This window comes from Labrus mixtus, chromosome 14 (genome assembly GCF_963584025.1).
Source record: "Labrus mixtus chromosome 14, fLabMix1.1, whole genome shotgun sequence".
NCBI classification, from domain to species: domain Eukaryota; kingdom Metazoa; phylum Chordata; class Actinopteri; order Labriformes; family Labridae; genus Labrus; species Labrus mixtus.
Genome location: NC_083625.1, coordinates 18,109,653 through 18,253,831, shown reverse-complemented (window position 1 = coordinate 18,253,831; position 144,179 = coordinate 18,109,653). Strand labels below are relative to the sequence as shown.

The 144,179-nt window shown below is 39.6% G+C and overlaps 1 protein-coding gene across 2 annotated transcripts; it reads left to right on the top strand.

Moving 5' to 3' along the window:
- Positions 1 to 58,629: 58,629 nt before the first annotated feature.
- On the top strand, positions 58,630 to 143,905 carry LOC132988296 (roundabout homolog 2-like). 2 transcript variants are annotated; one of them, XM_061055621.1, is made up of 27 exons: positions 58,630 to 59,178; positions 62,840 to 63,166; positions 107,713 to 107,870; positions 108,025 to 108,145; positions 108,302 to 108,440; positions 111,029 to 111,165; positions 112,798 to 112,922; positions 114,829 to 115,000; positions 117,875 to 118,080; positions 119,477 to 119,558; positions 119,687 to 119,852; positions 120,370 to 120,536; positions 120,622 to 120,743; positions 123,593 to 123,824; positions 130,035 to 130,159; positions 130,258 to 130,429; positions 131,594 to 131,770; positions 132,690 to 132,716; positions 132,889 to 132,928; positions 134,499 to 134,626; positions 135,254 to 135,526; positions 136,328 to 136,490; positions 137,665 to 137,922; positions 138,680 to 138,879; positions 141,471 to 141,632; positions 141,759 to 142,013; positions 142,465 to 143,905. In XM_061055621.1, coding segments are annotated over exons 1-27 (4,191 nt in total). In that variant the 5' UTR covers positions 58,630 to 59,123; the 3' UTR covers positions 142,467 to 143,905. The 2 variants fall into 2 exon arrangements, with proteins under 2 accessions (XP_060911604.1, XP_060911602.1); XM_061055619.1 differs by having other exon boundaries at positions 141,756 to 142,013.
- Positions 143,906 to 144,179: the final 274 nt, after the last annotated feature.

Below are 144,179 nucleotides of genomic sequence, written 5' to 3'. Positions count from 1 at the left end.
GAGTACAAACATGTCAATGCTAATAAAAGCGTTCAGCTCCTTTATAGCTAATTATAACAATAACTAGCAAATGGCCTTATGTCACAATTAGCTGTTGTCTAATAGCGGTCTCCCCATATGTACTTGATATTTTCCTATAATGTCACACTCAGTGGAAACCTATAATATAGCTACACTTGCTAGGTTGCTGCGTTCCAGGTTTGTTGTATCCTAAAGTTTTTTTTTTTTTGTCAATGATCTTGTGCAATTATTATCATTTCACAACTTCCTGATTGTTCAGCGACTGTGAAGGCAATGGCTGGGAAAAACTGGAGGAACATCCTGCCATATTTCAAGGTTAATCAACATATTTGATCACTCTTTAGCTACCGTCACACAACATTTAAAGTAAGCATTGAATCACTCCCTTGATCATTTTTTTGTGAGCTGGAGTTTACCCCTAAAAGGTATGGTCTAGACCTAGATCAAAACTTAACAATAACGTTAGCTGTGAAGTTGCTAAATGCAAACATTATCTGTTGTTTAATGATGAATATGTATTCCCTTTTTATTTTAGCTCAATAAAGCTAGATGTCCAGTGTGTCATCTGTTGCTGATAAATCTGGAAGGTGGTCATAATTGTCAAATTCCATACATTTAAAAAAAAGAACAACCTGGACAAGCAATATGACATCATAACACTTACTATATGGTTAGTTATGACACATATGCTCAAAGAGTTATTAAATATGTCCAGAGTTTCATTGGTCCTTGCATTGTAAGATACCCATCAGTCAGAGAGCAGTGACTGATAAGGATTTGTCAGATACTCTGAATATATACAGCAGCAGTGATCTAGTTATAAAAAAATGTTTTGCTTAAGCAGCAGAAAATCTGCTCAGGAAACTGATGGCACAATGACCTCACCGTCTGTCAGCCACTGTGGCTGAAATGCCCCTGAGCAGGGCATTAAACAAGGCACACAGAAACTGCAGCAGTAGATCTGCTTTGAGGCCAACAAGACAAGGCTGCAGTGTTTGTACTTGCTTTCTCCCAGCTGTGAGTGTGGGTACACATAACCTATAACTTCTCCCCCACGGCTCTTGCTGTAAATAAGAATGTATTTTTAGTAAACATGCCTTGTTAAATAAGGACATAAGAATTCTAGTTTATTGAACGCTGCCTCTGCAGTGACAGAAGAGTCAGGAAAGTCCAACAGTATCTTAAAAGTGGATGCCTCTCTGCACTCCAGGCTGTATATTTTTTTGTGTATGTAAGGCCTAAGCACACGTTAAGTCAGCAGTCTTGTAAATTTGGCGTAATAGAGAGTGTCACCAGCCCAAACATCTTGTGCTCAGCAGGAAGTAAGTCGGCTCCCTGATGCTGGCCTTGTTTAGTGTCTATGTTTGTGTGCAAAATAATGAATGGCATGCTTGTAGTTTTTCCTTACGAGCCACAATAAATGGTGAGCATATATTTGTGCAGTGCAATACTTATAGTGAGACTGTGTGGGAAGAAGAGAGGGAGAGAGGGAAGAGGAGATGGGGGTAATTGTTTGAGAGCTTGTTATATCATCACCGAGTAATAATTGCTGTAATTAGTGAGAATGTACATCCATCTCCTTCAGATCGGCTCACGGAGAAAGGGATAAATTTGACAATAGGGCAAACAGATTGTTTTGTTGCGAAGATTACTTAGAGTTTAAAATCATATCAGATGTGGGGCAAATCTCCTCTGTATTCAAGCAGCCGCTGATAAGAGTCTCTGGCGATCCATAATGTTTGTCTGCAGTAATTAACTGGAGGTGAAGATTATGGAAGATTTCTTCTCTAGTGTGTACACATCATGCAGAATTCATAGTCTGACCTAAGCCCAAAACAATGAGCCTCATTTATAGCTGCCGCTCCAGCTGATGGGGAATGCGTTTGACAGCGATCAAAACTGCACACTAATCCACCCAGCTGGCATTTGTCATTGATACGTATTTATGGAAACCACGCCGTGCATTTTAATGCACTCTCACATTATCAGAAGGAGAAAAAAAGGAGGCATTTGCAATGATACTGCAAGAACTGGGTTGACAGCAGGAATCTGTGATATTGGCTGCCAATACTCAGGTAATCACACAAAGTCAAGGTGTCATAGCTGCCGTATCTTCACACAGATATATGCAGCATTTACCAGCCGGAAGGTCATATTTATTTGTATACAGTGCCGTATTATACAAGTTCTAGTTTATCGTTCTTAAACCTATTTCATACTGATGCCTCTATACGAAGTGAGTAGTTAATAGTATTTATTTATTTAGGATAGGATAGTACTTTATTGATCCCCAGAGGGGAAATTCGGGCGTTACAGCAGCACAGACAAGAAAGCTCAAAAATACACATTAAACAGAATAGATAAGATAAATAAAAATAAAAATAAAAATAAAAACAGGGGGTATATACAGTACAAAATGAATGATGAAGTTAACTGGGGGGAATTGAGAATTGAGACAGTATTTGCAGAGAATGACAAGATAAAGTGACAAGTGATTAAAGTGACTTGGTATGATAAATAGCAGCAAGTAATGTAAACAGCAGAGAAGAGAGGCAGTGTTGTACCACAGTAATGCAATATTTCCACAGTAAGGAAAGAAAATTAAATAAATAATAACAAAATAAACAATATTCAGTGCAGGAAGAGGCAGAAAACTTAAAGAGCTTATTGGAAGCCTCCACCTAAATAATGCTAAAATATTGTCAATATTTTGAAGCAAATGTTTTAAATTTACGATTTGCAATTACAATTAAAATTAAATTCTTTAGCGATTGATACTCTTGAAAAATACCAAAGTTTATATATTACATATTTTTGACCAAAAGCTACCTCAGGCATTAGAGAGCACTGTCTGAATCGTACATACAGTATCTGTATATATTTGGAATGTTTCGGTCGCAGAAAGTTGCATACTTGAGCAATTAAGAGTGTGCAGGAGTTTACCTGCATTTTTTAGTGAATGAAAATGAGAAATTGCCCAATATTGGGGACCTAGGACTTGCAGTTTGTTGCATTGGTATTGAAACACGAAACAATATCGATTCATTTTTTCTAGAACTGTATCAAAGTTTAAAAATCTGGTGTACAAAAGAAAAGCAGATCATGAGCTAGAAGATTGACTTTTTCTATAATAATAGAGAAAAGGTATTATTTCGATATAATAACTGCTGGTGCCCGTTAGCGTGCTACTGCGTCAAATTCCAACCAGCGATTAACAGCCCAGAGACTGCAGAAGCCTTTGATTACATTTTACCAGGAGCGTTTCATACAGAGAGATACGTTTGTACAGTTTAGAAAAAGCAGGGTTGATGTTTCATAACAGAGATTTATGGGCTGCAAAACCAACCCAAAATGAATGTTCCTCACAGTTTTAGTCAGGATGTACCTTTATGTTTATATTGTTAGAAAATGTCTATGTTTTTTATTCCTATATGGGCTCAATGGAATTGAGGGAAAGGGTGGGTGTCTAATCTCTCCTGGTGTATGCAGCCTGGAGGGAGGGGGGGGGGGGGGGGGGGGGGGGGGCAAGGGAACAATGAAAGGTCATGACCTTTAAATGAGGAGCCAATTTAGTTTATACTGAAGCTGAAGCTGCTCATTTCAATCGTTTCTGCTCTGTTTGCATTGATCAAAAAATCCCAGACATTATCAATCAAACTGGATAAATTATCTTAGTGTGACTCTGTTTCTGTAATACATTGACTTGAGTGAGTACAGATACATGGCTGGGGTTATGATAAAGTACGTGTCATTGTCAGTGTAAACAAAGATCAGGGGTTTTTAGAAGGGTAAACTGTATACAGTTGTTTCCTCGGCCAAGTTGTTCAGGGAATGTCTATCTTTTCTTTTTGTCCTCAGGGTTTAGGGGGGTTGTCTTCTTAGAGGGCAGGCAGGGGTTGGGAACTGTCGCTGATGTGGTCCTATGAATCCCGAGGAGACACTGAATGTGATATGTTATGCAAATAATCCTGACTTGTCAAAAAGCATCTGATGTTAATGGTGCTGGACTGTTGGAGGTGCACTGCAGAAATGCCACTGTGCCGCTGCTGGCCCTGCATGAATAGCACTTGGATTTAAATATGGAGCGCCAAGTCTCGTTTATGATTACACATTAGCAGCTTCAAGAACAATTGTAAGCTGCATGTGCCACTTTCCAGTTAATCCATTATACATCCATCACCCAACTTACAGGAGCCACCTCTTGTGCTCTCTGAGCGCTGCCCAAGCCAGGGAAAAGGGGTTTGACTGTAGAAGCTCCTGCTATTAACAGAATTAACTCCAGCCAGGAGCACAGCTCAGGGAGAACACACCAATTCCATTATCTCAGCTGGACCGAGGCCATTCTCTCTCTGCCACTCTGCAGCCAAAGTGCTGTAAGCATGGAGCCCACCAAAGCCATTGTACAGAGACACAACATGCAGCAACTCTCAAATGCACTTTATCAAAGCCTCTCTGCTTGAAATATTCATCTGGCCGGAAAACCGCATTTAAATCTTTTGAAAAAAAATAAAGAGGTACAAATATTTAATTTGTTTTTTCCTTTTACCGAGTAAGTTAAGTGAACTATTGTGAACCCAAGGATATTTGGTTCCCTTTAGTTTACATATACACCCTTTCACAGGACATTTTGAAAGCACTTTTTGTCCTCCAAGTTGTCCCCACTGTTGAATAAATATGAAGAGCTGAATAAACAGAGACAAGTTTTTAAAAAATGATTGTATACTGCAGGAAATCCTGTATTCAATCATTGAAAAGATTCTCAAAGTGGTATTAAAACATTGTATTACAATAAGACTGATGAATATAATATCAAGAATACTGTATATCGGTAGCTGAGAGTTAATGTATGGTTGTAATGAAACATGAGAGTGGGCCTAATACAAGTGCAAAATTAACTAGTGGGAAAAAACAACTGATGGAATTTAAAGGCACAGTTTGTAAATTCTGCCACCAGGGGGCTCTCAATCAAATCGAGGCTGGCAGGGAATCATGGGAGTGATTCTATCTGCTACCCCCCGTCCCCCCTCCCCCCACGATGAAAATGAACTCAGAGTTGACCGTAGTCAAGGCGACATGGGCAAAATAGACCAGAGGAAAACAACATTTTTACTGATGATGGAGCCAAGTGTAATTTACATGACGGTTTTTTTATCAAATCAGAGCATACAGCAACAGTACGGTAGCTTTCGGTAGCTCTTCCTGCTTCCTTATGCAACAGTCTTTGACATAACATCTGGTGTTTCCTTGGCAACGGCAAACATGTCATATCTGTCATGGCGGCCACCGCGACAAGACACGTCCTGTTACATCTATAAAATTAAGGATTTCTCTGGCTTTGATAACTGTTGGAAATATTTCAGGTAATGTATTTACTCAACCACAAATATAAATGACATAGTTTTAGTCAATTTTTAATTCATTTAGATATTTTGATGTAAACATTCTAATACAAAGACAAAGAAGGAAAACGAGAAGCTTTAACCTCAACCAATCAAATAAAAGTTACCAACAAAGGAGGCCCCATACTGTTTTTTTTCTTCAGCATCGTTCATCGTTCACTTACAATATGCTTATTACAAGACAAAACACCGCACTCAGATCAACTTGACTTTTCTCTTGAACCTGAGAAGAGGGCAGGCCTTGTTCGTGCTTCGTAGTCAATTTATCACTTACACGATCACAATACAGAAGCAAGACAAAGACACTGAAGAGTGTAATTATTTTTGATTACAACTGTAGTCAAATTGTGCAGTGCATTGCACAAGGTAATCTCTCATTAAGATGTATATATAATTGACTGCGTACAGTGTCTTTCAGGTATGTTTGTTGCTCAGTCGATTGCACAAAGCAGCTCTAAAGTGAACGTTTTTCTGCAGTGACAAATAAAAGCGTAGATTTTGAACTTTTTCGACTGGGGTGAAGATAAACGCTGCACACTCAAGCTGTTTTCTTTTTGTTAAGAGGAGAATAGCTTTTTCTGACCAGATGCTCATAGTGGCAAGTGGTGCATCTGTTATAAAAAAAACAACAACAAATAATTGAATGAATGGATTTTGCATTCACACCACATGTGGTCATAAGTGGCTGAGACATACTACCAAACAAAGGCCTTCAATCTGTGAACTGTTGCATAGAGTTACCCAACAACAGCATTAGATGTGCGAGGTATGACGACCCTGCTGGTTCCTTGTTTCCTGCTGTTCTCTGTTTCAGGTGCCAGTGGGTGTGGCTGTGTATGATCCTGGGTTGAGAACGCCTATAGGCCCCGGTGTTCTCGATCCGTAAGAGCTGGCCCCACTTCCTCCTTGGTGGGGAACTTGGAGAAAGAGATTGTGGAAAGAAGCTGTTCCCCAATGCTCTGTATAACTTGGTTTAAATTGGTGTTGTGTAAATAAACGTACATGTATTGAGCATGACTCCTGGTCTCCTCCATTCATTTGTCGTGGGGTTTGAGCTGGCCGTGACAGACCTTTGGTAATGTACGATATTATTTAAAAAAGTGACGACTAACATGAAGATTCATGGCTCTTATGTTGGTCTAAATAACTGGTAAAAACAACTGAAAGGGAATCAGTGATATACTAAGAGAGTTATTGGGTTCATGCAGCTCTAAAAGTGCACTATACATTTGCGTTTGACATTTCTTTTCACATTTCCTTTAATTTGTTTATTCACTCTGCCTAATTACTGATTTTAAAGTTATTTAACTGTTTTGATGGACAGGAAAATAACAGAAAAAAAGCTTCCTGTTAATTGCCTGTTATTGCTCGTGTCAGTGAAGTTTGAATAAAAGGCTAAAAGAAACGTTTTATTGTCAGGAAATGTACAGTTTTCAAAGAACATTTTTGTGCAAAAGCCAGCACTTATTTTTGATATACTGAAGGCTGTATTAGCACTAATCTTTTGAAGGTAAATCTTTTCCATCTACTTAAAAAAAACCATGGTGAAAATACTGTCTGAATTTAGAAGTAAGTTTTTCTCAGTTCGTCTATTCTCCATTTAATCAACACCCTTGAACAGAAATGTGACTCCTTTAAAAAGCAGAGCAGATCATCAGAAAGTGTGTGGACTCTGCTGCTGTGGTTTACCTGCGTTTGTGGCTGCTAATGGAAGCCACCACCCGCCCACTTTTAAAGCTAAGCTATTTGTCAGCCAAAGAGCTTACTTCTGCACTATATCTAAACAGCCCATTGTGTCCTCACAGGCACACAGCAGGGCCATTAGCATACATTGATAAGTAATACTTCTGTTCAATTTTAATGGAGAATTCGTAACAAATAAAGACTTGTGTGCATTTCCTCCCGGCTATTGTTAAAACTGGATCTGGCGGAGTTAGAAAGAATGATAGAGCCCACAGGCGAGGCAGGTAGAGAGAGGAGAGGATAGAGGAGGAGAGGAGGGCAGGTGAGGAATGTGAATCTGGGCTATAATGGAATATCATCACAGAGAGCATGTTATTAGTATTTTAAGGATTGTTCTACTCAAATTTGCCTCCTGGCTATGCTGGTTTTGCAAGGAACATTTATGTAGCTGCTCTACTCAGCATGGCCTCTTGCAACCATTTACCATTTGCAAACAAACAAACAAAAAAAAAAAAAAAAAAAAAATATATATATATATATATATAAATATAAAAATCCCCCTGGTGTACAGTGTAAAGGGAGGAGAAACATTGCAAATGTTACTGTTGCAGTGTGACTTGTTTACAATAACCAGAAATAAAGCACACATATATTACCATTTGTTTGGCACCTACCAAATGTTGTACATAGCAGCACAGAGGGGGGAAAAAATAAGCATTCTGGAGTTTTCTGTGAAAAAAAAAAACAATATTCCTTCAAAGCACAAAAAAAAACCAGAACAAATTTATGTCTTAGTGTTTTTCAATGCAGGCATCAAAGAGAGCAGCAGACACTATGAGAGCAACGCGATCAACGGGGCTGCACACAGTGAACTGCATTGTTATTTCAAACACACATACTCCTGTGACATTTTCCTGCAATGTACATGGGTAATTCATAGCAAGAGCAAGATCAAAACAATGAAATAAATTGTCGGGGAATCATATCGAGGTTGTCAATGCCGGGGGTCTCGTGGGAGGCAGCTGTGGGAAGATACAGAGAGAGGGAAAAAAGAGAGAGAGAGGAGGTAAGTGACCAGGTAGCTTTCTTATTATCAAATAGAGCATGTCATTGGTGTTTAAACATTATTTTCTGCTACTTCTACCCTCAGGCAAACCATTGTGACTGACAGAAAATGTTGTTAGTTATGGAGTCTAATGAAATACTGTCTCACTTTCCAAATAATTCATTTGGATGGGAGTACCAGAAATGTTGTATCTGAGCATCAAATGGACTGAAAATCGTATTTTCACCAACTCTGTTTATTCCTCATTTTATGCATTTGACCAATTTGGAACAATGGCATGCAATTAAAGTCAAATGTTGACAGTGGTAGCTGTAGACAAAAAGTGTGTTTAATAAGGCAAACCTTGCAGTGAACCTCCATTTCCAACAGTCTGCACATTGAAATTGTCCTTGCTAAACGTTTTCTTACACGTTGAAAAAAAAAAAAAATCCCTGCTTTCTCCTGGGCTGCTGATTTAAAGAATTTCAACTTTAAAAATTCAAACTCTGTGGGGTTACTGTTGAAAACTTTGCCTGCCTGCAACGCTGAGTATAAAATATAGATTGGAGAAGATTTACTAGAAAATCCATCGATTTAAGAACCTTGTATCTCTTACTGGTCTGTAAGGAAAGAGTGTGAGGTTTTGGCCTTTATTTTAAAACGAATGTCTTGTGAATTTGGACAACAGTCGCTGGAATAGTAGCCTCTTTATTTTGTGCACTGATTGATGATGATAATGATGTTGCTTTTTTTGGAAACCCCAGTGACTGGAATCAAAGTGGGGAAGAGGATTCTTTTCATTCTTGCAAGCCCTCCAATTGCACTTAATACACAAAGGACCGGTTCATTTGATTCATGATTAATTCCTTTGAATGTGGCTGATCAACCACATTTTATTTTCTACAGGGGGCGGGGAAGCAGCCGGCCAGAATTAAAGTTACTCCCAAAGGTTGGTGGAAAATAATTGTGTTAGTCCTGAACAATAGTTTTGTGTAAGGCAAACTTGTCGGCACACTTAGAACTGCACAGAGAGGGCTGTAATACATCCACCGGACATTGATTTATTTGCAGTTTCAGCTCAGTTGAGCAGAGCCATCCACATTAATATATTATTCAATGATTCAGTGATGTTAATGCTGGGAGTAGGAATAAAACGTCAATCAAAAGGGAAATTGATACCTCACACTGTTATCACAGAAGCCATGCTGAAAATACCCCATAGAATAAGAATCCATAGATTTAAAGTAGATGAAGAAGATCTAAAGCTCATAAAAGAAACATTAGAAGAACTCATATATATTCTTCATGTTAATATCTTAAAAATGTTCCTAGGCACTCGTGTGATTATGATTGAAGGAGAAGGGATGATGATTTGTTGGCACAGTGTTCTGGCAATAACGAGTGCCTGTTAGGGAGGAAATATTTCAAGGTTAACATTTCAAACCTTGCAAATAACCATGACTGAAGATGCACTGGTTTGACTCTGATGAAACCAGGAGGAATAGGAGGAGAGGAGGTGGCTTTTTATTTAGATGTTTATTTATTTTATTTTATATCCCCTCATGCAGCTGCCTACTCCTATCCGGCATTGTTTTTGTAACTCGTACTCTTACACATGTTGACACGTTGCAACACATATTTTTAGCCCCGGCTCCGCTCGCTCATAAGCTACTCCTGCTTTTCCTACTGTTAACATATTCATAGTTTGTGCTCTCCCCTTTAATACTGCCATATCTTAATCCACTACACTGAGTACTCACTACTACATGGCATGTTTGTACTTAATTTTGTTATCTGTTGCTGTAAGTAGGCATTAAATTCTATGTTGTTTTTTAATGTAAAATTAACATTTTCACTTTGAAGATTGCTGTGTGTATTAAATATAAAATACCACCTTAGAAAACCATTATATCCCAAACAAACCCTTTGTCCATCATTTGCAGTATCGTCAGTATTGTTGATTGCTGACTGTTCTGACTGCACCAATTCTGATGAAGAGATCATTTGAGTGTTTTCATATTAAAAGCAGATTTATTCTTGGAGCACGGTTAGCCTGGTTAGTTTGCACGCCCCATGTACAGAGGCTATAGTCCTCCAAGCCGGCGGGCCCAGGTTCGAATCTGACCTGAGGCTCCTTGCGGGAGCATTTCAGTCCCCACTCTCTCTCTCTCTCTCTCCCCAAATCTGACTCTATCCACTGTCCTGTCCCTAAATAAAGGCATAAAAGCCCAAAAATAAACCTTTAAAAAAGTAGATTTATTCTTATATTTTTACAAAAAGCCTTTTGACACATTTTGTTGAGAGGAAAACATTTAATACATTGATTCAATATAACTTTAATTAAATCTTTCGTCGTAGTTAAAAAGCACTCAATCCACAGTCAAATCAAACAGCAACTATTTGATTAGCTATTTTTAAATTGAAAACGTAATTTTTTAGTACATCAAATGTATTACATTTTATTTTATTTTAAATTAAGTTTGCCTGGAATTTACAAAACTTGTGCTCATCAGCAAAATTACCAAGAGGACACAAACCAGCTTTGAAAAAAGTAACTATGACCAGTATTAAAGGGTGCACATTCATATTAACAGCAAACTCCACCTCTTTAACCTCTGGATGAAACATTTTCTATTAGTGCTTTGGAGTCAAAATGAAAAATACTACTCAGAATAATATTCATTACACTGAAGCGCTCATCTGCAGCAAAGTAGCCCAAGCATAATAACATTGCTTTCTGCATTCTCTTTCTAAACTGCATACAACCACACGAAGAGCATGCAGATATGAGTATAAGTGTTGAAGAAGAGATTGGGAGCATCTTGGTGGAAGGAAAGGTTGGGGTACCAAGTGTATGGCTGGTCCTCTTCCCCCTCATTTCCTGTCTCTGAAGTATAAAAGTGTCCAATAAAGCGAGAAAGAAAGACTGACTCGTTCAGGTTATAAAAAGAAATAAATGTAAAGGGCAATAACTGCAGCCCTTTATATATTGTCTTGCATATCATAAATATAAAATGTAGGTGCTATCTATAAATACATATTTTACTATGGACTTGAACATTCAAAACACTACATCGGGGTTGTTGTGGTACTACTGGGAGAAGAATCTTATAAGGCTCATTAAAAACCAAGTAATTAAATGTGCCTTACATACCATCCAAGCAAGTCATATGTGGTGGATCATAATACACTCCAGCAAGTACAAGTTTAAATGGTGCAAATAAGTATTACCCTAATCTCCATACTTTACAACCTGCTTCCTTTTTTTGTAGTCAGTCTTTAAGTGTTATTCCCTCTCCACAGACACATAAGGCCACATTCATGTTCTCTTAATCTCTCCGCCTGAGATTGGGAGCCGCTGTGCACACTTTTCTTTTTTTTTTTTTTAGGGTGTATCTTCAGCGTATACAAGCTTTATAAATGAGCCCTCAGAGATCCGTGTCTATGATCTGCGATGTCACATTGATGTACAGCCCGAAGCTGTTCTTCTACATCAGTGGATTGGAAACTGACTGGGAGGATTTTTTAACCATTATTTATCCAGTGAAACCTGGATGAGCCCACATGCTACTGTTCATTGTGATTGTACTTAATTCCCTTAGCTGTCATGTACAACCATATGTGTGATGCTATTGATCAGTCAATCAATGCACTTTACCCTTTAGTCTTTTGGAAGGGACACCTTGTGATTCTGGTGTTAGCAAAAAAGCTTTGACCTGCTACTAAATGTCAAAACGTCTGAACATGATAGCGCTGTCAGATTTCTTGACGGGTCTTTTATCAGCAGCAGCAACAGGGAAGTGTGATTAGAGGACCTGGATTGTTTGTAGCAGGTGTGAGGATGTTTTTGACAACACAAACAATAACACATGATAGCTCTACTACTCTTAAATGTGATTAATTTACCGTAGTGTAGAACTGAAATGCGATCAGAGGCATGTAAGAATAATGAAATCCAGATTGCACAAATAAAATGCATATGAACCATATCAACAGCAACCATCAACAGTCAAAATAAGATTCATGGTCATCGAAATAAATATGTGATAAGGCATATAGTAACTGTAGAATCAGTAACACACAAATTCTGCTAGCTAGAAAGCAGATAGCTGCTCATTGTAGCTAACGTTATTAAGAGATAGTACATTACAGAAGATTACTTCTAGTTCAAAAAAGCTAATTTAAAATAATAATACTGTTCATTCAGACAATCCTCTTCTTCATCCTCATCCTTATTTTCCTTAACATTTGCCATTTTTGCTTTTGCCAGTTTTTCAGCAAGATGTCCAACACATAATGGACTGACAATTTTGTTGGCTGACAATTTTGTTGGCTTTTGTTAGCAGAATAGTTACATTTCATGGCTGATTCCAAAATTCCAACTACAGCTGGATAAAACATTGACATATTAAGTTTGCTAATGTAATTCAACATGGTAACTAGATTCCAGCCTTTGGACACAACAACTGCCTGCAAATGGTTAATGTCCGATTCATGAGAGCAACCCATCCGGGTACTTTGCCCAAACGATGCCGGCCCCGCCCCTTTCTGGGTGAAATCATTCCATCTGAATGAATGGCGGTTAATGGACAAGTTGGGGTCTTTACCGATTTAAAGTGTTAAAAAATGAAAACCATACTTTAAAACGGCCTAAATCTGATGACCAGTGATGTAAACATTTAAAATATGACATTTCTGAAAAGAGATCGGCATCATAATGGTATAAAATTAACCATGTATGTGAGTGTTCAATCTCTCTCTGTCAAACTGCTCAAACGAGTCATCAGAGGAAACTGACTTTTAACACCTGATGAGTAATTATTAACCGTGTTACCCGAGAGGGATCTTTATTTTTAAATAATATTTATTTGTAATAGTTTCTAACAGTGTTCATAGCTGTAATGAAGTGGTTACAGACGTTTAGTTTAGAGAAAAGGGGACATAAACTCTGAGTTATCAGCTGATTTAGAAAAGAGTAACACATGTAAAGTCACCTGGATGATATTAAAACCTTTTGTATTCATATGTGAGTGTAAATAATGATGAGTGGGGCGAGACGAGGTGTTATATCGAGCTGGCAAACTTTTTATTTTGACATTTATTTTTCAGTAAGAGGATTTGGTGTAGCGTTCCTTCGTTTAGAGACATTTTCACCAACATATTTATGTGACGTGACAGTTGAAACATTGTAAATACGTTAGTGAATGAATGTGTGAAGAATCTGTTAACAAACTTCTCTTCTGTCACGGAGCGATCGCTGCCTTAAAGCTAGCAGGAATGATAGCGGCCCCACAATTTACCACTTTAATCGTCTCTAGTTTCAGTCCAAACATACAGAGCTCTTCTTTTACCCTCCTTTGTCATTTGTAAAAAAAAAAAAAAACTATACTAAATTGTGTTTTTAAAATAGTTTGAAGTACAAAAAGCTACGCAATCGCGGTTAATCGCACGGCTACCAGTGTTTTCTAAACTACCGCCGAAACATTCTCAGGGCTTTTTTTCACCCAAACAGGGGCGTGGTCAGTCTGGCGAGCCGGAAGTGACGTTCGACTGCTCTTATGAATGGTGGGAAGGGTTTTTGGTTTTAAGGGTTTTTGCAAAGCATATCACCCATATGTGTAGAAAGATGGACAAACACACCAAAACGGAGTGTTCTGAGAGAGCTGGTTTATGCAGGATCACAAACCTCCTCTGGTGCTTGATTCATGTTATATTTTGACCAAAGCACAGCACAGATGTTTCATTTAAACCACAGGGGACTGTTTGAAAAGGTGAAAAAGGTGTATAATATGTCCTCTTTAATTAGTTATGTGATGACATAAAAAGGACTAAAAAGACATGATTGTGAGGACAAATGTGGTTCTTGTAAAGCTGTGTTCACCAGATTAGTACAAAAGGGTACGAAACAAATAATAGGACAGGACTAATTGAACTTTACAAAATAGTTCTGTTAGCAGTCCACAAGATCTGTTCTGCCATAGACTTTGCAGACTAGAGGGATCTTCTCCCTTTTTATCCGTATGTTAGATGCACGTTTTGGTTAGGGGAGGGCCAAGCTCTATCAGGTAATGTCTATTGCACTGATTCTAATCAGCCCAATATGTCAGTGCATGTTGGGAGTGGGATTTTGGCTTCACTTTTGTACAAGTGAGGCGGTGGGGACGCGTCATCCATTTTTACAGTTGATGGTAACACCTCAGTCACACCAAGTATGTGAAAATACTTGAATCCGACCCACTAAGTCTTTAACTGTCGTATTGGTTGGTATAAAAACACTGAACACATCCTGTGCCTCTATTTCTCCCCTCAAACATCTCAATAAGCCAAGTACCACGTTATAGTCTTTAGAGAGGCAGTACAAGTTTGAGAAAGCATATTTCACACACATCTCTCTGCATCTTTGTAGGATTCAGGATTCAAAGCAATTTCAAATTCAGCTGTCTGCTTTTTATACTGTAGACCATTAAGGCAGCATTTGTACATTTTTCTTTTCAGCATTATCTTCGTGAAATCTGTTCAGACCAGTAAGCCTAACCTTAAACATCAAACACTGTTCTGGTTATGTCACCGTTTCCTTTTCTGTCCTTTTCTGAATCAATTATGCATCAGCATGGCATCACGGATTCAGGACAAAAACAAACTCTTTTCTGTCATTTTTTTTTTTTACGCTGCACAGGAGGAGCTGTTGGTGAGCATTCACTAATGCTGAATAAACTGTCCAAGGGCAAAAGGGACTGCATTTTGAAAAATTCACAGGTGCTCCCCTGGAACATCCAAATGTATTCAAATTTACCAGCATAGAGCTGGATTGAGGATGTTAAATAGGCTGCTGGAATCCAATAAGGCTTTGCTGATTTAGCTATAAAAGCTCAAAATTATCTATCCAGATAGAAAAAGAGGAATATGCAAGTTAAATGTCACAGAACGATTTGTGCTCCTGTGTGGACCAAAAGGTTAAAGGCTTTTCATCCATGAGGAAAAATGCTCTCCCCATGCATTTATTTATACTCTGGCTGTTATGGCTTTTTCAAGTGTCCCTACAGGGCTGTCTGCACTTCCAGCACCTCTCCACTCTGACGCACTTCCCCTGGTGGGGCTTGACTGCACTGGTGAGCATGTATGGCTCGTCTCAGAGCACTCTTCCCGCTGCCTGGGGAACGACACCCTCAAAAAACACCTACATGAAAATGCAATTAAAAGCTTACTTCTCTAGAACAGCCTGTTTTAAGGGACAGGAGCAGGAAATGTAGTGTGAGAGTAACATGGTGCGGGGATGGACGGAGGATGAGGGACTGAGGTGGAGGAGAGTAATGCCATCTGGGTTTTCCATTTAAACCACTCATCTTGAGTCCATCATTTCAGCACTCAGTTTTAATTTAACTGTTTTTATCTGATGAACACAGTCACTTGGCACACATATTGCCTATTTAAAGCAAGGCCAATGCTCAGCTACATCCAGCAGTATAATACAGTATGTACACTGGCTTTTTTTAGCTGAAATAAATGTACTGAATTTTAAACGACTACACATAATACAGTGCTGGTTGCCTCAATTTATATAACATTTAAAAAAGAATATAGTGATGAGGTCCATAGATTTGAATCAGTAAAGCCGTTATTTAGACTATCTTTTTGGTTTTCTATGTGATACATTTGTTTAAATAAAATGTGTGCACCATAAGACTCCTACTTGTCCTTAATATGTGTTTCTTTCATCCATTTAAACATTGTTGTTTCGTTAAAATGACAAAAAAAAAGGAGTTCTTGTACCTAAAAAGGTCATAACTGTCATAATGACCGAACGCATTATGGATGGTGTATCATCTAAGTGTTTGCTACTGTTCCTGATCTCGAAGGTGCGTGTCGCCGTTGCCTGGCAACAACCAAAAGGTTGCTTAAGCTTTGAGCTAAAGTCAAGGAGAAAACTGTTATTATTATTCTTATGAGACAAGAGAATGGAGAGGAATTAGATGAATGAAAACTATTGATTTGATTGGCTTAGTCTGTGTGTATGTGGATGCTTGTCTTGTAGACTAAGATATAAAATTGTGTTTGTGAATAAGTTTGCATGAGGAGTATGGGTAGTGCATGCGGGGACGACTACAGAATAGAGAAAAACATGAAACACACATCCATTAGATTCAAATAAAATGTATTTTGTATCGAAGCTAGAGTGAAAAGGATTGTCATATTACAAAGAAAATAGCAGGCTTATCTTATTCCATCTCTTGTCAGCAGGTTATGTTTTAGTCTTTAAACTATTTGTAGTGTTTCAGTGAAGTATAATCAAAAATATGTGGAGATTGTTTTCCATGAGTAAGTCCTACCTTTGAGAACATTCAGTGAGAGCAAAGTGGCAAGGGAAAGCAGAGTGTGTGAGCCAAATACTTAATTGCACAAATGTTTCTGTTAAGGATTAGTCTGTCTCTTAAGAATTCTTGGAAGGACGTTTCAAAAAATGTGCGTTTCAACCTGTGCTGCAGTTATGGATTTCAAACGGCATCTTGTTCTTTTCCCCCAGAGCTCTTTGTTTGATATAGCCTACATTTACTGTGCTTCTCCATTAATCCTGATTTTAAGACGCTGACCAATCAAAAGACCTCGCATCACCCTAGCCTTTGTGAGCCAGCACAATAATTAACTTGCTTCCCACCATTATTATGTCCAGTGCAGCTGTCTCTTGTGTGATTGCATGGGCTTGTAAAGACCTTTGCAGGAAAAGCATAATCTAAAAAAAAAGGCTTATTTTAGCGTCAAGGGACCAAGCATTCATTCTTTGCCAAGCCAATTCATGTGTCTTTGTGATTATGTGTGGAGATGTGGAATTCCTTTGTGGGATATAGAACATTCTGGAGCAAATCGACGCAGGTAAAATCATCTCTTTAGAAGAATATTGGCTCGAACTGTTATAGTCTGTTGTTAACCCTTAGCTCAGGATCCAAGATAAACCTTTTAATTAGCATTCATGGTGCACCTTTGACCTCGGATATTAAGATCAGAGGGGAATTCCTAGATATATGCAGAAGTATTTATATACTGTACATGTGCGGCTCCAAAGTGTTTTATATGAGCAAACAACTTTAAGCTTGAAAAACACCACCTTTCCTTGTAGGGTCTGCAAGGGACCTCTGTGACCTGCCCAAGGGTCCCACCCATACCACCTCACAAAACACACCTTCAACTGACCAATCAAGATCCATCAGGTTGGTTTGAAGCAAACATACATAGGTTAAGGAAAGTTTCAAACCTACAGTGTTAGTGTACATTACATCTCCTCTGGCCATTCCTTCTCTACTCTGCCCCCATATGTTTACCTGCAGGAGCCATATTAGTAAGAAAAAAATAGCTGTCAATCACATAGCATTGAATAATTAATTAAAACTAAACTTCTCAGATAAATAAATAAGCATGCTTAAAAACAAATTACCATGACATAAAATGATGGAAACGATGTTTCTGGTTTTTTTTATGAGTTTGATCCATTTCCCATCTGTTAACATGGAGGAATCAGAGCTTATAACCTATCAACCTACAGCACCAGTCAAGGGAGAATTGTGATAAATAGACTTGAGCATGTATTGTGCTTTTCTTATTTTCTGACATCTCAAAGCGCTTTTACACCGCATCTCAAACCTACCCATTCACACACTGATGGCAGTGGTTGCTATGTAAAGTAACCAAAAGAAGTAATTAATCTCATTCATGCACCGCCGACAAAGCATTGGGAGCAACCTGGGGTTAAGTGTCTAGCCCAAGGTGACATCAGACATGTGGCTGCAGGAGCTGGGGATCGAACCCCTGACCTTCCGGTTGAGAGGCTGACTCTACCAACTAAGTCACAGCCACCCCAATGTTTTGGCTTTACTTTTGGGCCATTGAGCTCTTATGTCGTCCATCTTTTAATACACTTCTTTTTATAAAGAGATGCTATTTGTGGCTTGAAAGACTGTTGCTTTTAATTTGCAAATCAATTGACGTTTCAGGACACAGATGGTGCTGTACCAGCATTTTAACACGGGTTGTGAGGCTGGTTAAGAAAACAAAGTGTTGTTGTAGCAGCCAGTCATTCATCAAGTGTTATCTACTCTGTTAAAGAAACGCACTGAGATTCACATATGGCTATCTGTGGTTTTTTGTTTTTTTTAAATCTGTGTTTCTGTCATGTTGTTTTGTGGGTGAATCAAACCGGAAACTACACCTTTTCACAACAACATGTCTGATTTAGCTCTTGTCTGTTTGTGCGCCGCTGGATTACTACCAACAAAGTAATTAATGGTTTTAGATTGCAGTATGGAAAAACCATGACAGATATAATTATTTAGAGATTATCATTACTGAAATCTATCCCTCTTGAGGCTGTAGCGTTTTTATGAAGTCACCATAAATTGTTTGAATGCTTGATTTTCTCATTATGCACTTGATGCAATCAGTATCTCTGTATAATTGCAGAATTTCATATTGGTAACTATCACTCTTAACAGTTAAACAGCTCCATGTCACTATTTTCTGCCATGTGCTGCTGGAACTTCCATCATAGATAAAAATGTGCAACATCTTTAGCATTTGAGTGTCACTATGAGATGTGTAAGTGCAGGTTGCTTTGTTCCGTCTGTTTGCTCTTCCACTACATAATTTTAAGTGCACATTGCATACAGTACACTCGATTCAATATAGTATTATTTGCAGAGTTTGATTTGAGTGGAGGCTAAGCATACACTTTAAAGTCCATTATGCTGCCAAAGCAATGTCAAAGAAAAGGACAAAGCTGGTGATACAAAATGAGAAATGCAATCAAAAGTATGGTGGAAAGGAGAGAGCGGATACAGGATATTTGTCACACCAATGTGTTCATTTTCCACATCTCCCAAATTTGACTTCGAGAGCAATATTTTGAAATATGTCTGCATAAATATATATTTTCAATGGTGCTTCAGCACAAAGAGGATTTCTGTGTTTCTTATTGCATTGCATATTTGCTCTGAGTATGCCAGCATTCAGCATAGCAGGCTCTAACCCTAAAGGTTCACACTGCCTGCACTGAAATTCACCACGGGCTCCACTCTAATTGCTTAAGATACTAATTGGTCTGTGGAAACGGCCTCCTTCTTTGGGGATTTCCACAATCTGAATTCAAAAATAAGAAGCAAAAAGGTTTTCAAATTGCCACAAGACATCTGGATGGTCCTGCCCTGAAAGCATATTCATAATTAATACACAACGTCTGGTTGAAGGTGGCTTCTTTTTTTTTTTGACTGAAAGGTCTTCTTGCATTAACCAGGCTAAATAGCAAAAAGATGTACACTTGGCATGCAAGTAAAATGACATTTGAATTAGAGCATGCAGCTCTCATTAAATTTAAAGTATAGAGGCCAGACAGAATTTTTCAGTGCACAGCCTTGTCACTGAATGTGAGGGACTGAATGAGATGAATATTATTTCTCATTATTTTCCAGTCTCTATTAAGTGTCTGTGACCATGCATCTCTCAACTTGAATGACTCTAAACCTAAACAAAGTTTGAACTTCAATCTATGAATGAGTAAAGGGAGGCCATCGCTTCATGCAATATTGTTGTATCTTTTTTTGAAGTCCTAAAGAAACATAAAAATATATCATCTTCTTAAATAACTCCAATGTTAAGATATAATAGCTTAAACTAACTGAGTGTTATTTTCTCTGTAGCTGCAGTAGCGCTACTTGATATTATAAAGCATGAGGAGAGAAGGAAGCGTTGCATTCGGAGGTGGCGAGTGGTGAAGCGTCAGACGTAAAGGTCGCAGAGTGTTGTGCTGCCATCGTTATGTTTTGAAAAGTGTGGCAATGGGAAAGTCGCGGCTGCCTTGAATGACTATGTTATAGAAAAGGCAGGGCGGCTAATGGAGACAAGCTCTTTCCATTACAAGCCCATCTGTTCCACTGAATAGTACTGCTGGCACATCTTGGAGCGAGACCTCGAAAAACCAGACAGAGAGGTCCAAGTCTCCGTGCTTTGTGTGAAGACCTGACAGAGACGCTTATTTTATGACAAAGATCTCATTAGCTCGGCTGATCAGTGGAAGTTGTTTGCATCATCTGCTCTGTGTGTTTTCTGATGCACACAGATGAGTCACTTGAATGCTTAAGCGTTGAATGAAATCAAATAGAGCAAGGTATAAAGGCAGCAAATCTTAGACACTCTTTTTTTCCAGGGATATGGATGTGATTAATCAGACTAATTGGATCATTTTAAAACATTACAAATAGGACTAATCTAATCTAATGCATTTTAACATGTATGAGTGTGGCCGAGCTCCATACATGACGTTATTGTCGCTGCTCTACTGTAACATACATGGAAGCAATAAAACGTGGCTGTTGATTCGGTCCGAGGGATTCACCATGAAGCCATCCTTCCACATGAAACATTCATTCCTCCTAATTCTCCTTGCAGAACCTTTGAGTGGTAATAACATGTTTCTTTCCGCTTGGCCGTGCCAGACGAGCGACAGGAAGACTGTAGGCCATAATTATCCTGTTTGTTCAGAGGCCCAGTGCTTTTTATTATTTAAATCTCCTAGGGCTGTGAAAGTGCTGAGAGGCAATTCTTTCTCCCATTTTTTTTTTTCCGCCATGCTGTGTTAGTCAGTGTTAATGCCGCTCTGTAATTTTTTGATGTTCTGTTTGCTCAGTGTTCATCAAGAATGTGGAAGATGCCTTAACCGAGAAAAGAAGTGGCATGACAGTGTAAACAAATAACTTGAACAAATTGCTTTTTATAGGAACATAAGTAGTGATAATAAAAGACATCAAATACATGTTTCATTATTCAAAGTCAAGTCCTCTCTGCATGTTCAGTGAGTGATGATTTATTGCGACGGTACAAACACAAGGTGCTTACATAGCTGGCAGTATTTGTCTGGTGTCCCACAGACAGTCATCGTTCATGAACTCTTATGATTGTTGTACATCTATTTTCATCTGCCTGCATGGTGTCCTAAAAAGTAGCCCAAATTTGTTATTTTTTTCCTTAATTTCTGAATTAAGATGGGAGTCAGGCGTTTGGAGTCAAACTGCATCCAAACGCCTGTTTATAAATAATTTCACAGTGCAAAGGGACTCAAATGTCATGAAATAATTATGTATGACTTTTAGCTGCCAAACTCAACATTTTAAACACATTTTAATACTTGATGCCTGTTCAAAAAAAAAAAAAAAGAAGTTGATAGTATACTGTAACGTATACTAAGATCTGATTCTCTTAGGCAGGAGAAAAAAGCTGGCTTTTGTGAGTCGACATCAGGACATTTCGTGTTCCACAAAGAGCCATAATAACAGATATTTTCTTCCAGAGAAAATATGTGTTTCTCCAATCTTCTCTAGATCGACACATTAAAGTGTTTTCTGATCCAATGCTGCTAGCAGCAAGACCACAGAAAAAAATCCCAAATATAAAGAGGACATCAAATCAATGTGAAAGTACTATGGTTAGGGTTTTTGTAAAGGAAAAAAACATGATGTAATTTAAAAGACTCCCATCAACCCCCACCCTTAATTGACTTTTTATACTCTTGTCCCTTCATTTATTTATTTGATCATCTGATATAATCACTTACTGACTGATCTCACTTACTATTACTTACACTGGCTTACATCTAAATGGCTCATTGATATTACATTAATCTTTCTTTTAGTGTTTTTTCTGAAACAAACAATGTTGTCATTCTTCTCTTGACGGTCATTCTTTAACAGCAAAGATATCTGAGTCACAGCTGAAAGAAAATGGAACAAGGGTTTTCTGGTGGTCTTTTTGTTGTGTTGCTTCTTACTTAATAGTCTGACTTACTGTCTGAGCTATTGTCAGTTTCCCCCTTACTTTTTAGATGGATCAATCTAAAGACATTTTCCAGGGCACAAAGAGATAAAATCATCCAACACATCACAGATATACAAGATAGTAAAATAAAAAAATGAAATATTGTAGCAGCACAAACTACAAAGGTGTATCTTGTGACTTGTTTAGGAGCCCTCCCTGGGATGGGAACTACCAGACTATTATATGTGCAGGTTGTAAAAACGGCCACCTGGTTGTTGGTCAAACTCATTCAAATGTGACTCAGTGGGCATGCATTATTCCATAAAGTATATGGCCTCTTTAGTAACGTACAATATTTTTTAATTTATAAAATAAACATCAGTTAAGTCATGTTGTGATAGTTTCCAAACACAGATAAGTTAATAGAATAGCTTATCTAAAGAAGTACTTGTGCATGATATTTTTCTAATGCAAGTGTTGGTACATGTAACCAAACTTAAAATGTTTCAGAAAGATATCCAAATATTCATCAAAGGAGATAAATTATACTCACTTTAACCACTTACTATGTCAGTCTGGGACACCTATTGAGTAACATTGCGAGATGTGTAGCTCAAAAACCTCCATATTTATCTTAAACTGGGTTCAATAAAAAAAGGAATACTTTCAGCCTCTACCTGAAACGGTTAATTTCAGGTGATGTCTCTTTAAAGCCATCCCCCTCCCCACATGCTCATTTTCCTCTGATTGGCCAGCTGTATTTGCAGTCACAGGGAAGTTTGAGGGAGCTTCCTGGTGGGCATGTCCTACAACTTTTCTCCATGCTTTGCTCTAACCCCCAATTCACACATACTCCGTGCGCGCCACGGTCCGTCAGCGCCACGGTTTTGCTCCGTCGGACGGCTCGCGTCCATTCGCAGCGGAGCGCACCCATGACACATCACAGGAGAACTACAAGATCCCGCGGGAATAAAGAGAAAAACATACAAACAACATGTTGCTTTGTCTTTCTGAGGATGCATTGTTGTTAATTCGGTACCTGTTTTGACGTAATGTTGATAAAGTGATGAAAAATACGATCGTGAGTCCGTATATTGTGTTTTATTTTGAAGTTGACCGAATGCTCTGTGCGTTGCCTTGTCTGACTTCCTGTCCAGGCTGTCATATTCTGTCCAGCTTGACGCGTGCCTGCAGTGTACTCCGGCGAAAATAGACTCGCTGCATATTTGAAACGGAGCAGAGCGTATAATGCCGTTGGTGGCACGCGCCGGAGACGGACCGCAGCGCGCACAGAGTATGTGTGAATTGGGGATAACATGTCGGCATGACCTGAAGTCATGTTCTGGCTGAGTCTCTCGAAGTTTTGGAACACCTCGTTCAGTACAGCAGGAATCCACGTCCAGGGATTACACAAACAACTGTGTATCTTTTGTTTAAAAAAACGTTGCCGAGGCTTAGTACAGACATCCAACATTGTACCATTATATGCTCCTTGATTTTGCTATCTTGACTGCTTTATTTTGAAAGTCTTATCAGTCATGCATATTTGCTATAGCTTGAGCAGGTAACACTTTAAGTGCCAAACTAAGACTAGCCTGGTACCTACACTGAGTGTTCATATTTAGAAGCTTAACGCCACGGATCAAGCTGCTGTATTTGCTGAGATGGGAGTGACAACTTCTACACTAGACAACAAAATCAGTGAATAAAGTTATTAAAATAAACCTTACTTCTTGCAGGTTTAAAAGTAAAATGCTGCTTACAGACAGATTCATTAACAATGATGATCTAATCATTTCACTGTAGTGACACTACTAAGAAATACCATGAGTCAATTTAGCTAATGACGGTTTCCTATCTCTTAATGGCAATATTTACTATACACCATTGAAATATTTATTTTCTAGGTGTCGAATCCCCCCTCGGGCTTTCTTAGAAAATTAATTCAGAGCTGATAGTGGGCAGCCGCTCTCAGCACACCAGCTCGTATAAGACAATTGTTGGCAAGACAATCAGACGAGAGCGAAGCTGCAGCCTGGGAGAGCAGAGATATTTGAGGAAGCCTAAGGAAGCCTGTGTGTTGGTATGAGACCCCAGCAGGGCAGTGCCGTAGCCTGTGTTAACTCAAGTGTGTACCAGTGAGGGAGTAGGCAATAAAAGCTGCATTGATTAAACTCTCTCTGTCATTTGTAGTCATGTGTGTCTTCCTATCACTCGGAGTGCAGTTTTAGGCCTCTCCAGACGACACTTGGCTTTCAACAAACTGATATCAGTGCTTATTTGACTGTGAAAGGAATTTGATGCTTTTTGCCTCCCATTTAGGGCTGTTCCAGTGTCTTTAGTTTTTTTTTTCTTCAGGGTCTAACCAATATGTGGCTTTGTGTTACAAATCAGATATTTAGTGTTGCTAAGGTTCAACTTAAACATAAAATGAGTAATTAATGTGCGGTTTCCTGGTTTTATCTTTTGTTTTAGAAATAGATGAGGAAGCAGTTCGGAGATAAAATGCACGCTATTTTACCTGCGGTTAATTTGGCAACCAATCAGAATTGTGAATTATGGATAACATCTTGTTTTTTAATGGGATGGGGCAATTGAGTTATTTGTTTTAGTAAAACAAGCATTTAATGTTTAGCTTAATCTTTTTAGGAATACAAATGTATTCACATGAAGGCTATACATCCTTCAAACAATGCCAGAGGTAGTACAATGCAGTTTCTGACATTACACGCCTTAATTACACTGTGTGCATGGTCACTAGTAAAATAATGGCATGGCTGGGTGGGGTATCTCACTTTTGTCTTTGGCATGATTAGATATTAATGGAAAAATGTCTCAGTCTGGGCTTTAAGGAAGAGAATATGAACTCAATTATTAGAGCAAACCAGAAGCAAGAATCTGAATTTAATGAATGGACTTGCTTGAAAATCTAATTCTCAAAAAAGGAAGCCTTCCTATCTTAGTGACTTTATTCTTTATCTTCTCCACAAAGCTGTGAAACCAGTCTGATTTTTACAGCCTTTTAAAAGCTGTCTGACAGTCCAACACTAAATTAATGAGACATGTTTATTAGAAAAAGCCGGCCACGCCCAACATTTCAAATAACAATTGCCAATGTTTTAGGTTTAGGTTTAAACCAGAAAAACACTAAGATAAGGAAATGACACCAATGCACAAACGTATAATTAAATAAAAAGGGCCTTTCAAACATTCGGACTACAATGGGATTATCATGCCATAAATAATGAATGCTGATCAGTTTGTCATTGGGAGAACTGTTGGGGCATTTTTCTTCACTCCTATGACAGTAACTTATAGTATGACATTAAAGTAGAAGACCTAAGGGTAGCACTGTCCTTTGGTAAATGCTGAAGAGGCACAAAAGCATCCCTTCCCCTCCAATGCTGCTTGTTTACAATAGGCTGAGTAGCAGAGTTTGGGATTTATAGGCAGTTGTGATATGAACGAGCACAAAGACATGAAAATGTCACAGTTTGTCAAATGGCTTGTGACCTGGATAAAAGAGCACTGTCTAAAAAAGGCTGTGCAAGACTGTACTGTGTACACTATTACATGCATGACCAACGCTAATGATTTCCCTGTGTTTGATGATTCTTAAACACAAAACCTGTTTTGACCTAGGATTTCAAGAAAACATAAAAAAACAATACGTTCTGTAACAACTCTAATTGCTAGTGCATGTTTGGGGAACATGTTGTTAAATTTTGGTTATAGCCTCTTTGTCCATTTTGAAACATTGTATACCATACCATCTTACTCAAAACTTAAAAGATCAATTTAGAAGCCTGAGCTTGGCCTCCATAAAGACACCTGACATCACCACTAACTTCCATCCCCCCCTTACATTACTCCTTCGTCGTACTGTCCTCGTCGTTCTTGTTTTGTTTTTGTTTTTGTCAAAGCGTCTTTGAGTTTTTTGAAAAAGCGCTATATAAAATAAATGTATTATTATCACAAAAGTCCGTTCTTCTAGTAACTATGTTTGTTTATCACTATTACACCATCTTGGTGATACAACTTCAGGTGGCATCATGTTTACCATGAAAAGGTTTTGCTGTTGCGATAACTTTAAAATAATACAACTTTTTGCAGACGGACCTGATATGATAATATGATGGCACACCAAGAGAACAGTGGTAGAATACACTTTTGATTGATGTGTAGTGTTTGTTTTGTAAAATATGCTTAAACCACTTGTATTTTCCATTTCCATTCACTTGATTTGAGCTTGATTGGGGTCTTTGTATTTATATATATATTTATATAAACTACCCCTCTGCCATCAGTTGACTCTCCTGCTCTATTGTCAGGTTTGCATGAAACCCTGCAAATATCAATCTTATAGGGTTATCCATGATTTCTATAAGAATTGGGACAAATTTAGATAATATTTGGAATTCCATCACAAAAGTGTTGACTTTTGACTTCTGCTAGATTGCACCATTAGAAACATTCTCTTTGAGTACAGATTTTAAAAGATAGTTTTGAGTCATTTGTATTGATTCCAGAAATATACTGTATATGTATAAAACCAGTGTGCCTCCATGAACATAATGTAATGAATATAATGACAATCAACAGCCTGAAACTGATGTTGAATTGACTCTCACAACAGCTGTTAACCCAAAAACCATGTAAAAACTCTTCTCCCAGCATCGCAAACCTGTTTATAGCCAATGTGAGAGGCAGCATTAATCTCCATATGCCCCAACTCTAATGAAGCAACTTCTGCCACTTCTTTGTGACAAGCCTAAATTAGAAAGTGAGGGGAACACATCAAACTTTCATCAAGGTTACAAGCTGGTCACCATGATACATTACAAAGAAATAAGTACAGCCTCCTATCTCAGTTTTTATTAGAAATTGCCAGAAAACCACTGGCCTTGAAGTCTTGCTTTCCCATGTCATTGGGGACTGAGTTGAAGAAGAGATTTGACCTGCTGATAAGGTGGCTCTGACCAGAATCCGGTTAGTATGAGGGAAGAGTGAACTCAGTTCACACCAGACACCCTGCTGAGTCCTTTAGTATGGTTTGTGATAGATATGAAGATTAATATGCAGGGGCAGTGGAGACTTCTCTCTTTAACAAGCTCCAATGTTCCTTCAATAGAGACTCTCAAATGTATGTGGGAGTTTGGTGACCTGCTTGTTAAACTGGAGGCAGCCAAAAAGAAAGACAGAGCACTTAAAGCGACTTTAACCCTATGGTGAAACTGCTCTTTAGACTTCGGAAGAAATGGATGATGATTGTAACTGGATATAAACCACATCCATGAGAAAGCAATGTTGAGGATTGACCAAAGTATTATTGCTACAACCAGCAGAATTACGCCACCTAAGGGAGCGATATCCCCAATGAAAATGTAAAACCTGGAACACCCAAGATACGTTAGTGTTTTCCAATCTTTGGCTTGACAAAATACCATCCACCAGGGTAGTTGTTATGAGAAATTTCTATCCCAAAGACATGGCTAAGCTTCTAAAATGCAATAAGTCGCTATGTAACTTTCTCCCATGCAGATAAGTCTAATGGTGAGGTGGAAAAAGTTCATAAGATGTGTTCACCCTCCAAGTATCAATGGTCGAGAAGCCTTGCAAATGGGGTTCTTACTGTAATATAGAAGCTGTTCATACTCCTGGATATGCTGGTCCTGTAAGCATTAAGAGTCGGTTTTTAATCATTAAGGCATATGACATTGATGTCCCTGTCTAAACAGAGAAGTGTGAGAATTAGAGACTGTGGATAGACCTCCTTTTGTATGAGCCAGGCACAAAGTAAGACACTGTGTGATCTGTGTGCTACATCTATGCGACCAATATTGTTTCTTGGCCCTACTTGCCATCTGAGGTGAGTAGTAACAAAGTTGGCTTTTTCTTTGGTAAGGCCAAGCTGCCCCAAACCTCAGAATTTTGCTGCTTTTTTTGGAATGGACATCACAGAAGAAATGAATTAATGAGATAGCCTTAGTCATTTAATTCTGTTAGCAAAATAGTGCAGCATGCACAACAAATCAATGTGATTTAATATTTTTTAAGACAAGAGATTGGAGCTCTTATGGATTCTCATTAGCCGAGTCTAGTGGAAGTACATGTCACTTCCCTGAGAACCTAGGTGATCATACCTCAATATCCACTCTGCCTACTTCACATTGCTAACAGTGTTGCCAGGGACAGACCCTTGAGAGGTGTCCTGAGCTGATGGTCACTTGATGGATAAAGCCAAAGACCCTCCTGGTCTGTAGTGTGCAACAATTCCCCCTCAAATCTCTTCACTTACATTGATGCTTGTTTGGTCTTCTCAAGATTGGAGGATGCCTGTCCAAATAGAGTTCAGGCAGATATGGTTTAGATTGGTTCTCAACTTGTCTACTCTCAGGACCCAACACCAACTGGTGTGAGAAATTGCAACCAAAACGTCTATAATTTTTCGACCAATCAGATTTATTTAATAAAAAAATGTGCAGTTTGGACCTCACGCGGTACAAAATATAATAATAATAATTTATACTTTATTGATCCCGCGAGGGGAAATTCGTTTTTACACTCTGTCTAGTTAACATGCTACACAAACAAACAACCGAAATACACACACATGCACAAACAGGATCCTATGGACATGCACTAATGGAGAGGTCTCAGAGTGAGGGTGCTGCCCACAGCGGGCGCTCCTGAGCTGGTGGGCGGGGGGGGGTTGGGTGCCTTGCTCAAGGGCACCTCGGCAATGCTCAGGAAGTGGACTGGCACCTCTCCAGCTACCAGACCAATTTCCGGACTTGGTCCGTGCCGGGACTTGAACCGGCGACCCTCCGATTCCCAACCCAAGTCCCTACAGACTGAGCTACCCAAGAAACAAAACACACCAAGCATGTTTGAAAAATCTCAACACAGACTTTTTGACACAATGTCTTTTCAAGGCACACTTTTAACCACTCTGTGACCCACTTTTGTTTCTGGGCCCACCAGTTAAGAACCACTAGAGGCCTGTAATATCACTACTGTATTCATGTGGCAATATAACAACCATGTCAAGCATGAGGTGTGTTGTATCACAGAGGGTTCCCTGAGAGTAGTGGGATTGTGTAAACTGATGAATCAGCAGCACCCTTCATCAGTGTGTCATATGGCTAGTGCTACAAAGAAAAATAAGAGACTCAGAGGATGTCCTTGGGCAGAGTATCTCCTAACCATTCAGAGATATAGGAAATAGGCAAAAGGGAGAACGAAAACTATAAATAACACTAATAATAATCAAAATTATTACTGTAAGACTAAACAAAAAATGGCCTATGGACATCATTATCGTGACATTCCTGAACACAGACAGTTAGGTAAGGAGGATGGAGATCAACAAATTAAAAGATGGAATAACCTTCTGCAGCCTGTTTAAGGATTCAGATTTTGCATGCATTGTATCAAAAGTAGGACTGTCAGTGTTAAAACAATCATCTCAGTGCAACCGAAGTCTCAAATAAGCACCTTATTTACAAAATTTTGCCCCTTATGGCACACCGTAGATATGCCGGTGCAGTGTATTTCCTGCTTCTTGTTGCCGCTGCGGCATGAATCACACCATTGTGCATAGTTTACTTTTAAAAAACTTTGGCTCAGTTGACAAGGCAAAAGTAATATGCGCCTTGTGCCAAACTGAATAATAGGCTAATTTGAGTTGGAACTACCACCTCCGAGTGAAACATAGAAATGCAGCTAATCGGACTGATGTCAACGGGCAACCGCATGAACAAAACCAGCAGTGTACAATTTCTAAGAGTGTGACTCGCCACAGACCTGTGGATGAAACTAAAATAAACCCAATAACTTAACTAGCCCTAAAACTAGCCCTAGTTAAATGGATGGCAACAGACTGCATACCAGTCAACATTGTTTCATGAGTTCCAGTGATTTCTGTTTTGTAGTTTTTGTTAACCTCCCGTTCCTCAGTTTTCAACTAAACTCAACGTTAACGGAGTCAAAGAGTATTTGTGTCTGTAATGCACTTAATGCACACAGATAAATGTCCATCACATTTTGTAAATTTACTCCTGCATATTACCTAATGTAATAGTGTTATCCTTTATTAACACTGTATTTCACAGAATAAGCACTATAAGGCTGTCTCCTACCTCTAAGTCATGGTTTCAGCCAAACTAATGAAGCAGTGCAGGACTTATTTGAATAATAAATCTAAAATTCTGGACCAAAAAGTAAATTTCTTTGCATTCAAATGATTTCCTAAAACCAAGACACTGGTGCAATTCAATCTACATTTTTAATATGGAATTACAACTGTCATGAAATACCAAACAAATTAACCTTTAACACGTGACTAAAAATGGTATTATCATAATTTAATTATTTTTTAATTGCCATAAAAAAAGGATTTGTTTGACAGCCATAACCCTAAGTGATGGCATACTTTTATACTCAAGGTGGGGAGTGATCTGACCTGGAGAAATATGTCTTCAGGTCATCCAGCCACTAGGTGGCGCTTAATTTGTTTGCACATTAAAGGTCTGATTTCTTGCCCTTTGAACCCTATAGGAGGCCATTTTGGTCTCTACGCAGGCCTTGGTACGCATGTTGGGGGGGCAGTGTAATCAAAGGATCTGTTTTCATCTTTTGGAGTAACTTCTGAAAGCATTGTCTGTAAGTACAGTTTTTATTAGATACCTGTTATGAATCCGTGTTTATATTTGGTTTGTGGTTGGCTGGATAGGCCATAGTTTTGTGCCATGCCCACCGTGTTCCCAATACTGGCTTAAACTAGCATACTTTAACCCATATGTTTAAGGTTGGCTTGATGAGAATATAATCCATGATCAAACAGCATTTTGTTTCCTCTCTTTGGTCAAGTTTCACTCTATTCTCATTCTGTTTCAACAAGGCAGCAATGTGAATGAAAACCACCATGAAATGACTACAGTGTGTTGCAGAAGCTGTCTGTCTGTCTGTCCTGTATAGAAAGTACACTCTTCGGCGAGGGGCAGCACATTATCTTGAAGGCTCATATGCTCAAAGTAAATGTTGGTCTTCCTTGTTCGTTTTCCTTGAAGTTTCTGTAATTAAGTATGATGAAAAATGTGCTCGCTGAATATAGATGAAAGGATCATACACCACCTGCTCATGAGCCTGTCCATCCAGCCTCTATAGCCTGATATTAAGTCAATATAATACATGACGCATAACACTGGATTCTCACAGGAATGTTATTCTGCCAGCTGCATGTATAGTGGCACTGCTAACAACCACTCACATGTATATCTTTTTATCCATGCAAATTACTTTGAATGGATGTGTTCAAATAGATGTCTATATCTTTAACTTTTCACAGTGTTGACATAAAAATCCCAAATAAAAAGTGATCTATATCATGTTCTTTGTTGTCCATGCCATACTGTAAGACTATACCAGTGGTACTCAGCCTTGTTAGACTTAAGAACAACATTGACCAAAAAATATTTCTGCAAAAGCCACAATCTAAAACCTCTTTCTTTCCTAAATTAGAAATGTGTGGGAAACACAGTGACATGACTTGCTAAGAATAATTTCTGCTGACAATGTTTCCCTTTTTTGTTTTTTTAAATAATTATTTGGGATTTTATTTTTCCAAGTAGGACCTAAAAGAGCCACATCTAGTCCCAAATCAGCCACATGTGGCTCGAGAGCCTCGGGTTGAGTATCACTGGACTATACTATATACAGTAGCCTATAACAGGGAGCGTAAAGGAGGCATTCCCTGGGTGTAGATCCACTTTATCCTTGAATTTCCTACATAAAAATTTGATGTGAATTTCTCTTTTCATAGGTAGGTGGTGGTTTTTATTTAATTTTGTACTCTGGAGATGGATTTTCCAATCCTGTATATTTCTTATTGTGAACACCTTTTCCATCCCCCCCACACACACACATCATGTCTCTTTTACCTTAAAGAACCTTTTGGTGTCTTCCCCTCCTTTTACCAGAGTTGTTCAAACTTGTCCTCACAACAGCATGTTAATTAGGTTGAGCTTAGTGTCAGCAACATTGCACCTTGCGCCAGACAGCAATATAAAACAGAAGCACATTCAACATGATTCACGGACAGGAATCTTAAGCTTTCTGTTCAATAAATCAATGCATAAAGGTGCAAGGGTTCATTTCTGTAATCACTGAGGAGCAGAGTTCAGAGCACTGCCGACTGAAAGAAAAAATGGCTTTCTAAAGAATGCTTTGGTTCAGGGAGACGTTGGATAAAGTTATATCTGCACTAATACCAAGGATAGACAGCTCACATTTTTCTTAACATTGCCAACAACAGAAAAGAAAAAACAAGAAGTGATATATTTTTTTCATTACAGCACTGTACTGTAAAATCCCATTAAGAAAACTTCAATTGAACTGATCATTTCACATTGGTGGCATCAATGTTGTGGCACATTTCTTAATATGCTTGTTGTGAACCAATGTGGCTAATGAATCTTGCTGAGTGGGCTGTGGGACTTAATGGGAGCCAGCTGTGCAAATCTTCCCTTTTTAATAGCTGATTGTTCAGATGATGGTTTGCTTACTTTGAAGCGCATCATTGTTATTATTGCTGGGATGCAAATATTCAGATGAACTTTTTCTTTCTAATTGATTTTAATTGAAGAAAAAAAACAAATTAGGGATAAGGGTTTTGTTCATGTTTTCCAATCTGAGTGATATGCAGAGGATGCATATCACATTAACAACTCAAGGACAGGACGACAAAACTTTAATTGTGAAGTTAATATCAGTAGTCGTAAACACTTCTGCAAGGTGGGTCTTATTAGGTTGAACTCCAATTGGCAGCATTCATCAACTATAAAAGAGCACTGCCAAATGTGACTTTGATTTAAACTTTCTGAGCCAATTAATGGAGCTCCAAATCATCTGTGGCCCACCTGCCAGAGTGTTGGTCCACCTGTAGTGCTGCATGAAGTATTTATGCTGTTTTGTCTAACTCTGTATATTATTGGTCTAACATTTTTAATAGGGCAGTATTTTCACTTGTCAGCTCTGATTGCTTTCTCCCACCGTTCCTATCATCCTTACATCCAAACCAATTACCTTCTGCGCCCCACATGGGCTTAAAGGCAATTAAATGTCAAGAAATGTACACAAAGCAACAATCAACCTCCTGGTTATGAATGCTGCCCTGATGTGAACTTCTCGTGTGTCCCCCCCCCGAATCGACTCCTGCCTTCACCAAACTTGTCTCCTGCAGTGACACAGCTCTAACGGATATGAAAAGATATGAGGCAGAAGGTCATGGCTATGACTAAGTCTCATAAAAATACAAATCCAAAGTCCCGCTTGTGATCTGTAGACGCTGCAGTATTCATTACACGCCACAATAAAGAAGATTTGGATGGAACCAACAACATCATTTTTTGATGATTTTTGCTGTTTCAAGGCTGTGTGCACATGATAAAGGACTTACTGGCAGCTGATCTGGGCACAGAGTCAATATCAAGAGTTCTGCTCTATATTGATATTACATGAATTTATGATGGAGATAAACAATGTGTACTTGATTTCAAATTTGTCGTAGGAAAGTCAGACATTCTGTTTATGTTCACACTTCTTGGTCAGCTGCATTAACACCAGAAATGCTTTACAAGGTCAGTGCACAACAAGAAGGGTTCAAGTTCAAATCATATGGAATCTGTGGGCAGAAGTGTAAAATCCAATAAGTGCTGCTATAGGGGGTGGCATCTCTGCTCAGGGTTAAACAATGGCTCAAGCTTTGCTGCACAGTGATTCAGCTTACTGATCCTGTGTAGACTGCCTCGGAGCAGAGCTCTGTTTTAGCTGTGGTGCCGTCGATACTGAGGATGAGATGGAAAAGCATACACAGGTTTAAAAGTTCAAGTTCTACAGATGAACCATTTCACAGAGTAAATGGTCAGGCTCATGCCTTTATAATGATGCCTTCGAAATATGAACCAGACCCAACCTGTTTCTATAGTAACAGAGTACAACCTCTCGAGCAGGAGTGCAATTCAAGAGAATTCCGACATGGGGATTTTGAATTTATTTCTAAAACAAAATAGGATAAAGAGGCATGATTTGCATATTTGGTTTATGTTAACAGCTCATTTTTAAAGGAAGTGCAGCTGTGTTGCATTTAATGTAACAAGACCATGTCACCAGGAGATGGCAGCAGAACGCAGTTTCAATGACAACATCCTCTCCCCTAACTCTCTCTGACTGCTGTGGGTGTGTGACGGCAGATTGATCTTCCCATTGTTTATCCATCCAAGTGAAGGAAATGTCACAACTCAGAATTGAAGACAGTGGGCACAACATATGAGAGTGAGGCACTCTTTTTCTCGGAAAGAAACACACACATAAAAACGAGTATTTCCATGTCTTCATATAACAATACAAAAAAGAATGTCCTTAACATGTTCCCCATGAAATGAATTCCATTTGATCTGAGTACAGTTATGAATCATCCGTTCACAACAGATCAACTTACTAAACCTTTCATGCAGGTTCAAGCTAAAAGCCTGAAATGATTTGTCTCCTGGAAGAATAATGTGCTGGAAAGAATAAGTCATTTTATTGAGTCACGTGGAGTGACACTCATCCTAAATTACAAATGACCACAGTTCACCACTTGATGGCAGTGTAACTGTGGACATCTGCATTTGCCCAAATGATTAAAGCAAAGCTACTATGCTGGGGAAAACAACATCACCTATCTTATATTATTGAGATCTTGGAAGGCTATTTTTTTTTCTCTCTAGAAAAGGGATACACTTACACTTTACAATAGAATAAAACTCTTCCTTTGAGAACTAAAGTGACAAGATATGAGAGAGAGAGAGAGAGAGAGAGAGAGAGAGAGGTATTAAGGAGCATCTTAAGAGGTCTATATGTACTGTTCATGAAATTAAAAACACAAGTGACCCTGGTTTTCTAAAATAAACAGCATACCGCATTCCCTCAATGATAGAAAAATCATAAAAGAACATGTAAAAAGTAGCAGATCTTCTGATGGTGTCCGTATCCGTATAATTTCCACAGCAGAAAAGAATGTGTTGTATTTCATGGCAAATTAAAGAACTTGATTTTATTTTATTTTTTTCAGTCAGATGCTTTATGGCCTATATCCAGAACCCTGAAGTATATTCCGCGTGTGTCTTTCTTGCTCAGTAGAGCAGGAGAAGTCCAGCAGACAGCACTGTTTGAAATGGTAAACAGCATGTTGTGAGCCGGTTGCAGTCGGTGTTAAGAAGACTAGAGGCAGCCTGCTGGCCAAGTTTTAATGTTAAACAGAGCAGTGTGTTGTGTACTCGGCCTAAATGAATATTTCATCATGAATTGTCAGATCATGCAGCGATATGACCCTGGCACTGTATAAAATGACCAGCATCCTACTATGCTACAGTCTGTGCAACGCTTTGGCAGGGATAATGAGATGAATGTGTGCCCTGAAGATGTAACGGTTTCTCTCAGGTCAAATGGGTGTCCAGTCTGGTGCAAGACGAGTGTAATATAGTATAATTATGTACTTGTTTACCAAGTGAATCTTTTTACCTGTTGTCATCTATAAGTGAGGAACTATTGCACTTTATAATTGTCCAACTTCATGTGCCAATAATGTTATTTTAGTTATTTATTCTCTATGCAAGAATTCAACATACTCATACTGCAGCCGTTTTCTTGTGGCGTCATGCTCAGTGTTGGAACGCTTAGGACCGCTGTTATCTGGTTTGTGTGTCATATAAATAAAGGGAGTTGGGGTACAGCTGCCCGGTTAATAGGCAACTGAAACACAAGGAAAAGTGAAATTCTGAAGTAGAGTCTGTGAGGCAATTGAAAAACAGCAAGACAAATCACATGAAGAAGACCATCGGTTTGAAACATTATGACCACTGTACTCTAAATGTGGACTATATTCTGTATACATGTACAACAAGTTACAGATGTGACCATTATACTTTCTGTGGCAATTGGGAAAATGTGTGTGAATTTGTCTTCTTTTTTATACTTCAACTTTAATTAAAACGTTTTTGCTAATCTATTTGCTACTGTCAACATAGCTTACAGTGATATTAGTTGGCTATTTGCCGAATGCTAACATTAACTAATGTCTATACTAATGAGTAACCAAATGTGTAGTTTTCTCTCCAAATATGGCACTGTGTATCTTTTGATTGTCCACACTGTCCATTGCATGCCGTACAATCTTGAATCTGTCAAATCATTTGTCATTTGCATTCAGGAACACAGTAGCATGACATAATGACAGCATGCTAGTGTCCCACCCAGAGTGTAACTGAAGTTGAAGATGCCCACCGTGTACAGTGGTCAAAACATGCCATTTCGGTATGATTTCCTATAACTACATTTTTTTTAATATCAATTAAAATAACATTTAGAAGCCAAAGTATATATGATACTCCCCAAATGGTTATTTAAATATTTAATCCATTTAAATTTCCACTTATCCCTTGGGATCCCTGATGTCAGTTAAGTCAAAATTATCTGCCGACAAACTTTTTTTCCAAATCCTCTTTGTCAGACCGAGTTAGGCTCTGCGGCTGTCTTTCAGCGGGGAAAGTGGTGAAGTTGTACAAGGTGTGTCAGCGAGATACAGCAGAGTCAAAAGCCCGAGGCACAGTGTGTATTAAGGTTAATTTGAACTGATTAGATTAAGCAGTGGGGCTGTTGCTGTGGGGAGCTGGCGCGTTGTCGCGTGTCCTGCTGTGGTGGGTGCATAGTGTGCTTTATCTCGTGCTTATAGTGAGTTGGTAGGGGTGCAACTTCATGCTTAGGGATAACAGGTCGCATGACTCTGACTCTTTGATAGCATATATCCAGCAGCTTGTCATGCTTGACGAGAGAGTCAAATTAGCAGCGGGTGGAACAAGGGATGCACTCAGGAGGAAGGTGAATAAGGGTTTTTATAAATAGTACAGTCTCCCTCAGGAATATCCAATAGCTGAATGTTTTTTATTACATCAAGTTTAGCTTTTTGTCTCTGTGTGGTATCTTGATTTAAAGAAGAGATTTGGAGGCATATCCCTTTTTATCCCCTTCCTCTTCTTCTTTCTGTCCCTGTAAGGCTGCACTAATCTCAACGCTTTACTTATCTGCATGTAAATAACAGTCACTTGTGTTTGTCTGCTTTTTTCCTTTCATTTCATCTCATCAGATGCAAAAAATGTCACTTTCAAATTTTACTTTGCAGTAAAATCTCAACAGGGCTCCCACCCACCAAATCTGAAATTTGAAAAAGTAAGTTGACCTGACTAATTCAAACTTTTTTTGATCTCAGGTAAAATGTGTCCGAATGTGTTCAACGACAAGAAAAAGTTAAACAATGCCATACAAAGACATTGTTAACCGGTGATGTTTAACATGTAATGCTTTTTATGCAATAAGGAAATCACCAAAGAATCAAGTAGTTCATCCTGTGGACAACCATGGATATCTCTTTCACATGTCATGATTATGCATCTAATGTTTGTCCAGACATTTCTTCTAAAAGCTTCAAGCATGGCAACAAAAGTTCAGTCACATGATATCTGTGAATCAAAAACCCTCACAGAGAACTCGTACTTAACCTTCTGAGACAGTTGAACATAAGAAGATATGGCCTCCAAAACGTTGTTGTGTGTGACACAAGAACACTCAGACCAGGAGGAATAAAAGAAAGTAAAGACTCTGATAAGCATGCAACATGAGATGAAAAAAGAAAACCTCATGTGCTATAACACATCTAATAACTAAATTATAACTCATTGCAGGAGGGGAAATCTGCAGGAAAGTGTGGGTTTTTATTGCATGTGCTCATCCCACAGAGTATAAGAGGAAAAGCAGAAAGACGGAAAGAATTCACCTGGTTTACTCAGAGATGCTTGGAGAAAATGATGAGCAGCTTGGTTAATCTGACAGGTCTTAAATCTGTCTGTGCTCTTGTTTAGATATGCAGATTCGCTGGCTTACGAGGATGTGAGGAGAAATCTGCAAACCTGGCTGATGAGAAGCACGTAAACAGCTGGTAAACAGCGTCGATTGACAATTGAGACACAAACAGATGTGATGCAACCGCCAGAAACAGACTCAAACTACCTTTACATATCTTATTCGGGGCTATAAGAATTTTGGCATCGTAAACAGATACTTCTTTTGCATGTCGGGGGTTGGAAGGATATGATAAAAATGCACCATTTCTTTTTTTTTGGTGGGGGGGGGGTTCTATGTACCATTGAACAAATAACTACAAGGGGGGATAACACCAAAGTATTTCAAATGACAGAAAACAAACTGCTTATTACACTAGTTGAAATGTTTAAATGCAAATAGAAATGACTCTAATTTTGCACACCTTTTAATTCATTTTCTTTGTGTTTCACTATGATTGAATTTCCCTTTGTGATATTCGGTGCCGACTTCACTCTGAATTAAGATCCGAATCACCTAAGGAAAATTAAATCTCATGGAGACGTTGCAGGATATGCATTGTACACTTGCATTAATGTTAACATTAAAAGTGTCCACATCTCCTCTCCAAATTAAGCTCCCTTTACTCCATTTTAAATGCTCAATGTAAGCTGCAGGCCATGGAGGATGCATTTCAACACGGCTGAGTCTCCCTCCATTCTGTCTGGCATACAGTATGTTTGAAGAAATTACTAAGCCCTACAAGATTTTTAGTTTTTGGAGGAAAAAAAAAATGCAGCCAAATTGAGACTCTCTTCATCTGTAAGCTGCTTTAAGCCTCACTAACGGCTTAGCTTCCCCTTATTAGTATTGGCTGCTGTGTAGATTCTGCAGACTACGCCCCCTTTATTCCTCTCTTTGCCACCCAACTATTTACCTCTCGTGCAACCACATGCGCTGATCACTTCAAGCACCCTCCCTAAAGCAAGCACCCACCCTTAAGCTCCCTCATGGAAGTGGCATGTTCAGACTGCATTGTTTGTCCAACATGTGTTCTCTCTTCAAACTGCAACCAAGTCCCCCAGAAAGAATGTGGAGGCAGAATGTGTTCCATCCAAATGAAAAGTACGAGCTGTCAGTTCAAGTAAGAATTATTACAGACTTCCACCGAAGAATATTTCACCATCGGAAGAGAAAATACAGAGTATTTCTTGTTCCTGAAGATGACATCATATTTTATGTATGTGAGAAGGCACATCTTCTTTCTGAATAATCTAAGAATAGGCTGATCTTCCAGCTCGATGTGTGCCGTGAGTAGCACCTCTCCTGGGAGTGAATGCAAATGTGTTGGATATATTTCTTTGTTTCATTGCAGTCTTGAGAGTTCTATCCATCTATTTTATATTATAATGTTTCTGCTTTCCTGCGTGTCTGTTTGACACCCAACACAACAGCACTGAATGAACAAGCGTCTCAAGGCTGTTGCAGACAGTTTCTGTCATTTTTACTTTTGCTCATTGTTTGCTGTGAATGAAAAATGGGTGATTTTTTTTTTTTATGGGGGTGGAAAGATGTCACTGAAATCTTGAATATTAAAAAACAGAAAAACAAAGCCTAAAAGCTGTTTTGTACAACTTACTGAACATTGTGGAAGTAGAGGCAGGAAAGATGTTGTTTTTTGAGAAACAGATGTCTTTTACACCTTCTGCATTCACAAAGAAAAAACATTCTAATTCCACTTCTTCTTTCCTTTTTTTTTTTTTTTTACCTCTGCTCATAAGTAGGGGGCAGTAGTGCAGTGCAGACAGTTAGTTGCTGTTTTTAATTGCTGCATTGGAAAGGAGAAGAACAGTGGAGGCTGATGCTTGTATCAAAGGCTGGACTAATCAGCCCTAGTATATACTATTCTATTTGCCTAAAACATTTCCCTTTCATAATAATCTTATGCTCCTTTGGAGATCTAGACATAGATTAGTAGCAAATATGACATGATCTCACATAAAGACAAACAGTAAGCAAATGGTCACCACAAATATTTCAAGTGACTACTTCACCAGCTGCTCAGCACCCACAGCTGCAGCCCTTTGATTACTGTATGTCCTCAAACCCTCAGCGCATCACACAGACATGCTTCCAGTACTATAAACATATATAGTGTACCACTTAGTTATTTCTTCACACACACTTTGTGCCAGACACAATGAAAGGCAACCCTGCTGTGTTGAAATGCATCCTCTGCTGCTTGCAGCTGTTGAACACGTACGTAGTAAATTGTAAAGGAGACTTAATTGAGAAGGAGATGTAGACACTTTTATTCCTGGCTGGGGATATCTGCTCCAGTAAGTACAGCACTCATACTGTGTCTTTATCTGTCCTGTACATATTAACATATAGAAAACCTTTCATTTGTTCTGATTTTTTTGTTTTCTATACTTTATTTGTCCCCTAGGGGATTCAAGGCTACACTCTGTTATTGAAAGACCTTCTGCTCACATATATAGACCCCCCCCAAATACACAGATGCACAAACAGGACCTGTGGACATGCATTCATGGAGAGATGTTAGAGTGAGTGTGTGCCAGGTCACTTTCTGGGCACCTTGGCAGTGTCCAGGAAGTGAGCTGGCATCTCTCAAGCTAATTTCCAAACTTTAGTCCATTTCAGGACTTGAACCCTCAGGTTCCCAACCCCAGTAGCTCAGTAGCGACCTACCCTATAGCTCAGGACTGAGCTGCTGCCTCACATGTATCAACACATTCTCAAATGTATCTGCTGATGTCTTTATGTTCTTAGATACAGAGATATGAGGTTTGCCAGGTTGCAGTCGACAGCAATGATATGCAGTCCATGTAGGCTGGACTGGCATTACCCTGTTTTTTTTTTAGAATCACTCTATGACTAAACCTTAGTAGTTTATCAAATAGGCCTGTATTTGAATAATAACTTAATATGCTGGTGTTTTCTGTTATTTGTGTCTACGGTAACAACAATAAAGTAGACTTTATGATGACAAATAAATCAGTTAGGAGGAACATGTGAAAACAATCTGCAGAATAAGTGGCCATTTTTCTGTCCCTATTTATTCAAACATTAAAATCATTAGCACAGTTGGCTCACAAAAAATCTGGTCTGTATTAATGTGGACGTTGCAGGTCTGGAAATCTCTGAAATAATTTCACAAAATATGGATTTGCAGAGAAAAAGGGATTTATAAGAGGTAAAACTAACCCAAAACTGAGCAAACAAACATCAACCAAAGGGGTAGAATAGTGTACTGAGTTTTCAGCAGGTACTAAAGTCAATCGAGCCAAATGACCCTATTTCTACCCTGCTGCTGACCTCACCACATGTTACTGCTGCCTTGCTGGCAATACCCTTACTGTCTTCTTTTAGCATCACATTTTCACCCAATACAAACACCGCCTCTTTGCCTTATCTAGCGTAACATCAGCAGCATGGTTGCCTTCACAGATACATGCGAGGGTAACATCTATCCTTTGTGACAAATAAACACAGCTAACCTAGAGAATCAGGTGTAGCTATCTCATGGAGGTGTGTATCAGATACATGGAGGTCAATTTGAGGTGAAATTTTGTAAAGAAAACCCTGGTGGACTTGAGGAGAAGCCATAGCATTCGTGTAAACACACAAATCCTATGTTTGCAATCAATATTGGATACCAGAACAGGTTGTCTAAGAAGTTGTGGTCATGTGTTGAAAGCCTTCATTTACCCTGAGACATTTGTGAAGAGGATTTTGAATTGAATGTAGCCTGTTAACACCTGAGGCTTCTCAGTAGCATTTGTCCTCCTCCCGCCTGTCTATGCAGCATTTTTTAGCATATTGTGGTAGTGATGCCTCGCTAATAACTTGATGAATCAACAAAATATGGTCAAGTACTTAAGTTAATGTGAAAGTAATGCTAAAATTTTAAAACCTCTAAAGTAAATAGAATGCAAAGGGAATTTTCAGCGAGGGAGCTATTGTATCCAGGGAAACATATGAATAAACAATAATTACATAGCAATATCTGTAATTTTTAAAGGAACAATGTGCAACATTTTGATCCAGTAGATGTTACCCTTGAGCACCAGCATGAAACCAAAACAAACTGCTGTTTGTCGACACCTGCGTCATAGTTAAGCCTCCGCTCTCCTCCAGCAACAATACTCCAACCCCCCTCCCCTTGCGTTTGCATGAAGGAGTTAGCGGCGGAGTTAAGCGCTAGCAGACAACAAAATTGTTCTTCGCTCGAGCTGCAATTGCCTGTGGCCTGCATTGTTGTGTTAGCAGGCTAATGTTAGCACACTTTAGTTAGCTCGTAGCTCCACATTGCACATAAATTGACACAGAATTATCATGATCTAAAAAGAAGCTTACGTGTCATTCAAATAAGCAGTGAGTAGATTCTTCTTCTCTTCTCCTGTCCTTGTCTTAAAGAGCTTTAAAACACAAGGAGAGGAGTCGGCTGTCCATGTAAACATGATGTAAACATGATGGCCTAGACAACAACACAGCCAGCAGGACTCGAGCTTCTCACTCATTGCAGACAGTCATGGCTCAGAGAGAGATTTACAGAGGACATATTTGATTTGCTGTATTTATGTGTGAAATGTCATTCTTCCTTTAAGATTTTACTGATTACTTTAGCTCTCCATGACCATTCTCCCACCAATATCAGACCTTTTAGTACCATATGAGCAGACTTAAACATTGAGATCCTCGGGCAGAGGTCTTCTGGCCGTTCCAAATTCCAGACGGAAAACCAAAGGGGATAGAGCATTTGCTGTGAGCTCCAAAACTGGGACGACCTACCCGAGGAGATCAGGTCAGCCGAGTCAGTAATCAAGCCTTTCCTGATTTTAGCTGAATTTTAATTTTTACTTCAATGTTACTTCTTCAAACTCCTTTAAAAGAATTGTGTGTCTTTTATAAGTCTGTATAATGAGTTTGATGTATTAAAATGTTTGTTATTTCTAAACCCTTACCTTGCTTATTATTCTATGAACTGCCTATTTTTAAAATTTGTTTTGTCCTTGTAAAGCACTTTGTAACCTGATTTTGTAAAGTGCTCTTTAAATAAATGCAATGAATAATGAATACTCTTTCAGTGAGTAATATTCAATTATTTTTTAGACACACATAATAATCTTATGTGGATGAAAAAATGCCTTGAGTTGATGAAAAAATCTTCTCCAGGTTTTATCACAATTCATACAATCAATGCAAACATCAGGCTGAAGTATAAAACATTCATGGTCATGGTGAGAAAAGGAATGATTTCATTTATAGATTTTACATAACCCTCTCGCTTTGGTGTTTCAGGGTCAGCATCAACACAGCCATCTTTAAAGTTGATAAATCAAGTACTAAGGTAAAAAAAAAAAAAAATTCTACTATTTCATCTATTAAATCCAGGAAAAAAGTGCCCTCACTCAAACACTATAGGCATGGGCTTGTACAGGGTGGTGTGAGGCAAACCTGTTGGTGTCATCAGTGTGAATTGATTAGCTGCTACACCAACAACGTGTATAGTAAACACATACACAGACATAAAACAACATAAAGAATACTATTAGGCTGTAAGAGGGTAGTTCCAAACAATTTTCAAGATTGATTGGATAATTGGATGATTGCTTGTAAAGCTTTTCAACAACAGCTGGTAATGAGGCACTCTCTTTACGTTTAAGCACAACACCAGGTTATGTATTGGAAGCAGGCATTATGGGTCACAGAACAATTTGACAAATTGAAGGGAGCTCTTTCTGCTTCAGTTGTGTTTTCTGTTTCTAGTTGTTAAAAGATGGCTCAGTTCCACATGTCTGCGTGTAGCATTTGAAGCTTAATAGTACCGTCATCATAAATCTTCACAAGGCCCATTTTAAACACGCACGAACATGTTCAAAAAACTAACATCACATGATGCACGTTCTCTCCCCTACTGTTCATTCTCCAAAAGATTTAATCATTTAAGGATCATAGAAGATTGTGGTAAAGGGGGCAATACGCAAGTGGGAAAGGAAGAAGTAATATTTTATATATACTGTGTATATATATATATATGTATAAAAAACTCTCACATATTGTGTTGATGAAAACATACTTTGGGAATGAGGAGGAGGCAAATCTGCAACAATAGGTCAAGTCATTTGGAGGAAACCATGTTCAACAGTTTTTTTAAATATGACATCTACAAGTGTTAGATGGTAATTATTTATGTCATGTTATGTCTACTTTTGTTTTACAAAAGGAATATAGAATAAACTTAATTTGCCTGCTGAAGGTCTAGTACCAAAACGTTGCAAATAAATGTTTGTTTGCATGTTAGAAAGTGTGCGAGAGTTTACAATATGTTCATTTTCCTTTTGATCAATCTCATTGAGACAGCTTAAGGGCTTTTGTAAGTAAGTAAGTTAACTATATTTATACAACACTTTTCACAGACAAAGGTCACAAAGTGCTTTACAATAACACAGAGCAACATTGTAAAATCCTGCTATGACCAGGAACAATAATTGGCACTGTAAAACAGGTGAACCACAGAGGGAAGACTGGGTGGACGTAGGCCTATCTAAACTTGTACATTTTCAACAGGTTTGAAGGACTCAACAGAGTCAGAAAAACGTGATGACATGAGCAGAGAGTTCCAGATGATTGCCGCTATGACCTCAAAAGCATGGTCCCCACACATGTGTCTGTGGCACATACAGCAGGTGAAGGGTGTCAGACTTTAGTCAATGGGTTGTTGAGTACAGGTTCTGACAAATATTCTGGGGCATGACCGTAAGGAGCCTTAAAGTTTAGGGTGAGAATATTAAACCTAATCCTAATAAGCTACGTGGAGCCATTGCAGAGATTTCAGTATGAGAGTGATGTGAGGCCGTTTCTCTGACCTGGTGAGAACTCTTGCAGCAGTATTCTGGATTGACTAGAGACAGTGTAGGTAGACATGCTGAGTGAAGTTAAAAGACCATTACAATAGTCAATACGGCATGAGACAAATGTATATATTATGTTCTTTTCAAGTCCCGCAGTTAACACTAAAGTTCTCAGTGTACTGATCAAAGCATGTTCTGGTTAGCCGCTTAACATGGCTGTGAAGTGATAACGATGGTTCAGAGATTACCCCTAAATTAAAGAGGTTAGTGTCAACTGAAGAGGAGAGGGGCCCAATGTTTTGTAATATTATGAGAACATACCTATCTTGGGCAATGACTAGGACTTGTGTTTTTCCACCATTTAGTTGAAAGTTATTAGTATCTCAGTCCCGAGCATTTAGGCAATCTAGGAGCCTTGACAACCTAGAGCCCTCGCCTGGTTTAAAGTAAAAATGCTTATGCAGTATTGCAACTTTTTATAATGTGTCCAAGAGGAAGAAGATAGAGTGAGAACAGCAAAGGTCCCAGGACCAAGCCCTGCTGGACACCGCAAGTGATGGAGCGGAGTCGGGCCTAAGCTCACTAACAGAGACAGTGAGGTCCTTTCATCCAAATGCGAAGAGAACCAGTCTAAAGCTGTACCTGATATTCCCATTCTGCCCTATAGTGTCTTGTTAAGGTTAATGTGGTACTGTTGCAGCCCAGGTTTGAACCGTATCAATGTAGGAAATCTGACGCCTAGTTATCAAGACACCTCTTCTCAATTTACTTGCAAATGAAAGGACATTGAATAGCCTGCTCAAAATCATGAGATACTTGAACATACATCTCGTTAAAAACACATATTTTGTAAGCATAGATGTTCAACTATTTTGACTAGCTGGTAACTAGCCAACATTACCATTTGCTGATAGTTTTAGTGTTTCATCTTATATCATGTAACACCATAACTCCATCCGGATTCAAAGTGCTGCATTCTTTCAAGACCAATTGCGTGACAGCGGTGCATCGAAGGCTGTCTCATTTCAAAGCCTCCTCCAAATGCAGACGAAAAAATCCCCCCCACACACAAACACACACATTTATCCCCATCCCCCAAATATCTATAGTAGCATGATGATAAGTAAAGCAAGCACAGACTTATAAATTAAATGAATTCACTCAGCCAACATTTAATCTTATGTACATTATCAAGAATGACATGTGACATTAACACTAAATGACAACGTTCTCTATCACCAAGGCTGGCTGTAGAAACTGCCTCTGCCATTCACTTCATTTGTCCTCGTTGGATGGTGGGAGCATTATAGTTGGCTGACTTACTGCAGTGTAACCTGGGGACATCATTATAGCCAAGTCTACTATTAGAGCTGACAAATGAAGTTATAGCATTAAGTAACCTTGGAAAGTTAGATTCCAGATGTAGTTTCCCATACCAACAGATGCAGGCAGAGCCAATTGCTGTACCTCTAAATGTCCAACAGCCTAACAAGTACCTTTTTTCTAGACTCTCCAGTCAATCTAGCTTTATTACCTGATGCAGCCACAAATAATGAGCTTTTCCTTGGACATTGATCTCTGTAATGATGATCTACCAAGACCTGTCTAAAAAGCCCTCAAGCTGTATCACAGCCTTCCTGGTTGGGCTCAATTACCAATGTCTCCATGTAGGAAAAAAGTCCCAAGAGAGGTTTAGGAAGACTGATGAATAGCTTTACTGTCTATTTGTTTTTATTTTTTTACAATTAGTCTTTTAATAGAAGCAAATTATGATTCAATACTTTGATCTCTAATTAACTGAAAATAAAACATCTGACATGTAATTATAGATCTGATCCGTTCCATATCTCTCTCTACTTTTATACTAGCTTTTTTGTTAAAAGAGTTGATGTAGTCTAACAATCAGCAAAATTAGCAAAAGTGCTCCCATAATAGTGAGTAAAGTTAAAACTGTGATGGTCATAAAAGTATGTCAATTTACAGTTTGTGGTGTGCTATACAATAAAGTACTATATGTACCAAATGAAGCTATTATTACTACCTGGTTGCTTCCCAGTTGGTGTCATTTTGTTTTTGGGACATGATGCAAAATAAATCAGAAGCGAATTGAAGCCTTTCAGCAAGGGTAAATTTGTCATTTTTGCATTATCTTGAAAAATCGTTGAAAAATTGTCTGCTGTATTTTATGGACCAGTTATGGAAGACCTAAGCATATACTAGCATCCATCTTATTTTGCTTTCCAGTGATAATGAGTAATTTTCAGTTGTTTGCTCGAGATCGGGAGATATGTTGTATACCCAGAGCTTGGAAAGCAAAAAACTAACACAGAATTAGACTTTACTTATCAGTGGCAGCGTGGCATATCATGGTCAGGGCTATCACAGTGACCATCCCACTGTTTTGTCTTCTAGGTTGCAAGTAAATTATCTTGGTACCATGAGAAAACAACCTCCGTTATCTCCAGATAATGAGATAAATGAATCCATTAATCCAGCTTCCTTATCCTGAGATTAAGTCAAGATCTCAAGAAACCAAGTGAAATTAAGTTGGTGTCATGGGAAGTCCAGCATTTTTATCTTCAGTTAACAAGATAAATTAGTCAAAAACTTGAGAAACCAATCATAACTTACTCATTGTCAGAGGAAAATTACACAAGTAAAATGTATTGATGCATGTTTGCTTAGAGCTTCTCTAACCAGTACTGTAGATGCAAATGGGTAATGGCGAAATGAGAAGCTTTCAGAGAGAAGGTAGAATCTCATGCTGCTTCTTAAATTTTAGGCTGAAATAGCTGTCTCTCCGCCTGCATGAATTTTCAAAAGACCTTAACCAGCAGGTTAACTTTTATATACAAGATAGAGTTTCAAGTCTTTCAGTTTGATTTAAATTGTATGCAATGTTGTGGGAGTCAAGGATCTGCTAAAAAAAACACTTTTATACTGCAGTGAAAGTTCATGCACCACATTTTAGAGCTTGTGTTTGTAAAAGGTTTATAAAACATCCATAAATCGGGAAATTTTAACCTCCTATTGTGTTACAAATGCATCCATTATATCTGCAACGTACGCAAATAATCTGTTGGAAGTTACTCTGTACCTAAACCTAATAATGTAAATAGGGACTTTAACCTCCGGATGTTCTTTTGTACATGTAACAGTTGAGATGATTCCCCCCTCACATTTAATAGAAGTTTATTTCTATACGGATCAGATTTACCCTTGATATTCTTCTAACAACAAACTCTGTTATGCATTTTACATTACACAAAGTTAAACTTCAAAGAACATTCCTAAGGGTAGACTAGGGCTTGGGAGTTAATTACTTATACGTTCTTCAGGTTTGTATGCACACATATCTGTACTTGAGAAGATGACTTGGGACCATACAGTGTACTGTGCTCTTTTTCCTATCACTGCAAATATATATATTTATAAGGCTTTCGGTTTTACATGCATGCATACCTGCATATTCTGGTGTGCAAAAACGGTTACCTCTGGGGTTGTTATTCTCTTCTGTTTCTTCCATTTGGAGGTAACATTGGGAAACCAACAAGCTAAAAGGAACATCCTGCAGTTTGGTCACAGCGTGATGTAGCCTCGTACAATCCACCAGCATGTCTATGCAGTTTATTTTTGTGGACTGCTTCCCTGTAGATATACTCATCATTAAATAAAGAAGATAGTGTAGGTGTTCAAGGTTTTATTAATGAGGTGTTATTTGTCTTCAACCCTCTGATGTGAGATTGCAAACTTCAAACAGTAAAATGTGACAGTGGCAACTTCATGCCTTTAAATTTCCCCCAGTCTGGATAGTATCATCTCATTGCAAATCACTTTGCACATTAAGCCTTGGCCAAAATTGAAACATTTAAGTGACATTTTCCATTAACTTCTGGGAAGCGTAAGTAAGCAACAATATGCTCCTAGTGTGTCTTCTGCAAACACTGTTGAACTAAAAAGTGCAGTGATGCTAGCACTCATACATATTCTTCAACCAGTTTCAATATCCAGCAGCTGAATTGTACTGTTGGGCCTGTGTAGTGGGGTATGAATCATTATGTACTAAATACAGTACAATGTATAAAAGAAAGTGCGGCTACAGTATGTTAGTGTCAGGCTAAGCTAATGTGAAAGTGAAAACTGCAATTCCACTTGAGGCTGGCTGCAAAAACCCCACAAGTCTTTTTAATAACCCTAAAATGTTTTTTTAATGACAAAAATAAACATTTTACAGCCATGGTTTAAAAAACACTTGTCCTTTGTGTAACACTTTGTACAGTGGGTTAATTAAATTAAAAGTTATAGCTATAAAAGCATAGCAGCATGGCTGATCTGACTGACGGCGTATCGTAGCTGTTTGCCAGGTGGCTAAAATCCCGCCTCAGCTCCACGTCTTTGCCTGCGGTTAACCAAAAGTAAGTTTGAGACAGGTTTCCAATATGGTGACTGCCGTCGTCAGGCTTTAACAGTCTGCTTCAGGGGTGAAGTCACTGTGACTGTGTCCATATTTTATATAGTCTATGGATGGAACCAAATCATTCTGTTCAGTTCAGACTGATGGGGAGATTACTAATGTCTGTCCTCAGTGTCCCAGGGATTCAAGTGTCATCATTTAGATTCACTTCAGACCTTTATTGTCCCTGGAAGGGAAATTTGATTTGCAGCAGTGGACACAAAAGATGTTTCACTACTTTCTTCCCTCTGGTTATTCAATTAGCTCTCTAAAATACAGGAGGTAGTATGCTCTTACTCAGGTTGTCCGTGATCCATCTTACTATGTTAGAGCCGGGTTTGGATCCCTCTTCTTTTTATTGGTAAGTAGTAGACTGTGGGTTAACCTAAGCGTCCATTGTTCCACCTGCTCCTGCAATGACAGTCAGGGAGCACTTTCACCACACAGTGGAGAAAGGGACATTTATGGACACCACATTTAAAGGATGTCAAAGGTCTAATTCATGATTTTTCAAATTAACGTCCATGTTTGAAATAAATAAAAAAATGGATGCCAATAATTAACAATTGACAGGATAATGGACAAGTGCCCAGCTCTGATGCTTCTTCCATATAAGTAAAGGTCTGAGTTGTAGTGCCATTTGTCTCACAGATGGCTGCAATTTACAAGTGAGTATCCTAAGATGTATTGTACAAGTTTTTTTTTTTTTTTTTTTTTTTTAAGGTTTAGGGTGTTGAATTGTTCACTAGTGACTCACCGTCATGTTAAGCAACATCTATTCCTGTGCTGCAGGGTTTAATGTTCTTGTTGTTTTCAAGGCTCTGTCCTAGAAATGTTAATATGAACTAATGATGAAAAACAAAACATTTGCTGGTAGGCTAGAGCGGGAACCTGAAGGGGTCAAAACCAAGGCCAACCATTGCATGTGGCACCTTATTATACCTTTGTCTGGTGCATGACTGATTGATGAAAGGCCATAACTTTTTGCATGCAACTGTGTGTCAACTATTCTATAATGAGCTCCCACTTGCCTATTATTTGTTCCAATGCAATTCATTTTGACACTTCAGTGCAAATCAGGTGAAGGTGAAAACCAGTTGACAGACACTCCCTCAAAAACAATGGCACTTGAATGCTGCAAAGTAAACATTGTAAAATGAAATCAAATTCAACTTTTACTGTTAACCCTAAAACAAAACTGTAGGACATGTCACTATCTCCATAAAAATACTTAATTCAGTGTGAATAAGAACAATGCACTTCATTAAACAATCATCTTTTAGTTGGAGGAAAAGAAAGACATATTGTCATACCTTTCCATATGGCAGCACCCTCGGGTGCAGCCTGAACTTCCATAGCAGTCCCTGCCAAAGTGAAGGAGCAGCAAAAATTCCAAGGTCCTTTTGGATCACTAAATTCCCTCAGCCTGTCACGCAGAGGGAGGCCATAAACTCTCTGTTCCTTGTATTCACTGTCTCATTCTCTTCGGTCACTACCCAGAAACCTTGTGATCATATAGGTCAAGAAAACATGGACGACTGACCAGAAAACACAGAGTAGGAAGTGATGCACTCAATCTGCAGTCTAACTCCCTGCCCCCTCCTACTCTTACTTCCTGACACACCTGAACTCTTCTGCTTGGATCACAGGACCTGTTAATGGAGCAGCACGTGCTATCTATCCAGGAGAGAAGACGGTCTTCAGATGGTGAGGTGCCTCTTCAGTCAGTGGTCTAAAATGTATTTATTATATCCTCACAGACATGCAAATATACCATGCCCCCCCCCCCCCCCCAATCTGATTTAAAATGCTATTCTTATTTTCAAAATGATCAAATACCTGCAGCCAAGATTCATTTCAGTTAGATGACTTTTCATATTATAGTCTGAAAAGTTGTCCTTAAAAAAGTAGGGCAAGCTTCTGCACATATATCAGATCACTTTTTTATTTCTAAAATATCTTTTTTTTTTTTTTTTTACTGTCACTGTTACTCACTGTTACTGTCCCTGGCCTGTCTGAAAACCGCCCAATTATGAGAAAAGTCCATCCTCTCCAGCTTTTACCCGCTCCACTTTTCAGAAGATGGGTGCTGTTTGGAGATTTTCCCTTCATGACATCACAAAGGGCAGTAACCCCTCCCCCAGGTGGGTGACACTCCCACAGCTAGGGGTTTGTTCTGAGTCTGCCTTCTCATTGTAAACAATTGGGCATGGTGCAAGAAAGCCCAAGCGACCTTCAGAGGGATGAAGTCAACAACAGCTCATTTGCATTTAAAGCTATAGACACAGAAACAGCCTGATCTGACCAGGGCTGAAATAGAGCGGTTTATATGCATGATCAAATACAAGATCAGAGTGGACTTCTGGCAATAAACTTTAAATATATGTTTTGGGGAACTCCGAGACTTATTTAAACGTACTGAAAGGAGAATAATATGTGACCTTGGCTCAAAGAGATGCATTTTGAAATTGTAAATATTTCAGTTATAGTATGAGTATGGATCAACTTTTACCTTCTTTACATTAAACACGTTTGTTCCCAGTGAAAAAAACTGTTCTGCATGGAAAGTGGAGGAAAGGAAGTTAAATCAAAAATGACACTGGACATGTAGCTTGTTGTCTATCAACTGAAAATGTATATTAAAACTATTTGATCTGATTAATTTGTTTATTTATTGTGCAATACATTCTCTTTCAGACTGTGTCTCTCTGCTAATTTTTTGGTAATTATTTTTAAACAAGAGAACTGCTTACATTTTAGAAAAATCTTATCAACATTAGGATGTGAACGCTACATAACTCTCTCACCCATGGCTACCTGTTTGAGACACAGAAAGAGGCCATTTCTATGGAAATGCAATGTTTACACGCATGGGAGAAGTCTATTATCTGCCATTTTGAAAATATTAAGCGCACGGTGCTTCCTGTTTTTCCCCCCTTTATATTGCTTTCAGCATTTTCTTACTTGTTTTTCTATCTTTTTTTTCCTGTGCTCATCCAGAGGAAAAACAAATGGTGTAAATGCCCTTGCGCCTGATTTAACACAAGCTTTTTCTTCTACCTCTATGTCACTAGAGAGATAGCTCACTTGTGTCCTCCAAAGTACATCTCTCACTTCCAGAAGCTGAATGGGCCTTTTTCACCTTGAAAGCATTTAAATGGAGGTGGATGGATTGGACCCTTTTCTTTCCCACTCTGGCAAGGTGTGTCAGGAGTTCAATGGTGTTTTGTGGAGCATGAAGGTACACAGAGGAGACATTGTGTCCACTGCAAACGAATAAATGGATGGTAAAACATTGACAAAACCACTCAACTCCAAGACAGAAAACTATATGTATCTCTTGAGTTGAGACATCTTGTGATGTCTAGCTCTGATTTCAAGAGTCTTTTTTACACATATAGCTTCAAAACTGTCCCAAGAGTTTTGGTATAGTTTGAGATTTTAAGCAAGAGTTTTCCAGCTATCACTGTAAAGCAAGAGCTGGAAGCAACCCTTAACAAAACGGTGTATTTTCAATTTTACTGGCACTGTCAGGGATTTGGGCCCAATGAAAAGGTATAACATTTGGCCCACCCTACCGTAAAAAATAATTAGTACTTTCAAAGATGTTGATAAATTGGGTTTTCTGAAGGAATAGCTCAAGCTACTGATTTAGCATTTTGGCTATTTGAACATGGTTTGCCAAATTGTGTTGTTATTACTCTGTAAGGCTTTGCTTATTTCATCAAAAGTCCAAGCACAATAGTGTGCCATATGACCATCACTTTTCATGACTTGGTCCAGGGTTCAGTATGCAGTGTTGGCACTGCTCAAGCAGCAAATCTCTAGGGATTTGCTCCTTCATCACACAGCTGGACCATCCCCGCTTCCACAGTCAGATAGCAGTGTCTCTCTTTGGTCAGCCGCTGTATACCTCCATATTTCATTCTTAAAGCAGCACAGAAGATGATTCCCTGACAGCCATGAAAACACTCCCACACATTATCCTAATAACTTTGGGAACTCAGCCAACCTGAACAATAGAGGGAGAGGCGCAAGGCGGAAACCAACCGCAACCACCTAAAGCCCACGTCACTGCAGCTGATGGGTCGTACAATACATGACAACATAATTGATCTCTTATTGAACAATTTACAGTTCGGCAAAGACTAAATGTATTTATCACACGGAGCAGTATAGGAGCTGGAGTGAAGTACGGTACCAAAATTACAAGCTGACACTAGCTGCCTAGAGGTTTGTTCTCAGAGGGATTGATATTATAAAAAAAAAAAATAATAATAATAATCAATGGATTAATCTGTATTCGAAAAATATCCCTCCATGGAGCTAACGGCCACTGTAGGGTAATTTACTGTTTTCTATTTGTTTTCTTTATTTGTTAAAACATGATATTGGAGCGGAAAAGGGGACCATAAATGAAACTAATAAAATGCACTTCTTAGTCCAGAATACTCAAAGGTATAGTGCTGTAAATGTATGATAGGTTAGTACTAGATACTATCAATGGAAATTTTACCAAATAGCCTGTCATTGAAAAATTCCCATTTCTACAATGTTAAAGCCTCCACAATTTTGTCTTGAAATATAAAAAATGCAAATGTGATATCTAAGATGAGAGTCTCAATACATGGGGGCCGGACTTTGGGGGGGGTTTCATGGACATTTTTTTAACCGTCTGTCTTTGTAAATATTAGCCATCACTCTCTTAAGATGCTAACTCCAGACCTAAACGGCTGTCTAGCTGTTTTGTGGCTATTCATATTATTGTTTCTTTACAACAGTTGCACAATTGTTCTAACTTATGTCCTAGTTTATAAAGTGTCCAATCCAAACCCAATATCAGAAAGACTTACAGACGCTAGATATGTTTAGATATTTCAAAGTTGCTTTGAAAATAATTTGTAAACGCCAACATTCATACTATTAAGTGAAAATGATCCTTAGCTAATTTGGAAGTTTATATTTACATTTATAAGCCCAGCCTGCGTGAGCTTACATGACAACATACATTTAAAGGTTCCAGGATCAGGGTGAAACAGTAGGTCTATTCATTTTCATGGAACAGAAGAAGAAAATGAAAACAAAATAAACATTAATTAAACAGGCTTGTCTTTTTAATAAGTAAGCTTAAACACATCACCCTTACACAGCCATTCCACTTTTAGCTCATCCGGCCACCACAATATTTCAGGTTTTTGACGAGCTATTTCATGAAACAACAACTCTCGTAGGTCATGTCTTTCCTACAGTTCAAAATCATATGATTTGGGCCCAGTTGATTTCATTTAGAGGCAGACTTTGATACAAAACAATCAAGTTACTTCAACTAGAACTGGTATGATCAGTTAACAGCAAAAGCTACGTCTTATTTTACATATTTTATTACTGAGGGAAATAATCCAAACTACATCAGCAGTTTTGCAATTTACCTAGACATTTTACATTTCTGATTGATTAGTTTTACTTCTATCCTTTAATATTTCTTCCATTCTTTAATTATACTTTCCACATCAAGTCAACTAAATATTTTCACTCCTCTCTTTATACATATAAAGCTAGTTAAATCTTTAGTGTACATTTGGAGACACTGTGTCAGGCGTCCACTGGACTGAACAGCCTTACCTGTTAGACAGGCGTTTGTCACTTGTGTACAGGTTTGGGCTTCGTGGTTAGGACACATGTCTACTCTGTCTATTCTCACTGAGGCTGAGCATGAACACACTGTCACACACACCATCTGTTACCTCCAGCACTCCTGGCTTGGACAAACATGCTTATGAGTAGGTAATGGTGCGGACAAAACTTGTGACCTTGACACTGTCTCCTATGTGTGATCAACAGAGAGGGAGAGGTAGATTAATGGGAGCTGGTCGCCCCTTTTGATTTCGTTTTTTTTTTTTTTTTTTTTTGGTGAGAGGAAGGCAGCAGATTCCCAGGTTGCCAGGAAACATGCCTGTCTCCGTATGTGACGAAGGATGGAGTCTTTTCTGCCTCGCTTATCTTATTCGACTTCAAAGATAAACATCAAATCACCTCACTCAATAAATGCACGTTCTCTTTTTGACCTTATGCTACACATGAAATACCATTATGCAATTACTGACGCAATTTTCACCTGGATTTCTCCATTGTGATGCTGTTTTTCAGTTTCCTAAGCACATATTGTTAGATATTATTCCAAGATGTGGACCATCTTCAGTGGGCGTGTAACCCAAGCTCTGTAATCTATGATATTTAGTCACAGTATTATGATTAACAAAATTACCTATTATTATTGGGTCTGATTTCATTTCATTTAGGCACAGCAAGAGAGCAAGCAGGGCTTGAAAATGTCTCTCCTGAGTTTTTTTTTGCTTATATTAACATTTCATAGTAAGAGATGTGAGGCTTCAGATTGGATCTTTAAATCTGAGCTGTTGAGTTTTCTGTGTAGGATTACATAAACTTAATGTCATTCATATAGAAATAATCAATCAACCATAATGTATTTGAATAGCACCATTCACAAGCAATGTTATCTGAAGACACTTTACAAAAGAGAAGGTCTAGACCTTACCCTCTGTTATATGAATATACTTACTTAAATACACACAATATGGGAAATACAAGGTTGATTCTGGAACACATTACCAACTGAAATAAAAATTAATCTCAGACTTAAAATCTTTTACAAAAAAGGCGAAATGCTGGCTGAAAGCAAACCAGAGCTGTACCCACTTTTACATTGTATCTTAAATCTCTAATTTAAACTGTTTCATAGCATTTGTATTGTCATATTGTTGTACATGTATTTGAATGTATCCTCATAAAGTGTTACTGGGTTTTATGTGATTAAATGTTATACATTTATACGCTGTTTTTTTTACCCAAAGGCCCAACTAGGGACACGAGTTGGAAATTAGCAATAGCCATATACTCTTTATGCAGCACATCAGTTTCGTGCTTTGTATTGAAACTATGTTAAATTACATTGTCCCGATCAAACAAATTCAAATATGATATCTCAGCACTGCATTTTTCTACAGATTTTAAACAAAGTTCGTGGTCCACTGCTTTTACACGGTATGAACCTGGAACCCTTTTTCAAAATGATTTGATTCTGTATTATCAGTCCCAGGTTGTTACTCTTCTAAAAAAAAAAAGACTGCCATGACAGCTGTAATCAAATGTTGCAATATTTGAATGCTTTCTAAAGCTCTCACTGTGTTTAGTTTTGTTTTGCACAGTAGTGCTCACACAGTTTTGAACTCCACATTTCGAACTCTTAACTGTGACATTGTCACTGAATAATGCTCATTAATCTGCACTTCATTTTTCAGCGTCTAGACTGAATATGTTCTTTTATCTCTCTTGCAATAAGACACAGATGTGTGGCTTAAGCTACATTTCAGTTGTCTAATATGTCTGTTACTTACTCTTCTAACTCTCTGTGGGATTAGATATTCTCGTGCTTATGATGAATAGTGGCATTACTGTCATTTGGTACAATTAGCACTAAAGTGTTTTCAAGTTCCCTTCTCCCGTCATTAAAGTTCACCTTGATGGGTTTTTGTGAGGTTATTAATTTCTGGAAAAGCCTATTTATTATCTCTTTGCACTAATGAAAGACAGAACGGGCAATAGGGTCAAGGTTACCCTCTGCATAAAGTCTGACAAACTGTTGGGGACATGAAGTCCTGCACTGCATTGTGGTTTTTCGAGGACAGAAATACAGTAAGTTCTGTCTTTTTTTCTTTCCAAAACGCAACAACAATATTTCAGCACTTTGCTTTAGATAAAAGCTCTCACTTCTTGAAGAAAAACAAGAGGTCTTCACAACACCGGTACCTGAGACAAGCTGCCATATGAACAATCATGCAGGAAAACTCTATTGAAAGCGTCATTCTCTGATGGATGAGATCCATCCAGCTTAAATGATTGTGTTCGCTTTACACCCTCACTTTCATACACACTCCATTTACCCATCGTCCACAATTATTATTCGATCTACTGCTGTGAACACAACGCCAAAAATGGTTTAATTTCACCCCGTGGATCAATAGCACCTTATGCAGCCCGGCTCACTCTCGTCTCATGGCGAGCCACTGCATTTATAACGTTATTGACAATATTGAGCAGTATTGATGACAAAGTGGGATAAGCACCTCAGGCAGGGGGCAGGAGAGAAGGGCCATTTCTTTACAGCTTTGCTTCTTTTGTAATAGCTTTTTCAACCATGGGGAATGGAAATAAAATACCTTAAAGTAGTACAGGAAGGCTTTGTTTAAATGATTTGAGTGAATTCACTCTGTTTTTAAGCTGATCTTATAGAAATATCTGTGCAATGGAGAGGGTTTAGAATAGGGCTGCACACATTAATCCAATGTCATTGTCATCGCAATATGACCATTTGCAAAAAACACATTGCAAGAGTCTGAACTTATCACAATAGGGAAGAAAAACGATTTATTATAAACAAGCAATGCATCCTAACTTAGCATGCATACATTTGAATGGCAATGCTTTCAAAACCACTTTGATGCTGTCAGATAAATCCCGAGCCAATTAGCTATCTTTAGAGTAATTGGTTTCAAATTGGCTGTTAATAAAAGGCTTTTTTGATTGTCTTTGCATTAAGGAAGAACATGTTGTAAACACAGGTAGCTATCTTGTATAATGTTGAGAACACTTCATATCGTTATGGCAATTTTGATCCCAAATTGTTGTTTTTTTTCTATAGTCCAGGCCTTCTGTGAAGTTAAGTGGAGAAAAAGTAAGAAATCAACAAAAAAAAAAATGAATACTGCATTTACTCTGTGGGATCAGATCTGCAAGACAGAGGAGCATACTTTATATGTTTGTACAAAAATGGCTTCCGTGAAATTGACTGTATTCAAAATCACAGTTGCAGAGCTGCAAACAAGAACATTAGCTTTGGGCTGTTTCTTTGCTTTTTAATTGGACTGTCCTGATTTGATGAGTGTGTGAAAGTAGACTTAAAAGACCATCCTTTATATGCTGCATGTTAAGAGGGTGTTAGGAAGAGATGAGAGCAATCCAAATAAAACACATATTTATGGGGGAAATGATTTGTGTTGACTATTAAGGACAGCCATGCAGTTCAATATGATCCCATTGCAATTAAAAAAAAAACTCCTCTGAGCGCTATATGTAAAGACTGTTATTGAGAGAAAGAAAACAAAACGTGATATGACCAAGGCAGCAACTTCCATTGAAATACATATTGATAAGGCAACAAAGACTGTGTGTAGAGCCTTAATAAGATTTGTTAGTGGAATTACCCTGTAGAATAAAGGGGGGGGGGGGGGGGTTACTTATAATTATTATTGAACAGAATCCAGTTGTGCAGAAATTCTGATCCATAATGCAAAGTGTTGCTGAGTTTTACTGTAAAGAGCTATTGTGTGTTATGTTCTCCGGTTAGTTTCTCCCCGGGCAGCGGAGGGGAGAGGAGGGGCTGAGCTGTGCTGCACCGTGCAGCGTCTCACCTCTGACTGAAGCCCAGCACCACCTCTCATCTCACTAACTTGTCCCGCGCGAGGATGGGTGCGTTCCCCTACAGCAGGAGCGGGTGAAAGTGCCAGAAGACGAATGCTGTCTTACGGGAGAAGCCATTGGTAACCGGAGTGTCTTTGGGCGTCGGTAATGTTTTCAATTGGTGACTGCAGAAATTTCCCCAACGTGTCGGCGAGTCGACAGGCAGACCGCTGCTTTACTACTGGTGCGCTCTTGGAGAGGAAGAATGGACACGCGAATTGTTGCTTTTTTCCGCGGCTCAAATAACAGTATTTGATTGCTGTCGTTTAGCCTAATAACCTGAGACAGTTATTGTCAGAAAGTCGCACAGGCGAAAACAGGATTGATTGATTCATTGATTGCTGGTTTCGCTTGAGGAGGAATTCATGCGCCTATAGCTTCCACGGGGCCAATATGCCAGAATGGGTCCTCTACAGTATTTATTTCTCTGTGGACTTTTGTACACCCAAACCCACGGTAAGTGTATAAACATTCCTGCCTGAAATACAGTTAAAATAATGTTTTAGTTCAGTAAAACTGACTGGTCTGTGACCTGACGCGTATTCGACCCATGCTCCTTTCATTTCAAGTGCTTCAAAGATATATCGAGCCTGGCTCCGCACGTTATATACATTAAATCTGTGCTGCCTCTTAATTCCATGTGTAAAATCGTCAATGCACTTCGCACATTATGACATATCATAGCTAGTTCAGTCAGATCTGGTGTAATATAACCTCATAGTGTGGGCTCAACTGTTTAATGGCTTTGCCAGACGAAAGTTGCTAATTTATTCATAAGGTCTGCTCTAATTGAGCACATTTGTTACGTGTGTAAAATCTTCTGCAGATTCGGGATTGCCATTTTCTTCCCACAAGTACTGCGAGTTCCAATTTGTGCTAGCTGAAAACAAACATTCCACATTCACTTGTCTTTTGTATTTTCACACGAGAGCGACCTTTTTCAATATTTATTGTCTCTATTTAAATGAGCAGATCTCACGTGCTGGCTGTCATGCATATTAGTCCTTCAAAAAGTCTTGCAAACTTCCAATCTAATGGACGGTCCCCACATTTTGCTGTAGTGGACTTATCTCGGGGTCATATTCTGTGTGGCCTGACGCTGAAAGGTTGCTCAGGCAGATGATGGAGCTAACTGGATGTCCTGTAGCAGAAATGTCTAATGTGCCATGGAGAAGATGCTTACTCATAGTCTGGAAATTCCACCCCTGACTGTCAGTGTCTTCACGTTACTCATAACATGCACCTACTACTATACATGTGTTACTGTATATTTGATCCACAAGAGACAGGGCTAAGACTCCCTGAGAGGAGGTGTTGTCCTTATCATGAAGTGTTTTGCACGACTGCAGCCCATTGAGCATAAATCTGTGTCAGTGGAGTAAACTGAAAGCAGGTGTGATCAGCACGTAAAGTGGGTGTGGATTCAGGACACTTGAATTAATGTGTTGCGTGTTTATTTGTCACAGAAAAGTGGTGCAATCGGAAAGCAAAGCAATGCAATCTGAAGGCTCTGCAATCAATCCTATATTTTCTGTCTAGCCTGTAGTGATCAGTATTTGTTGATGCACTTCCAGGGAGGTTATGATTGCACTTTAAGGTTACTTTAGAGGTTGTTGACCGCATTGGGATGCTACTGCAAGGTGCTACTTGTCTTTTCCCATCATTTTACATAGCCTGTGCTTTAAGCAACTCATAAATGACATGGTGTAAACAATAATTGCAAAGTAAGGGGTCTGTTTCCAGGCTCATCGCACTGGTTGTTACCTGATTCTCCAGAGAATAAGCTGTCTATCCCTGTGGCAGTACAGTAGGCCATCTATTAGAGAGGATAATGCTGAGCATTTGCAGTCCGCCCACAATACAGTTCACATTACACTGACAGTGTGCCCTTATTACTGTTTGTATCGTTCTTAAGTCTTTTGTCAATACTACTGATTTTGGGCTTAGAGAGCTGACACCAACTTTGCGGCTTTGACGTCTCAAACTTCATTTTCAAATCTCAGAAAGAATCTGAGAGACAGCACATGGGGCTGTTTGCTTGACAATCAAATGACTCTTTTGGTCATACGCTGAAATTGAATTCCTTTGAGCTCTCCTGGTAGACAGATGTCACCTCAAAGTGACTTTTATTAAAGTGGTCCCCGCTTACAGGCAGCAAAACATGTGCTTTACCAGCTTTTTTTTCTCTGCAAGACCTTGAATTCCCAGCTTCAGCACCATGGACAGATCCTCAAAAACTAGACTCGCTGGCTGGGAAATATAGTTCTGGGTGTAACACAAAAAGCTTAACTCTCAAAGATATATGCAAAATGTTGGCTTAGTAAGGAAGCGTTATAATAAGACAGCTGCATTTTCATAAAATCTGTAAGTATCTTCATAGGAATATTCAGCTGTAGAAATGCCAGCATGAAATCAAGAAGACACATCCAAACATTCCTCTGTCTGTTTATTTTCTATCCCAGCTTATTCATATTCAGGGTCATGGGTTGCTGGAGCATACATAGAACAGAGAGCAAGCTAACCCCCTGGACGGGTTGCCAGTCCAGAGCTAACAGACTGACAGGACCCCGCAGGACCTCCGTGCTGTTTAGCTGACAGTACCGACCACAGAGCCGCTGAGCCGCCCACAACTTAAATCATCTCATTTCTATTCGATTGTCAGACAGCACAAGTCTCCAACTCTACATTAGCCACAGCAGAGGCCGACTAATGGGACAACCAATTAAAAGAAGTCACCAGACGTGTGTTTGTTTGCCCATCCACACACTTAATAAGGAGGCACATGTATAGTGTTTTAAAAGCGTGTTAAAAACAAATTGTATCACCGTGGGTTTGGTTTTGTTGGCGCCAGCTAATGGAATGCTTTTGTCAACAAACCTCTTAACATTATAGACTGTCACATCAATTTTGCTCACATTCGCAGCTTTATTTCGGTTGCTATGTAGCAGCCAATCATCACGGCTGCCTTTGCAATTTGCATGATTTGTCACCATCTGAAGCAAAAAACACAAGAGACCCGTGTAACATCATTTTCATTTATTTATTTCTTATTCGTTTCTTTTTACCTCATGACAGAGACAAAAAAAAAAGGTTGGTTTTACTCCAAAGTCACACTCTGGGTTTGCTGGCATGCACACACACACACACGCGCGGCTTGGAAGTGGAAGACCTTTTAACACAGACATTATAATGTGCTCATACACCATGAAATAGATGAGAGACCTGATGCTGACATGTCTGTAAACAAACACCGTGACACAACATCTGGGTCATCCCTGGGTGTCATGCAGGGGTTTGATTTAGGAAATACCTTCTACAGCCAAATCAATGGAAAGATATAGCAGCATCTGGTTGTTAACTGCTCGTTTCTAGTCTTTAAAAGGCAATAATTTGCTGGACTTTGAAAACTAAATATTCCCCATGTTTACAAAATAAGGCACCTTATGGACACGGTAAGGAATTGCAAACTTTGTACAGCTCCGCTAATACAGTACAAAGTGAAAAATCTAATGTAGCAGTCACTGTTCTACACCCACTGAGACAACATATTTGATGATGTCAGTGTTTGATGGAACGTGTTAATGAAAAAGCTAATGAGATGTAATGACTCCTCAGCTCCTGTCTGTGAAAGTAAATATGTGAGCCAGAGTGTAGTAACACAGCGCAAAGCCGTGCAGCAGCCAGGAAGAACCTGACACTAATCAACTTTACGTCCAAGGACTGTAATGCAATTATGCTCTGTTTTGTTTTACCAATCTCGTCTGCAAATGTGCGTCTACCTCTGCATTACTAAATGAAGAGAAAGCAGTGTATGTGTGACCATTTCTTCAATTTCTTATAGTGTCTGTTATCTTACAGTATTTCACAGTTGTTCCATAATCAGCCACTTCTTTTGCTGACACTTGCTGGTTTTGCTCTGCACTTTGAATTTCTGTTGACTAATTGTGTGTTTCCGTAGGTTGCATTTTATTTGCCTTCAGTTTCTAACTAAATAATGCATTCCTCCCAAACATGCCGCTGTCGATGCAGCAGCGAAATTAAAATGCATTATTAATGATTGTAATTATTATTGCTATTTCTTTAATGGGGGCTTTATTTTACTCCTCTTCCTCTCCAGGGTCTCGTCTACGCCAGGAAGACTCCCCTCCCCGCATCGTGGAGCACCCCTCTGACCTCATTGTGTCCAAAGGGGAACCAGCCACTCTCAACTGCAAGGCAGAGGGCCGCCCGACCCCTACGGTGGAATGGTACAAGGACGGGGAGCGCGTCGAGACGGACCGCGACAACCCCCGCTCCCACCGCATGCTGCTGCCCAGCGGCTCCCTCTTCTTCCTACGCATCGTCCACGGACGCAGGAGCAAACCCGACGACGGCAGCTATGTGTGCATGGCCCGAAACTATCTAGGGGAGGCCGTAAGCCGGAATGCGTCTCTTGAAGTTGCATGTAAGTCTTGACTTTCATCGCGTACCTCTGGGTAGAAAGGTAAAGCTCTGGTCAAAGGAATCTCAGTGTTGCATGACAGGGAAATGGAAGAATTATTATGCAGCGGTATTGAGGTTGCTAACCTTTTGTGGAGTGTGTGAACATGTGAAAACGTGTTAATGTTCAATCTGAAAAGGTAGATATAATGTTAAATTAAGCATAACATTTTGGGGCTGTTTTGCTTAGGGAGCCACATTTAAGATGTCATCTGTCATAATATGAACACCGTAACCTCTCCACTGAACCTACAAGTGTGTCTCTGTGCATGTGTGTATGCTTAGCCATGTGTGTGCATTATGTGTGTGAATATGTTTTTTCAGACTGCTAGTGAGACCTGTTTGGATGACCTGCTTGAGTAATGTAAGGGCTGAGCTGTGAATGGCTCCAGGGAGGGAGAGGAAGAGGGGGCAGGATTTTAACCTAGCTGACTCCCCTTTCACTGTTTGGATTTGGAAAGATGCAGCCTGCTCCCAGCCAGTTCTCTCCCTGTGTGGGAGAGAGGCGCTCTGGGCTATTCGCATTTCCATTATGTGCTAAACTGAGCTGATTTCTTGCCATGAACAAGATGCACACACGCTCGGACGCACACATGGAGATACACGCGTGCACACACAAAACACTCGGCGCTCTGCTTTTCTCACTCTCGCAGAGATTTTGTACACAAACAAAAATATGCGGAATGTTCACGCAATTTGATCTAAAATTCACAAAACAACCAAGGATTTCAGAAACATGAGCAAATTTGAGTCCTATTTGAAATCATGAATTAGAACCTATTACCTTAACTATGATGTATATCCTATCAGTGATCTGCTTTGACTCGTGCAGATTTTCTCCCACTCTTGATAATGTGTATGGCTCTAAAGAGAAATCATTTTTATTGACTTCTGATATCATCTTTTTCCTCCTATCCAATATTGATGTGAACCTTTGTATCAACCGCCACTGAGTGCTTTTCTCTTTACAGTGGAATTAAAAATATTCATATTAGCTGCAGACCGATATTGCTAACCTTGTTTGGCAGCAGCAGAGCTCCTCCTGGACTAAGAAGGTTTGAATATTTGAATACTCCTCTCCATTATACTGCCGGGTATTTCCACTGCACGATGTTCTCAAAATGCTGACATTCCATATTATCTCTGAGTAGCTTTACACCTTCTGCCTTCACATCCTATTTATTTTTGATAATATGTGAAACTTGAAATCAGTTCTTAGCTGCTCTAAAAAAAAGTTCTTTACAGGATCAGCCACAGTGGAAGCATGGCACGGCATACAGTAGCTTTGCCAGTTATGGTTTGGGGGAGATGGTAAAAAAAAATGTGTTTTTGGTTAAAGGTGCACTGTGGAGTTTTGGTAGTGAAATTTGAAAGTTGGAGAAGTGAAACAATGCTGTGCTATATTTTCTGAAGTAAATACACAAACTTTACTCAAATAAAAAATGGGTCCCTGGAACACTGTTTGGAGCTCAAAAACTACCAGGAGAGTTACGGTTTCACTGTTGTGGGCCCCCCACCATAACTTTTCACGTATAATTTTATCTTCAGTGTTCCAGGGACCAAATTCTTGTCTGAGGACAGTTTTTGTATAGAGTTCTAGACATATACCACATAATCTGTACAGTTCTCTACCAAAACTACATAGAGCACCTTTAAGCAAGTTGACTACTTGAGGGCCTGTGTATTGGATTTGTCCACATACCAGCAACCTTGCAAATACAGGAACCTCATTTTAGATGTTTTTGTTGGCATTTCTGATACTGAAACTGGTGTCTGCACTTCTTTAACCACACAATAGGAAAAAGAGAAAGTGAGACACGAGTCTTGAACCCTAATGGTAACTTAGTCGAGACATTTTGAGTTTTTTTTTCTTCCCCACATCCTCTCTTCGTCTCATTGCCTTTTCCACATTAGACCCTTTTATTTCTTTTATCTTCTTTTACTGGTACTGATTCCCCCTCCTTGCTCACTAATCAATAACGTGGGATTGTTCTGGAAATGCTTTTAAAGGTGCCAGGCATAAGAGAGGACACAAGTCTGCCTATCATTAACAAATGTAAAGTGTATGCCCATGTTGCAGTACAAAACTTGTACCTATAAAATGAGACGACGAGGTGTTTCATACTGCAGTTCATTAAACCAGTCTTCCTGTAATAAGAATTTACACCTCACATTTACACTGCTCATATTAAACAGTCCAGTTATATTTGGAGATAGTGAATAATTCTCTCTCTCATGAAGAATCCAGAGACCCAAAACTGTCGTTACAGTGTCAAGAGACAAATGTTACAGCCGCTCCACTGATTCCCTTGACTGAATACGGTCCGACTTTATGAACACAATAACTGTGTCAGAAGGATTTTGTGGGGATTTTGTGGTTCTCCTTAAATACAATAAAGCTCATTTTGAGTCTGCAGCTCAAACTGGAATCCTGAATTCATTTTCGGAGCAATTTGTCATATTCATTGTAAGTGAAGGAGCAGCAATTATTTACTACAAAACATTTTATTTACTGTTAGAAGAGAGATACTCGCTCTCTTATGTGTAAGCGGTATAGGGTAGGTTAGTCACATTTTAATAACAGGCCTAACAGATTTTAGCATAACCAGAGATACGTCTGTATATCAGGAAGTACGTATGAAATATGCTTTAATTTATGCTTCAAAGCAGCTTAAATGTTTCCTCAAAACTGTCATATGTATTGAATGATATTATTTTATTGTTGAATGATGTATTGTAGCATCATGGTTTATTTTCTTAGAGCCTCTTTTCTTCATGAATTATGTGTGTTACTGACATACACTGGTACCTGACTTCCTCAGGTACCAGTGTTCGCTCTTTGGAGTGCACTTCATACTTCAATAAGTCTCTGTTTTCCTCGGCTGCTATATGAACAACAGAGCAGCCACGCAGTCTAAATAGTCTCGTTTCTAAGGTACTCGTTATGTCAAGGGCCTTGGAGATTCTGTCAATCTTTGTCAATCTCCTTTAAAGCTAACTTTGTTGGCCTTTGCATATTTTTTTCTTATTCTAACCCCTTATATTCTTCAATGTTATTGCCTTGTACAAGCTATATCAAGATATGTATGTCACCACTTTGCCCACAAATAAAGTTACTTCAGCTTTGTTTGCTGGTTAAAATAACACTCACTAACAAATTTAGTTCGCTGTTCTCTCTCTTTGTGCAGCCAGTGTCGAAAGGTTGTTATTTTTCTGGAGCGTCTCTCACATAAAAGACAGTGCTACCAATCCAGCCTTTAGTCTTCTTTGTGAAATTCAGAATATCATGGCTACAGGGATGCATAATCGCATGACTCCTCCAGGGGCTGCAGGATCCTGCCAGTATTGCTGCAGCCAAAGTTGTCATGCGATGCTGCGGGTGGGAGTGAGCGGGTAGATGAAAGTGCTGTGGGGATTCTCTGACAGTGAGCCTGGCTCAAAATGGTCCGCTTCTTCAGAGTCCACACACATCCTTAAAATGTTCTAATGGGCTGCAGCATTGTGTCTCAACCAGTGGCTTAGAAAATTCCACTAACCAAAGGGTTGCTGCTCCCCGCGGTACATTTGTGCTGTACAAGCTCATTTTCGGTGGTTCGCCGTGCATTTTATGAGCTTCAGTCTGAGTGAAATTTGAGGCGGTGTCATTCATTCCATGTGATGCAAAAAACACTTCAACTGCTTAAGGTGGGAGCGAAGATTAAAATATGTAAATGATTTAGATATGCCAGACAACTCTACAGCTGGCAGCCCTGCAAAAACAAACAATTCACCTCCTGACAATTGTTTTTTTTTTTTTAAGTAAAAATGAACCGAACCTTACCAAGAAACACTTTGTTCTACACAGTCATTTTTCCATGAACGCTGTACAATAGAGCTCATGACAGAGAATCAATAGATATTAAGGCTATTTTTCTGTGTTGGTATTGATCTCTTAAAGTTGAAAAAAGCTGAATATGCCAAAAAACTAAAAAGAAAAACATTCAGTCTGAAGAAAAAAATGATGTTTACCTTGTTCCTTTTTTTAACATCCTGTCTTATTTTTCTATTTGCTGCAAACACATTTTAAAGTACTTGAAGCTTTTTTTTTTTCCCTTTTTGGAGATTCTGTCTTACAGCGATGTTTGTTCTTCTTGGGTTTAATCATCTCGCTTTAGGCTCACTTCAAAACATTATGAAGTCCGTAAAGACAGTATTAACATATTTTTTATCCATCTGCATGGTTATTTGATCTTTGCTAAATCTTGCAGCGTACCGCAAGTATTTTACAGCATGGGGGAAGTGGGTTTACACTGAACACACATTTTGCTTAACTTAAAAACTAATCCTAGATAAGAGTTTTGCACCATGTTTTTTTCCCAGTCTGGAAATAAAAAAAAGCTAAAAGGAAGACACTGTAGAGAAGCAAATTTGATCCTGGGCCAGTAGGGAACATGTTCTGTGTCAGCTGATAGACCAGGGCACACATCTTTCCCCTTGTTGAAATTCTATTTCCTGCTCCGTCTTGTTGGTTGCATATTTGACACAATTGATAACATCAGCCATTTCGCACAGAAATGAGGCCATGTCTGTTTATTATTAGGAGGTTTTTGTATTTTGGCTTGGCGAACAAGCCTCATTGTGTTTCTCGTACTGTTGCAGCGTGTCGCTTGTTTCTCAAATCCAAGTATGTGATTTTAATAATCAACTGTCACCTGCTGTCAGAGTGTGCAATCAAACATGGCTGACTGCAGAGCCAGCTTTTCACATCCTCAGCCTGTTTATTCTGCAGCTGAGTACTACTTCACAGGCGACGTCAACAAACAACTGTGCGACCTCCAGGCCACCAGTGGACTGGCACTAATCATCAGGCCGAGTAGCTGTTGATGGAATTAGAACAGCTCTCTCCAACTATTAAGAAGAGACAGAAAGACAAAAAACAGTGATGTGTTGAAGGGAGGTGTGGGTGGAGGGGCAGTGGATGCACGGGTGTTCATTAGTGCAAAACTCAAGAGCAAGATGAGCCCCCGCTGCTTGACTGTGCTACATGAATTAGAGGCAAAGTCGCTCAGCTTGACAATCATCAATTAATTCTCTTAGTCACAAACAGCCACATAGCTAGATGCAGCTAGAGTCCACATTGTCATCCTTAGTGAAATGTGCATTTGGAATTTTAGGAAAAATGGGTTAAAAAAAGGTGAAGATTAATTATTCGAGGTACAATAGTTGATTCAGAGCCAACATCTGACAAAATGAGTCTTTCTAAAAAGCTCATAGCTTGAAAAGTCAAGCAAATTTTTCCGTCAAGCTACTAATGCTTTCCATGCTAAAGGAAGTAGCCATTTTGAGTTAGAGCCGTATACTCCAGATGTAAGACTGGGGTGGATGTTAGGGTTGATGGCAGAAATCTGAGTGACAAATAAAACTTAGTCTACAGCCTTGCAAGCTGCTCCTGGCTCCCTGTACGTATTCATAGCAGTGCTTTTAGCCAAATACTGACATCAAAATGCTAATAAGCCTACAAAGACAGTTCTGCAAATATAATTGTACCATATTCACAGTCAAAAAGAAGTTTAGCCCCCTTTTTGTGAATATGTAATCAGTGTTGATGGTCATTAGTAAATTTAAGTGTTTTACTCCTCAGTATTTGCTATACTGGTTAAGAAAGCCGATTGCCCTGCTAGCAAAGCCATGCTAGAAATAGCTACATTTGTAAGAGTGTATTTTCATGTGTGCTCCACACAATTTCTTCAACTTAACACCATACAGCTAAACATAATGAATGAATGCTCAATTACGAAATCTTTTACATTCACATTTTGGGTCAGTTTTTGCTGTTAATTGGCTAGATTTGTTCTACATCTAAAGGGAAATAGCATAGCTTGTAGTTTTTCCAGGCAACCATAAGACAGGGAACAACTACTGCAGGCACTTTTCACACAATACATAACATGGTCAGATAGGGATGAGGTTGAAAATCATCAAAGGTCCATTTATGTTAGCATATATGCGGATATGCAGTCATATAGTGCTGGACAAATTAAATGTAAGGTGATGGCACAAGATGGATATCTGTATAACATGTCGTACGGATCCAACAAGCAGATGTTGAGATAATTTACAGCATAGTCTACCTGAAAACAGTTTTCATTGGAAAGAAAAATTTACTAGTCGCTCATAAAGATTTATCATCTTGGAAACATGAATTTAGTCACTGCAAACCATGTAATAGGTTAGTTAAGATGTCACAGACCAACATACATACATTGAGACATATCAGCATGGCAAGTAAAAAAAAGAAAAGTAATAGCATAGATGTTAAAGGGTTCATAATATTAGTTTTTTTTTCTCCAAACGTTTGTTTTGGTTTGGTTTTGTCTTTGGAAATGACAGTGGACTCATCCTTAACAAGGCTCTGACAACTGAAATTAAGATGTTGAGATTCTACTAGAAAAGTTGAATCACTCTTTTGATCCTGTTGCCCTACAAACACACAATCAAATTATTTTCACTGAAAGTTTTACTTACTCTAAGATGTCAATTTGGGCAAAAGTGTCTACTATGAAATTGTAACATTGAATGAATCGGGAAGAATGTTAGTAAGTGGCAAATTATTTTGTTAATTGTGTTAACTAATTGCAGTTGTTGAAATTAAAAACAAAATCAGTATCTCTATCTGTTTCACAAATTGGATGCATTGAATCTGTTATTGGCAACATGAGACTGTTTCCTCTTGTTCATTTTCACACATTTGTTTCAATCAAAACAAACAGAATAATTGCATGCAAGAGTCCTGTAGCACTGAGAAATGTATCTGTAAATTGTGATCTCTGGAAAGATGCACTCCCTATCCACTTTAATGAAATTGGGTTGAGAAACCTTAACAGGATTCTACACATTTTTTGAATGTGAAGGACTGTTTGGTACTTAATTATAACATGAATACAAAGTGAGCAAGAAAAGGGATAGTGACGCCAATGTTAAGTATTTTTTTTAAAGACTCAAATATAGGATTGTCTCTTATACATTGAATTGTGTTTTGTAATAAAAACTGGTCAACATTGATATTTCATTCCTTATACGTCAGCCTGAACAGGGCAAATGCACTTTGGAATGGTGATATTTTTCAATTTGGGCCATGAAGGAAACTAGAAAGTTAGTCTAAATGTGACCTCAGCCTGTGTAGTGTCGCTTCCCTGTTGAGAAATCATCTTCATCCTCCTTATCTGCTTTGTTGTCACTGTTCTCTTCAATGACGGGCATTCCTTTGAGCCACTCAACGCTGAAGACTGCGAAGAGAACAGTAGCCTAATTTGCATAATTTAAGAGTCAAAGCCTTGCTTTCTCCAGGCATGAAACAGTGTTCTCTTCCAAAGTGGAAGGCATCATTTATCCCCACCTCCATATTTGAGCTTTACGACTGGCAAACACCATGTGGGTAGTGGATTAGAAAGCTTCCACTAGATCCAGGCCGGAGTTCTGGGTGGGATTTTAGCAGTGATACCAGAAATGGGGTTATTGTTAGCCCTTAATATTATTAAGCACCTACTTAGTGCTAGTTTTGAGATTCTGAAAATGTAGAACAACACTTACAGTAAGGTTCAGTAGGGTTTCCACTGGGAGATACTCTCTGGTGCTTTGGAAAGTGGCAAGGTGCCATCAATCAGGCATTTCATTCGTACCCATTGACAACATCCAAAGTAAGCGCCTGCCAGCCCTGTGTGTTCCCAGGCAGATTGTCAATGTTTTCTGTGAGTAGATAGGTTGGCCACATTGCACCATCTGTTGCCAGTCCAACAGCCTTCCTGTGTGCTTATCCCCTGTTTGCCTTCCTCTGCCTTGCTCTCGTTAATCCGCCACAGAGTGCCGGGTTTTCTGAATCAAGCTCGTCGGAACTGGTCTTTTTTTTTTGCTACTGAGATGAATAGGTCTAAGTTTATTTACTCATCTTTTACTCAATATTATGCCTTCACAGATAGCAGTCATCTTCAAATGAATATAGATTAATTCAATTTTTAAATTGATTGCCTCAAGTTAAATGACTATCACAAGATATCATTAAGCAAAGACAACTATACCCAGACTCTATAGACTAATGAAATTTAAAAATCTGGTTTCCCAGATGTGAAAAAAAGATATACTCATAAACAAGCACACTAAAATATCTTAAAAAGTGGAGTACCACTCAGTATAAGATATTATTAATATATATTGCATGTGTAATACCAAATATAAACAATTACAGTGTGAGCTCATGTTATCTCTTAGAGAGGCAGTTATAACCAAAGCGCAACTGACTACAATTTGCTGTACTTATTCTTGGCAGTGAGAAGAAACAAAAGAATACACAATGAGGCTAGGTGATGTTTGGGTAGACAACGTCAACATCAACGGTCCATTCTTAAGTCAGAAGTGTAGATGGGATAAGGTCTCCTTCTCTTCTGCTCTCTGTCATTGGCTGTCATGGTCTCGCTGGGAAAGTACAGTTGTAATCATCTCGATTTCAAATATCACACTTGTTTGATATTATCAGGGCTGACTAATATCAGATATCAAAAATAAATTTGAGAAGGTTAAGATTGGTTCTTTAAAAATCTCACATTAACAGATAATCGGAGTCAAACAATGGTGGCCTATACCTAAAGTAACTAAAACAGATTCATCCCCTGATTGTCAGTAGGGGCAAATAAGGCCAAGATGCCCATTGCCCGAGTCTGGTCTAAGATTTGTGCACTGCTAGAGCATTAGGCACATCGTAACTCTTCCCCCTGTTTATTTCTCTGTTCCTAAGAACCCCAAGGAATATTTAGCATGTTGCTGAGATACAGAGGCTAAATGATCCGCTATCAATTTGTGGTGTGCCAGAAAGCCAAGTATAACTCTATCAGCTGCATTAAGGCAATCAAAAACCACAGCAGTAACTAAAAAAAAAACTTTCAAAAAATCTACCCAAAGGCTCAAGTGCCCCTCTAATGTTCCTTTAAGTTTGAAGTTTACTGTTTATGTCGGGGCAAGTTTTGTCCGTTTAATCAAATACTGAAGCTCTGGGCAGTCAGTAATAAGCACTACTAGCTTTTCTCTCAATTTCTGTTCTTGACCATGCTGTTGTGAAAGAAACCCCTCCAGCTCTTCAGAGATCAGGCAGAAGAGAAAACGCTGCTGTTCCCAAGAGCTTCTGTCTGCTCAGAGTTTAACTTTTTCCAACTTAGAGCGCTCAGAGCCCTCAGTTGTAGTCAACTCAGACACATCAGATACACAGCCAATGCTGAATAGTCTTCGACATGAATCACACAAATCTAATGTGTATAAGCTCAAACCATATATATCCTATATGTCATTGTGGCCTTTAAAGGAGAGGATTGGAGATGGATTCATTTTTTTAATTGTTAGCATTTTTAATTTTTAGCATATTTACCATGCTATAATGTGATAGGATTTGAATATTCATGATTGATGATCATTTTAGCCTGCTTGCATTTTCTGTTGCCCACTGTCTTTTGCCTCTATCACGGCAAACTTGTCTTCAAGGTTGGAGTTGTTTGAACCGAGGACAATGGGATTTCACCCATAGTGAGGTCACACATGATGTCAAATAGTAAATAATAACATTCATGTTTGATTTATTTCCATCTGTGTTTTCACTCCAGTCAGAGTCATAGAACCCAAATGTTTATTTTCATTTTGTACATACTTCATGTCATTGCTTCCAAAAGCAGCCTTTGAACTATATAAGATATTTTTATTTCTTCGTTTAAGTTGGTCCTATGCTCTAAACAGTCCAAATATAGAGGTGTCCAGGCCAGGCAAGCGGAATTTATTCATGTTTTTTTTTTTTTTTGGGCTGAAGACAGTGAGATAAGGGGCTAGCATCTGGTGCTAACTGGACCATGCTCTCTCCTTGGAGGTCTGTGCAGTATGAGGTTTGGTAAGTTAGCTAAGGGCTAGCATCTGGTGTTAATTGGACCATGCAAACACCTTTAAGAGCTCTAGTGCACTTTCTTACAGTTGGTTGGAAGAAACATATGTCTGGTGTGAAGACGCAAACCTACTGGGTTTACTGTGTTAAAGGTTGTTGTATTTTTTTGTGGCAAGAAGCAGCTGGATGTACGATTAAAGCAAAAAGATTTAATTTGAGATTATGCTTTTTAGTGTAAATGTGTCATTACAAGAAACATACTTCCAAGTTTTTGAATGTTGATTTTGAATGTTTAAGTTTGTTTTCACTATTACCATTAACTTTATGAGTCTGTACATTCTGATGCATTCAAAAAACATATAGTCATTTCATAAACAATGGGTTTTAAAACATCAGAAACACATCTAAAATGAAGAAAACGTTGTAATTTTCATAATAATGAACAAAGGTTACGGCAGTGCTGCTGTGTTGCATTAGATTAATGAGTGTTCCAAATTAAGAGGACACTGAGTGTACATCATAACTGGGAAATGCTTTCAGGTAGTAACATCATCCTAAGAACCAGTGGGACATCACATTAATGAGTATTCGCTTTATTAAGAAATTGCCTTTTACGTCATTTATTTCTGTTTGCCATTACATCCTTTTATATGTTTCTACTTACCTCCGTTGAGAAATGTCCTTATCAAATATTAAATGTAAGTTCAATAATACACCATTAAATCTCTCCCCCCATCAAAAGGCAGTAACAAATTGTTCAAGGAAAATTATGACAAAATATATTTGTTGGCCAGCATTTTTCCTTGACAAAAAGAGTGCTGAGCAAACAGAAACTGGTCTATTGAAGCAAAACTATGATTAAATGATATCATTTGGCTTAATGCTGTACTCAGCTGGTTTGATTTCTTCCATTTGCCCTCGAATAAAGGATTAAATCTTTGCAGATATACTTTTAATTTAATGCATCATCAAGTAAAGGGTTGTTTTTTTTTTGGAAATCCTTCCCAAAAAAAAAGCACAACAAATTCTGTAATCCTTGTTTATGATGAAATGATGGACAGCGAGTGCAGTAAATCGTTCAACTCGTTCAACTCGTTTCGAGGCTGCATGGCTGATGATAGACTAGGTTGTACTCCCTCTAAAGACAGCAGCAGTCACTTCCATCCATTAGTGTTACAGCGGTTGTGTTTAGGAAGTCACCAGCGAAACTCTGGTAGAGGTCATTCAGGGTCAAGCTGCTCCCATGCACCTGTGACAGCCTGTGACTGAGGAGCCCTGTAATGAATAAACCAAATATTTCTGTCTGCCTAAGGTGGCCTGCCTACAGATTGAAATTCCTCCAGCAAAAGGGTGCAGCTGCCAGTTTCTCCGTCCCTATCTGACAGACAGTTTTTTTTTTCCATACAGTGGGAAAAAATATGTTTGCTGTCAAAGTAGCCTTGAGTTGCCATACCTTTGTAGCACTAGCCCAATAGTAGACTGTGTGGATGAAATGAATCCAGATATTTCTTTCATATATCTTATATTTGCTAACGCTCTAAAGCCACATTGGATGGTTTTATATTCAGTCTTAATGTTTGTGCTTGGACTCCGCAAACACAATACGACACAATCCGTCTTCAATATGACGGACCACAAAATGATTCATTGCAAGCTGCTGTCTGCCTTTCAAGGTTGTATATTGTGAAGCCATACACATCATATTATGAGTTATAATTTAATGCAGTTGTGTTTCAACATTTGAAATTGAAATATGACCATACATCTCCTTTAAGATGAGTTGGCGCTGGCTTAAGCTACTCCATTAGCAGACCTTGAATGAGGCCTTCACACTATTACTGATACAGCTGTAACTTATTGCTGCTGTCATCTGTGGGAGCTGCAGCTGGGTGTTGGCTTGTGTTTGCAGAGAGCTACAGCCAGCTATGTTCCACGACTGTCATATAAACTCAGTTATCAATATTTGGAAGGGACCACAGTCGCAGAAAAAACAGGAAAAAACACATTTGTAATATTCAAACTGATTCCAAGAGTACCCATGGGTTCATACTTGAATGTGTGTGCGCGTTATGAGTGCCTGTTATTCGTGTGTGATTGTGTGCATCTGAGTATGACTAAGCCAAGTCATGTGTCTCTCAGCGAAATGATAATGCTTCATAATTGTTCCCGTGTGCAGTGATTGATGTGCAATCTCTGCACAGAGAAATGTCTTGGTACTTGGAGGGCATCTTCAGGCAGATGTTTTACTACTGAAAAAGGAACATACCCAGGGACTTTGCTACAGTCACAAGCATGTAGTATTAAAATGTCTTTTTCTTGATTCGTTTCTAGTATATTAAGCAATTTCTTGATGCTATCTATTGTGTCCAAATGACCCATCTTTTCATGGTGCACTTATATGAATAAGCTGAACCACCCCCTTCAGTGGTCTCTAATCTGGCTGGGGTGATGAGAGTGAAGAACATCACCATCCAGCCAGAGGGACTCTGCAGCTGGTTTATTATTCATGTACCCTTCCCAACATTCCTCCAATCTAGGCCAAAGCGCTGTTAGAACTGCTAAGTGTCACAATCTAGACTTCCTTTCGCCTCTTCATTCACCTCCATCCCATCAGTTTGGCCAGAATTTGTCAACAACTCTATCCATCCTGCCCTCCGATTCACAAAAAGGTGGAGAGTGTCGGGGTAAGGTCAGCAATAAGATGACATCAGGCCTCCCTGGATACACCTCAGTGAGTAAAAAGGAAAAAGGAGTATCCGGAAGCTTGATTAATTCATGAAACACACCGAACGTAGTATCTTTCTTTTATCCACCAGCAAAGTCCATACACAGGCATGTGTTTTCTCATGCTTTTTACCTGGGTAAAAAGGATAGATCATAAATAAATGCTCTGTACAAGTCAGAGTGAGCACCTTTCTGTGGCCTACCTTTTAGACCAACAAATCATCACCCCAGTGTGTCAATGCTTTCGCCACTTTTTTTACAGGATGTTATTGCACCAAGGCAGCAAATAATATTCCAACATGTGTCTGTTTGTGCAAGGCATGTAATGATTACTTTTGCGATGAAAGGAGTGGGCTGGGTGTCAGATTCAGGGCCACAGCGTGGAGTCAGTACATTCTCACAACTAACTACTTCATACTGGAGTTTGTTCAGTGGCCCAAAGTGTCAACATATAATGCTGTAGGTACTCCTCTAGCTTATTGCTGAGATGCACCGTGAAAGTCAGGTGACAAATTATACAGATGACGTCAGCTGCTTGGACTAAAGTTTAAGGACAATGGATGGGTCAAACAAACGATGGAAATCCATCCTGGTGACTGGTGTCCTGGAGTTCTACTCCCATGTGGGAAAAAAAAGTTGACGTTGTCTTCTAAGAATTTGACTTTGTTTGAACTCATGTACATATGGTGAATTAGAATGGCAATAAGTTTGAAATCAGAAATGACTTTAAGCACTTCATAATAAAAAGTAAGATTGTTTGATTTAAATATTAATTTTCTACAAACTAAAAATAAACTGCATTTATCTGTTTTTTGTTGTTGTTGAAAAATTGCAATACATATCCCAGAAATAAAAAAAATATTTAATCAAATCGCTCAGCTCTAGCATGTACCTAATCAAGTATTGTTGATGTATAAACCAAACCAATTAATTGGATGGAATACTATGCAAGGGCAGTTTTGATGCATACAGCCAACCAAACTGCTATAGCTTTGCATCAATTAGCATGTGTTATTGATCATTTTAAGTCCAAAAGTCATAGCTTCACATGAAAGCTTCGCCTTCAAATCCCACCTGGATGTCGCTTAATTATCACAGCCTAATTGCCAGGAGCCCTGTTTGTGTCAGGCTAATGCTAGAGTGGTATCATGGTTTTCATTTTGTGAAGCTTAGGGCCACAGACCAAGCTGCTGTGTCTGAAAACTGAGAAGTAACAGCATGTCGGTAGTTTAAGGGTCTAAATCACATTTCTGATAAGAATAAGCTACTAACTGCTCACCATGAAATACGGTACATGTCTGAACAACAAGAGCCTATAGTCTTTTCATTCCTGTCCTTAGACCATGTACAAATGTTTTGATCTCAGTTACTTACACACACATTGATGTTCTTCTCCATAAGTACCTCACTTCCTTCATTACCATTACCCTAGTATAGCCTCACGTCCACATACTTTCAAAACACATGTCCTTCAATACAAGTTAACTGTGATCCATTAGTTGAAATATTTAAACCCATTTAGTTTCTGGGTTGCTCATATTGATCCGTTACCTTCCTCAACATGGAATCTTTGCAGTGCTACTCCATAATGCTGCATTTGCTCATATGCTGAGGACTCTTAAGTCCTTCACAGTAGCTTTACAATTCCATTATCTGAATAAAAAGTGACAGGAAGCACATGTAGCGGGCTACAGGGCCGATACAGGCTTAACTTCATACTTTGAGACACTTTACACTAGTTCACAAAGAAGCATGGCATGCCGTGTAATTGCATTTTGTTGTACAAGTGGAACATTTCTCTGCCAAAGACATTTTTCACCACCAGTGTTTTTTCAGCAGGAAAAGGGTTATCAAAGGCTGAACTGAGAGCAACTGTGAAGCAGACACAACACGCCTAAGTGGATGTTTCACAATAGCAGCATTTGGTAGCTCCGAACACCCAATACACTTTACTATTCTCATGTTTTTTTTCCTCGCTGAAAACCTTTATAACCCAAGCTACAAAAACAGCAATACTGAAACCAAATTCACATGTATCATGAGGAAAACCATACAGTAGCCAAATCTCAACACTGCACTTCAGAATGAGTCACTGTTATTGGACAGACAACACATTCGAGCTGGAAGATTACAGGTGAGATCCCTTGGATTACACAGACGATAACAATGTAGAAGGCACTTTTTATAAAGCTCTTGTGTTGCTGTGTAAGGTATGACGCTCTCGTGGTTAGTGGGTTAGCCTGGTCTCATGCTCCAGTAGTTAATGTGCACTAGTCCATCGCTGCAGATGTTTGTCCGCATGGGGACTTGAACTGAGGAGTGACCAACAGAGCTCAGCATGGGAAGGGACGGACAGTGTGTTCCAGAACAGATGTTATCAGCCTTTGTGCTTTTGTCATTTGAGCTTTAATCTGGTCAGTGAAGGGCATTAGAGTATGGAGAAGGCTAAGGGGAGGAATGCTGCATGCATGGGGACCCCAGCTGTCTGCACCCTTGTGAAGACAATCCCCCTACACTCCCCTTACTCACAGAGCCAAATCCTAAATTCAAGCCCCTCCTCGTCCAATCCGTACCAATGTACACATTTAAACCAACCAAACAGCACACACTTTATAATTGGCTCGGAATTAGGGCACATGGTGTATTGTCGAACCTGTGGAGATTATGCATAATGCTGGAATCTGCAGAGATTATGCAGCGCTGGGATATTATTCCTCCATTTTCTCTGATTGCCTCTGTGTTATTTCCCTTCCTCTGCTATGGTGAAAATCCCCACTCATCACATTTCCACATTTTCCTTCCCCAAATATTGTACCTCAGTTCTTTTCCTCACAATTCCCGTCTGTTGTTCTGCACCCTTCAGCCCTCACTCCCTCTACTCTTCCCCCTTCAGCCTTTCCTCCTCACCCCTCCCTCCTACCCCCGCCTTTCTGTTTCTCCTCCTTAGGGCCTCTGGCTGTCTCCCCACAAGTGATGTTCTCCTGGCCAGATGATGCATGCATATCTCTTGTGTCTCCTTGATGCTAACTCACGTCGACATTTGCACGGCATTGTGGGGATTATGCTCTCGGTCATATTTCATGTAATGATGAAAATGATGATGGTGATGAGGATTCAGGGTGGGAGGGGGGATGAGGAGGAGGAGGGGGGAAACGCTTCTATTTTTTGCTCTTGTCTTTTTTCAATATCAATCAGCGCAGTAAGATAACATGGGTATATTTTCACAGAAATTAAATAAAGAATAACAAGTTTTGGATTGAGTTTTGGAAGGATTCTTCAGTTTGGGTTCTTGGTGCTGCTTACAAGAAACTTTGTATTTCTTGCAGCAACCCATCTTCTACAAAAGAACCAACTGGCAACATTAGTTCTTTAATTTTACATTTTCAAATTGGACCACAATCCTCGGGTGTTCTGTTTCTCTTCAATTTGAACATTTTGGGTTTTTTTGTTCAAGTCTTAGGCAAATAGATCTACAGCAATGTTCTGATAAAGACACAGAAAGTTAAAATCATTCCTGCTAGAGTTGCATTTACCTCGCAGGGAGGACTTAGGGGGGAAATGTGTTCTAAGCAAAAACAGGGTGAGAGGGAAGCAAGGAGGGTAAACACATTCAGGGAAACAGGGAGGGGTGAATGGATATTGGAATAACCCTGGAGAGAGAGGATGAGTAGGGGGCATGACAGACTTTTTGCCCTCCAACAGTGTCTCCTCTCTAGTGTGTGTGTGTGTGTGTGTGTGTGTGTGTGTGTGTGTGTGTGTGTGTGTGTGTGTGTGTGTGTGTGTGTGTGTGTGTGTGTGTGTGTGTGTGTGTGTGTGTGTGTGTGTGTGTGTGTGTGTGTGTGTGTGTGTGTGTGTGTGTGTGTGTGTGTGTGTGTGTGTGTGTGTGTGTGTGTGTGTGCATGTGTGTGGAGAATATTTAAGTGTATCTATGGGGGAGTAAGAGAGAGGGGCGGGTGGTATAGTGTGCAGATTTCAGGGACCCGCCTGCATGCAGAGCCGTGTCAGTGGATATAGCATCTATGGAAGAGAGATTTCTTCACAGTCTTCGCTACACCCTAATTAATCTGCTTAAACCTGCTAGGCCTGTCTTCAGCACTCTTACACATCAGAAACAGCCAGGCAGCTCTGAATCCAACCAGGATTTTCTCCATGGATGCCAGTGGAAAATCATCCCAGCACCACAGTTGACAGGTTTCTGTCAGAGTGTGCGGAAATGCATATAAAGTAGAGACAAACATACAGCTCATCATTTTCCCCTGACGGGTGTTAGGGTAGGGGAGGCAGTTGTCAGTGTCATGAGGGGTTGTGAAGCCCCTGAAACAATTGGTTTGTTGTTGTGTTTTTTGGATTGCCTGCCTGCATCCTCTGCCTAATGAGTAACAGACGCTTCCGTCGCTAACAGATGAAGCGATGTATGGTCAGATGTGTTCTTTTAGCCTTGCCCCAGGCAGCGGCTGTGATCTGGGCCTTACACGAATGCCAAAAGGATGACAGTGTTGTGTTTTTTTGTCTCGATCACTAACTGTCATTGCTGGAGCTGCTGTAAACAATTCTTCCGGAAACATGAGTATATTTAGACCATAATGTCAGATTTTTTAAAACTGTTTTGAAGTATAAACTCAACTTGGATCCAACCTAGTCACCAAACTGTATTTAATTTATCTGAGAAACATGCTACTCATGAGGTTTTTCATCGAAATGTTTACACAGCTGTTGTTGAACTTTCAGATTTGGAGTTTGGTATTAAAATGGTTTTAATTGGTAATTCCAACGCTACTGTTCAAAATAATATATCTCATGACAGAATTCAACTTTCCAAACAAGATAATGAATTGCATAGTGCCGCTTTTCTTGACACTTTTGGGTCTGTAGGTAGTTCAATGTAACAAGGTGTCTCACTTAATTCACATTCACAGCCTCAAATGTGGAAAATATTGTGTTTTTTATTGTGGTAATAAAGAACTTCTCAATCAATCAAAGCTGTGTTAGCATCTGGGCTGTGTTTCTATGAGGTAGAGCTTGGTCAAGAACAATTAAGAAACATGCACGTGTTGTGGGTATCAAACCATTTCCCTTCCAGTAACTGTAACAACATAATTAAGGCACAAATACTTGACCAGACTGTTCTGTTGATTTGGAATTAAGAATCTGTTTTGACTGAGCAGCTGAAGTATTTGCAATCATACTTATTAAACTTTGAGACAGCTGCTGGAGCTTGCTTAATATTTGAATGAGGCAATTATGGGCTTATGCTTTTTAGTATTTTCAGAAATTGAGAATCTAATTTATCAGCTGCATGAAGTGTATTATATGAAAGGACTACAAGTGTTCAATGTTGTGGGGCTTTTAAACTAATCAGTTTACTATATTTTAAGGTGTGCCACTTGCTTGTAAATAAATGGATGAGAAAATTAACAAAACCACTCCACTCATGTAATTTGCCAAGCGGGAAGCGCTGTTTCCTGGCCTGAGTGATATGTTCAGTAACTTTGCTTGGTCATTGTATAGTTAAACACCAGCAGCTAAAGGGAAGAGACAGGAAGACAATAACAATGCTAAAGATGAGTTCCCTTCTTAAAATGTGTGTCTGGGTTTAAATTTCAAAGTAAATCAAAGCTACAGCCTTTTTTGTGTCAGGAAATGCACCTAAAGTCTCATTCCAAGCCATAAAACAGAAACAAATGTGCATACATAGAAATATCAAACTGACGTGAGTTCATAAAAATACAAAATATACTGTTTATTGACATAATAGTGTGAAGTTAAAACCACCACAGACTGTGTTGCTGCTGTATAATTGACTTACTTATTTGATTGGTTGGTTCATGTGGAGCTCTTTCCTTATGCTAACACAAGACAGAGTGGAAGATGCTAATTCTAGCCTTAGGATGCTAACATGGTAGAGGATGTTACAGAAGGAGGATAATGAGGTAAATGAAGATGATAACGAAGAGTATCGTATTCATACTGTAAGTTTGTCTTTTAACATTCATCTGTAATGCACTGTGTCTTAATCTTATATTATATATTAGCTACAGCGGCTAAACTAGCAGCTAGGCAGCTGTTAGCTAGTTGGAGCTGTGAGGGTTTTTTTTTTTTAGTTATTCAAGAAAATTGTCATGTTTGCTTACAGCTGATTTTTGTTTTTTTTTAATTAAGAGATGCTTTTTGTGTATAAAAAGTTATCACTGACTGCTGGCTACCTGGAAAGCTCCAGGAAGTTGTTTGTAGCTCAGCAGAGGTTAAACGTTGTAGGAGGGAGCTGGTGTTTTCTGAGATCTCAAATTTAGTAAAGTGCATTTGATTAACACAACTTTGTGGTTGTTGAAAAATAATTAGTGCATTTAAGTGATAATTTTAATAACCCAACCTCTCATTCCTCCCCAAGTCACAACACCCTGATGCTGCTGAGCACCAAATATTTGACATATTTTGATGAGTGGAGACCACCTCTTTGTTCAAGTATAATGTTATGGTCTCCCAGTCTTTCTCAACTCAACGGAAAGTGGCAATTTTCAAAAAGTTCAAAAGCCTGCAGAAAACCTGTTTACCTACTATGCCTGTCAAAAACAAAGATGACACAATAGATTAATGTGACACACAGAACCCCATTATTAAAGAAAAATGACATGGAAACATAATCACGGTCCACTGATGATCTGAGATGACTGGTTTAAAAATGGCCAGAAAGTCCAGAAGAAAGCATGCTTAAGTGTTGCAGACAGTACCACTAATTTGCAATTCAGGGAACAAGTTTGTTTGAGTGCACTTGTAAAGAAGCCCTTTTTTATCCTGTCGGTTTGGCTCAGAGTACCTCAGCTGACCAGTTTCTTTCATGACTTTGCTCCGACATAAGTCTATTCTTGTGCACTGATCCACAAAGGATGTTTTTCAACATCAAATATGAACATTTTTTCTTGTCTGTTCTACATATTTTATGCAATTAATTCCCATTTTCATGAAGTATTTACAATATTTGATGTTTTTTTTTTTATCACAAGAATGTTCTAAGTTGAGTGCCTCGTGCCACACCAACGAAAAAAGGACCATTTGTAAATATTCAGTTGTCTTGTAAATATGGATTCATTCATTATCAAGCACTGCTTCAGCAGGTCTAAGCACATATATAATTAACCAAAATAATTCTTGACAAATTAAGTTTAACTTGTGAGTAAGCGTGTTTGAATTCATTCCCTTTACGCATAAGAGAGGATTATTAAAATAATTTATGTCATTACATGTGACCTGGTTTTACTACTTGTCAGACCAGTTTCTCAGATTTATACAGCACATTGAAGAAGTCTTCATTTTGCCCGAGGCAACTTTGATGAAAGTGTTTGTTATCTTAACTTTAACCCACATTTTTGATGTATAACACAAAATTACCTCTGTGCTTTGTAATGTCTGCTGCCTTTATTTGATGCATGGGTATGTTTTTTTTAATTTACACAAAATCATACATTTCATCTATTTAGATTATTTCTGTCCCATAAAGGTTGGAAAGTAGCTTTGTTTTTTCTTACAACTGTTCTTTCAGCTCCTTTTGAGTGCATTGTTTCTGTCAGTATTGTACAAAAACACCTCAAGCATAAAAAAAACAAATGAAAAATAGAAAACAAACTGCTTTGCAGAGCTGCAAATATGACACTGTTCAAATTCTTGACCTTGGAAATGGCCCTCAAAGCAATCTCCACTCAAGGTCCAGCCACTCGCTTGCTCTGAAGCAGTTCAGTTTCCATGGTACTACAGAATGACATGGCTGCACGGTGCTGCAGTGGTTAGCGCTGTTGCCTCACAGCAAGAAGGTTCCTGGTTTGAATCCCTATTGGTTAGGACATTTCTGTGTGGAGTTTGCGTGAGTTCCCTGCAGGGGTGCTCTGGCCTCCTCATGTCCAAAGGCATGATTAATTTAATTAATTGGTAACCGTAGATTGGAGTGGGAGTTTGGTTGTTTAAAGTGGTTGTTCCTGTTTGATGTCATTCCTGTGATTGACTGGCCACCAGTGCATGTTGGATAGGCTCCAGCCCACTGCGACCACAAACGGGATAAGCAGTTTGGATCATGGGTGGATACAGAATCATAGAAGACATACACTGCAAATCCACACATGCAAACATATATGCATCTGTGCTGACGAATGCACCCACATTTGCCATGAACAGACAAGCAATCAACTTGATGATGTTTTAATTGGAGTTAGGACGAATGCAGCAGCAGAACAATCCCAAAACCAGCCCTCTCCTTCTGTGTTAGCTCAATTAATCCCTGATTGGCGCTAATTGCTTGTGCAAAGTCGATCTAAAATAACAGTGGATATGAAGTAGGCTGAGCATGCTTGGCTGTGTCTCCTTCCCTCACTCCTTAATGCAGTCTTCCTGCCAAAAAAACAAAAACAAATATTTGATGACAGAGTGTCTAATTGCTTCCTTTCTGTCTCACTCTCCATCGCCTTGCCTTTGATTAACAAGGATGGACAGGTGCATGCTACGCTGATGTGTGTTTGAGGTATAGATTTACATCCATGCTGCGTCATAGATATACATTAACGCTGCAATAGATGTCCTTCTAAATCACTTATCACCATCCACCAGTCCAATAGTCTTACTCACTGTTCCCCCACCATTAGAACACTCTGGTCCGGCTTCACTCAGGCTATTAGCAGCTGTTTAGCGGGCCGAATAAACTGTGAGCTAATGATTAGAATGCATCTGCGGAATCTGAACTCTATAGCACCACATTTAGCAACACTTAATTAATCTTAATGGATTCTGAAATAAGCCAGCCAAAAAAATATCCCATCCATAAATTACTTTTCTCTGTTCGGAACGCCACAAAGCACTCCCGGGGGGCGCTTTAACTCTTGCGCATAAATGTATATGCGTGTGGTATATGTGTGCAAGCAGAAACACTTACACTAACGCTTAGTCCTCTACCCCTGCGAAGAAGTGTTTACAGCAATATTAGCTCCTTAAATCAACCTCTCTCTCTCTCTCTCTCTCTCATTTTCCCCTCTCTCATCATCTCCATCCCGCTCCTTAATTCCTCTTTTCTTGCACCATAATTCTCTGTCTGTCTCCTTGTGATGTGAGGAAACAGAAAAGAGTTTGGACCTGCAAGCTCAGTTTTTTTTTTTTTTTTTTTTTTGAAGGGATGCCATTTAAATTTAGTGTTGAAGTTGGATGAACGGTTTCCAGCAAGTGGGTATTTGCAGGGGTATGTTTATTTGTTGCATGTATGTGTGTGTGTATTCGTGTGTGTGTGTGTGTGGTGCCTGCCACAGCATCCTTATCACCTCCTCACACACCTGCTTCCCTCCAAGACTGAGCCTCCCCTCTTCTCATGCCTCCTCATCAAAGCCAGATCCAGCCGCAGTTGTCGCTTCCCTTCTCCCAGCATGTGTTCCCCTCCCCCCCCGGAGCCGGTCTGGCCCGCGTTCAGCAGCCACACTGCTGCCCGTGTATCACTGTGTTGTCCAGGCAGTACAGGCGTTGCTGGTATCATATCATCCCGGGGAGTAAAATTCATATGGCTTGGCAGGTGTACCTACGGGTGCTGTAACTCTTGGACGGACTATTAAGGATTAGAAAGAAGTACAAACTGCTGAAAGCACAAAGCTTAAAGTTAGCAGTGCAGGAGGGAAATACATTGCAAACTGCAGGTGAAACTCAGGTGATGTGCTATAATGATGCAATAGCACGAAACAAAAGCAACAAAAGCCATAATGATGCTGAATTTCTTACACTGTACAACTTCGGGTCGATTTAGACCTTATTTTTGAGTCATACGACTATCTTTGAAGTCTGGCAGAATTTCAGCCATCGTAAGGCATTGTGCGGTCGTTAGTCTAGCAGTGTACAAGAAAGCGCGACCGCTGATCACGGCCCAATCAAATGCTACCGACCTGGCTTCAACCTCCGTCAATGGGAGATTTCTATTGACAGTTGTCATTGCTCCATCCTGATTTATTTGTACATTGTGAGGTCTCAGTCCTTGCCTGATAATTGTGTTTTACAGTGTGAGCACATAAGTGGTGACCTTTTGTAAATGTTTCAGTCGTACAGTGTGAGTGGACAGTCCGACACACTTTTTATGCAATGCTACAGCGTACGCCGGGCTACTTGCAGACTTGTTGCAAATGTTATTTGGTTGCTTTATTCACTAAGTACATTATCACAAAACACAGCTTTTTCATCTGCTCTGCCAAACCTGAGCTTATCTGGACACTTTCTGCTGAGTCCTTTAACTTGGCTGAAGATCTGCTCCTGTGGAGGAGTTAGGGTTTGAGCAGTGCAGGTTTCTGGTCTAATAAGTGTCATCTTATTCACACACAGATTGGTTAACTATCTATGTGGAGACTAATGCCAACCCATCTCTTTATTGTGAGAACATTTATGACCTTTTGTAAATATTACACTGAATTTTTCAAAATTAATTTACAACTTAAACACAAACAAAACACACCCTCATAAACAATTCCATCCAATTAAAGAAGTATCTGTGTACGTGGCTAAATTTAAATTTGATCCAAGTCAATATTTTGTTATGTTACAAACAAATTCCCTAGGAATGCCAAACACATTTTAATTATACTAAAGAAGTCTCTAATCTCAAATAGAAAATGCAATAGTTTCTGATTTTAGTGCACCATGTAACAAATGGTAAATGGACCTGAGCTTGTATGGCTCTTTTCTGGTCTTCTGACTACTCAAAACTCTTTTTTACACCGCATGTCACACCTACCCATTCACACACCGATGGCAGAGGTTGCTATATAAAGTGACCATCAGAAGTAACTAATCCCAGTTATACACATGCATATGCCGCTGACGAAGCAGCAGGAGCAATTCTGTGAGAAGTGTCTTGCCCAAGGACACATTTGACACTGCCGGAGCTGGGGATTGAACCCCCAACTTTCTGATTGAGAGACGACCAACTCTACCAACTGAGCCACAGCCTCCTATTGGCATTTGTTTAGAGGAGTCACATGAAACAACAAGCAATTATTTAATTCATTATTGACACATTTTAGAGAGCAGATTGGTTCAGTTGAAGTACTCAAAAATGTAGAGTTGGAAGCAGAAAATCTCTAAACAATTATTTGTTTTTTCCAAGTTACTTGTTTTCTAGATAGTCTGATTATTCTTTGGAATTTAAACTTCAAAGCTTTTGCAAAGAACCCACCAGTCAATTAACAAAAGCATTCGTGCTGCCAATCATTTCCATCTGCACCTGCCAAGTTTCTATTTTGCTCTACTTTCCTTGACACAGCTTTCAGCTCATATGTCGTGATGCATTGCACATTCATCACAGTTCCATAAATTGGCCACATATATGAATTTAGCATAAATATGGGTTTTATTATAACTATCTCCTTCCACAGAAATTACAGACCTTCAATTAGCCAACCACTTAACATCTTCTGATTGCCTCCATGTCTGCCATTACTGTACGTGCAACATGAGCTCTCCATTAATTCCCTTCCTTTTCCCTCTCATTCACTCCTCTCTCACTTGTGTATTTCTTGCTACATACTTCTTTATAGCAGCGGTAAAGTGTGCACATTTTTAATTAACTTTGCCAAGAGAAGGAATGTCTTTGGATTTCTAATTAACAGCTGAGGTTTAAGTACACTGGGAAAGTAAAATGAGAATTTCTTTGTCTCCCTTGAGGCTGGGATTTTAGGAGCAATTTTGTTATGTCTCATCAAGCATCTAGTGCAGGGTTACAGTCTGTGGATACTCACCACTTTCGTGATTGGTTTGATAATAAAGTGTCTGTTAAAGGATTGCTTTTTTTTTTTGCCGGGTGTATTGTGTGTCTCTTTTGAAAGTTGGACGTGCTTTTGACCAATTCCTCACCCGAGCAATTTTCCTGTTATTGAGGAAATGCAAACCTCATCCATCCCTGAATGCAATGTAAACAATTCTACCTTCCAATAAAGCTTTCATGGCAGCATCTGTATGTGCGCTGTGCATCCCCCTCCCTCCGCTGCCTGCTCTGTCCTCCCCAGAGAGCTGCAGCATTAATAACTGTAAGTGGATAATGCCCAAGCTAGAATTCCGATCAAGGTTTAATAAGAGCTTGATTCAGTCGGCCACTGGCGGCAGGAGGCACTCTGTGTGTGTCCGTGTGTTTGCAAGCGTGTGTGTTTGTGTATACGTATGTGCCTGCATGTGAAGAATAAGTGCACTTCCTGGTGCATGCATGGGTTTGTGACCTCAAATTGATGCAAATATGAGACCTCAAGGTCTGGATCAAACTTCGGGGTCAAAGTGTGGTCAGTAGAAATTAACAAGATATCATGAGTCCATAAAAGGAGGGTTAGAGTAGTTTTCTGCTGATGCATCTGCAAGTCTTTGTGGTTAAAAACCACCACAGGTCCTTCATTCTTCATTCTGAGCATGTACCAGTGCATCAATAGGGGACTAAAATGATTCTATCATGGCGTGTGTCTCCACATTGGTGTCATGCTGGAGCATCTCTGCGTCACCATTCCAAATCAACTCTTCTGCACAGCTCTGCATGAACAGTTTTCCTGTATGTATAGTTTTCCAGTGATGTAGAAATGCAGCTCAACAGAATTAATTGGAGCGTTGCATGGATTCTATACGGGCACGCCTTCAACAGCCAATGATCTAATGCAAACAGACTGGTTGGCAATGTAACAATGAATAACATGAAACATTACAATGAGAAAAAAACATGGATGTTTAAATATACAGCACTGTCACATTGAAACACTAGAGCATTATTAATGGTATTTATGTATTATGTAATGATAAGTTCCCTTCGGACTTCAGAGGATAATATATAGAGGAAGCATTATTCATGTTTTGTGGAGAGTCATTAAACATGCTATCTGTTCATTGCCATTAGCTCCAAATGCTTACAGAGCTAACCTGACATCATCTTTGACATCTAATCCTCTTAATCGGAAGAGGACTAATGCACAAAGAGCGTACAGCATATACCGACAAAACTATCTGTTCTTTATGTTGCATTACATTGAACGGCACAAGTATCGATGAGCCCTATTTTTTTCCCCGTCTCCCTGATCTCTTTTGACTCCCCATCTCCCTGTCTCTCCCCCCTTCTTTCCTTCCATCCAAGCAGATGGCCTCCCTCTAACAGAGCATTGACACCAGATGTGCAGTTCCAGTGTCGACTCAGGGACCAGCTGGGCTGAGTGTGCCAGTGGTTCTGTTAATGAAAATGGCTCTGCTGTGTGTGCGTATGTGTGTGTGTATTTGTGTGCGTGTTGTTTACCGTGGTTCAGTGGCATGTGACAGTTGGAGGAACTCTCTGTGGGTGATGGTTTCAAGAGCGAGTTGCACCGCAGCTCAACTCAGCCATACAGCGCTCGACAGCACACCCACCAACGCTTGCGACTATACAGCCACCCATCCAGAATAAACACTCTCTCTCTCTCTCTCTCTCTCTCTCTCTCAGTTTCTATTGTATCCCCCCCTCAACATCTTGCTATCTGCTTTTTCATCTGTAGAGCCGTCTCTCACAACCCCCATCGCGCCCTCATACATAATTATATATTCTTTTCCTCTAACCTATTTAGCAGCCAGGGGATCACTGGCTTTATTACTAATTCATAACATACTCCTCAAACAAAGAAGTAACAGTTCAAATAGTCCTCGGTAGAATTTATCCAGCTGTAATTGCTTAGAAAGGAATATGCAAATTTTTTAAGGAAATATTGCCTTAATTTTGATGTTTCCATTGCTGATATGAACATAAGCGCAAGGTAGCCCGATAATGAATGTTTCACTTTGATAAAACCTCGCCTAATGAAGTTGTAAGTACACGCTGCACTCTGTAATTTAGGAATTTGCTCGGAAACAATTCATTATTAAGGATCCTACTGCTGATCAATTAAAAGATAAGGAAACAAAGAAATCCTGTTTGCGTGGCAATAACTCCGACAGCCGCCATATAGGATGAAGACAAATGAGCTAAGTGAAAATTTCAAGCAAAAAGATGGGGTTCCTTTTTTCGAAAAGAAATGCAGGGAATAATGAGAGATATGGAAGTCTACACCTCTGTGATAGCCCAGTTATCTGAGCTGATTACGTTTTTGCCCCTCTCTCCCAGCACAGAGATTATGAAGCGGGGTGGCGGCGGTGGTGGTGGTGGTGGTGGGGGGGTGGGGTGGTTTAATACTTACACCAAATGGCTGACGAGGTGGATGAGATTCCTCAAGCTCTTAAGCATGCTCTGAAAGACGATTCTCGCTCTTACGCTCTTATAGCCTTTTGAAATTTTTTTGAAGGGAATGTGCGAGTCCACTCACCATTCTGCTGTAATATTTTGAGAATTTATGGAGCCAGAAGTGGTGCAGCAAAGTGACACAGGAGTGCAGCCTCCCATAGGACTCAGTCTATTAAGCCAGAGGGGGCCAGAGATGTGATTCCAGATATTGGAAAGTTTTAAGCTCCTCGGTAATCTATCTTGCTGAACCAAAGCATACCAGTGAATAGCTCTCACCTGACTTTTACTGATAACATTTCCTCAATTTCCAGCTGCCCTTTTCTTTTTAAAGGAACATTACGCCAGTTTAGCTTGACGGTTAGTGCGTCCTATTTAGAGCCCATACAGTCCTTGGCCCCCCAACCCTTGACCCTTTGCGACATGTCAACACCCACATTCTCCCCCATCTTCAGCTGTCCTATAAGTAAATTAAAAAAAAAATACATTTCATAATCTGTCACCTGATTCAAGCATGATGAGAGGTTCAATCAAGTAGCAGTCATTATGACCAAAAACACGATGTATCAAATTAGCTTTATTGCACTGATATACAAGTATACAAATAAATAATTGACTAGCTTTGTTATGCTTTATTTTCCAGCATCACACCATCATACTATACTATTCCTTTCTCTTTAAAGCTGCTTTCATTCATTCTATTCAACCTTTATTTCATCTCAAGAAATCATTGAGGGCAAGACCTGATTTTCAAACATGTCCAGAAGACAATTTAAACAAAAACAGACAAAGACAATAATAAATGAATTATAAGCTAGGCAAGCAAAGCAGGCAAAATGAATTGGTGAATAGACTTGAGCTTGTGTATACAGTATATGATTTTCTAGTTATACAAGCACTTTTACACTGCATGTCACACCTACGCATTCACACTCATTCACACACTGATGGCAGCGCTGCTAGGTAAAGTAACCATCAGCAGTAACTAATCCCATTATCACACATTCATATGCCATTGACAGGCAGCGAGAGCAACTTGGGGTTAAGTGTCTTGCCCTAGGACACATCGGACATTTGGCTGCAGGGGATCAAACCCTTGACTTTTTTCGGGTGAGAGACAACTGACTCTCCCAACTGAGCCACAGTCGCCCTACTACTGTTTGAAACAATAACACTCATGAGCACAGTTCTGTGTTATACTTTCTCTGAAATTGACCCATGGTAACAACTGAATTGAGTCTGAATGTGTGTTTGGAAAGTGTTCAAAAATGTAAATGATGCTTTCTCAAAAGAAAGTGCTTTATAAATACATTCCAATACAGCAATCTACAAGGGACATAGCTGTAGCTTAGATAAACTGACCATTTAACCTGGAAACAATATACTTGAGAGTTAATTTGTCAAAAAAATACTTTACTTTCCATGATTATCTATAAGGTTAAACATATGACACATTTTGTCTTAATGAACAATATTGGTATGTTTGCCATATTGTTGTTATCTGAAAAAAAATGAATATTTAACCAGGGTTATGACAATAAGAGTCATGCTAGTGGCTCTATGAACTAGATTTGTGGTACAGTTGTGCTTTGGGATATTTGAACTGCTGATGTTATTAAGTCAACATAATAGCACAGATAATTAAGTATAAGCTATGCAACAATTTGGCAATCAAAGTGTTTTTTATTAAAGACAGTATTTTAAAGTGCCGTTCATTCAATACATTTTTAGATATTTAACTTCAAAGTTAGGTGAGTGTATCATCAGTGTGGCAGTAAGAAATCTGTCAAACCTTGTAGAAGTAGTTCAACCGATACCTTAAACATTTGACCTGGTGTTTTCACTACACCAGGGCTCAGGATTCATCCTCTGGGGAGCGTGAATATCAATAGTTCATAGGTCAATCCATCTGATAGACGCTCCACTGAATAAGTCAAAATATTTACCTGCTTGTGTCTCTAAATATAATATATAATTGGATCTACAAAGTCAATGTGATAAAGTCTCTGAGGAACATGGATGTGTGTAGCCCACTACTGAGCAATCCATGAAATACTTCTAAAAAAAAACATCCTCTTACAACACAAAAGTCTTATGTCATGGTGACGGTATATCACTATCAAAGCAAACTCATCAGCAGACATCTAAATTGCATGGCTGTCCATTATACAGCTGTTTAGAAAAGACAGAGTTCAGTAATGTAACAAGTTGAATTACTGGGGCAAACATAACTCAGAAGCCACCTGTCTTGTTTTGGGCTCTACCCTGAACGGTCTCTGCAATCTCCATCTCTGCAGTAAAAGTCTTAGAAGTCCATCCCAGCACACATTCGCTAAGAGGTTGAGTTCAATCTCAGGCAAGTCGGTCTTTTGCAGAGCTAATACACACACACATAGCCACCTTCACACCTACAGGCAATTTAGTTTCTTTTTTATACACCTAACCTGCATGTCTGAGGTCTAAACTGAGGGAATGGAGCACCCAGAGGATGCCCAGAAAACATGCAAAGTCAATTTGAGCCTAGTTCCCTCTTGCTGTTTGGGGACAATGTTTACAAGTTTACCCTACCCCTAAAAGTCTTTTTTTAGCCCCCTTTTTCACATCCATCACCCTGTGGATTTCATTCCAACATAACTTTAAATATAATCAGAGAATTTCAACAAAAAGCATTGGATGGCGTGTGTTGGCTGTGTAGACGACATCGTCAGTCTGACGAGCTGATTCTTCTGCTGTGCTGATTAGGATATCTTCTGAAAACACTCTGGGTGCAGCTGTGTTAACATACATCAGTGCTGCCATGAAAAAATGACATGCACATACATTTACACATGTTAATCTTCAAATGTTAATTATTATTCTGACAGGGAAGTGAAGCAAACATTCCTATTTCTATGCACATGAGGTGGTTTTCTTGGAAGTGGATGCTTGACATTAGCTTTACTTCAGTTATTCATCATCTCTGCTACCGACAGTCGGTATGCTACAGTCAGGCACCGAAATATCATGCAAACAGCAAAGCAGGTAGACTCCACACATACTGTAAGCCAAGTCATAATTTGCCGTGGGACTGGACGCTCCAGTGGGTGTGTTGTTCCACAGTGTCTCATCAATTACATTCCCTGAGAGAGAACACCCGGCTGTTTTCTGTTATCTTCCGATGCCGGGGTTAATGGTCCTTTCCTCAAAAGCCTCTGCCATCCAGTAATTGGAGCAACTTAACAATCATAAGTGCAGGCTTTGTTAGTGGAGAGATCACAGGCTGGATGTGGTGTTATTAACTCTGAAAAGCCAACTTTCATTGATTGACCCCTTCTTTATTCTATCTTTCATCCTAATTTCATGTTTTCTTGCCTTCCAGTTTTAGTATTCCATATTGACAAACACCATCAATCATATTCAAAGTACATTATAATTAGAAGTCTCTCTGGATGTATATTTACAACAAAGTGGATCCTTAACTGAAAGAGAAATAAAATGTAAGAATTAAAAGAACAGCAACATGTTGAAATCAACATTATACATGGATTTGGTTTTGCCCACCAAAGGTCTCTTGGTGCAACTGCACTGTCGTAAAACATATACAGCATAGTGTACATGTAAGAATATATGTTCTTCTGTTTCAACAGATAATTTCACTTCAACAGTTCTGAGAAATACTGATTTGAATTTCAATTAATTTCAGTACTTAGTAAAATGAACAGGTTGCGGAAGTCAACTGGGTATGTGTTGTTTGCAGTGTCTGTTTGCATGCGGTGACAGCTAGGTTGATTTTTCTTATCTGGTAGATTAAGACAGGATTGTCTGTTTCTTTACGCCTCCTATCTAGAGAATACGTGTTGGCATCCATGTCTGTGCTTGCATCTGTCAGTCATCTACTACATGTCTCACACTACTGACCACCTCCTACTGATACATGACACAGATGTTGCGTTGTCTCTTTCCTCACTTGTTTTCTTATGACCAACCACAATCCGGTTTGGCACACAGCGTGGTATGCAGATTAGACAGTAGAGTCAGTGCAGACTGGCTCCAGTGTGTCAGCAGCAGAGAAGTGCAGCACTTCATACTGCAGAGTCAGCCTCTCACAGTAGTCATTTCTACCAGGATTTAGAGGGTTATTTCATTGCCTGCGGGAAAAAGAACCATCCCTGTGATGTGAACTGTATTTCATCAGAGGGGAGCTCTCTGGGATGAGTGATGGCATGTCAGTTAGAACTCAGATTGACAGCTTATGAAAGCGTTGACAAAATGTGACTTGATTTGACAAAAATCAGATGAAAAATGGGACAAAAAAAATCAAACGGGTCCAATCCTGCTTCAGAGAGTGAACATCTGAGCAAACTGAATTGACACAAATAATACAGTATGTTGTGTGTGTTTGCTCTCAGAGCTGTGCGCTGCTTACAGTCTGTGCCAGTCAGTGAAACAATCTCTTTGACTTAGAAATAGACAAAGAGAGGCAAGTGATAAATGACAGCAATAGTTGTCAGACTGGTAGAATGGGTCACAGGTGTGCTTGTGGGATGGTAATTCCAACTTGATTTAAAAAGTTTAACTACAATATTACATTTTGAAAAAGGCATACAAGAATTTAGAAAAAGTGATTGTTTCAATGGTTCGGGGCAATATTTTGTTGTGTAACAGGACTAGACATTTTATAATGGACATTTTTTTTATCAAAAACAAAATGCGTGTTATTTAATAAATGACACTAGTACTTTGTTATTGTCAGATTACCCTATTTGTCTTATTTCAGCGACAACTGTAAGGAGATTGATATCATTTATTTTATTGTAAAAAGATATTTCATAAACATAACAAGGTTTTGGTGTGAAATTGCAGCTAAACCAGTCAATTCCAGGCTGTATGATGCAACACAAAGACTTTGCTGTTCCTAGTTGCCCTCCAGGACCGGCGGATATACAGCTTATCATGTCGAAAAGTGAGCGTCAGGCCAGTCTGCTGCCTTTAGCCCACTTGGCAGCCTGGTGGCTGTTGCTCATCTGTCCCCAAGCCAGTGCGAGCACATCACCGATCTGGACCGGGATTAAAGGACCTAATACCAACAGCTGGGCTGAGATTAGCCATGTCAGTATTTACAGTTATTTTGTCAACCAGCGCACCACACACACTGCACAAATAATAAAGGGTTACATGTGACTGTTTGGGTTTTTATTTGGACTATATGGCTTTAAATTAAAAAGAAACACATTGCAGTCTTTTTTGTACTGAAGAGATCTATGAATACAAAGATGCAGGAAACATACTGTAGAACAGGGTAGGTTGTCATGTTAAAGAAAATGCTTGTGACTTATACTGAGAAATCTAGAGAAGACAAACTGTTGGAAGAAGCCACCTCCATTGTTTCAGCAACTGATATAGAAATGGGAATTGTGTGTGAAGAAAAAAAGAGGAAGACTGACGGAGGATGAAGAGAGCAATGAATAACTTGAAACGTTTTTTTACTGTAGCATGAAGATATTGATGTATTGAGCAGCTTTGTTTGTGTGTAGGAGAAAGAGAGAAAAAAAAGCATGTGCCATTGTGTTTTGCACGCACACACCTCCCCCTGTATGTGTGTCAGTATGCTTTCCCCGCAAAGATCATGAATATGCATGTGTGTGTTCACACTGGGAGCGACGTGCTCTCTCAGCAGAGACTGATCACCCCATGATGGGCGATCACTGGAAGATTGGCCTGATTTTTATTCCTTACCTATCAGTCTATGGAAATGTCATATATATATAAAAAATGAATGCCATTTCCTGAAGTGGCACCGCAGTCTTTCCTCTGATAGATCGAGCGCTTTAATCTGCTGAGACGCTTTATGTGATGGAAGAAAGATGCAGAAAGGAAGCCTGGTTAGGTGTTGGAAGCAGCAGGTCAGTGACAGACACCCACGGCAGCTCCCTATATATGAGCAGGATCTGTGCTGCCTGGCATAGGATCACCAGGGGGGTGTGCATAGATGTGATTAACAGATTTGGGGTGAATAATCTCCTAAACCGCTCAGTTGAGTGTTGGTGTGGTGGTGGGGCTGAAAGGGCAGAGAAGGAGGAGCTTATTGCTACTGAGACATATACAGTACATAGAACCATTTCTTAAAAAAGATTACTTACGGCTTTTAAAAGCTTGACAAGCATCCATAGACAAAAAAAAAAAACCTAAATGTGCGCGTAGTAGGTGATCCAATAATTTATACCAGATGATGGCCCAATGCTAATCTTTAGCCTTTCCACCCCCCTCACCCTAACTGCTATCATAAAATACAACTCTTTGCTCATGTGTGTTCCCTAAAAGAAACATGAATACATAGGGGGAAAAAGGGTTAGGTAGACTACACCAACATATTAAGAAGCACCAACCCTCATCCATGGATTCTATGATAATAGGGTATTGAGGAGGAGGATGCAGGACTTTACACAAGAATTGAACTATCAGTAAGGTTTGTTGAAATGGAAAGGAATGGCTATAAAAGTGCAAGTTGGACCTTTAGTTATTAGGTATATACATGTGTGATGTATTTGTAAAAAGCATTGCAATTGGTAATGCTTATTCAAATTGTTGAAGCGGTTGCAAAAGGTGTTTTTTTTATACTGGTTGTTAATTCTTTTAAATTTCTGAAAGAGTAGTCGGCTGTCTTGCAGGTTAACAAGGGCAATGCCTTTCAGTCATTTTGCTAAGGGGAATGGCATTAACTCTTCTCCTAACACGTTTCATACCTCTTGGTTTCTAAAGTGAAGTGTGGGAATTTGGTTTTGTGCGCTTTGGTGCCCACCGAAATGTGTCTGAGTGCAGCTGCACTGTCGTAACACACGGTGTGTAATGCCAGCTCTGCTACTGTTTCATGAAGCCTGTCCAATATTTACTCTGGTCCGGCTTCTTGCTCGGTCACTTTCTCTCTTTCTCTTCTGAGATTCATCAGTCACCTTCCTCTTTGGTCTCTTAGCTTCAGCCATTGTATTTAACAGTACAGAGTCGAGCTAACTGGCTTCTTTTTAGCCAAAGGCTGGTGTCTGAACTAGTGCCATACAGCCGTACACACAAGAGAAACGCAGCCCACTGCCAAAGTTTCATAGTGCTGAAAACAACCAGGGCGCTCTGTGGACAATAGTTTGAAGCCTTTCTCCCTGTTGACAGTATTGTACAATTATATTAACAAGTTACATATTGTTGCTTTAAACTTTCATAATGTCTAATGGCCAGTAGGGTCACTGGTTGCAAAAACAGGTCAGACTGTCAGTCTTTGAGAGTGCGACCCTACTTCTTGGTTGATTTACCTCATTTTCAAAATGGGTTAAGGTGTTCAATTGCTATAGTTTCAAGTCTTCAACAACATGGCATTAATTTATAAATTCTGATCACAGTTAGAGTTTAAGCGACAATAAAGCAAGTTTTTTTTAGGGCATAGTTACCTGTTAATGACAATGCTCTGAAGCAAACCTGCTAACACAATGGCCTGTCAACTAGGATTCAAACATAGAAATGCATATACATCTTGTTGAACATGGTTACTGTTATATAAACAAAACAGAAATGAAAAACTCTGAAAGTGAAAGCCAATCGTAAGGTCCTAGATATATTGAATGTTGTCCAATTAGAAACTACAAATTTTCATGCAGAAATCTTAATCTGTGTTTCTTAGGTTGAAATAAAAGACGCACATTGATATCTACTTGTATCTGTGTGTCACATGCTGGATAGGGCCAGGTGGTCACCTCCAGGTCACGCAAACCCCGTGTACTTACACACATGTTTGATCATTTCAGTTCCATGTACTCATTTGGAGATCAAAGGTCAAATCAGCACAATCAAAGCAACACAGCGCACCATATTTTATCAGTTAATATGGTGGCATGACATTACCATATTAATTAGTTTTCTTTTGTGCTAAATGCCAGCAGTAACGGGGGCGCATGCAGTGCCCTGCTTTATAGCTCGGAGCATTTATTCAAATGCAGCCATACATATCTATATGTTATCCAAACATGCACATATTGTGGGCCATCTGTATGTACCCGTGCAAGGAAGGATAGTTGTGGTAAACACAGCTTAAACCCACCATCTCTGGCGGGGTTGTGTTTGATCATGCTGGATGGTGTAGACGCACAGATTATCACTGCAGACTTTTTGCTTTCTCGAACATCAATTTTCTTCCATTAAATCCCAAATAGTCAAGGCTGTAGGGAAATAATGTTAAAGCCTACCATAGTGTATAGGCAGTGAATATTTACCACACATCATTACTTGAGGAAATAGAGAATGAGAGAAGAAGAAGATGGTAGATTTATAAGGAAGACAAAGAAAAAAAAAAAAAAAACAGATTAAGCCTTTTTAACCTTTAAAGGTCTGCGAGAGAACACGTTTAGCTTTTTGTTTATCCACTTCTTTCCATTGTACTGATGTCCACAATGATGACTGCGAAACACAGCAGCGTGCATAATTTCAGTTAGAGAGGGCGAATACATGTAAGAAAGCTCTCTTTCTCTCTCCCCGGGTGACCGCTGCTTTAGTGAAACAAGGCGGATAAAAGGCTAGATTCTGATCCCTGACTCATTTTTCCAGCTCATGTTGTACATCTCCGCAATATTGCTGTAAGGGCCTATGATATCCATGGTCTTTGAGAATAAATAATGTGATCATCTTTTTTCTATATTTTGCCCTCACCGATTTTTATTTTTTTCCGCTCTTGTTTTTCATATTCTTCCAATAAAAGCTGGAGCAGGGGTCCAGGGTTGTAAACACGGGTGAAACGTGCCTCCCAGCACAATCAGATTTGGCAGAGGTTCCTTTAAATACTCAAGATAATAGTAAGACAGAACATCACAATTAACGAGAAGGAATCCGGCATCTTAAAAAATGCAAAAACATGAACTAAGGTCGTGTACAAATATTTGCATAAAGCTGCGCACACAAATGCGCATCTGGATTTACAGGTGTTAGTAGATGAGATAGTCGGGGGAGCAGGGAGGATTTACATAGGTTAGTCTGAGAGATAGAGGACCGTGTTCTCGTGAAGAAATGAGTGGAGACAGGAGTAATTAATTATAGATGTGGAAATGTGGTCTGAGGGAATGCTGTTACTGTAACTAGAGGCATGGCAAGTGAGAGATGGGGGAATGCAGGGGAAGTTGGGGGAGGGGGGAGAACCCTCCTTCTATACCGTCCACAACTTCAATTTACATTACATGACAAGAGAATGGAGGTTAATTTAACATGACAATGCTAGGGCGTTTATTGTTAACCCTTCACTGTGGTTGTCTGGCTCCAAGCTCAAAGGCCAAAGAATGCATAACCAATGCATTTAGTCTATCTAAAAGTGTAAATTCAAATTAGGAAAAAAAGAGGTTATGAGTAAAGGTAATGTGGGCCCTCTGGTTATGAGTGGCATAAATTTGGATTAATAGGACAAGAGTAAAAGCCATCTTCTCTTTTTTGGACCAAAGCTATGGAGGTTCAATTGAAAGGAAACAGTGGTATAAAAAGCACTCATCATTAAATTCTGGGTCTGTTTGCAAAAAGTCATCCCCAGTTTAAATAAACTCAATTGCATCCACAAACTCTGCTAAATTCTTTTTTGCCACAGGCGTACTCACTTTTCCCCGCGCATCTATTTCAGACCGTCATATCGACACTAATTTGACTCGACACTAATGATGCCAAAAAGCCAAAGCAAAGCGGTGTGAGGGTTTTTCTGGTTGCCTGCTTGTAATTTTGGAGACTGCTGACTTTGGGTTACCATGGCACTCCTGAACTCGCACTGCCTTTGAGATTAGATTTTATGCCAGGTTTCAAAAATGGAAATGAACTTGGGTCAAATTTATCTTAAGGCTGTTGCGATTGCTGGAAACATTTTTCAATAAAACAAGGGGGATTTTTTTTACCAACACATGAACAATCTATAAGAGTCCAGTAATGGACATAAGGTGTTGAGATTTTGTCACAAATCTAATTAGTAATCACAATGACACTTAATATAACCAATGCTGAGTTCCCCTATACACATGCCTGTAATTCAAACCTTTTTACCTCTGTTTTGTAAAATATTCTTTCTGTAATAGTGTGCCTTGGTTTCCTCCTGCTGTGTCCTGCTGATGTGAAAGTGAAATTATAATAGGTAATGCACGTCTGTGCTGGGCTCGTAGCCTCGAGGGACATTGTGTAAACGCTCCTCATCTCTCCGCTGATCGTACTCCTGACTGATTGCTGATGACTTTTTTAGGCCACAGACATGTTAAGTTGTTTATTTATTTAAAAAAATAATCCCCAATGCAAAAAGCCTTTTCAACTCTGGATATTCTTCTCTTTTTTTTTTGTTGCCTCCCACCAAATTCTGTTTCAGCAGATCTGTCTTGATTTCATGCGTCTGCTCGGCTCTTGATGTGTTGTGGTCATCAGCAAAGTTTGTGATATAAGACCAGGGCAGCTGTTTTTCTTTTTGTTTACGCCATGTATGCGTCAGTGTGCGTCTTATGCATGTGACAGATATGGGACATCCTTGACTGCTGTTGAGAAAGTGACACAAACCCTACAGGCTGTGGTGTTCAAAAAGAATCTTCAGCAAACTCCAAAGCACAGTTTAGCAGACCACTGTCATAGGAAATCACTGAGCTGCCGAAAAGCATTTTCAGTCACTGCAATACTTACTGTATAAACCTTTGTATAAACAGTTTTATGGTAATTTTAGCAACATGATACCATACAAGGAGCAGATATTTAACATTTTCTGTGAAGGGAAACCACCTGACTACGGTTTAAATTTGCTATATTGCAAGCTTTGTCCATATGCAGCACATCGCATTTCACTGCATCTGTAATTCCCCCCGGATGGAAATGTGGCCATCTGCACGCAACAACTCGCAAGGTGTTAGTGTCTTCATCTTTCCTCTCAACTCATAAACAATTCTGTTTCTTTTTGCCTCTACAGTGCTACCACAGCAGTTTTCTTATGGGTGGGATCGTACAGTACGGCGCTAGGTGCACAAGCAAAACAAGCACTCTCTCCAAAAACAACGAAATGTTGCATGAGATAATTAGGTTTAATTTTGTAACCCATTACCATCTGTCAGTCACACCTTGTTTATTTACTTCTTTCTGGTATGACCTGAAAGGTTGTCTTTTTCAATTAATTAATGTACTGAGCTGACTCAATTAGTGCCAAATTAATAGGTCAAAAATGATTAAACTGTGTAACTCCTTAATTGCATCAGAGTTTGCATCTTACAAGCTCTCATGTTTCTTTTACAGAAGATACATGAACAAACACTGACACACTGGTGAAAAGGGGTTACTTACAGTATCTGATTTATACTTGGGTTACTTTACCACTATAATAACTCTAGTGGGCACTGCACTGTTTTGTCCAAATGTAATTGCATTCAAATATTTTTAGCATTAAAGTGGATGTAGCTACTGTGGCCACAATTGTGGCTCCTTTGTTCATTTAACAACCTTTTGTTTAAGCCTTAAGTTGGCATTTTTGCCATCAACATCTTCTCTTTTTTGACCCAGAAGTGGCCATATTTGAATGACAGGTTCAATATATTACATTACATCTCTATACAAGTTGGAATGCAGATATGGTAGCAAACTTGTCTATCTCAGGTTTCCACACTCGGAAGCATTGGTTCCAAACCTGGGTTTCCGGGGTAAAACAAGCGTGTAGCATATCCTGATTGAATTTATCAATTAAAACAATTTGAATTCATGTAAATTTATGAAAGGTATATATCTGTTTTTTTGTGTGGGCATTGGGGGGGGGGGGCTCAGCTTTTCGTAGATACAAGTAGGGGGGCTCCAAGGGAAAAAGGTTGGGAACCACTAATAATTGACCTTTGGTATTATTCCAATTGGGACAATTATTCCCTTAATAAACATCATGCTCCATTAAAAAGACTTGAAATTATCATTTGAGACCACAACATTTGTAAATTCATTGTTTACTGGATTAATGGATTAACTGAGAAGTAGGTTACTTTACCCATCTGGTTTCATACAAAGGGCAACCGGTGGAGTCTCCTCCTGCTGACCATTAGAAATAATGCAGGTTCAAGGCACTGACACACATGCTTTACACATCTTTTTTTCTTTCCGTTAATGATTGCATCATGCAAGGAATGTTCCTTTTTTGTCTTTTTTTTCCCAGTATACTGACTGGTGTTTTAAAAGTCAGCTTCACTGTTTGTATCCTTGAAAAGAGAGAGAGAGAGAAGAGTGAGCTGAATGGATTCACGAGACATTAAGTGTACCACAGAAGATAAATGGCCTGCAATGTTTTTGAAAGACCCCCTCCTGTTTAGAAATAAATCCACGTATTTAGTACCAAATGGAGTTAATATTCTCCGACTGAATCATCTGGAGAGCTTGCAGGCTGAGCAGCACGTATCAAGATCTGAAGTGGGATTTTCATGGATCTGATGTTGTGTTGAAATGGTTGAAATGAAACCCAGGTTTAGAGAGCTAGCTGTAACTAGAGGGGGTCTTAATAAATCAGAATGCAGAGGTGGAATATTTAAAGTTTTTCAGAAAACATCCACATCACCCTCCTTCTTCTTATAATCATTTAATGAGCTCCTGTATAGTTATATGTATTCAAATACTTCCACCATGTCACATATTTTACCACCCATTGTGTCATGAAATGAAGCCCATTTACAAATCATTCTCCTTCTGATTTGATAAATGAAGCTGGTGAGCGAGTGAGTCCCACTGAATGGCTGCTTGAATAATTGAGCAATACTCAATCAGACAACATTAGGCAGCGGTGTCGGGCCCCGCCATCTGAAATAATTACCAGTCCACAACAGACTACACGTGGGTGCTGCCTCCACAGGGGCTCCACATTTCTGATCAATAGATTGGAACAACAGCAACCCCCCAGCTGACATCTCACAGGCCTTCATGAACACCACCTATGGGACAGAAACCTGGAGAGGTCTCACAGGGGGGAGAGGCAGGAAACAAAGGGGGACACCTATAATGGTATGGGGGATGTAGGATATATTGAAGTAGGGTAATGCAGACTGTGGGACAGAATAAATTACAAGCACAGAGCCAACAATATTATTTCTGTGTTTTAACACCCCAGCCCCAGCACCTTTCACCTTCCAATAACCTAATACCTGGCAGTAGTATTAATTCAGTTATTCACTTTCCACTTTCCACTTATTAAGACGTGATTTATGTGCACCATCAGTAACAAAAAAAACAATCTCAGTTGTAATGTCAGGGGACATTAGATTTTGAAGTACCTTAATTCTGGGAACATGTGCTAGACACCATATTATTATTTGTCTCTTATATTAGGTTTTTAGAAAATTGTCATAGAAACTATACATTCATGCATTCATTCATTCAAACCTTTAAGCGTCGAACACCATTGAGGAGTCAATCCTTTGCAACGTAATGGATATACAGCCTATGGATGAATGGTGACTGGTGTTTAAAATAGTCGACTTGAGTTCTCAACAAGATAATAAATTGGTGGTCATTTTTTTCTCCATACAATTCCTCATGTTTGGATTGAAAGACTCAAGGATTTTCCAAGATTAAGACTTGAAGCATTAGACCATAAAGATAGTTTTAAAATGTAATTTGGCCGAGTCCCAATAGATGATGTAAAGAGTGGTGAAGGACATCACATCACAGTGAGGGATGTATTTATGAAAAGATGTTGTTAATATGCCCCTGTGCCAAAGAAAACCTATCAGGATTTGAAAATGGAAGCAGTATCACAGCTTATATTACCATAACCTAGAACTAACTCTGTATGCAACATACTCCAATATGCTGTGCACCATTCAGCTACATTTAAAGTTGGCTCAATAACTCTTCTTTGCCTTACTTCTGTGTATTTTAGTTTACTTTTCTGTGTCTGTGTTGTTATAAAAATCATCTTTAAAGTGACAACATGCTAAGGGGAAGTTGTCAAGTGAATTGTATCAAGTGTGTTGTGTATGGAATGGGTCACTAAGTGTACAGTACCCACGTGACCGTCAACCAGGCATATTTATGTGCCAAAGTAGAGTCTGCTAGTGAGACTCGTGGACTCCAGCACTCCAGACTGGATGTGATTGACAGCTGAGCCAAAGGGCCTTTGGCTCCTTCCTGATTTCCTTCTTCACTAAAGGTGTCCTCCGGGACTTGGAATCCATGCTGCCGTATATCAGCAGAACAGCTTATGGCTGTAATGAGGATGAAAAACAGACTGAACACCAGGCCTTTTTTTCAGTTTTTGCTACTCTATGTTTGGCAAACTATCGTTTAATTTTAGTTAATTTTGTACACTGGACAGTAGACATTTCTTAGAAAACCAGTCACTTTTTTCATGAGCTGGTGTACACAAACAGATATGATTGGAATGGAAAAATGTCTTACAAAATAATTTAACTGATGATCTTTCTGAGATATGAATTACGATAATGCAAATCATTAAACCAGAGTTTAGATATCATACATTGCTTCTTATTTATTTGGTTATTCTTTGCAACCGACCCTTTTTTTTTTTTTTTTTTTTTTTACAATAGCAGTTGTCAGAAAAAAAATCGCTTTAATTCAGATTTGGCTTACAGTTCGGCATTTCACAAAAACAACATGTCCTAAGGTATTAATGCAAAGAGGCATCATGGAAATTATGGGCTCTATTTTTAACCATAATTACAGGACAGTCGCTCCCGTAGCTTTTTCAAGCAGTAGCTTTTTAAATTGTTATTTGGGATAGTGACAGAATGAGGAAATTTTGAAGCTCTAACCTTTTTAACTTCGCAACAGTTACCTCATTCCTCTGTTGGAAACGTAAGAGTATGGCTTTTAAAGACGTTTCTTGACAATTCTTGAAGTTGTCGCTCCTTTGAACATGAAATCAAGCACAGACATCTCCGCCATGGATATTTAAATTGCTTGTCCAGAAGTGGAAAAATGCAGAAATACACTACATTTAAATGGAACACTAATAAACCGAGATGTAAAATGTAATTTTGCATATTTCACCAACCTTATTTCAAGTAGCTGTCATAATTCCTGTCTCTTCTTTTTCAACGTTATGGAGTTGTTGCCTCTCTTTCAGCTACAGTATTGGCCCATCCAAAAAACAGCATGGAGGACATATAGTACATTTTTTGAAAAGAAACAAAATCAACCGTTTTACAGAACATCTCAGTGACGTTCGGTGCTGATAATGAGATATTCTGAAAACATTTTGTCCCACATGAAACCTTGCACCGGTTCCTTTGTAATTTCATAAAGCTTTAAAAAGGAGTGTTTGAGTGAGTCCTTAACCAGGGTCACTGGTGCGTTCTCTTCTAAACTGTACATGCGGTGGTGAGTCTTTCCAAGAATCCAAGGTCTGACCCTGCTGCTTAGTATAGAGGCTATCTTTGAAGCTGTGTTATCATACAAGGCCTCTGAAAAATATCCTCTAAAAACTGTCAACCAACGTGTTCTATTTTGTCAGTCCCAGTGTTATCTATGGAGGCCTAATATAATGAATTTCAACAGCTAATGGACTATTATCAGACTTTTATTCAGAGATGTCATGTAGTTATCTGAATTGGTTTGAAGGCCACAGCATAGACCAGGGGTTCCCAAAGTGGGGGTCGTGAGCCAAAAAGAGGGGGGCCATGAGATGCCTTCCAAAAAAACAAATACACATTCTTAAATAATTTCAAATAGTATATTTTACAAACTATTGTGAAAAGTAGTTCATTTTCAAATAAAACCATATCATTAAGTGTAATGAAAATGAGATGAGACTTTAGATGCACACAACTATGTGTCTATTTATTTAGTGTTACATCCCCACTCAGTGCTAAAGTCTATACTTGGATATAACTTGTATTCTGCTTCTAGCCTTTCTTTCAATAAATTACTTTATAAAAGGATTTGATGTGTTTTAGGCTGTTGTATTCTTTTGTGAGGTTATTTTGTGTTACCAGTGTTAGGATAGGTCTATTATTGTGTGTGTATGGCTTTGCACAGCGTTATATATCATTCAACTGATCTGAGAAGTTTGGGAACCCCATAGTGTTAAGTATAGCACAGCATTGTATGCTGTTGAAAAAGAGTCAATAACAGCATAGACTCAGTCCTAGATTCATATATTTTCTTTGCAATAAAAGGCAATTAAAGGGTAGTCTTCATAAGCAAAGTTAACATGAGCGGTTCTTCCAGTGTATCTCTATGGACATCCATTATAATTCTATATTCAATAAAAGTTACAATTATCAAGGTGCTTTCCTTACACTGATCATGTTTAAGAAAGGTCAGATAAAGCATCACGAGAAGTTCATTCAAGTATGGCCACTTTGAATTAAAATGATTACATTAAAACTTCAAAGTGAATTAAAAATGTTGTTGTGTTTTGGGAAAAGTCCAAGGGGCTTCCTTTTTTTGTCATGTCTGACAAAATAGATATGCCTCCTAAATGGCATACATCTATAAACCTGGATCTCCTTAAAATGTTTGTAGTGTAAGTCAGTGGACACTTTTGAGCCTTTCTGCCGTAGTCTTCTTCAAAACATTCCTGATGCATCTGTTACAAGTATGTAGGCCCATTAAAAGGCACTTTACTTCTGAAAGGGACATGATGGATGTTAATTATTTTCTTCCAATGAGGAATGTTATTGGTGATGTCCAGCAAGACAACAGGTGCAAGACTAATATTTGTAATGCTTTAGTAATACTGGGCTCTACATTAGCGGTTTAAAGTTCATGTGATTTCAGGCATGTCCGACTATATTTTGCCAGTTAAGCAGCACACATTCTGGGCACTTATGGGGGCTCAAGCTTGCTTGCTATTTGCACATTGTGGGCACTGACTGGAAAAGAAAATGTCAACTGCGCCGGGTGGACAATAATAATGATGGCGCTGCACACCGAGATGCTTAAGGCTAGGTATAAGATAGGGCCCGCTGTGTTGTAAATATTCTGTGGCTTTTCAAGGTTCCCAGAGGCTACATTTTAATGATTTTTAACCCCTTTACTTTGCATCCAGCTCACTCTTCAGGCCCGACTTATACTTTACCTGTACGTGACTCATACACTTTATTCTAGGTTGCCAATCAAACTCCCCAGATGATAAACCTTCATACATTTTACACTTAAGCACTGATGTTTTGATATCTGACATGGACTTACAGTGTGGTATTTGCTTTAAAAAAAACCTTTTTTCACTTCATGGGATGTGAGGAAGTTTGCATAAGGAAGCCCCCTATAGGGTCTTAGAAATGTCGTGCTGTTTGAATTTTTAATGCATGACTATCACTATCACTTATGGTTCTATACCTCCCTCTTTGTGTTGCTTCTAAAGCTTTCCTTTCCTTCCCTGTTTTTCTGCTCTTCTTCGGGCTGTCTTTCCCATCTATATTGTACCATTAATCCTACCTGGCTTTACTCGCTCTTACATTTAGCTGCTGAGATCAAAGACGAGCCCACACCCCCTCAGGGGAACAGCTGTATTATTAAAGACTGAGAGATTGCTGTGGATCCTGTGAGGCAGCTCCTTACTTGATAGAATTGTCTTTGGACTCACACATTAGAAAAAAAAGGTTGTAAAGGTTATGAAACCCCAGACAGCTAAGTCTCAGAGCAATAGAATCTGATAAAACTTGGAAGTAATTACAAAATGAGCCATTGTTACAGTTGGAGTAACAGACCCTCCTTCCTTTGTGTTGTCTTGCAGTGTTACGCGATGACTTCAGACAGAACCCGCAGGATGCGGTGGTGGCAGTCGGGGAGACTGCCAGTCTGGAGTGTCAGGCTCCACGCGGGCACCCTGAACCAACCACCTTCTGGAGGAAGGATAAAGCTCGTCTCGACCTCAAAGATGACAGGATCACGGTGGGTTAATCCTCAGGGAGCACTTTTTTTGACTTATGCTCTCAGCCATGCACTCAATGCGTCACCTTTTCACACTTGCCTACAACTCTTACTACAGAAAGTACTTGAAATCTAACTCCTTTGTAAATACGTATTTTGTCTTTTTTTCTTGCAGGTCCGTGGGTCAAAGTTGACCATCACAAATACAAAGAAGACCGATGCTGGGATTTATGTTTGTGTGGCAGCTAATATGGTTGGAGAGAGAGAAAGTGAAAAAGCGCAGCTCTCAGTGTTTGGTAAGAAGTCTAACATATTCTCTCTTCTTTTTGCCCGAAAAGAAATAAATCATGACTTTTATCTCAGTTTTTCACCGCACTCTAGCACATGAAGTATTTACACCTCCGTCCAAAAGTATATTGAGCTTCTATTTTCTGTGTTCTGCCCTCATTCAGAACGACCGGTGTTTGTGCAGCGGCCCGTGAACCAGGTGGTCTTGGTGGACGAGAGTGTAGAGTTCAGGTGTCAGGTCCACGGTGACCCTCCGCCCACACTGCGCTGGAAAAAGGAGGACGTGGATATTCCCCGCGGCAGGTGAGGGTATATGTGTGAATAGTGTGTAGTTCAATCATCTGTGCTTGCATGAGTGTTTGCGAGACACCATGGATAAATGCTGGAGTACAGCTAATGAGTTCCACTAGAAAAAAAATAATAGATTCAGCGTATTAACCAAGAAAGACTTTCATCAATGTGACAAAATAATTTATTAGCAGCAGAAAATCTCATTATTGGCTGTTTGAACTACTGTGCTAGCAGCAGATGAAAGACGTTCTATTGGCTGCTTTTGACAAATTTGCACTTTAAAGTTTTACTGTGCTTTTTTTTTTTTTTTTTTAAAGGCAAGAGATGGATGCATAGTAGGATATGAAGTACACCTATGAGAGGCCTCTACAGCAATGTTGTTGGAAGATAGTTGAGACTTTTTACATATTCTTTGCTAGGGCTCTAAAGCTAGGAATTTAATCACTTAAAAAATGCAGCGTTTCTTTTGACAGATCACCGTATTGCATTCATTCAGTCATGTTTTTGCACATTGCAACTGCAACACCTCAAATTTTTCTGTACAAACCTAACCTAAACCTTGATTCTGATTCTAAACTTTGAAACTTTGACGAGACAAAGGTTTTAGTTTTAAAAGCACAATGACTCATCTTAGTGATTTTTGTCCAGTTGAACTCTCTAGAACCTCCTTTGTTTAGACTGCTGAGGTCAAAGCTTTTTAATTAGATATGCACTTAATGGCTAAAAAAATAGATAATTTATAAGCAGTATATGCTCTATATAGGACATGATAACATAAAAGAGGCCCTCTGTGTGGCGTTTTTAATAACATGACAGGTTAAATTGATGAAATTATTCTGTCAGTTTAAAATGATCAAATGAGACAATCTGGCAATTTAATAGGTCTTCTCTATGTTGTTGATAATGTCCAGCCGTGTGGGAAGACGTGGTTATTTTCTGTGGTTATTTTCCGTAGTAGTACGTGATGCTGTTGAGTTGGACTGCATCATGTTGAACGATGTTCCTGTGGTTTTGTACCCTCGTGTCAGAACACACATTGCAATCCCATTAGAACACTTGTTTCTTCAGTCGCTGTTGGTGGGCTTTTATTCTTTGGTTACAGCATGTCTTATTAGGCAATCCATCAAAAAAAAATTTTTTATTTCTTTTCATGGCTCTTCAGATTAGACGTTTCACAAATCTGAAGCAGCGCATTCTCCTGGAGTTTAAGAATGTGTTTGACGTGATTGCTTATTACTATGAACTGCTCTCCCTCTTGGCAGCTAAAAGTGATCAGTGATCTTGGAAAGGTTTTAATCATGAACAGAATCAAGTAAAAGTATCAACTAAAAAGAAAAAATAATCTCTCCCCTAAAAAATGGGCAAAACTGATTGTGCTGCAAGTTTAGCTAGCACCTGTTAGCTGTCGTATGAACTCATATGAACAGAATGATGCCCTCACTTGTGACATTAGCATATTATTATGAAGTAGACAATAATACCTACCTGTCTGGCAATCTGCCTGCCTTCCTGCATTGTGCCCTCTACCTTCAGTCCCCTTTGACTCTTGAAACATGTCCTACTTTCAGACTCAGCCTCACCTCACTTCCTTCCTTCCACTTCTTTCATTCTTCCCTTAAACCCCTCGGCCTCCTGGGAAGTCTGAATCTGGGTCAGAGATGTGCTGTGAATGGAGTCCTCACCAGACTCCGGACAGACCCCGCAACCCCGATCGATATTCTGCCCACACCCCTTTCGGAACATCTATTTTCAAATGTGACTTTTTCTCACCCCTTGTGCCATTTCTCTGCCTGACTTGTCTTCCCTCTCTGAATCAGCATGGCTGGCTACACAATTTCACAGGATCTCTCACGCCAAAAGGGACCCCAGAGAGGGAGAGCCTGGCTCCTTGCTCCTCCACTCATTCTGTGTGTAGCCCCTCTGAGGCGCTTATCTAAACTCTGGTCTCTGAGATGTTTCTCTCACTCTAACTGCACCGCTGCTGCTGCTTATATACTATGCCGCACTAGTGGATACACACGGATGCATGCAACACGTCTATGAATTAGTCATTTCTTACCGCTCGGCTCATTCATCAAATTCGGTTTGTCAGACGGAGCCACTCCCTTCCTCTCAGACTGTTTGTCTGTCTCTCCCTCTGTCTCTGTCTCCCTCTCTTCTCCAAACACAGATGCACTCACGCACACACACACATATATACAGTACAATATAGTATACAGCACAGCCCACACCACAGTGGGTGGCTCGTCTTTATAAATATTGAAATAGTGGAACAGCCAGGGTTCCAGCTGAAAGCACCTTTCATTTTGCCATGCCTTCATCTCAGCATAATTGCTCGCCTTTCCTCTGCCTCTGTTGCAGAGTGTGTGCAGCAGGGAGTCTTAATTGCCTTACAAAGTCTGTCTTTATTCTATCAAAAATGACACAACCTCTTTTAAAAGCTTCCGTCTTAAGCATCAAAACACGTTTACACAATTTAGTTTGTTTGTTTGTTTTTAATGATTTTATTGAAGAAGAATTTAATCATCGCTGTGTATCCTCCAGTTTGATTAAATCAACCTGAGATGTGTCTGATGTCACCGTTCCTCTTGTGTTGCCAGATATGACATCAGATATGAGAAGGAGGACTTCCTGCTGCGGATCAAGAAAGCTTCAGTGAGCGATCAGGGAACATTCACCTGCCTGGCAGAGAACCGCGTGGGTAAAGTGGAGGCGTCTGCCTACCTGACTATCAGAGGTGGGTAACTGCTGGAGGACTCAGGACTCAGAGCTCATAACCCATCCCTTACAAATATAGTGTCTCCCGAAGCAGGCCACAGGACAATCACTCCTTTATTGCCCACTTTACGAGTGTTATTGCCCCCCTGCCGTAAAGGCTGTGCCCGGCCTCAGCTTTCCTTTCTTATGACAGGCTGCTGTGGTTGATTGTTTCAGATCTCTAGCCAGGCTCCAGATATGAACAATCTAACCAACTTTAAGTGAACAGTTATGGCTTCTCCACGGGGGCTCATTCTCTACCAACTCGCCCCCTCACTCAATATTTACACCTTATCTAACGGAGGGAGCTGTTTCATAGCAAAGGTTTGATGTTGTAAAGCAGCTCAGATCCCTCATGTGTGTGCTTCACATCGTCATAAACTTACTTTAGAAAGTAAAAACTTGAGCCATAACTACATCATCATACATACTGCACATCACATTATCTCATACAGTTAACAGTTAACTCATTCCCCGTTATTTGCTTTCTATTTTAGATTCTTATGCTTGTTCTCATTACTCATGCATGGATTGTCTAATACCTGGAGAAGATGTTCTGATCCCCTCTTAAGATTGGTGCTAGAGCCAAGGAAGATTTACCTTGAGCTAAACATGTTCCTCTTGTTGAGCCTGATTTGTGCTTCTGCTTGAGTAAAAATGACTCAAGCAAATAATTCACACTGGATGGGCGGAAAGATGTCTTTGATTCAAATTTTTAAACATTTTTAATGTATTTAATTTTGTCTGTACAAACCAGCCTTTTTCAAAAGGTCCACTCTATAAACATAATTTCACTTTGCAGTGTAAATGTGTGCTATCGAGGCATAAGTGACGTTTTAAAGAAAACTTCAGGTAGTTTTATGATATTTTGACCCTTCTCATTAATGTCCCATTCCCTTGAGGCCCCATGCCATCACCTGACTTTTGGTGACTGAGCTCCACCCCTCTCCCTCTTCCTTTATCTTCATGGATGGAAACCCAACTCCATCTCATTCATTTCTGAATTTCATTCTTATTTTTTTCTGTCCTTCTGTTCTACTCCTCTGCTCTCCGTCTCTCTCTCTCTCTCTGTGTTTATCTCACCCACACCATTGTTGTGTCACCAGCTCGCCCCGTTGGTAAGTAAGAGCTGATCCCATTGTGCATGCGTTGCTCTCTTTCTGTTCTATTGATCACACACGTGTATGCATGTACTCTTGTGGCATTCCACAAACACGTTCATCAAACTAATACTGGACATGCATATCTCAACCCCTGACTTCCCCTGGCAGTTTCCTGTCTAGACAGTGGAATAACTACCTCACTTCCTTCAAAATGGGCGTCCACATACAGTCCGGTTGATATGTCTCAGATTAAAGGACGTTTATAGGCACCTCGTTTGTTAGCTGGTATCATTCATTCTAATGTTTTACAGCTGGATGAATGGCTTGTATGAATGGCATAGTTCTTGAAGAAATTACAAAGATGTATTGCATGAACCTTTTAGCTTCTAGCCGGACCTTTAGTCCAAACCTTTTTTTCTTTTAAACCACTTCTCCTCTACGCAGCTCCTTGTGAAGCCTATGCTAATGTGTTGCTATCATTGTATGGTTTATTTTACCTTTAACCTCAGAGGCACCCCAGTTTGTAGTGCGACCCCGTGACCAGATTGTTTCGCAAGGTCGAACAGCTACATTTCCGTGTGAGACCAGGGGAAAACCTCAACCCACTGTCTTCTGGCAACAAGAGGGTAGCCAGGTAAGATTACTGAATGTGAAAAAAGATTTGTGTTTATGTTGGTATCAGTGCATGATGGGGAAAATAATGTTTCAGTGTTCTGGCTTGCATTGCAATACAGGCATACATTCCACAGCAGCATCCAGAGTAAAGTATCCAAAATGTTTTTTTAAAAAGGGGGCTTTCAGATTGGACTAAAGTGATCAAACCAGGGCTCAGCAGAGTGTGGTTTTGTTCCACACACAGATAGTGAAGTGGTCATTTATCATCAATCTACACTAGTCTGACCGGCTCATTCGCTGGGCAAGAAACAATGTCATGTGCTGCATTAGAGTCATTAGACATAATGAAAGCCGGCTAATGTCCTTTCCTGCCCATCAGCTGGTCTGCTTGGAGTGCAGAAAGGGACAATGCTGATGCTTTAATTTTCATGACCATGACTGCAGGTTATCACAGCAGGATTATCACTCTGGGGATAAACTGCCATTCAGACAAAGTAAAAAAAAAAAAGAGACATTGACCCACTTTTCAAGCTGAGTTGTACCTATTTGCTAGAATATGAAAGCAAATGAATGTTTGCTGAAGACAACAGTGAAGACTTCAAATGTGAGCTATCCGAAGATGTAAAGTTAGAGAATATAAAATACAATGAATTCACTCTTTCCCCCAATGTTGAATACATTTTAAAAATACCTTTTTGGCAAAGTTATCCTCCAGAATAGTTTAGAAACCATTGAGGCTAAAAAGTAGGAAAGAGTATCATCAGCATAAATAATGACGAGTGACAACTTCCTACAGAAGAACACAGTCAAAACGGAGGTCCTCATCATCGTCTCTGATAGCATTGCCGTCAAGGTTGCTAAGTGGGTTGGATCCCTTTCACCTTTCAAGAAATACAATCTCAAAATCTTGGAGTAATTTTTCTTCAAGCAATGCTTTTATGATCAACGTGTCAATTCTCTCACTCGTTCATGTTTCTTTCATTGAAGAAACATTGCAAAATTGAAACCTGTTGTCTCTCAAAATGAGTTAGAGATGCTAATTAAAGCTTTTGTATCTTCCCGGCTTGACTATTGTAATTCCCTCTTCAGCTGCCTCAAAGAATCCTCCCTCTTCGGTTTACAAATGATTCAAAATGCAGCTGCAAGATTGTTAACAAAGTCCACGAGGTCTACTCATTTTATCCCCGTTTTATTCTCTTTGCATTGGCTTCCGAAGAAAGTCAGAATACGTTTTTATTTTTTATTTTTTTTATTTTTTATGAAGCCCTTCATGAGCAGGCGCCTGTTTATATCTCTGACCTGCTCCATCCCTACATCACCAATAGACAGCTCAGGTCTTCTGACCAGGGTCTACTTGCTGTACCTCGTATCAGGTTGAATACCAAAGAACATGGTGCCTTTGATTTTGTGGCTGCGACACTTTGGAACTCTCTTCCTCTGTACATTCACTCTGCAGCTTCTATTGATGTTTTTCATAAGCTACTTAAGAGTCAGCTTTTTAAATTGGCTTTTGGCCACATTAAATCTTGATGTTATTATGTAATGTCATTTTGGACAAATGTTGTTTTTTTATGTTAATCTTTTATGATTTTTTGTTATTACTATTATGGTAATATTTTGTGAAGCACTGTGTGACCTCGCTAAAGTGAAAATATGTACATTTTCACGAAGGGTGAATAAGCATTGTGATAATAAAAACTGTGTATATAAATTAAAAGGACATTTGCAGCTCTTTAGTGACTTTTGTAAAACAAAATGTGAACAAAATGTGATTAAAACAATAGAGCCAAGTATTTCCATATTGACTCTTGAGATATATAATGAAAGCCACTGACCATGTAAAAGATACGTGCCATAATGTTTATTACCAAACAGGCCTGCCATCTCTTTCTGCTAACATTTCTTCCCACTTTCACTCCCTGTAGGATCTTCTGTTTCCCAACCAGCCGACACAGGGCGACAGCCGTGTTTCCGTGTCCACGGATGGAGAGTTGACTATTTCATCTGTGCAGCGCTCTGATGCGGGTTATTACATCTGCCAAGCCCTCACTGTAGCAGGCAGCATCATGGCCAAAGCCCAGCTTGAGGTTGCAGATGGTAAGGCTGGACACTTGCAAAAATATGAAAACTGCTTTTTATTTGTAATGTAATTTAACAGCCCTAACATTTTATATAGAAATGATGTTCAAATACTTTATAGCTAGATGCTATTGTTATGCCCTTTCAGGTATATTTTGCATCTGGAAGTTACAATCATAGAATTAGTGAATACTGAAATGCCTTTCTGAGGCCATTTCTCTGCCCACACTTCAGTGTGCATAGATGCTCGTGTATGTTCTAAAAGCCTGTCCCCATACTTTTCATTATCACCTCACTGTGGTAAATTTGAATGGACTGAAAAGACTGAAACTGTGAGAAAAAAAATACTGTCTTCTTGATGGAGAGACACTTTTTTTTTTCAACAAAGCTTTAATGTCAGCATTAAGTGCTGAGCCGCTGCCAGCTGGAAGCTGTTTATGCCCTTCTCTCCATTTGTTTCTTGGCTTTTCCTCCCACACATTATTAAATTAACATCTGTTGAAGTGTTTTTAGGAGAGGAAATGACTACTGCTCTGTCACTCAGAGGAGATGGATCAATATCAAAATGTTTGGTGTACAGCAGGAGGGATGGGAGGGTTGTCCTTGATTGATGGCGGAAAACAGGGAGCTATACTGTGATACCAAGTGGAGTTTTTTGAAGCTTGCACAGTGTTGTATCTAAACTTAGGGACCCAGGCCCGGATCTGAGTACGCTTGACCCCAAAGTCTGGTTCATTTGATCAAACCAGCGGGGTAGAGGGGGTGGGGGCAGCAATCGTGGACGGGCACGGTACATTACAATCGTGCCTAAAGTGAAAACGCCCTAACACTACTAAGTGTTCCACAACATCCTCACTTGAAAAAAAAAAACTTTCTAAAGGTTTAGTTATGGACTGGTGCTCTATCCTGGCTTTTCCCTTGCATGTGTGACTGATGGGTTTATCAATTATCCAGTTCGACTTGAAAGCATGGTACGTGCTGAGAGTTAAAGCTGAAGCTATAGTGACTCTTGTTCTGCTCAACCTAATGCACATGCGATACCGCATATACATGAGCATACAAGCTGAAGAAATGTATGTGTAAGGGATCAAAACAGACATTGTATCTAGCCACTCAATTGCTGAAACTTGTTTAGATTCCCCCTTGCATGCGAATAGAGACATTTGAGATGCTGCAGAAGAGGTCTGACAGGATTCTATAGATGTGAAACTGGGTCACCATTAGAGTCAACTGTGAAGAATCCAAGCTGACCACAGCAGCTGACCTCAGTGTAGCAGCACGTTACACTTCTTTTTCCAAGACATATTTAAAGCCTACGGGGGATTTGTGTTCGATACAAGATAGCTTTTTAGTGTAGTATCACCTCAACCTGTCTGACTGATTCTCACACACACTGAGGATGCCTGGAGGCTACCGTGGCAACTCGTGTGAGGCTAGATCAAAGAGTACAAACCCTGACCCCAGGAGTTACCTTTATATAGTCTTGAGAAGTGGTGTAGTAGTGTTTGTAGAAAAAATATGCTTTAATAAGATGCTTTCATCTCATCAAAGTTCTAATTCTCCAAATGTAATCAATATCAGACGTATAAAAAGTGATTACCGGCAATATCTCTTTATCTGCAAGCCTACTTTGAAACTGTTTCATTAATTGTGCAGCCCTAGGAGCCTCAGATATAGGTGATAAACAATCTCAAAAATGATCTTTTTTAATATAACCTTTGTCACAAAGGCTGGTGTGTGATTGCATTTCTACCAAGGCTAAAGCTAAATTTGAAACAGCAGAATTATGTTGGTTCTGCAGTCTTTCGGGGCATTGATGGCTTGCTGTACAGTTAAGGTAAAGTTCCTGAAAAAGATGTCTGAAAATCTGTGTCCAATATATGGTCCAATCATATGCTCACCTGAAGTTCCCCATAAAATCTAATTGGTGAAGCATAACACATAACATGTTAATCCCACTTAAGTCTTCTCAACACCATGCAAGCTACATGTTTAAATTGGAATGTATATAATTCATAATAACCAGCAATGAACACGTGGTTCTGCATACTGTCCCTGCACTTATTTTTACCTGATTTCTTGGCTATTCTGCTTGAGTTGCACCATTCCCCATTGTGCTGAAGGAGGTGTGATAAAAGATAAGGCTTGTGGAACCTGCTGTAAACACTTGTGCGAATGGAGACAGACCTGATAACGGCGGAGGAGAGCAGTGAGGAAATTGGAAGCGGGGGGTAGTTACAAGGCCTACAGAGCTTCAACACTCCAGAAATTACTGTTTGGGAGAGCAGAGGCTGTTTTCTGGGTGATATAACATGCTTTAAAAAGCTTTAAATGAGATGAGTTGTTGTTCTACTTGGCATGCTAATTCCAGTTCAGTCTTGTGTGTGTGTGACTGTGTTTTTGGTTTTTTGTCGGGGGGTTCGGTGGGGAGGGATGCAAAGAGGGAGGGAGGTGCAGCCATGAGTCAGAGCAGGACGAGAGGGGACAGGATGTGTTGAGAGGTGTTATAAAGAAGGTATGGTAATTAGCACCGCGGGTGAAGCATCGTTAATCCTCCCCTAGTAATTAAAGCTCAAAGGTGTGACGCAGTGCCATGAGCACACTGCCCTGCTGTGGAAAAGCCTCACAAAACAGTCACTTCCCCTCACAACAAATACAACTGATTGAACCCTAACATCTTGGGCCTGCAACCACTCGCGCAATTACTGCAATCACAAATTAACACCTTGTGATAAGGTCATGTGTATCTTTTTTTTTCACAAATCCACCCAAAATTCTAACCCGTTAGAGCAGAAAATGATTGTTCCATGCCAATTCAATGACATCAGTATAAGGGTGCTGGAAACGCATTTGATTAGTGCTTAACGCCCTGTCCTCGTTTATTATTCCTAGCCCTTAAAGACCGCCCACCACCAATCATTCGGCAGGGCCCATCCAACCAAACGCAGGCGTTGGGAGGTGTGGCCCTACTCAGTTGTCTGGCATCAGGGGACCCAGAGCCCACGGTCACCTGGCGAAAGAATGGGGCCAGTCTTCTTGGAAAGGACCCTCGCTTTTCCCTACTGGAGCATGGCAGCCTTCAGATCCAGAGTACTAAGGTGGGTTATCGTCGCTTTGGACAAAAGCGTCTGCTAAATGAATTGAATCCAATATCAAGTTTTAGATAGTACTACAGTCTAATAAGTGGTCCGATATCACATTGAAAATGTAAGCCACACAGTTAGACTTCTTTGTTTTGCTTAAAAAGCAGAACTCTATGTTTGGTTTAAGTTTGGTTATTTATTAATATTTTAAACAAAAAAATCCCATCAATACTCTACATGGAGACGCTACTGTGCCATTTTCAACACAAGCAATATTGTTGTCCCATGTTTGATAAATGAGTATAACACAGCCTGTCCATAAGAAACCCTGAAAGTGACTGTTATACTGTATATATCTAGATATTGATATTTATTTTTTTCTTTAATAGTCTTAGGAATTAGACACGTTTAGTAAATAAAAAATTTACTTCATAGAAGTCTGGATCTTATTTTAGTAGTTTTGGTCATCACCTTGGTTTCTGTACTTCCCCATCATACCCTTCTATTGCATGTGGTTGATGAAAGAGAAATTCTCCCGTCTGCCAGCTGATGTCATCTGAATGTAACTCAAATGGACAAGTGCAGAAAGGTTGCTTTTAAAATATGAATAGGGTATTGATTTTTACAAGTTGTTAAACGCTACTATTTAGCCTGAATCTCTGATGCTGCAGTTAGACTCAAGGACTCAAGGACAGGGACCAGAGAGAAGGGGTCTAAAGGGGGCTTATATAATGGAGGGACTGCAATATACAGTATCCTGTCAGAGTGTCAAAGTGCTCTGCCTGTGTCACTCTCTCCCTTCCCCTCTCTCTCTCCTGAGAGATAGGCGACTTGTCAGCGGCTCCTAAGGCATCGGCAATATAAAATAGATTGTCATATCACTTATATCCTCTGTCAGCACTGATGATGATAATGTTGATGACTCGGGGAATGGAGGGTGACTATTATTGGAGAAAATCAATTAAGAAAATTAATGTCAGCTCTTACTGGGCTCTTTTTTTTTTTTCATCGGCCGGTGCTAAAGTTTCTTCTCATCCACTCTCGGGCTTTTCTCGAGCCAAATGCAGGCCAGTGGAGGTTAATGCATTTTTACTGTACTATGAGCTGCAAACCTCCTTCAAGTGCTCAGACTGACGTGAGAGCTTGTAGAAACCATCTGGGATCACAGTTACAAAGGCTATTGGATCCAGAGGAAAACAGCAACAGAGAACAGCATGAAAGCTGCATTATTTAGGATTTAGAAGAGCAGAGGAAAACTTAGAGTTTCACAGACAATTTCACCTAACTTTCTTGTTTTTTCAGAGTTGGATTTGGTTGCCATTTGAACTCTTAGATCATCTGAATGGTCATGATAGTCAATGCAGACAGACTTGTGTGCGTTACTAATAAAATCATGATCTGTTTTCTTTAGCTGTCTGATTTGGGGTTGTACACCTGTGTTGCCACCAGCTCCAGTGGAGAAACATCATGGAGTGCCTACTTGGATGTTAGAGGTCTGCTTAAGTAGAAAAACTTCACATGAATAATTAACACCATTTTTGCATATCAAGCATAAAATTACTTGAAATGCTTTGCCGTTTCAGGTATTAATTCTCAGTCTCTGCTTTTTCTCCTATGTCAGATTCCCCTGACCTCATAGACTTCATGTCTCACAACGCGTCCGCCCTCCCAGGGCCGCCCTCCAAGCCAGAGGTCACTGATGTCACCAAGAGCAGTATCTCGTTGTCATGGGAACCAGGGCCAGAGGCGGGCTCCCCCGTGTCGTCCTATGTCATCGAGGCCTTTGGGTATGTCTGTGACCTATGGCTTCTGGCTACATTTAGTGACCCCAAAAACTCTCATGGCGGTAACAGATGGGGGTGTTTTCTTTTTTTTGGCGGGCATACAATTAAGTCAGTGCACTTTCAAGGAGAATAATCTGGATGCTTTATTACTTTCATTTTAAAAGAGTGAAAAATGTTCTGGTGTTTTAACTGTTATGCTAATCATTGGGCAATAAAAGCTCACTTTAAGCAGAACATGATTGGCATGTGAGAATTGACTTCATTCTTTCCTTATCAAAATGTAGACAAAAAGAAAGCATTTCAAAGGAGCATGTTTCATAATTGTTACCCTGATCACTCTTTTTGATGATGACATCTAGCATTTTAAATCATTTCCTTTGCCATTACCATGTGACATGTCATTTCTCCTGCCAGTCTGTAGCCGTATAAAAGTGTTGCCCAAAATAAACTGTCTAGATGACTTCAATAGGGAAGAAATATTCGTCCTAATTAATACAATTTTACCATGCACCTTTTACAGTCAGTCAGTGAGTAACAGCTGGCAGACAGTGGCGGACCACGTTAAGACCACCGAGTTCACAGTCACTGACCTCCGACCCAATACTGTCTACCTGTTCATCATCAGGGCGGTAAATGCTCAAGGGCTCGGGGACCCTAGCCCCATGTCTGAGCCGGTCCGGACCCAAGGTACAAGAATAACAAAGCATTTGAATGTATTCTTTGAGATCATTCCTGTCCACTCTACATGCATATATCCCTTTCTGTCTCCTAGACATAAGTCCCACAGCACAGGGAGTGGACCATCGCCGTGTGCAGAAGGAGTTAGGGGATGTGGTGGTCAGCATGCATAACCCTGTGGTTCTTAGCTCCACCTCTGTGCAGGTTACATGGACTGTAAGTAATTTGAACATTTTCAACATTTAAATTGATGTGTAGCAGTATTTACCTTCAGAGCAGCAGACAAAACCTGAACATCAAAGCTTGTTTTAGAACTTTTAACTTGGCATGGCACTGTGTTTTGGGATTGATGGCACACACACACACACCGAGTAAACACGATGGGATGGTTACACATTCATAGTCGGAACAGATGGTGCTCCATCAATTTAGAATGGTTTGAGGTGATGCAGGAATCAAGACTAATGTTTCTATTCAGAACAAATATATCACCATTAGCTGCTACATGTGTCACTTCTGGAGGCTGTTTGCAGTCAGCCCTTTATCTGGGAAATGTTCTCTCTGTCTGTTGGCAAGGTGTCCCCGCTGTCTGCTGCTGTAGGTTAATGACACACCTAGGATGGGCTTATACCAGTCTGCTATTTCATGCTTGTCACTACAACAACCATGTACTGTAATAGAGCCCTCAGACTGACACAGTGACAGGATAAAGCTGTGTTTGTGGTCCATCTCAATTGTTCCACAGACATTATTTGAACAGGCTCCATTTGCGGGAAAACACTGATTACCCAATGTGAACCTTTTTTGTGGCTTGTTGAAATTGTTCACAGGCATAGCCTGTATTCAAGAAGTGAATTTATGGACTCTTCTTTTGTAAGTAAAGCCAATGAGAGATGCCTTAAATTGGCATTATTTTAAATAGCAGGGGGCCACTTCTCTGGTAGCAGCATAAATCTAGTTTCTAGATTTTCTAGTTTCAAGTCTTATTCAAAACAGCATTATATTTATGTTGTAGTTTAGGCTCGTAATTCGAGTAAAAGTGAGAAAAAAGCAGGTTTTGTGAACTAGGTTGGAGACATAACAATGCATATCAACCCTGTTGACCAAAAAACTTGTGTTGTTTTTTTTAAAGATACTGACGCTCAAACTATCTAATTAAAGGCTACAAGAGGGATCACAAACACATAGGTAATGACATGGTGGCTACATCCACTTCTTTAAAGCAACACTATGTATCTTTTCAACCTTAAAATAGAAGTTTCATAGTTGATCTGATAGTACAATTACTTTCAACAGGGAGAAAGGTGTCTATTGTATTTCTAAAGAACACCCCAGACGCCTGCTTATAGCACTATTTAAGTTTGGCAGCGGCCCGTGGATCTCTTGCAAGAAGTGCGTACAGCTTTACGGCACTAGTTCACACACCAACCAACCTCCAGGTAAAAACAAGCCAGTTAGCCTGACTCTGTAGGCTACTGTTTGACACGATGGCTGAGTCTTCTAGACGTTAGAGGTCAGTGACAGATGAGGCTAAGAAGAGAAAAAGTGAGAGTGACCGAGAAAGAAGCCTCGAGGAAATATTGGACAGGCTTGGCGAGATCGAGTTATAACAAAATGCTAATGTAACACATGACATATACATGGTTGCAAACTGGTTTCACCAATGCCCAGCAAGTATTATGATTTGTTTCACGGCTAAAGATATCATGGCAACAGTTGAATACTCATACGCTATACTCCACATGCAAACAGTTTGCAAACAACAGGATTGGGACACTAGCAGAGTCATAAATGCGCAAAATCAAGTGATATAATCGTGCTTTGCCGGTAGACATGGTCCTCTGGCTTCTGAAAACGTCTTTGCCGGCCTCTGCTTTTTAACAAATACACGTTGTCGATGAGGTCGTGTTTTACATCAGTGCAGTTCCAGTCAGAGGCCTATGGGCGGTGCTAAAGTGTACCAAACTGAATTCCTACATACTGTTGCTTTAACATTGCATAAATGCTCAAGTGTGTGGTGCCTTGTGCATGTCCGACCACCCAACTTAATTTCCTATTATGGATTCCAAGACTAAGTTTTCTCATATTTAGCAATCTGTTACTCCCCGAAAAATCAGGCAACGAAACCCAGTTCTTTGATGAAGTGTTACTTTCCTTGTTGTCTAGTTGTAAGTAAATCTTAAACCCCAACTTAATCATGTCCCATAGACTCTATATGTACAGGAAATGAAAAGGAAAGATAAATATTCCACCTCTTCTCTTGTAGTTCCTATTTTAGCGCCGTACTGAAAAAGAAGCATTTCTCCGGTGTCTAATCAATACATTGAAAGTTCTTTTGCTGCAATAACATCATGTTACAAAGACATATGTTTTCTTTTTCTTGTGGTACAGCAACTACATTTCAAGATTTCACTGCAGCAAATCAAAGTGAATTGTGGAATAGATACACAGCAGCTATCTTCAAAGAATAGTGTACAGAGAAAGTCAGTTTATGTCAAGCCCTTGAACATATGTATTCTTCTTCAAGTAACATAGTGTAGGTGGTACTACATTCAGTGTTTGTAAAGTTTTAGGACTCACAAATCTTTGTGTTAACAACATGTGAGGCTATACAGATAGAGAGAAGCAGACTGAATTGTCAAATAGAGTATACTTGGACTACATGGATGACGAGCAGCTGCCTTGTATTGCTTGTAAAAGCTTTGTCTTGTTTCTGCACTTGTTAACATGCCATTGCTATGAATCGTATCTGTTACATATTTCACAGCTTTACATATTATATGCACTCAGACTGTTGTGATTCAGCATTTTGACTCCAAAGTGAGCTGCAGGTCTTCTTCCCAGGGGCTCTGTTCAGTTTTGGCAATTACATTTCATCTCTGCTGATATGGTTCCTTCTTCTCTGCTGCTAATTATACTGTATGGTTAACTAAGCATGCCTTGTCACTGACAGAGGACCCAAACTGAATGCTGATCCAAAGCTCCAAAACAATTTACACCCAGATGTACAACCCGTCCTACATCATTACCATACAATATGTCCTCATCCCGCCTCTCCTTCTAAGGTGGAGAATCCATCGCAGTTTATTCAAGGCTACCGGGTTCTGTACCGGCAGACGTCAGGTCTACCCTCCCCAGGGCCGTGGCAGATAGAGGACCTGAAGGTCGCCTCGGAGAGGGACATAACTCTCTCAGGTCTGAAGAAAGGCATCGTGTATGAGATTAAAGTGCGGCCATACTTCAATGAGTTCCAGGGTGCAGACAGTGAATCCATGACGGCACGCACCATGGAAGAAGGTAAGCGTCAGTTAATTTACATTTCTCACAAAAAGTGATTTCTCTGCTGACTACGTAGAAAGAAATGAAAGATTAAGTTACTTATGCATGAGCAGATGCTCTTGTGTAAATGATTCTTCCTGCTTTTAAATTTGGTTGCCGCTAGTAATTGCTACAAGGCTAGATAGTAATGGATAATGGCATTTCAAGTACAACCACCCACACACGCATGCTACTGCGGTGCTAAGTCCCCTGTGTGTGAAAACAGGTCTCCCAGACAGCGCAGTGGGGGTCTGTGACAAGCTCGGGCCTCTGTGGCTCAGTATGCAGAGGGGGGAGGGCACAGACTGTCTCTTTTGACATAAGCCCAACTCTTACGCTGCTCCTCTGTGGACCCCTGCTGCCATGTCTCCGTCACACACCAACCATACCGGTGTTATATGAGCCTCCTATACCAGCACGCACACACACACATGCACACACACAAACAAACCCACACACACACATATTATGCCCCTTTAGTTTATTAGTGATGCTGTTGTCCTTGTCCTCTTGAACTGCAGACCAATTGATCAGGTGTCAATTCTTTTCAGGAGAATTATTCATGGTATAGGATAGTGTAATATAAAAATAATTATTAGGTTATTACACATCTTTTAGTGTATTGCCTAAAAAAATGACCTAAGAATTACCATATTATTAAGACTGAGTCTAGTTGTGCAGTGAGAGTACCGTGTACTTTCCTTGGTACGTTGAATACAGGAATTGTTAATAGCTAACATTTAGCTTAAAAGTCCAAATGTACACATACAATATCTTTAAAAAAATATTTGTAAAAAAAACATAATGATGGTCAATTTAGCTCAAATCTGTAAACTTAGAAGAAGAAAAAAGCAGAAGGGCCTTGGGTGAAAATAGTTCAATCCACTTCCTAAACTAACATTTATAAATAACAATCCCAAATCATTAACTCTGTCCACCACTTCCAACCACATGGAACCAACCGATGAATCCCTCCAATCATTACAAATACTAACAGGAAGTTAGTAATCTCAGGACATTTTAAATGAAGAGAGGGTCTAGATCATGCTCTATGTTATTTAATTAGACATTAATCCACAATGAGCAAGCACTTGGCAAACTTCCCCTAACAGACAAAAACCTCAAGCAGAACCAGACTCATTGGTGAAGAGCCATACAGCAGACTAATGGGGCTGAGGAAGGGAAAAGGGTGGATGGGGGGCAACGTGCTTAGTAGCTTATTCCAGGAAGTCATACCGTTGGTTTTGATGGTTATTAAAACGGCTGACATATCATTGCCATGGATCATTCTCTGCAGCAACTGAGCCAAGTCTACACTCCAATAAAGACCATGTGGCGATGATTTTTTTGTCCTACCAAAACAATATTAAGCAATGAAAGCAACTTGGTCAAAAATAATTTGTCAACAATATTTAAACAGATCTTACGGAAAACAGTAGTCCAAGAAATGTGTGGCAGATGAAGTTGAACAGATGAAGACCATTTGGTGCCAATTGCCTTTGTTAGAAATTGACTGGCTGCAGTCAACTACTGCTAAAACATAATCATTACACAAACTCTCACCTCTCACACCACAACATTGTTCAACATCCATACCATACACACTGCTCAACCCCTCAACTCTCTTCTACCTCTCAAGTCCCCCTTACAAAGCACCTTCTCTCCCTCCCCTTCTCTCTTTCTCTCTATCGCTTCTTTCACTTCTTGCATCCTTTCTTAGGTATTTCGTATAGTTTTGTTATGTATTTGCTGGTTGTAGTCTGATGTGTGTCTGTTGATGTCTTAGTATTTTTGCTGTCTTTATTTGTTTTGTTTTTTTTTGTTTTTTTTACTGTATTTTGGAGTTGTTGTCCTGACCTTGTCTGTTTGTTTTTTCGTGTCTCATTTGTTATGTATATGTCACCAGTTTGTCACTCTATTGTACCTAATAAAAAAAAAGAGTCAAATCCCTCTAATCAATTCAAAGCTGATCTTATTCTGACAAAGTTTGTGTTAAATCAAATGAATACTAGACCCAATTGTAATACAATCAACTCATTTTATCCTAACAACCCTGTCATTATGTGTTGATTACTAATATTTATTTAGTAAATAATACTTGAGCTCAATCCCAGTTACACCACTTCCAAAGTGAGTAAATGCTTACTGTTGTGCTTATTTTACAAAAGTTGAGTTGTGGGTGTTGGTGTTGGTGGTGGTGGTGGTGGTGGTGGTGGGGGTGGTGTATTTTTTGTAGTTTCCTGCATTTGGGTGCTGCATCAGCTAATCTGTGTGAAACAGCTTTACTGGGAGCAAGTTGTGCTGAAGACCATTAATGCATCATCCTCCCAGTAGGAGAATAAGAGGAGGGGCTGTGAACAGGGGCAACCACTGGTGGAAAAAGAGAAACTCAGCTCACCGTAGCCCAATTAAAATGGCCACATAGGATCACTAGAGGTCTTTGCCGACTGGGGACCGAGCTCTACTGTAGTTATTTGGGATCCAGGAAATGAGGCATCGTAGCGCAGGGAAAAATTGGCTTGATCTGCAGATACTCTAGAGCCCCAAAATGTGCTGCTCTGCAGATTTCTGAGGAAAAACACTCGATATCCATCAAGGCAGATTGGGAATGTGGCAGTGCCTTTGTGAAAAACCTAGCAGAGGGCGTCTTTGGGGTCTTGGGGGGTCAAATCAGCTGATGTCTCCGACTGCATACGAGGGGAAATTGTGTATCAAGATAAATGATCCTCGCAATCCTTTGATGAGTTGTGAGAAAGAGAAATTTGGCCAGAGGCTGCAGGCTCTGTGACCTCACTGTCATCACATTTGTCCATAGGAGCCTCACACTCTCCCCACCCCCCCACTCCATTCAAAGAAATGCTATTGTGTGCCAAATTTCCAGACAGGTATAGCTGCTAAGATGAAGATATACCGAAGGTCAGGGAGGAGAAAAGACAAGGCCATCCTGTGCGGAATGGAGTTCCTCTGCCTGGATAGATTTTATTTAACATTACAGGGGTGTTATATCGGGGACAGTGAGGTAGACGCTGAAATGTTTGCTAATTCCTGAATTAATTAGCTTAATTGATGCACTCATTAGCATAACAGGTTATGTTTAGCACTCTATATAGCAGGACATTAAGCAGCTTAAGTGCCTTTTGTTTAATTGCACAGCTGTGAGTAAAAAAACTGAAATGTTCCCTCAGACATTGAAGGCATTAATTGCTTTAAATTACTCTGCAGCTACAGTGTTCATGAGTCCTATCATCTGTATTAGTCACATTAATAACAATATAACCTCTGACCCTCTCTGCTGTTGTGAACATTTATTCTAATATTTCCCTGAGTCATTATTACTGGTAGTGTAGCCATTATTCATCCTCAGGGATAGTTCCAGTATATTATATGTATATTAATACGGAAATTGCAGGACAACACTTAACGGTTCCTGTCTTCTCCTAATGTAAACCTTGGACTGAGTGGACCTGCTCCATCAGTTCGCTGAAGCAGCACCACTGGAATTACTTTTGAGAAATAAGACCTTACATGAATGATGAGACATCCGCATTATCTTACAAAAGCTAGTTTCAGGTAGCATTTTCTTCTCAGCATAATAATAATAATGTATCCTGTATTAATCCTGCGAGGGGAAATTCAGTTTTACACTCTGTCTAATGAACATGCTACACAAACATAGGCCGAAATAGGAAAAAAAAATATGGACGTGCATTAATGGAGAGGTCTCAGAGTGAGGGGGCTGCCCACAGCGAGCGCTCCAGAGCAGTTTTAAGGGTTCGGTGCCTTGCTCAAGGGCAACTCGGCGGTGCTCAGGAAGTGGACTGGCACCTCTCCAGCTACCAGACCCAAGTCCCTACAGACTGAGCTACTGCTACCCCAATTATTATTGAGAAACATTGTAAAACTGAATGTCACTTTCCTTCCCACTTTTTTTCATTGCTCATTCCACTCATATCCACGTAAACTGTGTAACAGTTGCTGATTTTATGCTCTCCGTTGTCTCGTGGGAATTGTATGCAGCAGCTATCGTGTGAGGCAGTATTCAGGACGTAGCACAGTGGTGTTCGACAAAACAATGGAAATGAGAAGATAAAACGCCACTTCTGAATCGAGCTGGTGTTCTCACTCGTTCTTTATCCCTCCTGAGGTAGAAAGATGTGTAATAAAAATTGTTGATCGACGGATTTTGGCTCAAGCCTAAGGATTATTTAGCCAATCCAGATGTGCAATTTCCACTACTTAACAATTTGTAACTCAACAACATCACTACAATTTGGTGTTCCCCTGCTAGTAAAAATAAATGCAACATCTGGATATTGCAGCTCGACCAATGAACAGCTTTATGTCTTTTTTGTTTCCTTTTAAAAAAAAAAAATCAGATTTAAAATAGCAAATCATAAACCAGCTGTTTACGACTAAAGTTTTCTTCATAAAGAATAATCCATGGCTGGGGGCTCTTTGGGCTCCATTTGATGCTCTTGTTTGTTTGTTTTTCCATAAATATATTCTTGATTGTGATTTGATTTGGTGAAATTTGGCCTACAAAAGTTTAATGTTTGCATTAAAACTGATGAACCAGAGAGCCACATCAATTTCCTTCCACTGCAAATCACCTTCATTTGTATTGATTAGTGTCAAGAAAAGACGTAAAGATATTTTTGAGATGCTACCTCAGCAGAAATACTTGTGTGTGATATACAGTATAAGAGCTGGGTCATTTTCTGATCTTTATATTTTACTCCTGGTCTTTTAGTAACTCTTCAGTCAAAACACTCTGAAGTCTGGATACAGATATCCTCAGAGTCATTTCGATAACTGTATTAGAAATAAACTGCATCCCATTTGGCAAGATCAAATATCCTCTGTACCGACAGACTGTTAGATGTTACTTGTCAGATTACACTTTTTCAAAAACAAGTTACAAAGTGCTGTGCTGAAATGCCACGTCTCTTTGAAGCGTCAGTTAAATCATTTAGTGAAGTTTATTTTTCATCTTTCAAGCTAAAACAAATTCTGTTGTTTTGCTGTTATTTCTTATCTGAGTTTACTACTCATACTCTTGATGCAGCATTTACAATACGTATCTCGATGCAACCCTTATTTTCTGTTGCCTCTATGAGACACATGTTTAGCGCGTTTCACTCCAGCCAATTAGGGAACCAATCCCATCTGGAGAATTTAAAATCAAAACAAGAGAATACCCCATCATGGCCCACCTGCTTTGGCTTCTCTGCTCTGCTTTGACGTTCAGTGCCTTGCTTACACTACACAGCAGATAGCATTCTTATTTTGCAGCTCCTTAATTGGGTTCGGAGCAGTTATTTCATCCTCTCAGTCACAACATAATGATAGTTTTAATGGAAATCACTAGAAACTATGCGCCCAGAGCAGTCATGCAAGCCCATTCATTGAGACATGATGGTGTGCTCGCTTACATTGACGGGCATGGTTTTTACCTCCTGCTGCCTGAAGACTCTTTCTATCACAGATCTGTCCATGAAGGTCATCAGAACAGATTGATACATTTGAAAAAAAAATAGTCCTATCAAAAGAGGGAAATTTGAATTTGGCACTGTAAGGCATATCATGTCTGCTGAACATCTCAGAATCCTCATTATACGACATGGAGATGGACCGTTTTCATTCAGATATGATATGCAAAATTGAATACAGCTACTTTGGAAGCATTTACGTGTGGCCATAATGGTTCTAATCCATTATGGAAGTGATGTTAGCTGCTGGGCTCTGCCATTTGTTCTTGGCAGGGCGAATTTAACTCCTGTTTTAACTTGCTGCTCTGCTTGGAATGGTTTTGATTTATGCAATTAGTAAAGTGCAGTTTGGACCACTAATGCTTAGTGCACACAACTTATGGTGCCAGTAAGATAATAGATTTTTTTAAACGAGTAAATTAGAACAATGGTGCATTTCAAGGTCCAAGTGCATCCTAGTTATGTGCAAACATTTTACCGTTAAAATATGAAATTGAGAAGCGCTCAGCTCGCCATCTGGTACACTGGCTTGGAAAATACTTTGTTGTATGCCTTGCTCTATGAATATGAAGTGAGTTAGTGGGTGAGACAAATCCTTCTTTGACATGAGAAAAAAAAAAACAGGAACAATATGGTACATCATTTATTCTTTTTCCCTCTTATATTTACATTCTTTCCTTAACGCTCTTTGACCCACTAGCACCTGGAGCACCTCCACAGCAAGTGACAGTGTTGACAGTCGGGAGCCATAACAGCACATCCATCAGCGTGTCATGGGACCCTCCCCCCTCTGATGAGCAGAATGGCATCATCCAGGAGTACAAGGTAAGATCAGACCTGATCCACTGTATGAAAGTATATGTTTTATTAATGCTCTGCAAAACCTCACAATGAATTCTGTCTGGCGTGTCTGTCTCTTACAGATCTGGTGTCTGGCCAACGAAACCCGCTTTCACGTCAATAAGTCTGTGGACGCAACCATCCGATCAGTGGTGGTCGGGGGGCTGCAGGCTGGGGTGCAGTACCACGTGGAGGTGGCTGCAGGCACCAGCGCAGGGGTGGGGGTCAAGAGCAAACCCCAGCTCATCATCTTGGGTAATCCACTCAAACACACACACACACACACTAAACCTGGAGTCAAATGAAATGACCTAATAATGGGGGACCTGGGGTCTCCTTCACAGATCAGGGGGCTCTGGAAAAATGATTTATCAATTTATTGCACTTGAAGAAAAGAAGATTGCGCTTTACAAACGCAGACGTCCAATGAGAAATCAATAGCGTTTCATTAAGCATAGTGTCTGGTAACACTGCCAAGTACTGTTAGCCATATCAATAATCCTCTTCAATATGTGGGCAGCTGGCGCTAACAAAGTAGACAGTGTTTTTGTGGGAGCTTATCAGACTATCACATCTTATCAAATGGCTAAAGGATGCCCAGAGTATATTAGCCAAGAATCAATATGGCAGCCCAGGCCAGATGCTCTTCATCTGTGACTTTTGACTGATATATAATAACACCTTTAACGTGCAGAGAGAAGGGGAAAACACAGGCATGTGGACCACAGCTTAATGATGGGGAGGGGGCGACGGGGCGGGGTTGGGTGGTGGTGGTGGTGGTGGTGGAGGTGGGGTGTTCCTGCTGGAGACTGTGAATCTAATTTCACAGCACAGTAGCCGCAACAGAAAATCAAACTCTGTCAGAGCTGCTCTGTCAATCTCGTGTCTTGCAGCTCAAGTTGATAAGTGCACTGCTGAATTGATTTACTCTGCCTCCGTATTGGATGCACTGATGCTGTTTAAAAAAAATAAATCATTTATTATTATTGTTTTGTTTTTACCATGCTCAAACTCCCAGGATGATGCTGTTTCTTTATGGGGGTTTTTTCTGTCTCTATTTTCTTTGAAGTTCATTATTTGACACAATCAATAAGTATTTTGCTTTTGTAGAAAATATGTTTCCTCAAAGAGTCTTGGCCAGTAAAGCACATGAATTAAGCTTATCTGCTCATTGTTGTTTTTATGAATAATATCTAGCATTTTTTGCACTTTGTATACCACTATGGAGATTGAATTGATTTTTCTTGTGTTCATTTCATTTTTTAATCCCAAATGATTTCCATGCACAGCAGCTATTTGAAATGCAATCATTTCTTAATTTGTGCACTGTAATATCAAGATTCAACCTTTCTTTCTTGTCTTTTCCTTTTTTGTTTGTACCATTTTTTGTTTGTACCCCCCCCCCCCCCCCCCCCCCAGGTGCAGAGCTGAGAGACATAATGACGGGATCAGAGGGCAACAACAGCATCTCAGACGTGGTCAAGCAGCCGGCCTTCATCGCCGGGTTAGGAGGCGCCTGCTGGATCGTCCTCATGGGCTTCAGCGCCTGGCTGTACTGGAGGAGGAAAAAGAGGAAGGGACTCAGCAACTATGCAGGTAAGAAAATCAATTTACATGGTTCTGCATCAACACAGAATCTCAAAGCACACTGGGTCTCTCCATCCAATGAAAGCTGATGTCATCACAGATGCGACTCCATTTGAGACAACTAAAAAGCAGAACAAAGGGAATATATTCAGCGCGGGTGGAAATAGGCCCTATTGACTTTAATTCAGTGTGCACTGATGTGCATCGACTGTGCTGAGTTCCATCAGTGCCGCACCTCAACACTCTAATACATTCATGCGAGATAAGTAATTTAACATCCCCTTCCATTACCAGACCATGGCTGGTGTTGTTTGCACATTAACACGAGGCGCGCCGAGGTTAGCATATGAAATATTCTCATCCCTCTGTGAGTCAAGCATATAGCTCTGTGCCATTATTATAATGTGTAAGGCAGTTTTCATTGTGACGTGGGGAAAGGGTGCCGTGATTTCCTGATTCCAAAGGGATTTACATGATTGAGTGCTGCTTCCCTGATCCCTTCTCTAAAACATATTGAAGAGTTTACTTCAAAACAACACATTTCCCTATTAAAGTGTGATAGGAGGAAGAGAATTGCCCTGATTCCCTAATATCTACTGTATATAGATACATAGATGTAAGGAATGTAGTTCATTTCAGAACACTCTTTTTGCCCCTCTCTTATGAGACAACCCATCATGCTCCAGTTTGTTATTTCTAAGAAATGAATAAATGAAATGATGATGGTGCAGAGGCACCAGGCTTAAGGGGTCAAGTGTGTAACCTTTATTTCAACTTCAGCCCTCAGGGCAATCAAGAGTAATGCAGAAAATGCTGCTGAAGTGGTTTGATGCATTAGTGCCTCCAGTTTCATCAAAATCTAATGGGTTACATTACACCATGGTTTTTATTCTTATTCATCATTTTTACCTTGTCTTTCACATTGCAGTTCAGTCCTTCACCTTTACCCGTGCAGGTATGTGTTGTACTTTAATATATTACAATAATAGCACATACAGTTAGCTGCCTATATTGCTGGTGGCATCAGTTGTCATTCAAACTGATATTAGTGATACGCATTTTCAGACAAAATAATTGTAATTTAGTTTTTAGTTTTTTTTCTTTGTCCTCCCTCTTTTCTCCACAAGTTACATTCCAAAGAGACAGAGGCCTGATCAGAAACGGAAGGTAAGAATTTAAATGAACTTATAAAATCCATGAAACCCCACAGCTTAAGCTTTACCCGCTAACATTTTAGCTCAAAACTCCATATGCCACCACACTGACAAGAGCCTGTTGTTAATACCTATAATGAAGAGTTCCATGATGAATAGAATTTGCATACATGTTATGATATTCGCCCCTGCTTGCTCATATCAGTGTATGATTTGCACTGATGTACACTTGATGAAATCATTAATCACGCCTTTCAAGCCAGTGCTACCAATTAATGCAGGTGGGCCGCTGTTTATTTTCACCGGCTGCCTCTCTGTTCACTGGAGGGTGTTGGCAGAGTGAGAGGTCATGGGAGGAAGGGAAAGGTGATGAATGTGCTCTTTGAAAAAGCTTGGCGTATGGTACACTGTGATGGGTTTCTAACAACAAAGTGTTAGACCTTGAGACTCCACTCTGGGAGAGTTTGCTGCCTGCTCAGAAAATGCCCAAAGTAGAGTGACGTTTACCTCTGTATCCACTGAATATCAAAGTGTACTGAAACAGCAAAAGAAGGGGGTGAATTTTCCTTTGCGGAAAATGAAAGAATCTTCATTTTTATTCCTCTCCATGCCCTCTTCTGTTTTGTCACACCTAAGCAAGCAGATAAGCCCCCAGCTAGAACAAATGTTGCAAATAATGGACTAAAAATAAACACTTTCCTTCTTGCCTGACCCTTTTTGGTGTGCATGAGTGTGCTTTTTCACACTATTCTCCTGTATGTGTTGATGTGTTGATGTTTGCATGTGTTGCTAAGTAAATGTATGCAAATGTATGCACATGCTTGTGCATTTTAAAATGGAAATTATTGACGTAATTGTTTGAACACCTTTGAGCTATCACTAAGTCAGCTGTGAACAATTCCCCTGACGCTTGGCAAGCCAGGCTCAGTAGAAAAATTCAGTGTGGCTGCACGTTAAGAAAGCACATGTGGACAAATGTGAGTGTTTAGCCATTCTTATAGCAGTTTATACAAAGAGCTATTAAAATTGTCTCTTTTTTTTTTCTCCCTGAATTGCCGCCCACAACTTCCCTACATTGAAGTCAAAGCATGCATTCATGAGCATTGTATTTCACTAAGACAAAATGACACGGTAGCTTTCCTTAAACTACCTAATGGGCTTTTGCTGTCTCTGTTGCTATGGAGACGGTGCACCAGTGTAGCCGATCTGCCAGAGGCTGTCCATGATTCTCAATTTAAAATGTAAATTTGTGTTGTGCTAAGGCTCCAAAGTGGATTTAGTGAGTATTTAGGCCTGCCTTGTATCTCCGGGGAGAGTTCGCAGTGTTGGTGGAGTTACGGGGCGGCAGAAGTCTGATTTATAGACTTGCCATTTTATGTCTCTCTGTTGTTTATTGTTGCTTGTGTGCACAGGGGGCTGCTCCACAGGCGAGAATATGCTGAATGAGTTTTCACATCAATTTGTTGTTGATGCAGCAGGAGGAAAATGGGTAATACTGTTCCAGTGCAGGCTAGTGATTTAACCATGTCTTTCCCCCTTCTCCTCAATCTCTTTTGTTTTCTCTACAAACGTCCTCTCGACAGCCGCCCAGGGTTGCTGAAAGCAGGCGACCAAGGTCTACCCTGGTTGGCTGACTCGTGGCCCTCCACCAGCCTCCCGGCAAACGGCGGCTTAGGGAGTCCAAAGGGCGGTAGCAACTTTGGCCGAGGAGGTAAGACACATAAACAGGGTTGGGGTGATGGGAAATACAGTTTTAGCCTGGATGGACAGTTTTGATGCTCATCCATTGGGAAGTACAGTGACAAGACACACAAGTACAGACAAACACACACACAAATTAAAACAGCCTTCGAGGGCTTCACTAATTTGATTTGACAAGCTTGATATTTGGCTTGAGTTGATGTTATTTGCATTTACTTTTGCCATTAATTCTTTCAAATTATTAGTCATTATGATTTTTTCCCCATGGTGTTATGCTATTGATAGTAAAGTATAGCCTATGTATTGGCAACATGTATTTGTCTGTTAGCGTGTTCTCTTAGCCAATTGGAACCCTGCTGAGCTGCAGGCTTCATATGTGCATGACAGTAGAGCTGAAGGTTAGCGCTGTTTGAATATCCCCCTCGTGAACACTCCAACGGGCTCCCACAGCGCTTTGCATGCTAATTATGGTTGTAGATAATCACTTTCATTTATATCAAGTCCATTTGAGACCTGTGTTTAACTAATACCGAGCGCCAGAGCAGCAGGGATTGTTAATGACCTTAAAGATCGTTAACTTCATGTCAACTCAACTCTCCATGATCCCTTTTCCCTTTTCAATCCGTTTTTGTTTCAGATGTTTTACCGTCCGCGGCAGTGGAGAAAACGGGCACCATGCTGTCTGATGGTGCCATCTACAGCAGTATTGACTTCATGGGGAAGGCAGGCTACAGCAGCCCGGCACGAGTCAGCCAGCCCACCCCCTACGCCACCACGCAGATACTCCAGTCCAACAGCTTCCACGAGCTGGCTGTGGACAGGCCAGATCCCCGCTGGAAGGCATCCCTGCAGGCCCAGCAGGAGATGGCAAACCTGGGCTACTCGCTAACGGACAGACGCCCTGGCAGTGGTACGAGCCACCCTGAAAATAGAGATAAATTCTGTTTTTATTAGGTGTGATGTTTGCTTCCTTATGATGTATCTCCAGCCCCCGTGGATTTCATTACAAACAACATTTGCCGTAAAATGATAAGTGTGTGGGACCTTTTTTTCTCCAGGAAAAGTACCACGAGGAAGTTTGCAATCTAAGCCACGAAAGAGCAAAATAAAAAAGGAGGGAATTTATTTACATATTAGAAAATGGACCCTTAGGATAATGTTCTTAATTACTCTTCTGTCTTCATCACAATTCTACCCTGGGAGCTTATCTAGCCCTAGAAATGTCACACAATCATGACGCATTTCTTAGGGGTTAACTTGATTAGGGATGGCGGAAAAATCCCTCAGTGTTATTTATGCAGTGAATATACATTGACCAAAGTCACGGAGGCATTTCTGTCTGTTTTTTTTTGCTCAGTGTGCTCAGCTAAATGTCAGGCCTACCAGAGATAAAGTAGAGCAAGCTGTAAGGAATCAACTTAAAGGGGTTTTCCGCAGGTTTTGATGCCTCTTTAGGAAATGTCAACATTTAGAAAAAGTCCTAATGTGCTGTCAGGACACAGAAAGGAGAAATAAAGAACACTGGTTGGGAGACGGAGTTGAAAAAAGTTCAGATTGCAGAGAGAGATAGACGACGGTTTGTGAAGTAAAGCTGTGCATGTGTGCGTGTGACAGTGTAAGACATATACAGTAGGCTTGCGTGCACAGCATGCAGGGATTTTTCAGTATTTTGAAGACGCGTCTAAACTCCATTCCCTCTTTTTCAACCCAGGTGCAAAGGTCGGGAAGAAAAAGAAGGTGAAGGGTGGAACAAAGGGCTCTAAATCAAACGGGACATGTTGGGCGAACATTCCCCTGCCTCCACCACCCATGCACCCTCTTCCTGGTACTGAGGTTGACCTTGACCGCTACCCTCAGGAGAACCACGGAGGAGGGTGAGACACATTCATATCTCATCAATCTCTGTCTTCACAAACACAAAAAAACACACGTCGGCAGAAGAAACACATGCAAACGCAGAGGTCACCATATCCTGTACCTGTGCAAACTGTGTATGTGTATGTTTATTTTTATTTGTTTTCCTATCATATAAATTGGACAGGAGCCGGACACAGTTTAAACTATATTGAGATACACCCAGCTGCCTTTTTTTTAAACTAAATACTGTATGTTTGTATTAGGCTTTTGAACACATGAAGCTTCCGATGGGAGGTAAAGAAATCAACATTTTGATCATATAACAATCATATTTGGTTGATTTATTTTAGAATAGTGGCTCATTGTAAGTGGTAAGAACATTTGCTTTTACTAAATCCAAACCATTCTCTTCTAGTATTTTACCACCTGTGTAGCAAAGTCTTTTTGTTCAGTTACCAGAATAACAAATGCTTCTGATACAGCCTTTAAAATGCAGCACCATCGAAGCCACAGTCAATACACCGATCTTATACTGTAATTTATTACCCCCCCCTACCCCAAAATCAACATATTATGTATCTTATCTCTGCCTCTAGTACTACTGATTCAGAGAGCCAAAGACAAACAAATTCATTTAAAAAGATCCCTTAAAACCAAAGTGTGGGCCTCCAAAATCAACACAAACTAAAAGCGCTGTAAGTTTAGCTTTAACTTAATCAAAACAGCTAAAAGCAACAAACAAAGAATGGATGGATGGATGGATCAATGGATGATTGGTGGATGGATCAATGCATCAATGGATGGATGATGGATCGATTGATGAATGGATGATGGATGATGGATGAATGGATGACTTGATCGATGGATTGGTGGATGGATCAATGGATGATGGATGGATTAATGGATGATGGAGGGATTAATGGATGGTTGGATGAATGGATGGATTGGTGAATGGATCAATGGATGATGGATGGATTAATGGATGGTTGGATGATGGATGAATGGATGGATTGGTGAATGGATCAATGCATCAATGGATGGATGGATGATTGATGGATGGTTGGATGATGGATGAATGGATGAATGGATGATGGATGATGGATGAATGGATGATTGGTGAATGGATTTATATCATCTCGTCCCAAAATTAAAGTTTTGAATAACACAGGAATCATTTTGTCCACACGCCAGGTATGACAGCAACAGTTGGGCCCCTCCCATGTCTGTCCAGACCTACCGCCATCAGAATTTGGACAATGACGTCGAAGAGGAGAGAGGTCCCACTCCTCCTCTGAGAGGACGATCCTCCTCGCCAGGAGCTGCTACCTTCGGCCAACCGTCATCTTCCTCTCTCAGCTCTGCCCACCATGAGGAAATGCAGTCCATTCTGCAGGCCCACTTGGATGAGCTGACAAGGGCTTACCAATATGAGGTGGCCAAGCAGGCATGGTAAGGATAAGCAACCACAATTTGGGACCTGCTTTGTCCTTTGATTTGGTGCCTTCTCTGTTTAAGAAAAAAAGAAACATTAGATTGTTTGAAATGTGTGCATCTGAATTTGGTTCAAAATAGTTTCCCTTGCATGGTAGAAGAAAAACCTGTCATTTGATACATTTTATTCTGACAATAGTTTGGGTTTTGCATATCAATAGCTATTTTTGAGCATCTTATGAACTGCTATTTACATGTGTCAGCCTGAATCTGCAATCTCCGTTTCTTCAGAGGGATAAAAAACACATCTTCATTGATTACACCTTTGATGGAGCGTTGGAAAACTTGACAAGTCAGTGGTGACACGTGTTGGAGGCTAATGACTGGGTTTACTCTAACATGCTGTTCTGACATCAGTAAATAGAGCTGGTAATTATGCATGCTTCTCCTCTATGGCGGGATGTGAGCCATCATGGAGGACAGCTGTGGAGGAGATAACAGGCATGTTGGTGACAGCCCTGCCCATCCACATATCCTTTATCCAGTCCAATTACAACTTCATTGTGTTAGCACAACACACACCAGCCCAGAGAAAGTAATCAGGGAAATCACTGCAGGCATTCATATTCTCTGCATCGCTATCTTTTTTGAATATGCACTCATCCTGCTTTTCTATGTTTTGCGCTATTTCCCAACCTTATTATCTGACCTCTGCTGCATCTCTAAATGTTTTTATTGTTTTTTAATATACAGTATTTCCCCAACAATTAATTAGGCACATGAAGAGCAGTCCAAGTGTGTCCACCACCCCTATCCCTCCCATGGACTTCATGTCTGGTACTCTGGGCTCGGATTTGGGAGCCACACTGCTTTCTGAAGAAGACGAGGAGGAGGACAGATACGCTGTTGTGTCAAAGAATCTGTGTGGCTTTGAATACACACCCGGTCACAGTGTGGATAACCTGGAGGGCTCAGGTATGTTTAATACCTGGTAAAAGTAATTTATCTGAGGTCATTTCTTTGAAATGAGTGGACAGCTGGATCACTGACAGTATTAAAATAAAGCAGGTTTAATGTTAACCGCTGCTGCTCAAGAAATGATGTACTGAAAAATGTGACCAATGCAGCTGCAGATGATTATACACAGACAAATAAATAAGCATTCCATACACACAAAAGAGAGCAAGCATGTCAAATGAAGGCATGCATAAATGTATCATGTATAAATATATGCGCTTACACATTTCAACAACATATACAATGATATAAAATTAATAAAGGTGTTTTTCTGAGAGTTTCTTTAAAACTACAAATTGATGTATTGCTTTTTTTAAAGGACAGTGCTTTTAAGAACATGGCAATCTGTCCAAGAATGTGTTTATGAAAACTCCAAAACATTACTTTAATATTATGTGCACATACAGAAAATGTACATTTTGATGTATTTTCATCTTATATTGATCGTTTTATACTCTTATTTTCACCTACCAATCAAATATACATTCAGATATATGCCAAAGATACAAATGTCAGAATGTAACATAATGAAATGGTTGATTTTCCTGTGTGTGTATAAAATATCTATGACAAAATAAACAAAACGTGAAGGCACAAGAGGTTTCAGTCACCCAGCAAAAGTTTCCATATAAATTGTATCCTTATTGACCATGTCAGTGCCACAGCAGTGGAAGTATTTTCTTCATGCATTCTCCAGTTTTTACTGACTTCCCGACTTCTCTAACAAATCCCCTTTTAGTTACTGTGCATAGATACTCCAGACGTAAATTATGCAAAACACACAAAATGAATTGTAAAATTGTCATTCTCTAAACTAATCCGGGCTTTAGCAGAATTATCCTATGTAAACTTTCCATCGATGCAGAAAATGCTGTGCAGTCGGTTAGCTTGCTGAACTATCACCTACTGTAAGACACTTCATAGAACAAAGAACAATGCATATTAAATCCAATGTAATCATAGCATAACAGCCTCTGAAAAACACACACACAAGTCAAGCATATACCTCATAGGGGGGAAAAACTGTAGACCATGAACTTGTTTATGAAGCCAGCATGGACGGTGATATAGACTCTCACATTAATATAGATTTTTTTTCTAGGCTTAAAATATTCAGATAGCCTTGTGTGAATCATGGGTAATATTTTTCTTTGCAAGTATTCTTCGTCAACGAGACACCCAGACAGTCTTTCAGAAGTTACTTGAAGTCTTTCTTGCAACGGCATCAAAACCCCGACATAGAATATTTTAAAAATCTTTAATAGTCCTCGACTGAAGAGTCACACATCTTACATTTCAGATTTGATGCATTTATAAATAGGGTTCTGTTTGAAAAGTGTTTCTTTAGAGAGAACTTTTGAAGGCATCTCCCACAGGGACACAAACGTACTGTTTTTAGATTCCATTGTTTGATAGGTTAACGGAGTGACTTGTGCATTGAGAGTATGTGTTTAAAACATGTTTGATAACCTCTAGCAGGGCAGGATTCAGGTCAGTGAGGACTAAAAATATTTGCCAACATTAGCAATGCAAACATTTTATCTCGGTAAGTTTAGTTGACACTTTCGGAAAATGATATTCAGGCAGTTTTAAAAAGCTTCTCCATTACAAGGAACAACATCATGAACAAAGCCAGCGTGGTGGCACTATTTCCACTGGGGCCATATTTAAGGTGTGGTGTACTGCTTTAAATGGCACATTAGTGGATACGTATTTCCATTATGCATGGTTTAAATCAAAAGTATGAACTTCATACTTCTGGTTGCTTATTTAACTGTATCAAAGTGAAAATGGTTCTTGAGGCCTTCTGGTTGGAGCAGTCAGTTGTACTAATGTAAGCATTAAGTATGATTACTCATTAGATGTACTGTACTGCTCATTTCCAATGAATTACAATGTTTGAACCATCCATCCCAACTAGCATAGACGACTATAGATATACTTAACTTAAATTAACTTACACCATAACCTATTCAAATTAATGGCATTAGTACAAATGTGATTAATACAGTATGTGCAATGCTTTTAAATAAACTTTATACGATTACAAATATACAATAGCAGAGGACAAATTGTTAAAACTTTTGCACTATTACAAAAAAAAATCATTATTATTATTATTCATTTTTTTTACATTTACATTAGATTTTAAATATTTGCCAAATCAATACCAAGGGAAAAGAGAAACATGAATGTGCCCATGCGTGTATGTGTGCAGGTGTGTATTTTCTGTAAGTGTAATATACTATGTCAAGAATATTATTTGTGAAGTCACATTCATGCTGCATGCCCCGCTCTTAGTACAATGTTTTTCTTGATACTGCTGTAGTTCTGTAAAGTTGGATATTAACACTCGAACGACTCAAAGTATTCCTCTCTGTATTTACATGAATTAAAAGTATTCTAATCTAGTAATTAACCACATATTTCTGCTTGTTGATTTCTATACATCCACATCACTCTTTGTTGTGTCGCTCTATGTGTGTGGTAAATATTTGTCTAAGTTGAGTCTTCACCCTCGTTAACTCTCCTTCTGTTGCTCATTGTAGGTAAAAGCTCCCAGCAATGTCGCCCAGAAGGCTCTGGCCCTGCAGACCACGGTGCAGCAGGTACACATAGCCTTGGCCACAAGAGGGCCCCACTGACTGGCCTCAAACCCCAGACAGACAAGGTCGGGACCCTTCCCAGAAGGAGAGACACCAACACAGACAGTAAGTCAAGTCTCTTATTTACAAGAGCATCCACTATTCTCACTAACTCTAAAAAGGACTCGCTCTCTTATGATTTCACATTTTCTTCCTTTGCCAAAACACCCCCGTCCACCATCCACTCAGCAGCCCACACACCGGTCATGAAGCCCCTGCACACTGTGGGTTCCCGAATGCACAGCTCGTGGGCAGCTGCAGCCTCGGACCCCTCGGAGGAGTGCATGGTGACCGTGTCGACCCTGGAGCGGCAGCATATGGCTTCCTGGAGCGGCACTACAACATCCAACAGGGCCACCCTGAGCAGGGGCTCCCACAAGAGACCTGGCACAGATCCCATCCACAACGGGCATCCTGCAACAAATAGCACAGAGAAACGGGAACACTGTAAGTGTCAGGCTACATGAGCATGTGTCTGTGTGCACATTACACCATTGATTTGATCGAATGCAAGCTAGAGAGACAGAGATAATATACATGTTTTACTGAAACTTGAAATACAAGTTGTATTGAGCTATTTCATAGTTTTAATTTGAAATACGCTGATTGACAAAAGGAATGCAATGTTCTAAATATAGAGCTGAAGGCAAATCCCTATTCTCAAAAAAAGAGAGATTTATTTTGTTGTTAACTGTGTCCCTTAGTGAAAACCTCTCAATACAGATAAATGTAAAGAATTTGCAATCAACGTTTTACATTTGGGTGAACCATCATTTTGAACAGGGGAGAAATAGATGCAGAACTCACCGATGCAAACTGAGACACGTCCTGAAATATTGTAGTGTCTCCAAGGCTTTAAGTTGTTGTTTTTCGCTGTGTCTATCTGTCTCTCCTTTAGAGTCTTTTCTGAGGCATCATTCCCTGCAGTTGCTGCCTGCCTGTCCCGGGACACCTTGTTTGTAAGCGCTATGAGATTTTCTCTCTGCTAGTGACACAGAATGATTTTTTTTCCGGAAGACGGAGAGGCGACAGAAGGAAGACGGAGCAACCTCGTGCGAGCGAAGATGCAGAGCTGTAAATGTCATGTACAGACACAGACACCAGTCTCACAGTGTTATTTTCATCCCCCTCTTCAAAAGAGTAAACAGTATGTTATATGTCCGCTTCTATTTTCCGTCACATGGTGTAAAAAGATTCACACGGTGGAGATGAGGAAGAAAAATCACAATGAAACTACTAAGACTAAGGACGAAGAAAAAGGACTTGCATAATTTGTAAATATATTTTTTAATGTTTCTCTCTTTTTCTTTTGCTTTGCTATGCAAGCCAAACCCAATGTTGTCTCTTTTGTGATTTATTACTGTGAATCATTTTTCATCAATGCTCAAACTGTTAGCTTATTTTGATGAAGCTACTGTATTGTTGTACTTTGCACAGAGCATTTTGGTAAAAAAAAAAAAAAATAAGCACAAACCCATTGTCAGCTGAGCTGAGGAGGAGAATCATAATAATGGCAAAGAGGGACGTCTATGTTAAAACAGAACCTAAACAGAAGATATATACTTGGCTGTGATGTTAATGAATGAGACTTACTCTTACAATATACGGAGAGTTACGAGGAGAAACACAGTGAAATACTTGATAATAAATGATATGCCAATATAACTCATATCTTATTATGCATTATGATAACAGTTGTTTTCAGCAAATGGTTACCAGAACATTATTACTGTAACAAAGCAACACATAAGTTGTGATATCCAAAGCAAACAAAAAGAAAAGTGGTGTCACTTCTCTGCAATTCCCATTCTATGTGAATACAAATGTCTATATATTCTTTTTTCAAATGACATGACGTGACATAAACCAGTGCAATATTGAAAGGTCAATATGTCCGTAACGAGTAATGTCAGTGAATGACTTAGACAAAATTGACCTGCAGCGTTTGATGGGAACTATTTATGATGTTGGACATCAAAGAAATGCAACTAGATGTGTTCCTATGTGTTACACTGTTTATCGGTTAGGAATTTACACTATCACCTTACTAAGTTGTGTAGACTTGAACAACTGCCAAATTTGAAAAATATTTTTAGAAATCTTTTCCACTTTAAAAAATTGCAGCTAATTAGCGTTTTCTGCCAATGAGATTCACGCTGCGATGTCTTTACACTTGTTTGGATGGTTTTGTTCTGATTGTTGTTCTGGTACTGGCTCTCCCATACGAAGAATCTTTACCTGCCAGATTGGTTTTTTGCCCTCAGGAATACACAGCCACATTCAATTGGGCCATTTTTTTCAATCCTTTAAAGCAAAATAAAATGTGTATGTGAAAACAACCTGGACTTCTCCTTCCAATGCCTTTGAATATGCATTTAACTTCCATGTGCCCATGTCTGGTTTTTAAAATTACTTTTCTGCACTTGGCAAACAATTTTAGATCATCCAATGTAGACATGTTGAGCCTGAACAATGTTGTTTTTTCCATCTCATTGCTCTTTTTAGATAATACATCTCTATAAACAACGAGCGCAAAGGAATCATTATGTAAAAGTTGGTTTCTTTCAACTAATTATTCACCATTTTCAGTCAAATCAGTAAAAAGAAGCCATC

Bases quoted from the DNA above. Each gene is read 5' to 3' on its own strand.
- LOC132988296 (XM_061055619.1), top strand. From the start codon at position 59,124: ATGGGTCCTCTACAGTATTTATTTCTCTGTGGACTTTTGTACACCCAA. The intron at 134,627-135,253 runs GTAAGACACATA...TTTTTGTTTCAG, and splicing joins TAGCAACTTTGGCCGAGGAG to ATGTTTTACCGTCCGCGGCA. The intron at 137,923-138,679 runs GTAAGGATAAGC...ACAATTAATTAG, and splicing joins GAGGTGGCCAAGCAGGCATG to GCACATGAAGAGCAGTCCAA.